At 46.0% G+C, this 112732-nt stretch overlaps 5 protein-coding genes across 7 annotated transcripts; 2 read left to right on the forward strand and 3 right to left on the reverse strand.

The window, feature by feature from the left end:
• The first annotated feature begins 13567 nt into the window (after positions 1-13567).
• Positions 13568-35659, forward strand: sh3bp5b (SH3-domain binding protein 5b (BTK-associated)). Its single transcript, XM_030101952.1, has 9 exons — positions 13568-13877; positions 15771-15833; positions 18929-19057; positions 31512-31676; positions 31839-31969; positions 32748-32790; positions 32884-33103; positions 33556-33918; positions 34729-35659. The coding sequence occupies exons 1-9, from the start codon at positions 13800-13802 to the stop codon at positions 34959-34961; spliced, it is 1425 nt and encodes a 474-aa protein (XP_029957812.1). The 5' UTR covers positions 13568-13799; the 3' UTR covers positions 34962-35659.
• A 1089-nt stretch (positions 35660-36748) lies between these two features.
• Positions 36749-53981, reverse strand: capn7 (calpain 7). Its single transcript, XM_030101950.1, has 21 exons — positions 53659-53981; positions 51916-52024; positions 49514-49671; positions 48849-48916; positions 48439-48660; positions 48281-48367; positions 47773-47899; positions 47356-47441; positions 46923-47016; positions 46693-46839; positions 46319-46425; positions 45801-45921; positions 45498-45642; positions 43986-44085; positions 43735-43870; positions 43571-43646; positions 43329-43474; positions 42479-42541; positions 41943-42073; positions 41729-41821; positions 36749-37892 (listed from the first exon to the last, which is right to left on the reverse strand). The coding sequence occupies exons 1-21, from the start codon at positions 53758-53760 to the stop codon at positions 37748-37750; spliced, it is 2463 nt and encodes an 820-aa protein (XP_029957810.1). The 5' UTR covers positions 53761-53981; the 3' UTR covers positions 36749-37747.
• A 1177-nt stretch (positions 53982-55158) lies between these two features.
• Positions 55159-58300, reverse strand: LOC115396943 (C-type lectin domain family 4 member G-like). Its single transcript, XM_030103030.1, has 6 exons — positions 58194-58300; positions 57595-57687; positions 56978-57184; positions 56731-56894; positions 56456-56568; positions 55159-55642 (listed from the first exon to the last, which is right to left on the reverse strand). The coding sequence occupies exons 1-6, from the start codon at positions 58237-58239 to the stop codon at positions 55519-55521; spliced, it is 747 nt and encodes a 248-aa protein (XP_029958890.1). The 5' UTR covers positions 58240-58300; the 3' UTR covers positions 55159-55518.
• Positions 58301-84966: 26666 nt separating this feature from the next.
• On the reverse strand, positions 84967-89541 carry LOC115396256 (C-type lectin domain family 10 member A-like). 3 transcript variants are annotated; one of them, XR_003932365.1, is made up of 7 exons: positions 89148-89541; positions 88778-88846; positions 88524-88619; positions 86795-87169; positions 86545-86688; positions 86258-86370; positions 84967-85428 (listed from the first exon to the last, which is right to left on the reverse strand). XR_003932365.1 is itself a non-coding variant. In XM_030102021.1 (7 exons), exons 1-7 carry the CDS (start codon positions 89230-89232, stop codon positions 85305-85307), a joined length of 849 nt encoding a protein of 282 aa, XP_029957881.1. In that variant the 5' UTR covers positions 89233-89541; the 3' UTR covers positions 84967-85304. The 3 variants fall into 3 exon arrangements, 2 of the variants coding, with proteins under 2 accessions (XP_029957881.1, XP_029957880.1); XM_030102021.1 differs by having other exon boundaries at positions 86545-86711; positions 86795-86989; XM_030102020.1 differs by having other exon boundaries at positions 86545-86711.
• Positions 89542-92769: 3228 nt separating this feature from the next.
• nes (nestin) lies at positions 92770-97841 on the forward strand. Its single transcript, XM_030102009.1, has 4 exons — positions 92770-93674; positions 94488-94612; positions 96275-96348; positions 96964-97841. The coding sequence occupies exons 1-4, from the start codon at positions 92844-92846 to the stop codon at positions 97701-97703; spliced, it is 1770 nt and encodes a 589-aa protein (XP_029957869.1). The 5' UTR covers positions 92770-92843; the 3' UTR covers positions 97704-97841.
• The last annotated feature ends 14891 nt before the right edge of the window (positions 97842-112732 follow it).

Below are 112732 nucleotides of genomic sequence, written 5' to 3' on the forward strand. Positions count from 1 at the left end.
AGTCACACACAGACTGATTAAAAAACTACAGGACAACCAGAGAACATTTAAAAACATTAAAATAGAACCAAGAGATGACAGCAGCAGCTCGAGTCCAGGTCACCAGCAGAGCAGCGCCACCAGAGGATGATAGCTTACCTCAGCTTCCTTTTCTTTCACTCATTCGTCTCATGTTCATGAGTTTGTTGATCATTTTCTGTGAAGAACCAGGAGCATTCAGAATTTAGAGCATCTTCCTCCCACTCAGCTCAAAGCTCTCACACAGTTAAAGTGTCACTAATACAGCATGGAGCACAGATTCAGCACGAAATGAACTGAGGGAGACAGAAGCTACATTTTCAAGTCAACTTTCTTTTGGTGACTAGTAGAGTAACTGGTTCCTCAAGATGTAACTAGTAACTATGACTTTCAGTAACTGGCACCGTGATGATTTGGCGTTAACTTGTTTCCTTTTATCCACAGTTCCTGGAATGAAGATCCTGTCGAAGGTCGATGTGTTGTTTCTGTTCAACGGCAAAGATGGGAATCAGTGAGCTGTGACCAGACGATGCGATGGATCTGTGAAAAGAAGAGTTTAACTGTTTAAACTCTGTGGTCTGAGTCCAGAAATCACAAACTTACATGTTGAAGAATCAAAGATAAGAACTATAAATTCATTCATTTGACTTCCTTTACTGTGATTCAAGTTTTATTCCATGTTTTATGTGTATGTTTGGTGTGCATGTTTCAGAAATGTCTATAATGAACCGAGAAGCTGCCTGTTTGTCCACCAGGGGGCGCTGCAAGCCTTCATAAACAGTGGAGGTTGTTTCTCACCCAGACATCAAGTTATTTAACTCTCCTGCTGCTGAACATCCTTTAGATCTGAAATCTGATTTTATGACCTGTATAGTTCAATGAAATGCAGGTTTCCTGTTGATGACTCTGTGCTTCAAATAATAAATGTACTGAATTTGAGGTGTTTGATGCTTTGGGGTCTGACACACACACACACAGATACAAACACACACACGTGTCCTGTTCTTATGGGGGTCACGTCAGTCAGATTGGGTTCAGAGGTCACAGGTTGCCTTCTCGGTCTGTCTCTCCCTTTGTTTGGCCGTCGGGATGCTGGTTGTCTTTGCAACAACAAGTAAAGAACAATATTGGATAATAATTTTAGAAATTTTAAATCCAATGAAGCCAATAATGTAATAACTTACCAATCGTGTGACCAGAGACATTATTATATTTTACAATAATCTAATCACTTACTACATGAAGGAGTAGTATTACAAAAAAAAAAACAAAAAAAAAAAAAAAAATCAAATCGTCCATCCATCCATCCTTCCATTTTCCACCGCTTATCCGGGACCGTGTCGCGGGGGCAGCAGTCTAAGCAGAGATGCCCAGACTTCCCTGTCCCCAGACTCTTCCTTCAGCTCTTCCAGGAGGATCCCAAGGCGTTCCCAGGCCAGCCGAGAGACATAGTCTCTCCAGCGTGTCCTGGCTCTTCCCCGGGGTCTCCTCCCGGTGGGACATGCCCAGAACACCTCCCCAGGGAGCCGTCCAGGAGGCGTCCTAAAGAGGTGCCCGAGCGACTTCAGCTGGCCCCTCTCGATGTGGAGGAGTAGCAGGTCTACTTCGAGCTCCTCCCTGGTGGCTGAGCTCTGCACCCTATCTCTAAGGGAGTCCAGCCACCCTACGGAGGAAGATCATTTCAGCCACTTGTATCCGGGATCTTGTCCTTTCAGTCATGACCCAAAGCTCATGACCATAGATGAGGGTGGGAACGTAGATTGACCCGTAAATCATGAGCTTCGCCTTTCGACTCAGCTCCCTCTTCACCACAACGGACCGATACAACGACCACATCACTGCAGCCGCTGCACCGATCCGTCTGTCAATCTCACACTCCATCCATCCCTCACTCGTGACCAAGACCCCAAGATACTTAAACTCCTCCACTTGGGCTAGAGTCTCTCTAATCTGGTCGGGCAAACTCCTACGAACCCTCAAGCACCCTATGGAGGGTCTAGAGCTGGTCTGGGGTTCCACGACCAGGACGAAAGCCGCATTATTCCTCCTGAATCCGAGGTTCGACTATCGGTCGAACCCTCCTCTCCAGTACCCTGGAATAGACTTTCCCAGGGAGGCTGAGGAGTGTGATCCCCCTATAGTTGGAGCACACCCCCCGGTCCCCCTTTTTGAAAAGGGGAACCACCACCCCAGTCTGCCAGTCCAGAGGCACTATCCCCGACTGCCACGCAATGCTGTAGAGACGTGTCAACCATGACCGTCCCTGCACATCCAGAGACTTTTTTTTTTTTCCAGAGACTTAAGGTACTCGGGGCTAATCTCATCCACCTTGCCACCAAGGAGCTTACCGACCACCTCGGTGACAAGCTCGGGCTCCTTCCCCCCAACGAGGTGACATTCCATGTCCCTAGAGCCAGTTTCTGTGTCCAAGGATCGGGTCGCTGGGCAACCTGCCGTCGGCTGCCATCCAATCCACATTGCACCCGGCCCCTACGGTTCCCTTGGCGGGTGGTGGGTCCACCGGAGGGTTGGCCCATATCGCCCCTTCGGGCTGAGCCCAGCCGGGCCCCATGGGCAAATGCCCGGCCACCAGGCGCTCGCTTGCGAGCCCCAACCCCAGGCCTGGCTCCTGGGTGGGGCCCGCGTCATACCGGGCGACAGCATGGACCTAGATTTTAACCTTATAGGAGCTTTTGACCTGCCCTCAGTCTGGCCCATCATCCAGGACCTGTTTGCCTTGGGAGACCCTACCAGGGGCATAAAGCCCCCGACAACATAGCTCCTGGGATCACACGGGCACTTAAACTCCCCCACCACTTTAAGGTGGCTGGTCAGGGGGGAGAAAATCAAAACGTATTGGCCATAATGTTGCATCACTTCAACTAAATTTTTGGAAATAGAAGATATTTTTAAAGTTATATTTTCATTATGATCTTTTTAAATTTAAAATGTCATTTTTTTCACATTTTTGTTAGAAAGTAGAAATGCTTTTCTAAATATTTCTTGCATTTCTTTCTCTTCTGTCAGATGATTTTCACCTCTGTGATACTTTATGTATGAAGCTGTTTCTAGATTAAACAGTTTTAATATTCAGACAATTGAAGAGGAAAAACTGCATTACCAGAAATAGTGAAAAAATATCAATAAATGACCAGACATAGTTAGCAAGTATCAATAAAGTACTACTTGAAGTGAAAAAGTATTAGTAAATTACCATTAAAAGTGAATAAGTATCAAAGTACCAAAAAAAATCCAGAAGAACAAATAGCAACCTTGGATCTTAGTATAGATAGGTAGATAGATAGATAGATAGATAAATAGATAGATAGATAGATAGATCGATAGGTAGGTAGGTAGGTAGGTAGGTAGGTAGGTAGGTAGGTCTTTTTTATCCCGTGAAGGGAAATTTGTTTCCACAGCCTTTCATGTCAGTTCAAGATGTTATGGACACCATCACATACACCACAAGTAAGACAGTAAGACAACTACAAAAATAGAGAATATACAACAAAGAACAACAAACAGCATTTAACATAGATTGGCAAGTAAGTCAGCGAGGTACCTTGTTCAGTACAGCAATAGCAGATGGAACAAAACTCTTGTTAAAATGGGCCCGTCTACATTTAAGAGTCTTATATTTGTGCCTCTTCTGTTACACAGTTTGGTAAGATTTAGTTCTAATACGTTCCAATGCTCCATCGGAGTACGGATATAAAGCCATCAAGAAATTGTTAAGCTGCTGTGATTTGGTAGATTTAATGATCTGTGAAAATAAGGTGTCTAATTTCTTTTTAGTATGTTTCATGTTGATTATAAATTCATTTAAAAACACATTGAAACTCTGAGAGCTTCGATCCTCAGTTTGTCGTCTGTGCTTCCAGTTCTCCACTGAGCGCGATGTGTGATTTTAACTGAACCGTTTAAAAAGCCCAGACTTGAAAATCTAAATGAGGACAGAAACAGCATGGCGCCAGGGCGTTGGTGCCTGTTGGTGAAGAGAACGGCGCGCCCCTGAGAAGCATCAGGAAGCGGACAGGAAGTGAGCGTGATGAGGACCAGGAGGTCGTGTATCAAGGTCTCCTGTCCATCCATCCCTCCGCGCCGTTACACAGCATCCTCATTAGAAACAAGCTGCACGGCTCACATGCTGAGTAACGAGCATCTGCACCTCCACCCACGCGTTACAAACCGTTCCTGTCAACAGCGGCGCTCCAGCAAAACTGATAAATCACAAATATCACAACCACCACTGAACTACAACTTGTTTTTGCACATTTCCCAACTCTGACCCACCACACATGGTGTTAGCAAGACAGAAATAACTATCAGCTGTTCATATCTGAACAGTTTTACTGACCAGACCGATACCGATGTGGTAAAACGATGTCCGATAACGACCCAGACCCAGATGTTGTGCATCCATAGAGATCACAGTCAGCTGTTTGGAAGAAGGGTGACGTCTGACAGGCGATCTCCTCGTTCCTCTGCTTCCCACTTGTCCTTCACACCTCTTACTGCTTTGGACAGTTGACCCCGGTCACTTGGACGCCCGTCTCCCTGATTCCATCACTCCTGCGTCCTCACACTTCCACCGCCATCTCTCCCACCCTTGCCTCCGATTCCTCCCCCCTCTGCAGCGAACCTCCACTTCTCCCAGGCCTCCCCGGCCCGCTCCCTCCTGTCACTGTAAATAACCACTTCAGCACACTCACTGCACCACAGTCTGTCCACGTTGAAAAGGTTTTACATGAACAACAGGATTTATAGAAATAATATGTTTTACATTGTTTTCCACTCACAATCTAAAGACAGGCTAGAAAACGACTCTAAAGTCCCTCTAAGTGTGTGACTCATTGTATGTCTGTGTTTTAGTAGAGCAGATTTCTTTTATGCATCAGTAGCTCAAACTGATTCATTTTCGATGTCTTTAATTAAAAAAAAAAAAAAAAGTCCCCCAAAACTTTATAAAATCCCATTACCGAAAGATCTGGAACTGTACTGTGAAAACTAACAACTGAAAAGAAGAATATTTGTCTGTATTCCCCAGAGAATCTGTGAAAGATGCTGTCAGCGTTCTGTATAACGGCGCTCCTGAATGACTGTCCTACTATCGCGGCCTTAATCCAGTTAAACACACACAACCTGCCTGTGTTTTCCAGTGAATACAGCCGCTGTCCGACTGTTCCGACACACTGAGAGCTCGTCTATGTCCGGTTACCGTGAGGCTGACGCTCTCCTCTGGACTAGCTCACACCCAGAAGAAGAAGACGAAGCAGGAGGAAGTCTGATTTTTCAGGAATCTGCTGACGGCGTCCTGCACCAGTAACCAGTCTGGACTGGATCCTGCAAATACCTGCAAAGCTGCATGACAGGAAAGTAAAGCTACGGCGATACCATTCCCATACATTTCCATTTTCCCAACAATTTCACAAACTTTATTAGTTAATTTATCATAAATCCTTTGTGTCAGAAAATTCAGATCCATAGTTTTTACTCTTGTCTTGACCGTACTTTCTTCCTTACTGGTTAAAACTCTGCTCTCACACTGGAATGTGATCTGTTCAGTTCTGGACTTGGGTGTTCTCCCTGTGTGTGAAGGTCCAATATATGGCTTTTTATCCCCTACTATCCAAGTATGTGCTGTTTGTATCGATATGCCCATGTCAGCATTGTGGTTGAGCCGTCGCCTGTCCGGGTTCGACTCCACCTTCCACCTTCAGCGCAGCCAAACAGCATGAAGCCAGTCGGTCAGAAATAAAGTTTCAATTTGCTTCAGTTGCCAAGAGCTCACCCTAAAAGCTACATATCTGTCAATGTCCGTTTTGATTTATGCTTCTTATGAAGACAGATCGTCCCTGCGGGCAGCGGGGATAAATCATGATGACAGCTGACTGAAAGTCTGATGTTCAGGGGGAGGTGGGCGAGGGCCGGTGACCGGGTGTAAGAGCAGCGTGAGGACACTGCGGTCCGCTTCCTCCGCCCTGACACATCCTGTTATTCAGACAAATCACCGAGGAGCCACACGACCTGCTGATTGGACTGTGGACGACCTTCAGGCTCCGCAGGACGTTTTCCTGCAGGAGGCGGTTGAAATGGGTCAGCTGAGCGATGTGGGTCAGCGTGAGGCCCGGACCCAAGAAGCACTTCAGAGGAGCGTTCTTTAGCTTTTTAGTGTTGAGCCACTCCAACCTCCACAAACTGTTCTCTCTGGACCGTTCACTAACAGGACATCACTCTTATAGGTGGCACTTTTTGCAAAGTATAGCATCTCTTTAACCTGTATAAATACAGCAAAGCATAAAGAACAGCAGCTATACAATGAATTACTAAATAATCGCACCATTTCATTTTAAATAAATATGGCTTCCCTATGTGTATCACTAAAGAGAGCTCTGTACCACTGGAGGGTTACATACCACAGTTTGAGAATCAATGCTGTAGGACAGGGGTGTCAAACGTAAGGCCAGTGGGCCAAAACTGGCCCGAAAGAGGCTCCAATCCGGTCAAATCACCAAGAGAACTGTAAAAAAATTCAAAGAAAACACTGACACAACACAACACACAACACAACACTGAGACCTCAGCCGAGGGATCGGTGATGCATGAAAGCTAGCGAACTAGCATTAGCCTCGAAGCCATGCTGTCAGGGGGAGTTTGACGAAACACCCATAATGCAGCAGCTGTCGGGGAAGGTTTTAGGGGCATTTCACTGTATTTTGCAGCAGAAGTTTTCATAGAAATTGGTTGAGATTGGAGTCAATTCCTGTAGTAATTGTTTAGTTTTGTGAAAATGTCGACTTTTTTTTTAACACGCAGACTCTGCATCACAACATAGAAAGACTTTATTTTATTTTAGACTCTATTTTACTGGTCTGACAGTACCTCGTACCTGCTGGAGGGATCATATGGACATGTCTGAATTTATGAATGCACGCATATATATTTAATTTACTGCTACAGTGTTTATTATGGTTGTGACTGTGGAACTCCTGCTTAATCAATCCATTTCAGGATGGTTCTCGTCTTTTCATTGTCATGAATCTGGTAAAATATTCTCACATTTTCCTGGAAGCAACAACACAAAAAAGCCTGATGGCTGATTAGAATATTTGCAGATTGTGTTTGCAGCTATGCTGATGATACTGTGGTTTTTGAAAAGCTTTAAAAACTTTTATCATTTTTAACAATTAATTCTAAAACCAGGCTGTGTTGACATTGGATTTATTCAGTGTGTTTTGTGTTTTTCTTACTCAAAAAGTGCCAAATGAGACGTTCAAAGTCTTTCTATTATAAATTAAAAGTTTAGGAATGCCATGTAACTTTCAGCCCTAAATAAATCAATCCAGATCTGTTTTGATTCCTGCTCGTTGCTATGATTTGTGCAGCTTTTGTTTCCTTATCTTACTAACTGATGTGGTAACAAACATACAGTTTGGTCTTGAAAGTTTTTTCAGACAGTTGCGACATGGAACAAGCAGACCGAAAAAAGGTTTTATCTGAAATAACTTTCAGTATCACAACTCCATCCTGTTTACCTCAAGTGAAGGACAAACGAAGGCTGACTCAAAGCTGCAGGAGAAGCAGATGAATACATTATTATCTGGCTCCCTGTGTAAACAGCTCCCTCAGTCCGTGTTAATGTGTTGTTATGGGAGATGAAATGTGAAATCCTTGTGGCCGAATTAATGAAAAAGGCGTCTCTCTTTTTCTATCTGTATTTCCCCCCTCAGCCGATTGTCTCCTCTGTTAGTGGTGAAGCATTTTAAGGGTTTGTAGCTCCTCCGCTGCCGTCCTTGAAAGCCGGAGACGCAGAGACGTGGTTATGCAACCAGTGTAAAGCCTCCTCAGGCCCGCCGCCTTTTCACTCTGCTCTCTTTGTCCTTTTCTTCTCTGGTGGGCTGAAAAAATGAAGACAAAACATGCCAGATGTGATGCCAGTGCGGTGAAAGAGGGGCAGACGCCTGTGTGCTTTTCCCGAATACTTTCAGTGTTCAGTGCAAACACTGAATTACTTCAATTAAGTCTGTCTTTAAATACAAAAACCTTATAGTGTAGTTTTCTTTTATACTACATTCAGGCAAACAAATGAGCAGATGGAGGATCAAACCATCAATAATGGATCATCAATAAGATCCCTCAGCTCACCCAGGATAGGTTTACAGAAGATAAATAGAAATAATATTACAGAGTTTGACACAGGTTTACAAACATTCCTTAACAAAAAAAGCTGACCAGCCACTTGATTCAGAGATTAAAATTATTTGTATAAACTCCCATCTGATCTCATTTCCTGACCTTTCATTGTTCTGTAAATCACGGAAAAGGAAAGCCTGTTTGCTTCTTGCCACTGAATGTTCCGCAGTTGATGCTTAATTTCACACACTTTAAACCAGGAGGGTCAAACACGTTTTGCTTCTTTGTTGTGCCTCAGAGTAGATATAATGACTTTTTCTGTTTGTTTTTTTATAAAAACCAAATCATTATTACTGAGAGTTATTACAATCACAAGATAAAGCCAATTTTAATGAAATCATCTGGTCTAAAATACAATGAAATGTTGAAAAAACTTCTCTTCTATGTGTTTTATATACTCTTGGTTTTGAGGCTGATGCTAGTCTGTTAGCTGTCATACATCAACATTATCTCAGCTCTGGTCCCACTGTTGAGTCTGCTACTTTTAAAAAATGTGTTTTTAAAAAAAGCAATGTTTTTTGATTCTTTGCAACCTACTTGGTGGTTCGGCCGGATTCAGGCCTCTTTCAGGCCTCTTTCAGGCCGGTTTTGGCTCAAGGCCCTTATGTTTGACACACCCAGTTCAAATCATCCCATAACTGTTAATTATTATCATTTACAACCTGCTCAAAAGGACTATTTCCAATCCTTTAAGACAGCAGTTTTTAAAGGAAGAAGTGTGCCATTAAAAAGTAGGTTAACTGTTCATGACGCTGAGGAAAGACTGGATTTCCATGAATAAGATTAAAAGACATTTATCTCTAGTGCAGACGTGTGTGTAAAAGTGCATGTTGTCACGCACATAGAAGACAACACAATCTGTCATTTTATCTCAGTATACGGTACACCAGTTAAAGAGTGAAGAAGTTTTAAGAATCAGGAAACAGTTCATAAACATCACTGGACTATCTCAGAAAAGTAGAAACCAACCAAACATTTCTGCTATGATGTTCCATCACATTACAGACATTCCCGGCTCATTAGTCATCAGCTTGTTATATCATCCTTAAGTAACAACAACAACAGCAACAGCGTGCCAAAGTTTCCCTGTCAGAGACAGAACAATGAGATCCAAGGCGACACATAGAGACTCGGCAGCTGCTGTTTCCAGTCTGACATCAGGCTGCCAGCAGACTCACAGTGACTCTGCTTTCACTGAATACAGTCATGAAATTGTCCTTCAATCCTCCTGAGGGTGACAATCCTAAAGGTGAAATTTATCAACAGTGCAGTTGTCATCAGAAATTCCAGAAGGGGAAAAACCCTGCAGCACAGCGCTGAATGCACACTGCAGACAATGACAATGTGGGGACGGCCGTGTTGAGATCCTGTCACAGATTTTACTGGGACTGCCTGAAATGACACTTTTTTACTGCAAACAGTTAAATTTAGGTTTTGTTATTTTGTTTCATTGCCATCGCTGGATGCCCTCTTATGTTTTCACAACAAAAGAAGTAAATTCAATTAGATTATTTTTAACATAAGGAGTGATAAAAGTCTTTGTCACTGCATCTAAAGGAAGTAGCTCTCAGAAAACATGTGACCAAACCTGACCGTAGTTAGAAAAGAAAAATAATTGCAGGGAAATAGACACACCTTCCCAGACACTGTGAGAGGCAGAAATGGAATGAAGATCTGAATAGACTAGGATAAAAACACACAGCTGACACTAAAAGCAAACTTTAGGATGGGTGTTGACCTGAGTTCACTGACCTTCTTACAAGAAAGAGTCATAATGAGGCTGCTGTGGGAACGAGCTACTGACCGGGATTACATGCAAAGTACTGTTTTACTGAAGCTTTCTGTAAATAAAGATGATTCAGGATTCATTTGTTCATTCATTCAGATTATTTATTTCCAGTAGAATTTCATTCAAAGTGCTCAGCAGTACCAAAAAACCAGTACAATCCAATACATCACAATACAATAATAAACACGTTTATATTAGCTCGAAAGGGAGTGGGATGAAGTAAAATTTATTATCTCCTACCCCTCCTCACTGATGTTTCACACTAATACAGAAAAATGACTGACATTATAACATGAATTATTATTTTTTTTTACATTTGGAGCAAGTAATTGTAAAATGAAGGAAGCTCCAATGAAGAGAATTTAAAATTACCAAAAACATCAGACATGGCGTAGTTTCCCCTGACCTTTTTAAACCTAAAACCCAAGATGAGTTTCTCGTTTCTGGTTATTTGGATTATTGTTGCCTTCTTCTTGTTTTGTGGTCATGGTAGGTTCAAAGCTACTGAAACAACTTTTCAGAGGTTGCATTGCCACAGCGCATTGAACTGGTGTCATGTGAGTGGTTGTTTGCTAAGGACCAGTCGAACAGGTGCACCTCCCAATGCCAGATTAATGCAAAGTCTTGCATGACTTCCAGAAATTGTAACTCTTTTGTGTAGTGCAGCACATGGTTTCAATGACTCCAGACTGGGGACGTGTCAGTACACTTTTTTTTTAATTACCAGTACTAACCTTTAACTAATTGCAGGATAAAAAGAATCAAGAATCAATAATCTTTATTGTCATTGTGCAGAGCACAACACAGTTTTGATCAGTAGATCAGTACAGATACTAGCACTAAGTAAATGCCATAAATCTTTATTTATACTCCATATAAAAGCAATTTGAAGGCTCTGCATTGCTGCACACCACCTCCGTACAACCTCGGATACTAATGAGTGTATCAGTCATACTTGAACATGTTTAGCATGTAGCATAGCTGGTGTGTGTGCCTTGAAACCCTTTAGCACGTAACACGGCTTGGATTTACATGCTTAGTGTTTAAACTTTTGGACAACATTAGACCAACTCTGCTGGTTGAAATGTCTCTGGTGATTTATGTTGCTGGTGTTATACTGATTGTCTGTCATCTCTTCTTGATATTTTAGCAGAACAAAATTTATAGTCTGTCTAATTTTTATTTTTCTCATGTATGTTGAAGAATCTCAAAACCATGTACATCTCTCGTCCTCTCTTGTCTACCTTTGTTTAAAACCACTTTTAAAATCCAACTTTTAAAGGTGCAAAAAGTAGTATTCTACTGTGCGTCCTCCCTCCCCCCCAGCTCCCCTTTGGAGAGCATCGCACAGGTTGTCAGGTTGGGAGACCTTTAGAGAATTTTGACCGTTCAGGTCTAAACTCTAAACCCTCGCAGTGCATGGTGTGCACCACCAATGTCTCAATGGCACAATCGTCACGCATGTGCACATATTGTACAATGTACACATATAGTACCTTTCAAAGATGCTTTTACTGACTGGCTTCCACCCAGTATGATCCATTAATCTAATTTTATTTGTTTTAATTTGTTTAAATTACTTTTCACTGTTTACATGGTTTCATGCATTTCTGCTATAGTCTTTTATTCCTGTTTCAGTTGTATTTTGTAGTTTTGTTTCTTGATTTTGTTTCATGACCTATGTTTTAATTCATCCCTCATGGACAGCCTTTAAAGGGGAACGGTCGTTTTTACAATCTGGACCTTATTTCACATTCGTCACAACAACATTTACTCACCCGTTTGACTTTCGTGTGATTTGCAGTTGGTTCGGAGATAATTAGATGCTCCCATATCCATATAACGGCAGCGGGCGGGGCACCGACATGCAGCCATTACAGACGCTCTTTTCTCTTATGTTTGTTGTGGGGTGGTAGATACATGTAAATTTATTAAGTCAGCATCACTTAGCGCTATTGGAAAGTCTGTAAACCGGCTAGATTGAGCAACTCTCCGGGAACTCTGAAGCGATGATGTCATCACACTGCGCCGTGGCGCACATTCATTCTGTTTGTTTACATGGAAGTAGCGTCTCTGCTCTGCAGTCAGACCACGGCATCTCGATCGGCTTTTTTAGTCAGTCAGAGTTTATTTTCAGCTGGTTGTAACTTTGGTAGAATGGTTCCAGTGTGCATATATCCTGGCTGTGAAAGTAAAATGACCAGCTGGACGTCACTGAGCTCACAGGCTCCGACTTCGTGACCGGGATTTATTGAAGCTATGGCTAATAGCGCTCAACACGGACCCCAGCATCAAAGTTCCAACTTTACCACATTTGGATTATCGGGTGTGGAGTGCCCACTTCACATCGGAGGACTTCTTCCCAGTTCAGGAATGAAATGAAGGCCAGAAGATCCAGAGAATGAACCTCAAAAAGAATGCCATTCCAGCGGCTGCAGGAGGAGGACAGGTCGAGGTAACAAGACGCTAACGCTATTCATTTTTTTCTTTACTAATGTCTCGAGGCTGGGATGTTTACTGTTTAGTTCATTTGAGCAACAACAAAGGATGATACAAGTATATCTGTCAATGACAAGAGTTGTACATAAACAGTAAAATATTCTGTACACTGTTGCTCAAAAGGAGTAGGAACAAGTTTATAACATTCTAGCCAACTCTAGACATTAGTAAAGAAAAAAATTCTTTTTGAGGTTCATTCTCTGGATCTTCTGGCCTTCATTTCTTTCCTGAACTAGGAAGAAGTCCTCCGATGTGAAGTGGGCACTCCACACCCGATAATCCAAATGTGGTAAAGTTGGAACTTTGATGCTGGGGTCCGTGTTGAGCGCTATTAGCCATAGCTTCAATAAATCCCGGTCACGAAGTCGGAGCCTGTGAGCTCAGTGACGTCCAGCTGGTCATTTTACTTTCACAGCCAGGATATATGCACACTCGAACCATTGTACCAAAGTTACAACCAGCTGAAAATAAACTCTGACTGCCTAAAAAAGCCGATCGAGATGCCGTGGTCTGACTGCAGAGCAGAGACGCTACTTCCATGTAAACAAACAGAATGAATGTGCGCCACGGCGCAGTGTGATGACATCATCACTTCAGCGCTCCCGGAGAGTTGCTCAATCTAGCCGGTTTACAGACTTTCCAATAGCGCTAAGTGATGCTGACTTAATAAATTTACATGTATCTACCACCCCACAACAAACATAAGAGAAAAGAGCGTCTGCAATGGCTGCATGTCGGTGCCCCGCCCGCTGCCGTTATATGGATATGGGAGCATCTAATTGTCTCCGAACCAACTGCAAATCACACGAAAGTCAAACGGGTGAGTAAATGTTGTTGTGACGAATGTGAAATAAGGTCCAGATTGTAAAAACGACCGTTCCCCTTTAAAGCAGTGCTTTAAAAGACCAAAGGACTGTGTTTAGTCACTGTATGCAGATGATGCCTCTCTGTGAGGCCTCTCCGCTGTGTGGCACTAGTCGCCCCTCATACAGCCTCGTTCCCTTTAAAAAGGGGGCGTTCCCGCGCTGAGCGCAGCTCGCGCTGTGCACGCGCCCGGCGGCGGCTGCAGTGTGGAGGGAGACTCCAGCGGGGAAGGACGTTCAGACGGGCGGAGCTGCCGCGGTGCGTTCTCTCGGGGAGGTTCTTCAAGCCGGGATGCTCCTCTTCGGAAAGCCGTCTGTCTGAGTCCGGCTGCCTGGCTGAGGACCGAGGTTCGAGCGGCGGAGGAGTCCGGCGGAGTCCGAGGAGCCCGCCGCGTCCCCGGCTCGAGAACCGTCTCTTTGTTCGCGTCTCCTCCACCATGGATCCGTCAGACCGGGAGCGCAGGTCGGACGACGAGGAAGACTATGACGAGGAGGAGGTGGACCCGAGGATCCAGGTATTTACCGCTCATTTACTACCTTTAAACCGGGCTTTCCCCCCGTTTTAATGATAAATGGTGAATTATAGCCCGGCTAGCTTGAGTGTTTGTCCGCTAACAGTCCTAGCATGATGCAGCTGTGACTCACTTTCATTGTTTGGCTGCTTTTAAATCACCATGAGATGAAACTGCTGCTTTTATTTCTCTGTATCTTTTTAAATGACTCATATGGGATATAAATATGATATCTGATTCCAACTTGCCTTTTAAAAGAAGCTGTTCTTCTCTCTTCTCTATTTACACCATCACTACATATGTCCAATAAATACATGAAATACTGAGATTAGAATAATGTTTGTTTGGTATTAGGTAAAATATTTTTCCAGTTTAGAAGTTGGTCACATCTTATGTTGGGCAATGTAGAGAAGTAGAAGTGTTCTGTGTTTTAGGGAGATTGCAAAGATGAAAGACAAACCTTTTCTCTTGATGCGTGAATCCTAAACCAGAGCAGAAATGAGCCAAATGAGCTGATCAAGAGTCGCGTAAGATCAATAAATTGTACAAGGAAATGGTTATCAAATATCTGAATGAGGTGGAAGTTGTCAGGGGTTGAAAAGACATCCAGCTCTCATGCCTCTTCATCCAGCTCCGATCCCAGATGTCAGTGAAGTGAAGGCTCAGTACATCCTGGACGGTCAACCAGCCCAACACACAACAAACACAAGGACACACACACACATCACACACAACTACATGCAATTCCTGGTCACGAACCGCGAGAGGAAAGAGGAGTAGCCAAAGGAAACCCACCACTCACACAATAAAACCGCGAGACCAGAACCACGACCTCTTCTCCGACTGAGTCTGACCATTCAACCCGTCTGCGGCCATCTGATCGGGTCAAAAATAATTAAAAAGCCTAAAGAGGATTTCATAATCTGACTTATCTGCATGAGCCAACAACAAAGAGCAAGATGGGATTTTCTCATCTGTGTGGCTCCTCTGTTTCAGTTTCATATTCTAGTAGAAACTGTAGGTTTGTTGAGGGGATTGTCCATCGAGTGTGGAAAGAATGAATAATGTATTGTAAAGCGACTGACTGTCCAGAAAAGCTTTATATAAAAGCAATGCATTAGTATTCATCGTCACTCAAAGACATAAAAATCATCTGTTATGTGTGAGGATTGAATTTACAGCTGTCTGTTCTTCTCTGTGTGACTCTTTCTCTCATTATTCTACCGCTTCTGAAAACCAGAAAAGAGACACTTTGTTTGGCTTGAAAGTGGAGTTTTGGATCATGAAAGAAGCTGTAATTCACAATAGGAATGGAGAAGAAATCTGGTATGGTTTTGAATCGGGAAATAAAGAATACTGAATACTGCTAAAAGCTGAGGGTGATTCATGCTTTAATTGTTATTTTAAACTTTACTTGCATTTAAAAGTTAAAATAAGTGTGATTAGACTTGATGCCGATTCCTTTTTGTCTTTTTTCTTTGAAATCCAGTGTTTTCCTGAGTCAGTTTGAAGTCGGACAGAAACCGTCTGACCTCCATAATACAGAGTTTCCTGCTCTGAGGAGAGGACATTATTAAATAAGTGTATCTGATTTCTGTGTTTATGGTTTAAATGTGTCTCAGAAAATAACATTTTAGATCTATTCATCTCTAACCAATACCAAACCCTCATAATCACATGCCGTCGCTCTCTGTTTGCTGGTGATCGTCTCAGTATCTCAGTGTTAAAGACTTGGAGTGAGAGCGGTTTCGTCATTGTTTTATGTTCCAGTCTCGGATCGCTGCCTGAATGTACATTAAGTCTCTTCTCGTGTGATTGAATCCAGATGTTGCCTCCTCCCAGGTGTTGGGCTTCGAGACTTCATGTTCCTCATCTGCGTCGTTCCTTCTCTTTCAGGGCGAGCTGGAGAAACTCAACCAGTCCACAGACGACATCAATCGCTGCGAGGTCGAGCTGGAGGTCAGTGCCACGCGTTAGCCTCCGCCGGCCGTCGGCACCCGGGGACGGGCGCTCGGTGAAGTCGCTGCGTGGGATTTACAGCAGACAGTGTAGTTTGGGAGTCGCCGCCGTGTGCAGATGCAGCAGTTCCTTTACTGTCGTACAGCCGGACCTTTGCTCTGTCTCCTGGATGAATTGTACAATAACAGGTTCACTATTTATTTTTTATTAGCGGATGTAATCGTAAGAGTGAGAAGTGCTGCTTTATGAAGCTGGAATCTGATGGATTCACAGTGATCAGGTCTCCTTTACCAACAAACCTGCCTGGGTTAAATCAGCCCCGGGCAGGAAGCAGTGCTCTGAAGCAGACGACGGTCTCGGTGTGTGTCGAGGCCGTTCAAGTTGCATAACTGATCTTTGAATCCCATTAAATCTCGCCTTACATTTATGTAGGTCAGCAGCTCTATGTACAGCTTTATAGGCGCCACAGTTCAAAGTCCCTGTGCTCGAGTCTGAGGTGGATGTATGGACGGACTTGACCCGTCGTCAGCTGGAGATACGGGGTTTTCATGCAGCTGGTTCCTTAAAGTTGGTGATCGCGAGTTAAAGCCTTGTCTTCTTTATTAAAAAAGTAAAACCAAACAAACAAAAAGAGGCCTTAGTTTTATGGACTTGGAGCTATTTTTGATATATTAGATTCGATGTGAAAAAAAAAGCATAACTATAGAGCTTCTTGATGATCTGGGGAAATATGGTGACCAAAAGACCGTTTGTGTTTGATCTCTGCACAGCTTGATATTTTCAGAGTCCTGTACAGGATTTCTGAACACCGTTGGTGACCCGGCGTCTGTGACGATAGGTTTTGCATTTTCCTTTCAGAAAAATTCCCTCTTCTACGCCATCATTTTGGTAACGGTTGCTGCACTGCACATTTATGCCCCTGTTCACACTGAGACACAGGTCGTTGTGTTGCTCTCTGGGAATCATTTTCAGCAGCTGATGCTTTCAGTGACTTCTTGCTTCATGAAGGAGAAGCCAGAGCACAATGAAACTTTGCTGTTTTATTTATAAAGATTGCTGAATTGCAGAAGCTGTTGCAACACACTATCAGATCGCCAATCGCCAGAGTGTGTTATGGTGACGTTGATGCAGTGTGATCAGTCAGTTCCCTTTAAGTACACTTTGGTGTTCCACCTGCACTGACTCTGATCAGAAGTGGCGAGCAGGAACCAAGTTGCGGGTGCTTCAGTCTCACAGCAGACCTTCACTGTTCGTATGGTGAACACTCCTCGTCCAGTTGGCTGGTTTTGTTTTTAAAGAGTGACCAACACGCTCTCAGCCATATGGTCTTAATGTTATGGCTGGTTATGCATCTCTTGATTTAGCAGAGTCATCCAGTCTAAGTAATCAAATATGATTGCATTCTATCTGTTAGTGACTGACGTTCAATGGATATGAACCCTTGAAAATGTTCTCGTTATTGGCAGAAGATTCCTAGTTTAAAGTTTTCGACTATTTCTCGCGCCTCTCAGATTTTCACAGCGACGTTCCGCCTTGACCGTCGTGAAGCCGACGATGTTTAATTTAGCAAACGGCCAGGAGCCGAGGACGTCCTGCCAGGGGACGTAAATCTGTCGACGCTAGAGTGGGAGGACAGAGACTCTGCACTGCGGCGTCCACATCAGGACACCGGGGTGGGGTGGGACGGGTGGTGGTGGGGGGCGAAGCAACGAGGAGGCCTGGTGGAGTTAACTACTCCGTGCTTCGGTTTCTCATTATGACTCCATGTATGATGTTAGAAACCTGGAAACTCTCTGCTTCTCCTTTTTCAAGGTTGTTTTGAGGGCGGGACACCTCCTGTCCACCTCCTGTCCACCTCCTGTCCACCTCCTGTCTCCTTCTTGGTTGATACTCTGATCTGACCCCAACAGATTGCCGAGGACTTTCAGAGTCTGAACCCTGAGGTTGGCAGATGTGTCTGAAGTCCCTCAGAAGACTGAAAACAGCCTTTAGATTTCAGGTCCCTCTAATTGGCCGGCAGGGTTGTTTTCTTTCATTTTAGCTGTAAATAACTTGTTTAGCTGCAGCGTCTGGATAACCTTTAAAGTCGGGTCGGAAATGTTACGTCTAAAGAAAAGAGTCTGATCTATTGCATCGAAAACAGTTTGCTTCTGTCGACCTGTGGAGTTTCCAGACTTGTTTTTGTGCCTCTTGGCATTTTTGGCGCTCTGGTTATTAAAAGACTTGATTCCCTTTGTTCCAATTAACTTGACTGGAGGTTTTCAGATAAAAGTCATAGAAATTCCCCTTGGTGAAGTGGACAAACGAGGCTCTGTAAGATGAGAATCTGCTTCCTGACATTTATTAGAATTGCATCAGACGGTGTTTGGCGGGCTGCTCTAATCCGATTGGCTGCGGTCGATTCCTCAGTGTTCATCGGGACTCTCGGGGGGGAAAAGTGTGTCAGCCGTAACCGGCGCTCTAATGTTCAAGTTTCACATGCATGCTTGGACTGGTTCTTGTGGTTCTTTATATTTTAGGTCAACTTCCAGTTCAGGCAACAATACAGCAAGTTTCAGTTCCTCAGCCAAGAAATCAACAGGCCAGGAGAGCGATCGAGGCCAGAGGTCAGATTGGGAGAACGATCTGGAATTTCCACATCGGGCGGACTCTCTGAGAAGAGTTGATTTTCTGAGTTGTATCTAAGACTGAGATCTAGAACCGGGTTCTCGGCTCCGTCTACACAACGTTTTAGCGTCTCAGTGAAGTTTTGCGCTCTGAAAACTGGTGTACGGTAGTTACTAATTGAGGCTTTGGCAGACCTGCCGCTCCCCGCTCAGCTTTCATGAGAGGCGGTTAAATGGGAAATTGAATTGACTTATAAAGTTTTACAGCTTCGGCAGCCTCAACACTCTTTACGTGATTACTCATAACCCGGCCTGCCCGGACACACCACAGTGCTCGCTCATCCTCTGGAGGAAGCTGAGGACGGGGCCTTGCTCAAGGACACTTCAGATGTTCTGCTTCCCTCACTGAACCTGAGAACAGGTTTTCATCCAGTGCGGTCGCTCCGGTTTCTGCAGACCTCAGCCGGACTCTCCTGCTTGTTTCTTCAGGATGCGAGGCAGAGGTTCCGCTCCGTCCTGGTGGAGGCCACCGTCAAGCTGGACGAGCTGGTGAAGAAGATCGGGAAGGCCGTGGACGAGTCCAAACCCTACTGGGAGGCCCGCCGGCTGGCCAGACAGGTGGGTGCCTGCCTGGGAGGGAAAGGCATGATGGGAACTTTCACACACACACGTTTGCTCGTCTCCATCCATAGGACAATGCTTTGATTATTCCCATGATGCACCTGATGCTTCAGAGAGAATGGCTCACGGTGTGCTCCCTGTTAGTCCTCATTAAGTTCAGGAGAAATCTGAAGTGTGTCGTCTTGATATGGGAGCTGGAGCTTTCTTGCTATTGGACGCTCGAATACCATTTGATTAATGGCTTTTCATGCCTGTTTTTCCATAGAGAAGTCCAGCTCGCTACGGCGCCTCGTTATCAATGGGCTCTTTGTCGTCTCATTTGTTTTTTATCTTGGGGAAATTAAAATGTCAGAACAAGATTTCTCTTTTTAGTTCTGTTTACTTCAAACTGGGGAACTTGTGTCGAGGAATTTTCAGGACAGTGACCCAGTTCCCCTGCAGGTGCTTTGCTGGGATTGCTCTTCTGTGGTCTTATAATGACGGTTCATTGCTTGTCTTTCTTTTGAATCATTTCCCTTGTCTTTATTCTAGCTATTCCTTGTAGACATTAGATAATATTGTTTTGATCCTGAGATATAATCAGTTTGAGAAATCCATCAAAGCCCCGGCTAATAAAGTGCGGCTTATGCAACCTTCCAGACCGATCTCACTTTCCTTTACTATCCTCTGCGGAGTGTGTGTGTGTGATGTGCATACACAAAGCGAGAGAGGCCACCTGCACGTCTGAGCCAGAGCCCACGCAGCTGTAACGCTCTGAAGCCTCTGCGCGGTCATGTGGCGCTCTGCCTCGACGCCCGGTTCGGTTCGGGAGGCCGTCGGCACGGCATGAAGGTATCTGAGCGTCCCGACGTGGCGGAAAGACAAAAACACACGTCCTGATGTGGCTTTTAATCTGAGATGAAGCGATCTCATCCTGGCTGCTTGTCAAAGCTTCAGCTGCAGGATGTTTTATTTGAGGCTCCAAATCTGCAGCAAATTACAGCCTAAAGGGAGGAAGAGCTGCCAGTGTCACAGCAGGGGAACCGAGACGAGGATGTTCAGTTATTCCGGTTCTCGTTTCACCTGCTAGTTCACTTCTATCTTTATTTCAGTGTGTTTGTCAGCTGACATGCGTTCAGACTTCACTCTTAATGCTCATGCCTTTAATTTAGTCTCTGAAATGACAGAAATTCAAAGTGAGGCTGGGTTCTGCCTCCAGAGGAAGATAGGAGAGACTGGAGTGATGAATGAAAAGCGACCAGGGTCCAGGTCGAAGCGTTCTTTCCTCTTTTTGCAGCAGCTCTGGTTCCTCCTGCTCCGCCGCTCTCTCTTTCTGTCAGAACGCTGCGTCATGTTCTCTGCATGGCCGGCCAAGCAAACGCAGTCTGATACGGGGCTGACAGGGAGATTTTCTTCGGGTTTATGACGAGATAAAGACGACACGTTTTTTTCCCTTCGCTGCAGAAAGTCTCTGAAAGTTCTGAGGAATAAAAACAAACAGTAAACCTCCAGAGCTTGGTGTTTGGTAGAAAAGGATGATGCTGACACTAAATCTAATTTAAGTTATAAAAGGTCTGATTTTTTTCTTTTCTTTCTGAGAGGAGACTGGCACATTTTCAAGGTTGTCTCATATCCAGCAATCTGCTGATGCTCGCTCATAAAAACGGCTCCCATGTGACGCTCTTATGCAATCCAGCTGTTGTTCTGCTGCGGTTTGGTCCGATCGAAAATATGCCACAAGGTTTTTAAATTATAGTTGGAAAGCGACAGTGATGAAGTCCAGCTGATGATCTGATCGCTCTCCGGTGTTTTCCTGCGACAAGTCAACTCGTTTCGCTACTGCAGCGAGTTCAGCTCGAACCATGAGATCAGGCGGCAGAGGAGCTGGAGCAGCTGGAGCAGCTGATGGCCTGAAGCTGCTTGAGTCTGAAACACACTGAGAGTCCTGTGAGTTTTTGACACCCAACCGGTCACATCGCACTGTAATCCAAAGCCCAAGTGGATCCAGGTGTGAAAGACGCGTTCCAGAGATGGGTCGATGCTCCAAAAGGCCTGTTGGGATTACATTTTCTCAGATTAGGGAAACGGTGTGGCCTCGTTGGGCTGGAATGGTTTTGCTCTCTTTAAATTGTTCCTCTGCTGTCGGATAATTCATGCAGACCCATAAAGGATATCTGTTCTGGGGGAAACAGGGTAATTAAAAGCTTGTTTTGTGCTTTTATTCCAGAACGATGCACCTTGCTGTTTTCCAATTTTCTCTCTTCTAACTGGAGCCTTTATCTCTCCTGGCTGCCGGTTCCTGGCTGGTAGCGGAACTTTCTCGCTCTTCATTCTCTCTCTGCATTGTGTTTGCTGTGTTTCATGCGGTTGAAACACTTCTTCATTCAAAGGCCTGATTTATCTGCAGCAGCCAGGTTTTCTCAGCTGTTCTGAGATCAGAGCCCCAGAAACCCCGGCCAGCCTTTCTGAATCTCGCCGCCGCTCGGTCCACTGGTCCGTATAAACCCTCCGCCGGCCGCCCAGCGCACGTCCAGCGCACGGCGAGCTCTCACTCTGCTGCAGATCAGCAGAAACAGATAAACGTTGCTGTCTGGGAGCCGGTTTTCCTTCCGCTCTCAGATCTTCTCATCGCTCGTCTCGTTGAGCCCCTCCCCTTCCTGAACGCCGTCTTTCTTTGTCTTTTACTCGTAAAACATGGAGACGCAGCAGATTCTGCCTCATGGTTTAAATGATCATAACACTGTAATATAAGATCTGTTAACAACATGAACATTACCTGGAAGAATGCCTGAGCCAAATGCTTGGATCGCGTGTTTCTTTGTGCAAACATCATGTCGGCCTGATTCAGGACACGTGGTGAATGCTCTTAATGGGCTAAACGCTGATGGAGCATCTGGATGTATGATATAATCACAAAACATTATAAAGAATCCTGATATATTCTCGCCATATTATAATAATAATACATTGGTTTTATATAGCGCTTTATTGGACACTCAAAGACGCTTTACATTGCATTTTTCATTCTCTCCATACTGGGTGGTGGTAAGCTGCTGCTGTAGCCACAGCTGCCCTGGGGCAGACTGACGGAAGCGAGGCTGCCAATCTGCATTGACAAATGAAAGCTGAGTTTTCCTAACCTGAGAGGAGGCGGGGTTTTGGAGGAGCAGCGTGACCTCCGCCCTCCCAGTGTCTCCTGGACAGCAGCAGCTCTGGGTTGGAGGGTGGAGCAGGATCCTTCAGGGATGGTGGGAGTTCTCCATCCAGTCTCTCGGCTCTTGGTATTTCGGGACTGTCCTGGAGGAATCGGAGTCGTTACCCAGACTGGCGTCCTTCAGCTCCCCGCGGCTCTGTTGACATTTTGAAGCTGTGCCTGTCGGGATGCGCCGGTTTGTTTCTCAGAACAGATGGTGGAAATGCTTTTGGAACCAAAATGGAGCCGAAGTGGAGCGAGAGCAGCTGCTGGTTCCAGTCTGAACGTTTTATTTTCTGGCTTTGTGTTTAATGACTAATAAAGCCGTTTCCAGCTGGAGAATCATGTAAATGGCTCCTGACACAGCCGAACACACACTCCAGCAGTCACCTTGATGTCTTTCTTTACTTTAATGATCCTCCAGCTAAAAATACCTGCAGTGAAAGGAACACAGGGCTTCTTTGTCTGAGCGCTCGGTGCTCATGGGGCCTGTCGGGACGCCGCGGCGTGACGTTTGGATCTTGTTAGTCGCCTTCAGATGACCTGTGACGGCGCTTCGGCTGCACAGCTGGAAGAAAAACTCAATCCAGCGGTTTGACTTCACATGATGAGAGAAATATGTTTTGGTTGTTGTGGAAGGATCTGAGCCGTCTGGTCTCCTCGACTCTCGACTCCTTTCTGCCTTCCCTCCCTCGCATTGCGTCATCTCAGTTCAGCTTTGTCTTTCCCTTTCAGAACATTGTGCACACATTACTTTATAATCCAAGACTCTTTGTTTTGCTGCTCATACAGCCTCTCGCTCTCGTTTGATCAGGACCAAATTATTTGCAGTAGCAAGGTGGCGCCCAGGGAGCGGCGGCGGCGGCGGCCGATGGAGACTAATGACCGACTTTGACCTTGAGTCCAGATGCCAGATAAATGGAAAGCTCCTAATGGTGCGAGTGCTAGCAGAGACACGTTAGCATGTCGGCCATGCAGAAGACGAACAATACGGGTTTCCTGCCTGCACCGATCTCAGAACATCCAGTCAGATTAAAAACTGTAAGATAGTTATGAAGGTTGCATTTTGGGTATCCATTTACAGCTGTGGTGTTCATGAAAACTTTCTCGGTTCAGTGAGGTTAGAAGTGTTGCTCTCTGAAGAGCTGAGGCCGTCTTTCCTCCTGCATGAGGCCAACGTGGTCTCTCTCTCTCGCTCTCTCTCGCTCTCTCTCGCTCTCTCTCGCTCTCTCCTGAGCAGTCCGGCGTCTCTGGACTCTAACTGGTTTAAGCTCCTCGTTTTCCCCCTTTTTGAACTCTCCGGCTGTCAGGTGGCTCCAAAAGTTTAAAAAAGGACCAGTGACTGATGACATTAGCTGAGGAAGTGGGTCAGGGCGATGAGGCTGAAGAGTCGGAGGAGCGATCGCTCGAGTGCACTTCACTTCAGCCGTGCAGCTTTTTAAGTGCTGACTCTGGTGGGAACGACAGGAGCTGCTGTATCTGGAGCTAAACTTTCAGAAGTGGGGTTTTTTTTTCCCCCCCAGATGTTCTGAAATATGCATCAGGTTCAGTATTTATTCACCTCGGCTGGATGGAAGTAAAGGAACAACCGAAGCATGTGAGCACCTGGAGCTGCTAATAAGATCTATTCAGTGAGACAATCCAGCTCCGTGTTTCGCCTTGATGTGTGGAAACGATGTTTTTGATCCAAACCGCTGAGCTGCTGACAGTCATGACTTTGTTCTGTTTTCTCACTGAGAAATGTGAAAACAGGCTCTCAGGACTCATATTCTCAATCTATTCCAGCTCAAATAAATCCTCAACATGCTGACGTTAACTGTGGCCGCCGCTCCCCGGCGTCGTCCCCGGGGAACATAACGGCGTCCTGGACAGATGTTGGGGTCAGTAACGGGAAAGCGAGGTGAAGTCGGCGAGTAAATCCCGCACTGAGAGGAGGACGATACGCTCGTTTGGAAGGGACGATCTCGGAGGGAGGTGGAGAGAGAGCAGCGCTTGGATTGGGAGCTGTGGTTGTTCTGGTTCTGTGTCGGAGACGGACTGCGGGTGGGCAGAAGGACGGGCGGAGCTGGTGGAGGGAAGGCGACGTCGACCATCACTCCTCCTCATTTGAATCAAAACACAGCAGAAGCTCTGGTTCCTGAGGAATTCGGATGCAAACATTCTCGAAAGTGATCCTGTAGTTGATTAATCTTCATATCATACTTGTATTCCTGTCACTGTTGAGACTGCTGGTTATATCTGGAGACAATCAGAAAGCAGACAGATTCAGCTGTGAACCAGCCAATCACAGGCCAGAGTTGCCTGCAGATGTTTCCTCGACCATCGGAAGTTCAGGAATCCTGGAAAACCGCAAATTCTCTTAAGATTCAGTCCGCCTGGAAAACAACAATGAAATCTTAGAAAACCTGAACGCTGCGAGCCGCCGACGCTTCCTGGTATTTAGTTATGCAACGCCAGATCAAATTGAGTTTGGGGAGTGACTCACTGATTGTTGTCTTCAAACAACATTCTGTCCCCTGCCTCACGTCTCCCAGTGCCCTCCGCCCTCCGCCGCCCCCGCCCGGCTCTCCGGTTATCTGAGGTGTGTTTATCAGGGCTGCTGGTGATCATCTGGAGATCACCTGCTTTCTCCTTTACCACCTGTGGGCGTGTGCATGTGCGTGTGCACGTGACGGTATTGTCATAACACTGGTATGGCCGGCGTTGCATAAGAGTCGAGGACGCCGCGTCAGAGGAGTGTGCTTAGTTTCTCTTTGAACGCTGACGGCGCCTGAATAATCGCTGTGGGTTTGTTTACCTCCCTATTTAATGAAGCGATATCCACACACACACACACACACACACACACACACACACACACACACACACACACTTAAGACGGTCATGTGAAGGGGCAAAAAAATTTGTTCTGAATAAGAAATTTAACTTGAGCGAGTTCAGTTTTTTTTACTCTTGCACATTCCTACAGTCACGGCTCACACAGGCTGCTGGATTTAACGGAAGTTTCTCCTTTTATAGCAAGTAATTCTTGGTGTGCCTGAAACTTTTCGTGACCTTAAATTGCAGAAGTGTCGCAAGAAATGTTCTGGTCCATGAAAATGTTATCAGACTTCCCTGTAACAAAAAAGAAAGTAAGTTTTAACCTAAATTTGAAGAGAAATGTGGGAGAAAAACATTAAAAAGTGAAATATTTTATTTGAAAGAAAATCAACATTTCTGCTCATGAGACTCTATTTAATGAGGGATTGAAGTAATCAACCACTTCACGTCCCTGGCTGATCCTTGGCTCTGAACAAACCACTCAGACCTTTAAGAAACGGGCTAAAGGAGTTAAATCGGGTTTATTGGAAGTTGTAAAACACCGGACCCGTACAGTTACAAGTTCAAAGTCTCTGTTCAGACTTAACCTCTGCAGGTTAACCTCTCAGCTCAAAGGTTTAAAGCTGGATTTACAGCCGTTTCCCTCTGTTTTGGAGAAACCTGGTGTGAGAGCTGCCTTTCTGTCTAATCTGTAACGCTCTATAAAAAGACCGTACGTCTTCATACTAACAGAAAACACTCGGAGTACGTGGTTAAATTTTAAATACACTAAATTCACTGAATCATGCGCGCAGTACCGGGCAATTATAATCTTCAGTGTGTTTTATCATTTAAATATCTCGGCACAGTTACCGAGTAGCTCATGAAGCTATGTTCCCTCTTTAGCGTCAGTAACGGTTTTGTTCTTGTTTTCAACCGTCTCTTTGAGTTTTCTTGTGAGTTTTCACCATTTGCTTGGTGGTTTGGCCAGATTGCAGCCTCTTGCGGGTCAGTTTTGGCCCATGTTCCTTATGTTTGACATCCGCCGGTCTAGAAAGTCACTCTTTGCCCTGGATTGTCTCTGCACGTCCGTGACTGCAGCAGTCCGTATGTATCTGGGTTAATTTGCCTGTTGAAGAGTGTGCAGCGGACATCACAGGCTGAGGCTCCCGGTCCGAATCCCTCCACGGCTTGTTGAAGCCTGCAGCTCTGTTGCATATCGCGGTCAGAGCGAGTCGCTCTCTCTCTCTCTTGATAAATCCAATTGAGATTTTCTGGTGTTATCAGGGCGCACCAAAACAACAAGAGCGTCATGTGGTCCATGTTTACGGAGCGCTCAGGAGACGGTACTGTCCAGACCTGCTGCACAAACACACATCAGGAACAGGAGAGATATGAACCTTCTGGAAATGTTTCTGACACACATGCTTCAGTCTTGTTCCTCAGTGAGTGAAGGACATGCTGGAGGTGACGTGTTTGACGGAGGAGGAGATTATGAAGTCTGAGCGTGTCGTGTGGTCAGCAGCTTCAGAGCCGGAGTGAAGGTCAGCGGGACGTCTGGGATGATCTAAAGGCTCATTTCCTCCCAGCGACATCCTGACTGATGAGACTCGTCCGCTGTCCTCCGTCTGTCTGCTTTGACCGATACAAGACTACAGTTTACCTTCCTGCTCATTAGAGAGCTGCGTCCAGGGCTCGTCAGCTTGCTTAATTCTGAATATTGACTGCTAAAGCACACATGAATCAAGCCCAAACGAACCAGTGTCCCAAAACGCTGCGTTTTCTCTTGGATCCTGGTGTTAACCGGGTCTGGGTCCTGGTGAAACTCTGCGCTCTCGCTCGGCTGGGTGGGAGAGTGAACCCTGCTGTTACTGCTGCACCGCTGCAGTCCATATGTGCCGTTTTCCAGCGCCGCGCTCGTCAAACCGGCTTGAAAAGTAGGTCTCTGCAGACCCGCAAATGTCCTCCTGTGGCTCAATTAGAGTGGATTGAAGTGGGAACGCAGAGCGGATCAAACGCAGAACGTGACTCGCTTCAGTCGCCGCCTCCTCTTCGTCGCTTCATCCTCATCGATTCTCTTAACGGAGGAATTGCTGCTGCTGTTTGACTGCTTCGTACGTTTTGCAGCTCTGCACCTTCATGCATAATTCCTGAATGATTTCCAGAGCTGTGAAGCCGTTGCCTGGTTTGACTTTGTGAGAACGGCGTTGGGATGATCCGGGGCCGTGAGCCGCTCCCGTCTTCAACGTTTTAACGAGGCACGTGTCGGTTTAAGGATCTGTTGAATAATTAAACTGAACGCCGAGCCGAACGGCCTCCTGTCGTCCAGAGGAAACCGGGAACGAAGCAGATCGCTTTCTCAAGTTCAGCATTGCTCACATGTAGCCTTTCCTCGGGAGGCCGGACTCGCTGCGAGTTCCAGAGCCTTGTGTGCCGAGCGATTAAAACATGAAGAACAAGAGCAAACAAGGGGAAGCAGGAGGTGGAGAAGAGAGGAGAGGCTGGAGGATTAAGGGTGAAACGGAAAGATGGAGATGTAAATAGAAGCCACGTCAGAGGCGTAGCGAGAAAAGAGAGATGAAGTTGGATACAGGAAGTGACAGCCTGGGAGGAAGGCCGGTTAGAAGGTAGCGACCGGGAGACTGATGGGAGGAGACACGTGGATGACAGCAGATCAAGATGAAACGCGAGGAGGACGAGTGGAGATGACGGGGCGGCGAGGACGGAGACGTCGAGCCGCGATGAAAAGACGACCGAACGGATATTAAAGGAAGCAAAAAACCAAAATGGGGGAAGTGTGAGACTTCAAGGTGTTTCTTCATCTCAGTCACGCGCCGGCAGCCTGCGGCTCATCGCGCTGGCTTCAAAAGCAGAAGTGAGCTGCAGAGTTACCTTTTTAAACCGAACTCGGCCTGACAGGAAGTAGCAGCAGCGCTCAGTGCCTCTAAAGACAGGCGTCATGTGTCTGTAAAGCAGAGCCGTTCAGTCAGAACCAGTCCGGACGTCTCCAGCGAGCTCTGCTCTGCTAGTGTCTGTAAAAACAGACTTTTTTGGACTTTTCTCTGTATTTTCATTAAAATTGGCACCATGTTGATATTGGAGTCACTTTCCTCTCTAAGTGTTTGATTTTTTGGTAACTACACACATTTTAATCATGAATACTCTGTAACTGATTTGACCGCTCCGACCCACTCGAGGTGGAACTGTTCTCGATGTTCTCGATGAGGCCCCTGGAATGAAATGTCTTTGACCCCCAGACTGAGCACACCTGGACATCCAGTCAGATTCTTAGAAAATGGAGCATCATATTCGATTCTTACCGTTGACTTTATCCTGCGACGTCATGAAGGACTCATGTTTTCAAAATGAGTGAAAGTCAGATGTTGGGTGTGGAAACGGAGTTGTGTAAACTAAACGGTAACAAAAAAAAACAACCCTTGCTGCAATGTTTGGCTTGTTTTTTTTAGTAAAAATGGAGGAAGTGGTAACGCTGTCACAACTGACAGAATGCAAACTATGTGGCTTGTGTTTTGTTTTCTTTTCTCTCATTGTAAAGCGTCCTGAAAGCCAAACATTCTCTGACTCCTCTCTGAAAAGCACGAACTCAGCCGAGTCTGATTTGTTCAGTAAAATCTCTTGAATCCCCTCTGAGCGTTTCATCCTTTGAGAACAGAAAACACCTTTTCTCCTTCCTCTCCTCGGTCAGACCGGTGTGACGCCTGTGCTGACGGAGGGTGGAGGCCGGGTGGAGGCGGGCCGGCGAGCACGTGGACGATGGGTTTGTTGTGGTCAACGTGACGGCGGAGCAGGAGGAAAACAAGACTAAAACTCCGCCACAGAAGCGGCGCCGCGAGGCAGTAATCTCCAGGGAGACGACAGATGGAGACACAAATTTAGCATCTCCAAAGTCTTTACCGCGACCGGAGCGGGAAAATGGATCGTTTGGCTCAAGGGCGGCTCCAAAAGACCAGGGAGGCTTTCAAACCGAAAACCGTTGGCTTCCTGCAGCGTTCAGGCCACGTGACGCTCACAGCGCCCGGCTTGTTTTGATCCCGCTGCGTCGGCATGCTGACGACCGTCCTTAATGCAATTACTGCGAGCATGCGGCGATGTCGGTCAGTCTGTCGTCTGCAGCCGACCGGCGACACATTCCTAGAAATGTTTTTCATGTGACTGCTTCAGCGTCATGTAAACCGCCAGCAGTTCCAGGCAGAACAGAGAAACACCAGAAAAACAACGAAAGAACCAGTTTATATATATATACACACATTTAAATATACGTTATCATGTCTGTGGTGGAAGTATTGGGGAAACTCGAGGTACTTTCAGGAAAATGAGCCTAAAAGCAGCTGAATGGAGTCAGATTTCAAACATGATGCTGATTCAGTGAGGAGAGAGTGTGAACCGATGCCCTCCGCTGCTGGAGGTGACCTTAACTCCGATCGCCTGGACGGACCTCGACCTTCACTCGCTCGCCGTTCTGGAGGAGTTTGGGATTTTTCTTCCAGAGTCGCTTCGGCTCCGACGTGTAAAAGAGCGAACGGCTACAGTCTGTTTCTCTGCTGGGTGAAGCCGGTTTCTGGCTGCTCAGACGATCAGACGCTCGCAGTCTGTTCCTCAGAAACCCCTCCGTGTGTCCGGATCTGGCTGTCCAACGCGGCGGCGGAACGGATCCAGCCGGTCTGCTCCGGTTTCACCCAGCCAGCAGAGGAGCCTCCACCCAGAGTGTGGAGCTCCATGTTCTCCCTGTGTTTGCTCGGCTCGTCTCTCTTCCTGATCTGTTGCTTCCTGACAGTTTTTCAGACTCCGGCTCTGTCTGTGCAGACAAGAAAGAAAACTCGACTTTCAGGAAACGCTGCTGTGCAGCTTGTGGCCTGGCATGGTTTTCAGTTTCTGTCGTTTCCATGGAAACGGACATCATTTTCATAACGCTGTCGTGTAAACCTGAAGCTTTTCTGCAATGAAAACTCATTGAATGCTTCACTTTTTAGAGGATTTTTGATTTTTAAACGGTTTTGTGTCATAAACCGATAAATAATCTTGCGTTGTTTTTAACAGGCCTGTGTTCGAGACACATCTGTAAATAAGTCGTGGATTCCAGACGATGCAGCTGCGTGTTGATTTGTGCTTCACCGTCCTGGTTAGATCCACCTGGAACCGATCGGGTCGAGTAGAATGCCTGTTGAGACGCAGATCAGACGCTGACGTTTGCTCCGCAGCTCTGCTCTCGTTAACCGGGTCGGTAGAATTTCATGATCAGAAAACCGTTGTTGGAGGGATTTGTGGCTCTGTGCAGATTCTTATTTCCCGAGCGGCGCTCTTTCCCTTCACGCTCTCAGGAAAGCGGCGAGCTGCTTCGTTTTCCCCTCCGAGGAGGAGATGAGCCGGGATTTACTGCGGCACTTCACTCATTCATCACATTCATGTCATGCGCTGCGTGCACGTTCCTCTCGGAGCTCGGCTGCTTTTAATGCTGCTTATCAGTCGCCGGAGTCCTGCCGTGGCCGGGAGCCGGTGCGGCGAGCCGGAGCTCGATGAGGGGGCGGAGCTGCGCGCAGCTGGTGTTTGAAGTGTTCTTAAGGATGAGGCTGCTGGGGGTGTGGCCTGAGGTGAACTGCAGAGGACGGCGCTGCGCTGCTCATTCAGATCATTCACTCCCTCACCCTCAGCAAGATGAGCTTACAGTGCGACACCGGCCGCCTTCAAACCAAAGCAAGCTTCTGGTTTTCTGCATTAATTGTGAAACGAAAAATGCAAAAATGTCCTCGGTTTCCCAGGACTGCATCTCTTTTCACTTTTTCACTTCGGTTTTAACTGATTTGGACAAAACATTAAAACAGTTTTGAAAACTGCTCGAGTGATTTTCCAGGTTCTGGGTTTAAGAAAAGCCTCTGAGAGACTTCGAGAGAGGCAGAAGCTTCAAACACACCAGTGAAGGTTGTAGTTAGCAGAAAGTCGCCACCTCTGAGCCTGGTTCTGCAGGGTTCTCCTGCTCTGAGCCTGGTTCTGCAGGGTTCTCCTGCTCTGAGCCTGGTTCTGCAGGGTTCTCCTGCTCTGAGCCTGGTTCTGCAGGGTTCTGCTCTGAGCCTGGTTCTACAGGGTTCTCCTCCTCTGAGCCTGGTTCTGCTGTGAGCCTGGTTCTCCTCTGAGCCTGGTTCTGCAGGGTTCTGCTCTGAGCCTGGTTCTGCAGGGTTCTGCTCTGAGCCTGGTTCTGCAGGGTTCTCCTGCTCTGATCCTGGTTCTGCAGGGTTCTCCTCCTCTGAGCCTGGTTCTGCTCTGAGCCTGGTTCTGCTCTGATCCTGGTTCTGCAAGGTTCTTCCTGTTAAAAGGGAGTGTTTCCTTTCCACCGTGGCTCATGCTGCTCATGTGGATCTGTTGGGTTTCCTCTGTAAAGTGTCTGAAACCACCATGTTGTAATTGGCACTTGATAAATAAAGCTGAATTGAACTGAAGGTATAACCGAGGCGTCTGGTTCCCCAGGCTCAGCTGGAGGCCCAGAAAGCCACGCAGGACTTCCAGAGAGCCACCGAGGTTCTGCGGGCGGCCAAGGAGACCATCTCCCTGGCCGAGCAGCGGCTGCTGGAGGAGGACAACCGGCAGTTCGACTCCGCCTGGCAGGAGATGCTGAACCACGCCACTCAGAGGGTGAGCAGGGGTCGGAGGTCACCGCTTCTTTTTACCTCGCAGTTCAGTCTCTTTAGCTTTCAGGAGGAACTTCCTGACGACGGAGGCTGGTTTGATTCCAGCAGGCGGAGTCTACCTGCTCCAGGTGTCGGGGAATGATTTGTGTCCCCGTGTTCTGCTCAGGTGATGGAGGCGGAGCAGACCAAGACGAGGAGCGAGCTGCTGCACAGGGAGACGGCGGCCAAATACACGGCGGCCATCGGCCGCATGAAGCAGCTGGAGAAGAAGCTCAAGCGCACCATCAACAAGTCCAAGTAAGACCAGAAAGATCCGGACGGTTCCTCAGCCTCGCGGCTGCGTTCAGCTGCATTCAGGAATATATCGGCTGGTAAAAGAATCAGAAAGCTGAAACTAAATCAGCTGTAGGAAGAAAAAAGCCCTGAAGCCTCAAACCTCTGGATTCCAGGACTGTTTGTCTGTCAGCCGGTAAACCAAACGGCGTCGTGGCAGCTGACGTTGGTCTTTCCTCCTGCGGCCTCGTCTTGATCTCGGTTACCTTCCCAGAAAAGCAGGCGGGTTTTACTTCTCTGTTCTCTGGAACCGAACCGTCAGGTGTCCGAAATCCAGAAAGGGGAAGTGGTTCAGTCACGAGCCGCTTCTCGGCTCCGGCGTCACATGACGTTATGAAACAGACCGCCGTGTCCCAGGTGGCATCGGAAGCACACACTCAGGTTTTACTTGACAGGAAAACGGACAGGCTCAGTTTTCCTGTGTAGTCTCTGAGATCCACCTCGGCGCCGCGTGGAGCCGTGAAGGCCGCTCCGCTGAAGAGACATTTCAGCCTGATGAGCCTGAACCTGACAGTCCACACTGAGGGCAAAAAAACCCATGTAAACTGTGAATCTCAGTGTGTGAGCCTGTGTAAGACGGAGGCGAAGGCGAGAGCGACGGGCTGCTGTTTCCCCAGCAGGGTGTTAATCCGCTCTGCATCCTGCAGGAGGTTACCATGGCGACGGCGCGGGTGCTGTTCTCTTTCTGGGTTACTGTGGATTCTCCCCTCTGATCTAATCTCCTCCTCCTCCTCCTCCTCAGGCCCTACTTTGAGATGAAGGCCAAATACTACCTGCAGCTGGAGGTAGGTGACCTCTGACCCTCTCCTCTCGTCCAGAACCTTCAGTCGGTCAAAGAGCTTTAATCCAGAGGTTGGCGTTTGGTGTCGTCCCGTCAGAACCTGAAGAAGACGGTGGACGAGCGGCAGGCCAGGCTCTCCCAGGCCAAAGGTCAGTACAAGGCGGCCCTCCGGAGCCTGGAGACCATCTCCGACGAGATCCACGAGCGGCGGCGCAGCTCCGCCATGGGGCCCCGGGTCCGCGGCGTCGGCTCCGAGGGCGACGGCGTGACGGGAGACGACCTCTCCGAATTCAAGATGGATTCCGACGGAATATCCAGTGAGCGCCTCTCCTTTTAGAACCCGATTACAAGCTAGCATGTTCTGAAGAGCTCGCAGTTAGCATGTTGGGTCGGCGCTGCTGAGCAACAGATGCCTGTTGGCTTCAGGAGGGGCGGGGCCTCGTGGCTGGTTGAGGGGGCGGGGCCTGTTTGCAGACAGATTTAAAAACCTCATCCTGTCTGAAATAATGGGAGGAGTTTAAATCTCACTGCTGGACCCGAAGAAGAAAATCCAGCTCCGCTGGAGGAAACCTGACGCAGCGTCACCTTGTGGCTGCAGGCTGTGCAGGGTGTCGTTACCATGGTAACCGTGTGTGGCCGAAAATCACAGCAGCAGCAGTAGTGTGGTGCGTTTGTGTGCTTTGATTAGTGTGGGGAGAATGAAACACGATGTGACACTCGGTTCTATTTATAGCTGCTCACGCTGCCCCCCCCCCCCCTGCCCCCACAGTGGCGTCGGTGTGTTTCGACGACGAGCCGTGCGCCGGCGGCAGCCTCATGTCGGAGGAGGACTCGGAGACTCGCTCCACCTGCAGCCTGGGCTCGTCTCCCAGCAGCCCCCAGGAGCTCCTGTCTCCCTGCCCCTTCGCCGGCTCCTCCTCCTCGTCCTCGTCTTCGTCCTGCTCCGCCTCCTCGCCGTCCCCCACCCCGTCCTCCTCGTCCTCCGCCTCCTCGCCGGCGCCGCCGTCGCGGCCCTGCAGCCTGGACCTGCCCAGCACCGTGTCGCTGTCCGACTTCGGCCTCATCTCTCCGGTGCTCGGCCCTCGCAGCGAGTGCAGCGGCGCCTCGTCGCCCGAGTGCGACCTGGAGAGAGGTGCGTGATGGGAAATGTTCCGCCGTTACGCGGCGACGGTTTGAGAGTGTGTAGTGTTGCTGTTTGGCCACTAGGGGGAGCTGCTGATGGTTTTTCTGATGAACATAAACAAATTTGACAAGAACAGGGATGTTCTCCCGGTTGCCATGGAGACGAAGTCAGTTCGTTTTAAAAAAAGTTGTTTTCAGAGGCTTGAAGTTCCGTCTCCTTGGAAATGAAATTTTTGTGTAAATGAAGCCTAAAGCTTAAAGATCCAGTTCCGAAGTGTTGATCTGACGGTTAAATAATAAATAGATCATCGTCACGGCTCCAAACAGGAACATTTGTTACATTATTTTCATTTTAAGATCTTTTTTTTTTTTCTACATTTGTCTTGATAAGTTTAACATTTTTTAAATTTAAGACTGTTCAGTTTCTCTTTGTCGCCGTTAGTCAGACTTCCTGCCCGTCGTCACATTTTCTGATCAATCTGCTTCAGAAACAAACTCTGAAGCTGCAGAACCAGGTTCATTAGAGCCACTGATCACTGGAATTTATCAGATTGATAAATGGAAAAAATTGATTGAGGTTACTGAAAGATAAAAATTGTTCTGATGATGAAATAGCTTACTTCTTTTCTACATTTTTTTCATTTCTGAAGGTTTTTTTTTTCTTTTTTATTGTTTCCTGTCCCACATGTTGGAAATAATTAAGATCAAGTCAAACGTTTCAAGTGGTTCGGACCGATTGGAGCCTCTTGGGGGCCTGTTTTGGGCCCTCGGACCTCATGTTTCTCTCCATGAAGCCTAACTTTCCTCCTCCTGGCTGCAGGCGACCGGGCCGACGGTGCAGAGGTGCGTCTGGACAACGCCCCGCCCACCGCCGCCAACAACAACAACAACCCCGCCCACGTCCCGCCGCCCGGCGCCAAGCGCGGCTTCGGCCTGGATTCCCGCTTCAGCTTCCTCAACCTGCGGCGCCAGAAAGCCGACAGCGCCAAGAACCCCAAGGCGGAGGCGGAGCTGGAGGCGGGCCGCACCGTGGTGCTGCTCAAAGGAGTGTGAACGTGCCCCCGCACACACTCACACACACTCCTCCCTTCGGCTCCTCGAGGACTCGGTGTCGAGAATTCAGCAGCACTCATGTCGAAAAGAAGAAGCTCTAAATTATTTTCTTCCACTTAAAGCAGAAAAACTTGCTTCTCCGTCTGTTTAATCCGACTTCAAGTGTAAAACTCAGCATGTTGTCACTCACGTGTGTGTGTGAGCGACAAAGAAGACTGCGGTGTGTTTTCTGACCTTATCTGTGTGCGTGTGCGTGCGTTGTGTGTGTGTTAGTTTTCCCACATGAACTCTGAGAAGCTCCGCTCTCGCTCCTCCACCACGACCACGATATTTTATATACAAACTGTCTTTGAATGGAAGGAACGGTTTCACTGTGCAGACCAACAATAAAGTCATCCCAGCGCTCCACTAGGGGGAGCTCTTCTAACCATCCCGCAGTGGGAGGTCCAACATGAGGCCCCCCCGCCTTTTAGCTCCAGACAGGAAGTGAAATAGGGCTGGAAATGAACATCAAAATACTAATTCAACACCTGAAAATATCGATTCAACAGCGGAAATTACTGATTCAAGATGATAAAATACGAATTCTGAATTCTGGGGCTCAGAGCAGAAAGGAGTGACGTGCCGCCGCCGAGCGTCTGCTTCATGCTGTCGAACCAGATCTGAAGGAAAGTTTCACATTTTGCCTCCTTAAAGTTGAAAACCTTCATTTCATTTCAGAGCAGGCTGAACTTTCTGACCGCTATAAACTCATTTTTAAAGACATTTATTTCTTCATCTTTTTCCTTCAGAAGGAAAAATTCACTCTAGAAGTTGCAGATGAAAGAAAACTGACCTGAAACGTCTTGAAATGTGTAAAAAGTTTCTCCTCCAGACGTGAAGGACTGTGAACCCTCCCCGTTTCCCAGAAATGAAGAGACGGACTCGCGCAGGTTTAACTTCCTGTATTCAAACCGAACAACAGTCGAAGCGACATTCAGCGCGACTCGTGCCGACGACACATCCTCATTCATTCATGGCTGCAGAGATTGTCCTCCGGTGCGAGTAATCTGATTACAATGAGATGAACACATGATTTACACAAGTTATTACAGTTGGTGGATTATTGTGAGAAAAGTTTGGGTGAAACGTGAAGTTACATTCGTGGATCAGCAGAAATAATCGACCCGGGTCCCGAAAACACAAAGAGGAGATTCATTTCCTCCAAACTGTCAAAATAAAAGCTTATCGTTTGTCTTTTATATTTCTTGGCATTTTCCTTCATGAAATAAACAGTTTGTGAAATAAACATGAATGGCTGTGATTCACGCAACACACACACCTGGTCGTCATGGAGACGAACACACACACACACACCTGGTCGTCTTGGAGACGGTTCCCTTTGAAACAACCAAAAAATGAAGTTTTGGCGTCACTGCATTGAAAGAAAAAATATCGACTCATAATTTGAACTAACAAGGAAAACGGCGACTAATTTCCTGAATCACATTAACTTAAATTTTGCATTAAAATTATTTAACATTTACCTTGTTTTTTGGGATTACAGTTTTCATGTGAACGAAAAAGATTTGGAAAAAACAAACCTTTCTTTTTTAAAATTCTAAAAAAATGTTCCAAAAGATGAAATAAATTCAAACCGCATCAAAATTTTCAGAAATTATAATAAATAAATTTACATTTTGGAGCCGCAACAAAAACAGGAGATTTTCTGAAGTTTGAAGATATTTTTTTGCAAAATAATTCAGACTTTCTGAATTATCAACTTTATATTTTCCAGAATTTTTTTGGAGAATTCACGCAATTTAATCATGAAAACAAATTGGAAGGAAGCAAGAAAATTATTCCAAAATAAAGCTGGATTAGATTTTTTTTTTAAATTGAGTTTAAATGAAAAAACGTTTTTTCACCAAGTTGTTTTTTTTAAATAGATTAATTCAATTTTGCTTCAGTCTCTGCAGTTCTTAGACGTTACAATGTGATCCAGATGTGCTCTGTCAGAAACACCTGCTGCGGTGCGTTCAGGTGCTGCTGTGAATTACAGCTTCATTTGTTAATATGGAGAAAGTGCAGAACAACAAGCAACAAAAGAAAAAGAATGTGAACGCTTGGCGTACGTGCACGCACGCACACGCACACACACACACACACACACACACACACACACACACACACACACACACACACACAGACAGACAGACAGAAAGCGGTGGTCATTCAGCTGCTGAGCTGCTCCTGAGAAGAAACCAAACGGGCTCCGCCGCCGTTCAAACTGTCACTTTGGCAGCTTTTTTTTTTTTTTTTGAGTCTGTTCAGCTTTAAATATTCGTCATTCTGAGCAGAGACTGTAAACATTTTGTGTTTTTGCAGCTGAAACGACTGAATCTGGCCTCCTCCTCTCTTCACCACCCAGAAAACACTTCACTTGCATTCAAGACGAACCAGTTTCCCTCCAGATCAGAACACTTCTACAATTCCCTCTCAAGGTTTTTGACTCAAGCCGACATTCTCAGATGTCAATCTGAAGACAGGATCTGTGTTGGAAAGAAAAAAACAAACAAAATCACACGGATTTCTCCCTTCCCGGATGGAACAGTGTGACGAGTTCTGCCTGAAGACTGTCTGACGCCTCGGTGTTGGAACGTGATTCTGGAAGCTCGTCGTTTCTGCCCGTCGGCATCGGGCTCTGATCTTCTGGGTTTTGTAATTCTCTGAGCGAGACGAAGCTGAACTGAAGCCTTGGCACTGGTTGGAGCCCCGTCTGAGTTTGGCCGACAGTCCGCCGGTCCTCACTGCAGCTGCGACACTCTGAGCGCCGCCGTGCTGAAGAAGTCCAGGAAGAAGGGCCCCTCCTGCCGCGGCAGGAAGGTGGTGGGGATGACGTTGTAGATGCCGGCGGGAACCAGCTCCGCCTCCATGTAGCAGAAGCCGCACCTGGAAGCCCGCACATCGCACAAACATGAGGCTCGAGAGCCAAAACTGGGCCGAGAGAGGCTCCAGTTGGGCCGGAAAAACCAACAGATTGAACATTTTTTTAACAGATTTCTTTAGAATAGCGACAACAAACTGAGACATCAGTACAGAGGGAAAGTCTTGATATGTTTCATAAACTCTAAACTTGGACTTGAGAGAACGTGCAACCTGGAGTCTTCTTCCACCCACTGCTCCACCGTGCCGCCACGTGCCGTCAGTGGAGTCAATGCAGCATTTCACAGCGTGTCCACAGAGGCACGAGGAGCTCTGACGTGACACCGTGAGGGGAGTTATTTATGGTTCGATTCCCGAGGAAAACACAGCAGGGCTTTTCCCTCTCCACGTGGAATCGAACCGCTGACCAGAGAGCTGCATGGAGGGTCAAAAGTTCCTACAGAAGCTTGCTGTGAAAATTTGTTTGCAGGAAGTCTTGTGATAGAAATATTATTTCCAAGTGGAAACTCGAGCTGAAAACTCAGCGGGGAAATGAAAACCACTGACACAGCGTGACGAGTCCCGTTTAGACGGGATGACTCCGGCTCTGATCCGAACAAAGACGAGAGAAGTCAGGAGGGAAATGCAGAAAACGCCATTGAGAAACGCGGAAAATGCAACTGAAATGAAGAAAGAAGGCAAAAAAATAAATAAATAAAAAAGAAGAAATGGAAAAAAGAAATAAAGAGTAAAATATGATAGAAAAAAAACTAAGAAAAATAAAAAATGTGATATAAAAACAGTGAATGTAATTAAAGAAAACAGACACAACGTAACGGAAAAACATAAAAAACAATAGAAAAAAAAAGTAACAGATAAACATCCATCCGGCCAATCGCAGCTGCTGTGGGCGGGGCCTGCACAGGACAACACATATAACCAGTCCCACCGGAGGGCAGTTTAGAGTTACCAGGTAACCTCACATGCACGCTGGTGAGGCCGTGGGAAGACCATTTATTAGTGAAATCGAAAAAAAAATTCTAAATTTGGACTTTACCAAAGTGGTAAGGAGGTAAGACCATTTATTCGTGAAAAACCCCAAAAATATTTTTTTCAAAATCTGGACTTAAAAAAATGGTAAGGCTATTTAACGTGAAACCTGGCATAAAAAAATTTATTTTCTTAATATGAAATTTAAAAAAGTTTTGACGCTATAGTGAGACCATTTATTGGTGAAAAAAAACAAAAAAAAAGCTTCTTTAATATCAACTTTAAAAAAGTCACAAGGCTGTAAGACCATTGATTAGTGAAAATTGGAAAAAAATGTTTTCTCAATTTCAACCTTCATAAAGTCATACAGCTCCAGTAAGACCATTTTTCATGAAAATTGGAAAAAAAAAATTGTTTCCCCATTACGATTTTATGAAGTGGTAAGACCATTTATTAGTGAAAAACCGAAAAATATTTTTTTCTAAATTTGGACTTCACAAAAGTGGTGAGGCTATAGTAAGACCATTTTGCGTGAAAACTGGCAAAAAAGAAAAAAAAATGTCCTCAATTTAAAAAAAAAAAAAAAAAAATAAGGCTCTAGTAAGACCATTTTTTGTCAAAATTGGAAAAAAAACCCTTTTTTTTCTCAATTTCAACTTTAAAAAGTGGTGAGGCTATACTAAGGTCATTTTTTTGTGAAAATTGGAAAAAAAAAATCTAAATTTCGACTTAAAAAAAAGTAAGACTCTATCTAGTAAGTGAAAATTCAAAAAAAATATTTTCTTAATTTCGAATTTGCAAACGTGGCAAGCCTATAATATCGTAAGACCGTGAGTGAAAATTGGAAGGAGATGGGAGACAAACCAGTGACCTCGTGAGTCAGAGACCACGGCGCTACCAAGTAAGCCAAGACCACAACATGACGTTAACTACAAAACTCTTCTGAGACCATCGATAAGTGAACATTGGACCAAAAAAATACTTAATATGGAAAGTAAAAAAGTGGTAAGGCTACAGTAAGACCATTTATTATTGAAAAAAAATTGCTTTACTTAACATCAACTTTCAAAAAGTTGTAAGGCTATAAGTCAGACTATTAGTGAAATTTAGAAAAAAAATTAATTCTCAATTTTGACTCAAAAAAAGTGGTAAGGCTACAGTAAGATCTTCCGTGAGTGAAAATTAGAAGATTAAATGGGATTTGAACCAGAGACTTTGTGTATCAGAGGCCTCTTCTGAAACAACTGAGCCACAGTGACCACTTCCACATCACTGAGGTGGTCAGGCTCTAGTCAGACCATTTATTTCTGAAAAACTGAAAAGTATTTTTTTTTCTAAATTTGGACTTTACAAAAGTGGTCAGGCTCTAGTAAGACCATTTTTCGTGAAAATTGGAAAAAAAATCTTTCTCAATTTTGACTTTAAAAAAGACCATTTACTAGTGAAAATTTAAAAAAAAAAAGACTTAATTTCCAATTTGAAAAAGCTGTAAGGCTATGTAGTAAGACCACTTATTAGTGAAAAGTAGAATTTTTTTTCTAAATTTAGGACTTTAAAAGGTGGTAATTCTATAGTGAGACCATTTATCAGGGAAAATTGGAAAAAAATTTCTCAATTTCGACTTTAAAAAGTGGTAAGGCATTTTATTTGAGAAAATTGGAAAAAACATTTTTTCTCAATTTCAACTTCAAAAAAGATGTGAGGCTCTAATGAGACCATTTATTAGTGAAAAAATGAAAAAAAAAAAAAAGGTTCTAAATTTGGACTTTACAGCATCTTTTGTGAAAATTGGCAAAAAATGTTTTCCCCATTACGACTTTAAAAAATGGTGAGGTTATTAAGTATGACCATTTTTCGTGAAAACTGGCAAAAAAAAAAAAAAAAAAAAAAAAAAAAAAATGTTTTCTCAATTTCGCCTTTAAAAATTGGTGAGGTTATAGCAAGTCTATTTATTAGGGAAAATTCGAAAAAAAAATCTCAATTTTGATGTTAAAAAGTGGTGAGGCGAGTATAGTAAGATTGTTTTTGTGAAAATTGGGAAATTTTTTTCCCCCCACTTCGACTTAAAAAGTGGTGAGGCGAGTATAGTAAGACCATTTTTTGTGAAAACTGGCAAAAAAAGTTTTTCTCAATTTCGATATTAAAAAAGTCGTGAGCCTCTCGTAGGACCATTTATTAGTGAAAATCTGAAAAATATGGTCAAACCAGTGACCTCATGAGTCAGAGCCCACTACGCTACCAAGTAAGACCACAACATGACTTCGACTACAAAAAACTCTTCTGAGACCATCGGTGAGTGAACATTGGACCAAAAAAAAAAAGCGCTTTACGGCGCTCATACAGGAGGACAAGGATGAAACAAACATGAAGCCCTCGCTAGCGTTAGCAACGCCACCCTGCGGTGCTCACGGATGGCAGAACCAAAAAGACAGAAAAAACCTTTGTCTGACGAGCGGAAAAAAAGGAAACGGGAACGGCACGCTCTCTGCATGGGGGGGGGGGGGGGGGGGGGGGGGGGTGATGCGGAGGACGTTTAGGACAGTGAGCTTTCACAGGAGCCCAGTAGGGGGAGCGCAAGAGCAAAAGTTACATAGTACTCCTTTAAAACGGTGGTAACGCTACAGTCAGACCTTTCATGACTGGAAAAACCAAAGAAAAATAGAGTATTGTCCTTAAAAAAGTCATAAGGTGTTAAACTGGCAAAAAAAAAGTTATTTCTTAATATAGAATTTAAAGAAGTGGTAAGGCTATGGATTGTTACAATCGGCTCTGAGCAAAGCCCAGATTGATGATCATGTGACCGGAACGCAAAGCATGATGGGAACTTGTCAGAAGACACGGTGAGCCACCTGCTGTCTGGACGTGGAGCTCACCTGTAATCCCCGCTGCTCCTCTTCTGGGAGGCGGCCGGGCCGGCGTCGCCCACCGTGGACACCGTCACCATCTCGAATCCAACACTGTACTGCCTGCACACACACACACACACACACACACACACACACACACACACACACACACACACACAGTTTCCATCACCACAGGGGCTGATGGGACTGTACAGGGAAGCGGCGTGACGGCGATCCGGACCTGGACCCCCGCAGCTCGATCAGCAGCGGTCCGGACCGCTCCAGGTTCAGCTGGTAGATGGGGTTGTGTTTGTACGAGTCCTTGTAGTTCCCGCAGCCGCCAGCGCTGGCGCCCTTCCACTGGCCGTTGATCTGCGGCGTCACAACATGACCGGGGAAGAAGAATAAAAACACACATCAATAATGTTTTAGATATGAGTTTTTGTTTCACATGATTTATTTTGTTGTCAAAAATTATGACGAATAATTCTCTGAACGGGGAAACTTTAATGAGAAAGTAAAAAAGTTTTTTTTCCATTAATACTGGTTCTACGTGTTTGTATCATTAATGTACGTCAGAACTGTATCGGCTGTTAGCAAAACTTAACGTTCATAATATTCTTTCGATGTTTCATTTCTTTGTTAATAAAGATCTTGATTTGCCCAAAGAGAAATATAACATACAACACAGTCTGAACATTTCAGAATCCAGCAGAAAATCCAATTCATGTTGGGATTTATAAAGAGGACAGAGCAGTGCATTGTGGGACGACTCACCCTTTTGGTCTGAGTGAAAGGATTCGGGATCTTGGAGAAGGTGAATTTGCAGCCAGAGTAAACCTGAAAAAAAAAAAACCCACAACAACCGATAATTAACAAAGTGTGTTAATTAAAGACACTGTGTTGCTGCACTTTTCAGAAAAGCTTCTCTCTGACAGGGAAGAATCCTTCCGGAAGCTTGTCACTGCTTTATGTCTTCTGGGGAGAACGAAAAGCCGAGACGCAGCGAAAGTTAGAAGTTTGGACTTGAACACGTTGTGTAAACAGACCCTGTGAGGAAGGATGGAATCAACTGACCTCGAAACGTGTCTTTCAGAGAAAATTTACATTTCACCAACAACAACAGTCCCGAAGTGTTTCGGTCGACAGCAACAGGAAGTGTGTCGTTTTTTAATGACTTCTCGGTGAACAGCCAACAGTCAGCAGGCAGCTCAGGAAGGAAGAACTCACAAACATCAGCGGACCAGAGGAGAACACGTCCTCCAGAATGAAGCTGCTTTATATTCCCAGGCTGAGGAGATCCAAACATGAAGGTTGGACCAGAAAACAATCAAAAACGTGAGTGAGTTTTTAAAAACTCCCACAATGCAGCAGCTGCAGCACGAAGGCTTTTGGACGTTTCGCTGTATTTCGCACCAGAAGGTTTCCTTTAGACTGACTTTATGTTGAGACTGGAGTTATTTTCTGATGAAAAACATTTTCATCACATATAAAACGTCTAAAGTTAAAGGTTGTTCTGTTTCCATTTCACTGGTTTGACTCACTCAAACAGAACCTGAGCTGAATGAGCCTCGACTGCCCTCTACTGCCCTCTGGGCGGTATTACAGCGGGACGGCGGCGTCTCACCCGCAGCGTGTAGTTGATGGTGTTCTGCTTCTCGTACTGAGACACCACCAGGGTGAAGGTGTGCGTCCCGGCGCTGGTCAGCCTCATCTTGGTCAGGTAGTGCGGGCTGTTGATGCGGATGCCGTCGATGTACGGCGGCGGGTCGGCTGTGGGGGAACCGGGGGAACCGGGGAGTTCTTTACAGCGTAGAGCGGACATCCCTCACGCTGAGAGTGGCTGAGCGGACGAGCGGCCGGTCTCACCTGGGTAGTAAACCTTCTTTCCGTCCGTCTTGTAAACGACCAGAGTGATGAACTCTCTGTTCTGCGCAAAGTCGTCCTGAATGAAAACACACAGTGTCGTCACACAGTGGACTCGTGGCAGGGCAGCTCCGACAGTGTGTGTGTGTGTGCTCTGCGGCCTCCACCTTGTCCGTGATGTGCCTGGTGAGTAGCACCCACACGGCGGCGCCCCCTGTTGGACACTGCACCTCCAGCTTGTACTGCGGGTTGTTGGCCAGGCTGTAAACGTCCTTCACCGGGCCCTGCTTCCCATCCCAGCTGCTGCAGACGGGAAGGAAACACACACACACACACACTCTGAGTTTATCTGCACACCCAAACAACATAAGCCACGCTGAACATCAGGGCGCTGAGCCTCCAGCTCGCTGAGACTGGCCTGTGGATGCAGGAGGAGTCTTTGAAGAGCGCCGGGTTCCAGCTCAGGTAAATGACGTCGTAGTACTGACAGAGGTCCTCCCAGCAGATCCAGAACACCCCTGCAGGCAGCAGGGAGGGAACACATGAGGCAGCACCGGGGCGAACGCAGGGGAACACACGTGTCTGGTCTGATTAAAGACGGAGATCTTAGACCAGGGTTCTGCAGCCTTAATGACCGAAAGAACCAGTTCAGTGACTTTCCATCACGTCATGTTACTCTGGAGCCATAAAGAACATTTTACCATTAAGAGGCGAATGCAGCTCAGGAAGCTTCATGCTTGGTTTTGATGAACAGACAAAAACTATATCTTATGATCCATTCATGAAGTTTTAACTACAGTTCATTTTAGTATGTTAGAAATTGGAGACATTTCTGTTTTTTTAGCTGTTCCATTATTTTTTTTCCCCATTTCTTGTGGCTCTTGCTATTTTTCACAATTTTACTTGTAGGTTTTTTGAATCCCTTTTGAACCGAGAGTGACAAATCATACAATTACAGCTGTCACTTTAATGTATTAATTAGATTAATTAATTACACCTCAAATTAACACATTAAAAAGATTAATCTAAGATTAATTATAGCACACTTGAGTGGCAGTTCAGTGTGATGGAACTGTCTTATTTAGAGGCATGTTATGCTCATAGTATTCATTTTGAATTGCTGTATTGAGTTAGTTTTAGTGTTCATTTTGAATTTAGTTGCTTCAGTGGCTGTTTGAGACTCAGCCTCATTTTATCTCAGAATATTTTTGATCAATATTTGTACTGCACTTTTGAATCGTGCACCAGGCTGAATTGGTGTTCTGGGATGTACTTAAACTTTTTCTTCTTTTGAATTTCACTAATGAAACACACTGAAAGTGTTATTTGCGCTGCCTGATGGGGCTCAGGATTTATTTTGGACGAGACGTCCTGACTTAACTTCCATTCATCATCAGTAAAAATGTGAATTTCAAATCTTCTCTTCTCGGTGTTTTCATTTGAGGAGTCCTGCACTACAAGTCTGTAACGTCCTAAAATTCAAATTCTTCACTTTGGGACCTAAAGCAGATATGAGAATAAAATGGGATTAATTAGATCAATTAATAACAAATCCTGTAATTAATTAGATTATTTTTTTGATCACATGACAGCACTACATATAATAATTCAAAAACAAGTTAAATGTGGGGACAGAGGGACTGAAGAGCCAGATGTGGCCCCAGAGCCGCAGGTTGAACACCCCTGGCTCAGACCCTCAGTATCCTGTCTCTGACGGCTTTCCACGAGCTCGCCTCTCCAAAACAAAACGTCCAAGTGGATTAATGATTTCGAGAAAACTAAGAAAACTGTCAGAAAGCGGAGAAACAGATGCTGGAAGAGGAAGTGGACTCAGTGACACTCATTGCTCTGCAGGGTGAGAGGACAGAGTGTCCATGAGCGCCTCAGGCCTGTCCGTCCTCTCACTGCGCTGTGCGGGGAGCGGGCGTACCGTTGTCGAACTTCTGCGCCGTCTTGGGGTCAAAGTTGAGGTACTTGAGCAGCTCGGGCGTCCAGTTCTTCTCGTCCCTCTCGCTGTAGCGGCCCTTCCACCTCAGGTGACTCCAGGGATTCTTCAGCTGCAGGAAGCGCATTCCCTGCAGGACAGCGCCTCGCTCATGAGCAGGGTAAACCGATTAGATCATTAAGCCTGAGTGTTTACAGCCCGACTCCGTTCCTCTGGATCTGGGAGAACGGTTCAGGCTCCAGGTTTCCCCTGGCCTGACTCCGACACGCCGATGCTCGCGGCGCTGACCTTGTGTTCCCTGATGTCCAGGACGGCGTAGGCGTGCGTCGGCACCAGCCCCCACCGCTCGCCCTCCTCCTCCGTCATCACGCCCGTCGCCGTGGTGATGAGGACGTCGCCGCGGTGGAACCTGGACCGGACAGGAAGCACTTCCTGAGTCGTTATTAGGAATGTGACAACGGCACGTTCCCTGTCTCTTGTGGGGATCATCATTATCATCAGTGTTTCCGTTCGCTCACGGCTCTTCATTTTTTCTTTTTAACTGAATTTTACTGAAGAAAAACGTGAACAAATGAGCCTCAACGCTGTAACAGAAATATAAAAGAGATGAGGAGAGCAAAGGGTGAAGAATTCTTTAAATATTTTGGCAGGTTAATCACTTTTTAATGCTTATATTATTAAATTTGTTCTTGAAATCCAATAATCTGGTTTGAGATTTGCGGATATGAAATTTCCCGAGTTAGAGTGATGAGATTAAAGCAAAGCTGCGCGGGTGACCGCTGGACTGCGGCCGGCGGCGGCCTCACCTCTGGAACAGCATGCGGAAGGTGTCGTCCTTGCTGAAGGACTGATTGTCGGAGTGCATGGCGATGCGCTCGGGGATCCAGCCGGTCAGCGCGTGGAGGTCGATGTTCTGGAAGACGAGGGGAGAAAGAAGCCGCGTCTGACACACTTCAAGAATCTCACTCAGTGTTTTTTACTAACAGCATAAAGCATGAACTTAGCTTTTTCTTCTCTGCTAACAGAAGGGTTAGAGTTGGAGGGAAGGAGGAGGAGGAGGGTCAGAGTTCAAGGGAGGGAAGGAGGGTCAGGTCAACCATGCGACCGTCTGTCCCTCTTTATGTTGTTGAACCGAACCGGTTGACCTCTGGAGCCTGGGGCTCCCGGCGGCGCCACTCACCGAGTTGGAGCCGGGGAAGTCGTAGCCGCCCATCACCTTCATGTAGGCCTTCTCGATCAGCGACACCCACAGCTCGTTCCGGTTGCTGGAGTAGGAGCAGAGCAGCTCGCCGTTACGATCCACCGGCAGGAAGTCGTCTATGATGACCTGCGGCGGGACGGAGAGCGGGCCGGGCTTCAGGACGGGGACAACGCCTCAGAGCGGAGCGGGACGGGCTCTCTGGTGCCTACCTTCCTGGGGACGCCGTTGATGTGGAGCTTGACCATGTATTTCCCGCAGGGGTTGTACTCCGGCTCGCCGCGGCGGTTCTGAGGGTAGATGATGCTGCGGAGAGACAGGCGGCAGCTTTCAGGATCAAACTCTGTCTTCAAACCGTCAAACAGAGCCGCTCAGCCTCCTTCATGTTTTCTGATGGAATCATCTCTACGGCCTCAAACCACGGAGTGCAGACGTTCAAACAGGAGAACGACTCAACGCTTCCATTCTGGCGTCTTGAACGACTAAAAGTTTTTAAACCATAAATCTGAGATGCAGAAAAAACACTTCAGGAGATCAGGATTGATTCAGCTCAGTCGGATTTCATTGCTGTGCAACGTTTTTTTCATGTAAACTCTTAAAAGATGTGATCGTCTGAATCCGAAGCGGGCGGAGGCCTCGCAGCACCTGGTGATGAGCTTCTTGTTGTAGCGCCTCTCATACGCCGCGCTGATGGCGAGCGACGCCACAAACGAACAGTCGGACACCACCGTCTGGAAAACAGTCAGAAAACACACCGTCACTGGGCGGAAGCAGAGCAACACTGAAACTAAACCCATCAAAAGACTTCTGTCTGCTCAACGCTTCAGTTCTTTCTCTGGAAACACGGCGTCGAGGCGCCATCTACTGGATGAAGTTCAAAACTACACCTGTGCTCAGAAATCCAAAACACGCATTCAAAAACAAGATCAGCATTAAGAGTAACCGGCTCTGTTTGTAGGTTAATGTTCTCTGAGATGAACAGGTTTCTAACTGCTGTGTGAAAACAGAGAGCTGCGTCCCCAGCGTGGACCCCGGGCCTGAAGCTGAGAACCCTCCTCCGACCTGCTTGATGCTGAAGCTGGACACAGACAGGATCATGGTGGGGTTATTGCAGATCTCGTCTGGCCGGATCCAGCGGGAGAAGATGGCTTTCTGTTTGGGAGAGAGCGCCAGTTTGCCCATTTTGTCCCTGGCGAGTGAAAAAAGAAAACCACAGAGTGTGTTTTGGTGATTATTCCAGCGATCCGGCTCCAGCGTGGGTCTGAAGACCGACTGATGAACCGCTGACAGCTTGTTAAAGGAGCACAGCATCTGCTCTACGTCTCAAAACGAAGCCTCATGCTGAGAAAAGACCTGAAGACACCTCGAAGCGTTGGGTGTTGTGACGGCTGGAGGAAGGAGAGCATGCAGCATTCAAAGCTTTTCTGGTGTGAATATGTTTGGTGACTTTTTTTTTTTTTTTAATCTGACCAAATAAATGTTGTCTTATTTTGAGAACCTTGGACTGATTCAGGTTTTCTTTCCTTCCTTCCACTCACTGCCTGCCGTCCTCGATCGGAACAGAACTCACGAGAACGGAACGGGGAAGGCGAATCTCTCCTTCAGGTCCACGCTCATGAAAGGCACGTAGGCGATCCCGTTGATCGTAGACGTAATCCTGGGAGGGAGGGGCGGTTTAGAAACGATGTGGTTCCTGCGTTCGAGTCCCGCGGCGGCGACCCGGCTCACCTGAGCACCTCGATCTCCTCGGACGTGTAGCGCTGGCCCTGAGGCTCGGCCGGCGCCGCCGCCCGCTGCGGCGCCGCTCGCTCGTTCAGGCTGAAGTCCGGCCCCAGAGGGAAGAACTGGCGGACGGGGGCCCCGGGACCGGGACCGGGACGGGCCCCGGCGGGCCGGGCTCGGTCCTGAGGGGGCCCGGACGGGGGTTTGGAGTCTTTGAGACCTTCAGCCCTGAGAAACGGAGAGGAGCGAGTCTGAGCGGGAAAATCTCAGGAGCCGTTTCACAAATCGATGATCTGAAGCCACTGACTGGCCGACAGGTCGAACATTCAGCCAACAAATACCGAATCTATCTGCAGAGAGAGAAAGTACTGTCAGAGGTCAAAGGGCACTGAGCTCCTGTCGCTAAAGACTTTCACCTGTCCAGAGCCTGACGAGCCAGCTGCTTCAGCTTGGTCTGCAGCGCCTGCTCCGACGTCTCGTTGGACTGAAGAAAAAAAAACGCAAACGGGTTTAATACACGGTGAAAATAGAGGAGGAGGAGGAGGAGGAAGATGGAGGAGGAAGATGGAGGAGGAGGAAGAGGAAGATGGAGGAGGAGGAGGAGGAGGAGGAGGAAGATGGAGGAGGAGGAGGAGGAAGATGGAGGAGGAGGAGGAGGAGGAGGAGGAGGAAGATGGAGGAGGAGGAAGAGGAAGATGGAGGAGGAGGAGGAGGAGGAGGAGGAAGATGGAGGAGGAGGAAGAGGAAGATGGAGGAGGAGGAAGAGGAAGATGGAGGAGGAGGAGGAGGAGGAGGAAGATGGAGGAGGAGGAGGAGGAGGAAGATGGAGGAGGAGGAAGAGGAAGATGGAGGAGGAGGAGGAGGAAGAGGAAGATGGAGGAGGAGGAAGAGGAAGATGGAGGAGGAGGAAGAGGAAGATGGAGGAGGAGGAGGAGGAGGAGGAGGAGGAAGAGGAAGATGGAGGAGGAGGAAGAGGAAGATGGAGGAGGAGAAGGAGGAAGATGGAGGAGGAGGAAGAGGAAGATGGAGGAGGAGGAGGAGGAGGAGGAGGAGGAGGAAGAGGAAGATGGAGGAGACCCACAGTTTTGATGCACAGCTCCACTGCCTGGGTGTACAGCTCGATGGCTTCGTCGTCGTTCCCCTTCTCGTCCTCCTCGAAGGCCTGGGTGACCAGGAAGTGGGCGCGCTCCAGGTCCACGTGCTGCCGGGACTTCAGCGGGTCGCTCGTCTGTGCCTGGACTGGGGTCAAAGGTCACAGGGAGGGAGGGAGGGACGGGTGGAAAGTGATGGAGCGTCAGCATCACTGATTCATCAGGAACTTCTTCAGTCGCATTGAGATAAATGCTCCAACATATTAAACTTTTGTTTTTTTAATGAATTCCAGTAATTAGTGAAAACTCTTTAACATGATAAAGTTGCTGCTCCGGTTTTGTTTTTTGAACTTTCGGTCACAAAGACACTCAAACAATAAAGTTCAGATCATTTCAACACTTTTCTTCGTCACAATTGAAGAATAAAAGAAAAATTAACTTTTCTAATGTATTCTTTTTTGACATGCCAGCAGAACAGGTTTCCACCATAAAGAAGCCTTCCAGGCCGTCTCCACATCCACAGGGAGAAGGTGCAGCTCAGCCTCTTTTCTATTAATTTCCAGGTTTGGCCGGAGGACAGAGGTTCGTGAGGCTGGACTGACGTCCAGCTTTGTTCTGATGCTGTTTATGGATCTCTCTGGTTTAACGCTGAAGGTCTGTCTGCTCTGAATAAATCCGATTATTAACAGAAAAAAAAAAGTGGAAACACGAAAAAAATTAAATGTTAAAAATATCAAAACTAGAAAGAACAAAAAAAAATGAAGCGCTGTTCAGAAACGAAATTAAATTAGAAATAGGAGTGTTCGCCTTGGCTTAAAACTGTGATCAGGACTGCAGTTTATACAACACACACAAATATTAAAGCAAAATGAGCTTAAAGTAAAAAATAAAGCTGAAGTTTGGTTTTGGCTCAGTGAGCTGGAGAAACACAAAGACTGTAACGGCTCTCTGCTCACAGAGGAATCCATCCAGAGGAAAAACACTTCTTATGAAATCCTGGGAAACGACTCAACCACAGCGGAGATGTGAAGAATCGCTCTCAGTCCAACTGGAGAAACGCTGATTCAAGGCTGAGCTGTTCCTCCAGAGAGACGGAACAGCAACACACACACACACAAAGGGTGGTCACACCCACATAAACACACACACACAGCGGGAGGCGAGGCTGAGTGAGAAAGTCCGTCGGCAGGATTGGCTCAGCAGCCATTCTGAACTCTTTTTTCATATCAGTGAAAAGACAGCAGCGTTAAGAGTTTTTAAAATACACGAGTCGTGACCTAAATGTCAGTGGAGAGAATTAAACCAAGAAAACAAACTTAAAGACTGAACATGTTGACTTATTTACATGAAACACATCGATAGAAAACTGACTTTCTAACATCCTCTACTTTATATGAGTACACAAACAAAACTTTCCCACGGGATGTAAGAAGTCTTCCAGAAACCTGGGTTTGAAAACATTTCACCATAACGCTGTATATTTGTGGCCAAACATCACAGCCGGTGTGGATTATCATCGAGCTCCGTTTGGAAAGAGAAACTGATTTTAATCTTTCTGAAGAGATGCATTGAGTATTGATTCTCTGAGAATAATCTCCTTCAGGCGGCGGTAACGAACAGTCGAAGAGCTCACCGCTGTCTGAGGAGAATGGTTCTAATGTCAGTCAATACTGAATACCTTTATTTCAATTCCCTTTGATTTAAATCGTGCATTTAGAAAGTCTTTATGGGACATTTTGGTTTTTAAATCTGTTGTCTTGATCTTGTTCTTTTCCCCTAAATGTACATTTCTTGCTGTTTTTAATGCTTTAGCCTCTGTTACTGCTGTTTTTGAAAGGTGGCATATAAATAAATAAAGAGCAAAGACAAGAAGTTTACTGTTTCAGCTGCATTCACATCAAAATCTTCATGTTTATTAGAATGTACTGTATATTTGTTAATTGTATTACCAAAGTAGAAATAAATCTAATTTAAAGCAGGGAGCTGGTATCCACACATGACTCTGAATATCATTTTAAAGACAAAATATAGCACAGGAATCACTGAGAGGAACGTTTTGTGTTTCCGTGTACAAAGAAGCAGAAAGTGGAAACGCTCAAAATCTCCATCCTTTCATTCATTTTCTACACCGAGTTTATCCAGATCCCAGGGCTTGGAGGCACTGCCAGCTGGCACTGAGCTACATACACACTGAATCCTGGAACATTGAACCTGATTAGCATGTTTTTAGATTGTGGGAGGAGAGGGAACATGCAAACTCCACACAAAATGACACCTGGTCTGAATCCGTCTTAACGTGGGACGACAGCGCAAACCGCTGACGCTCCATAATTTCAGTCAGGACTTTTAAGGAGGACAAAAAGAGACTGCATCTCTTCACGGGTGAGCCTACCTGCGTTGTGGAGAGCCTGGACTCGATCCAGGTACTCGGTCACTTTATCCTGGATTCCCTCCAGCTTGGACCCGGCCATGCCGGCATAGATGAGGGCCTGGGCTGCCTCCTGCCACACACCCAAAAGAAACAAGCAGCTGTTAGAACAAACACAGCACCCATCACTCGTCTATAAAGTGCATTACATGAAGGGAGCAGCCAACAGACCACTGTCTCAATGGGTTCAAGTCTTCTCGAACATAAGTTATTTATTTCTATCAGTCAGTCAAGTGTTTGCTTCTCTTTGTCTCATGATTTTCTGTGACAATACAACCAAAGCTCCACCTCTGAGTCCCGTTCTTAAAGCGATACTTCAACATTTTGGCAAATTGGCCCGTTTAGCGCAATTCATTAGTCATTTCGAACAGTATACTTACTTTTTTTGTGAGGGCGAGCTGTTGTTTATTCAGAGTTGAGTCGGGGAAGGTTTTCAGGATGGACACAATGGAAGTGGATGGTATTTTGGTTCCCCCTCGTCAAACTCATCAAATACACAATCCAACAACCCCAAAACACTTTGGTGGGCAAATTATAATCCACACATTCACTACGCTGTGAAGTATTAATGCAAAATTACGAGATTGAGTTGTTGATGCGAAGATTGCTAAGACGGAACTACTTGTCTGGGCGTAGTGATTTCGAAAGAAAAAGTAGTTCCCAGTATTTGCTTCAGTGTCGTAACGCTACAATATTTTTTGTTGGTGTTCCACAGCGTAGTGAATGTGCGGATTATAATTTGCCCACCAAAGTGTTTTGGGGTTGTTGGATTGTGTATTTGATGAGTTTGACGAGGGGGAACAAAAATACCATCCACTTCCATTGTGTCCGTCCCGAAAACCTTCCCCGACTCACTTCTGAATAAACAACAGCTCGCCCTCACAAAAAAAGTAAGTATGCTGTTCGAAATGACTAATGAATTGCGCTAAACGGGCCAATTTGCCAAAATGTTGAAGTATCGCTTTAAGTTTCTTCACATGACATCTTTGGAAATTGTCTTTGAAAATGCCATGGCATGGCCCTGTGGATCGAGAAGTTGTGTATCTATTCTAATTATTTAAATGTTTTCCCTTCTTTATTTTCTGTTTTCCTTATTCTGTTCGAAATAAAGATGAATAAATACAATAAAATAAAATAAAAATAAAATAAAATAAAAGAGACAGCTGCCCTCTGTACCAGTGTTTTTCAATAATTGACTCCAAATCCTCAGCATCAAGGATATGATCAGAATAAAACCGAATAAGAAGCAAAGATTGACATCATGACATTTAGTAAAGCAGACTGTTCTTTGGCAGTGGGTCACATTACACTGTAATATTTGCCTAAGCTGTTAATAGATGACTGAGGTTTGTGAACTACACCCTTATTGATGTTGATTTTCACAAACAGCACTTCAAACTACGACAAGGAAGTTTGTTGTCATTTATCATCAAATAGCAGGAAATACTCAAACACAGGAGAACCTGGGAGATGTATTAATGTGAAGAGGCTCCAAGCTAAATTATAAATATGTGTACACACGTTGATTTCAGTCGATGACGTTTGTTTGCTGATTTTTTATTGAGTTTTGTTAATGAGAGGAAAAGCTCGTGCTGAGTACTGAAAGTTTCTCTGGAAACATGTTTCCTGTGTCGATTATATGAGTTGACATTTTTAAATATACCAGCTCTGAACGTTTCACTCCAGCCACAACACAGGACCGCCTACCTTGTAGTAAAAGGTAGCTTCGTTGTATTTCCCATTCTGGTCGCAGGTTACAGCAGCTTTGGCGAATTTCACCGCATCGAGCTCCAGAGCCGAGCAGTCCATTTTTAACTTCAGCTCGCCGGGCTAGCTCACTGTTAGCTCCCGAAAGAAGCCAAAACTAACACGTCTGCCTTCCACTGGCGCCTCCGCTCATGTCATGGAGTCGAACGAGGCGAGGCCGCGGTATTCCCGTCTGGTGTCCCTATTTCCACAATAGAAAACTGTCAAATCCAAAGTTTTCACCTTTCGAGAGATGACAACAACACCAAAACAACCATCTCCACTTCCGGGAGACGCAACTGACGCAGGGTGACGCAAGCGTGACGACACCGCCATGTAGCGTTCAAATGTAGTGGGAAACGGGCCAGTCTTCTTCATCTTCTTCAAATAATTTCCGGCAGGCCTTACGCAACGCGCCAGTTGTTTGCTGATTTATTTATTTATTTTCAATTATTCATTGTTTTGTCTGAAAATGCTTTATGTCTTATCAAGACCAGGAAAAAGTAGAAAACGACTCATATTCACAAAGAAGTGCGCAAATTTATTCCAGTCACTGTACACTTGGAAAAAATTTGACTACTGTGCAGGTACTATCACTTCTGATCAGTTTGTTTAATTTAAAAATCAGGATATGAGATGGGTTTGATGAGCTACATTTCCTGCCACACATCTCAATAGATATTTCATATTTTTGTGTGCCATGGAATGAAACTATTTCAAATTGTAAATCGGTGTATCACACAAGACAAGAAACAGTGCAAGACATCACAGCAGGGAGCAACATACTGACAGGAAAGGCAGACACTGAACACCATAATCAGGCTGAGGCAGGGTACACAGAAACATCTGTGGCGAGTCCGGACTGGAGACCCCAGAGTCTAGATGGAGAACACCCCCAAAAGTGGTGGAGAACAACCAAGACAAGATCCTTTGGAGCTTCAAGATTCAGACTGACTAACTGGTAATGGTTGATCAGCCATAGTGGTGGAGGAGAAACATGAGAAGAGAGCAGTAGTGATGGATGTAGCAACCCCAGTGACAGAGATTCAGAAAGAAGGAACGTGAACAGCTGGAGGAACGCCAAGGGCTGAAGGAGCAGCTGGAGAAGATGTGGGCCATGAAGGCAACAGTGATGCTGATACTGTTGGGGGCACTAGGGGCATGGCTCCAGGAAATACCGGGAGCAACATCTGAGATCTCTGTCCAGAAGAGTGCAGTGCCAGAACAGCTAAGATCCTGCAGAACTCTCAAGCTCCCAGGCCTCTGGCAGAGGACCCCAGCTGGAAGGAGATACTGTATATATCTATATCTATATATCTATATCTACATCTATATCTATATCTATATATACATATATATATATATATATATGTGTGTGTGTGTGTGTGTGTGTGTGTGTGTGTGTGTGTGTGTGTGTGTGTGTGTGTGTGTTCCAAAAGCGTCAAACACCTGAACTTCAGCAAAAAAAAGTAGCAGTGATTTATTATCCGAAGCACAGAGTCATCAACAGGAAACCTTCATCTCACTGAACTATACAGCTCATAAAATCAGATTTCAGATCTAAAGGATGTTCAGCAGCAGGAGAGGTAAATAACTTGATGTCTGGATGAGAAACAACCTCTACTGTTGAAGAAGGCTTCAGCGCCCCCTGGTGGACAAACAGGCAGCTTCTCAGGTCATTATAGACATTTCTGAAACATGCACAAAAACATAGAATAAAACTTTAATCGCAGTGAAGGAAGTGAAATAAATGAATTGATAGTTCTTATCTTTGACTCTTCAACATGTAAGTTTGTGATTTCTGGACTCAGACCACAGAGTTTAAACAGTTAAACTCTTCTTTTCACAGATCCATCGCATCGTCTGGTCACAGCTCACTGATTCCCATCTTTGCCATTGAACAGAAACAACACATCGACCTTCGACAGGATCTTCATTCCAGGAACTGAGAATAAAAAGGAAACAAGTTAACTCCAAATCATCACGGCGCCAGTTACTGACAGCCATAGTTACAAGTTACATCTGAGGAAGCAGTTACTCTACTATTCACCAAGAGAAAGTTGACTTGAAAATGTAGCTTCTGTCTCCTCAGTTCATTTCGTGCTGAATCTGTGCTCCATGCTGTATTAGTGACACTTTAACTGTGTGAGAGCTTTGAGCTGAGTGGGAGGAAGATGCTCTAAATTCTGAATGCTCCTGGTTCTTCACAGAAAATCATCAACAAACTCATGAAAGTGAGAAGAATGAGTGAAAGAAAAAGAAGCTGAGATAAACGAGCAGCAGAGAGCAGAAGAGAGCGCTGAGAAAGGAAGTTAAAGGATGTTTTAGGACAAAACAGTTCAGATCAGGTATTGTTTTTCACATCTATTTAAATGTGGTTCAGTATCTCCCCCTGTCACAGCAGCATGTGGAGAAAAACAGCAACATGTGAAAAACAGCAGCAGAACATAAAAACAGTGTGTTGATGTTCAATATAAAATGAATATCTATTAAATGACTGGAAGAGGTTCAGATTAAGACTGAACAGCAGGAGCAGTTCAGGCTTCAAGCAGCTTTTCAGCCCTGAGAGAGAAGCTGTGTTTCAGTCTCTGATGCTGTGGATGAAGACTGATGCTGGTGGAGACGTCCAGTCAGGACCCGGCCTCCTGCTCCTCACTGACAGCATGAAGCAGGCTGCTACAGTCTGTCCTCATGTTTCATCTGCAACACAGCTCCAGTGTCAGGATGCTGATTCTCAAAGAATCTCAGAAAGTCTCACCTGTCAGTCAGTTCAGTCCCGTCGACCCACTTCCAAGTCCCGTTCAAGACCCTCAGGCCAATCCAGTATCCACTGTCTGTCCCACTGTTCCAGCTGAGATCACTGACCTTCCTCTGGAGAAAAGAGAGAGATTCAAATAGAGCTCTGAGATAAACACCACCAGTCAGGATCTAGAAACTAGACTTTTATTCCACAGTGACAGTTCCATAATTCTCTCTGAGATGGATCAACAGGTTCTGGGGGAAGTCGTATCATTACTGAAGTTTAGTTTTTACCTTTTCTTCATCATTATTTATCACCACCAGATCTGAATTCCTCCCTCTGCAGTCTTCTCGAGCTTCTTCCCAGGTTCTACGATTTCTCCTTTCAGGATCAATAACTGCGTAGCACTGGGACTGAAAGTTCTCCCAGCCGGACTGACAAGGCTGACAGAATCTTCCTGAAACAACAGAGATCAGCTGGTAAACATCAGCTTCGTTTATCAACATCAGTAATTTTACAGTCAGGAACATCTGGACATACCTCCATAACAGTACTGATCAATGCTCCACTGAGCTCTGCTGATGTTCACTTCATTCGACACTTTCTCCACCTCTTGTAGTTTTTCTGTGAGGTTTTTCTTCTCGGCCTCCAGGTCCTGGTTTTCTCCTCTCAGCTGCTCCAGTCTTTCCATCAAGTCTTGGTTCTCTGCAGTCAGCTCGGCGTTGGTTTCAGATGATTTGTAGGTAACTGTCGTCACAATTAAGTTATAGTATATCGATATTCAGAACGTTTTCAGATCCTTTCCAACAAACTCAACTTCACACAGAGTGACTTCAATTTGGTTTTTGTTTTGTCTCTAATCTGAAACACAGTCTACATGAAACGTTCACCAACAACCAAAATACAAGAGTTTATTTCACTTTGACAACTGTGGAAAAGTTAAATTCATCATTCAGCCTCAAACATGTTATTTGGCTGTGAGAACAAACTGGAGGATCCAGAGAAAACCACAAGAAGAACATCGAACTCCACAGAGTATTACCTCGAACTCATGACACACACACACACACACACACACACACACACACACACACACACACACACACACACACACGTTAAGTGTGCTGAATTTTTGAAGAAAGAGTGTTTCCACTCACAGTAGACACGAAGGGCCATGATGAGCATCAGTCCGAGCCAGCTCACAGACACTGTGAGGACAGACCGGGTGGTGAGGACGGCTGACTTCCCTTCTGGAGGAAACAACAGGAAGTTCAACCATCGGTCAACATGCAAAGGAGTGTCAATGTCAATGTCAATTCTATTTCTCTCAAAATAAAACAGACATTAAGCAAATTGTAACTAATAATGTTCTCAGTCAAAATGGAAAGTGGGGATGGATCGATAGATCAGCTTTCAACATGTCTCCTCTGCAGATTCAGGAGTAAAGAATCACAAACACTAAATTCATACTATTAATACTCAAATGACTTCAATTTGTAATATTTCTGGAAACTTTAATGAATGTTTTTCACTAGAAAGTCATTTCACTCTCACTAAAGTCCTATTTCCACCTTGTAAAAGCTACTTTTGAAAGAACAGTTTTAAATCAACATTCAGACCTTCTGATCTGCACTTAAAGATATTTTTTCACTCCTGAATCTGACAACTACAAAATGACGATCAACATGAAAGAAAAAAGAACTGAACCCTTTCAGATGGACGTGATCTCCTGCTTTAAACTGACCGATGGTCTTACCTGCTGCTGGAGAAACATTTGGTTTTCTCAGTCTGGCAGCCATCATCTGAGTTGTTCTCCTCAATCCCAACAAGCCTTCAGGTGGAGTGTCTATCTGACATGAAGGCTGATCGATAATGTGAAGAAGAACAGGAGGAGGATGTTGAAAGACTCAGAGGGTTTCATTCTTTTCTTGTTGTCACAGTGGTTTGTTTGTCATCTCTTTTGAGAGGAAGTTTGTTTCCATTTCCTCTTTTTTACTTACCAGTTTGTTCCAGTGGATCAGCCCTCGAGACCAAAGTGTTTCTTATTCATCATTATGCCCCAGCATTCAGAAGAAACCTTCACAGCCTTTAGTAACTTTTACTTCACTTTATTTCAGGAAACGCTGTGCACTTTAGAATCATACAAACATTACATGGTGGACTTTTTCCCACCTGTGTTACTGATCAGTGAAGCCAGTTTTTTTCCACATTACCTAATACCTTTATTACTGTTCATTTTAACACAGCTGCAATATTTTACCTTTTTAGCTGGAAATTACTCCAAGGCTCAACCAAACGTTTCTCTTCATAGATTGAGCCAGAGTGTGTGTGTGTGTGTGTGTGTGTGTGTGTGTGTGTGTGTGTGTGTGTGTGTGTGTGTGTGTGTGTGTGTGTATGTGTGTGAGGGAGGGCGGACAGAAGCCTGGTCCCTCTTGTCCAGGTCAAGGCTAATTCATGCAAAATTCATCTAGACTAATGAGGAACACAATCATGAAGAGTGCAGTGGGTACCGCCATAACAGAACAGTGTACTAGAACTACATCCCACCATTTCAATACTTCACTGTTAGCAGTTTTCAGTGGTTTGCAAACACAAACAATCAAACTCTCTGATCTGGACTGAAGAGGATCCCTGGCAGGGGAGCGCAGCACCAGTGGCATGATGGGAAAGTTGATCATGATGTTTCTTCAGGAAACATGAGAGCTGTATTTCTCAACCTCCTGTAGCTGTTTGAGTCCTGGTATGACGTGGACTGCCAAAATTAACAGCAGAACATTTTGAACCATCTGAGCCCCGCTGAGCAAAGAAACACTTTGATGTTTTACTGATAGTGTGGCTTTACTGGTTTGTGATAACGCAAACAGAAGTAACAATACTAATCTCTGGTTGACAATAAAGAAGATCCAGCTGCTGACAGAGGAAGTCAGCACTGGGACCTTTTAATTTTGTCCCCCAGCAGAAGGCAAACGTGAAAAAAAAAAACTACAAAATTCCAGAGGAAATTTTACTTTGTGCCTGCCAACTGCTCCCGAGTGTGTGTGTTTGTATAACTCCTCCATATTCAGTGTGAGCTCTGAGCTGAGATCAGCCATGGCAGAGAGTCAGCAGGTGTGTGTGTTGTCATGGAGACCAGTCAGACAAGTCTGGTGATCGACAGAGTGAGGACTGCTGTGGACATGGAGGTGGATTTTAACTGCTTTTACAACCGGTTTGACTCTGCACACACACACACACACACACACACACTAACAGATGTCCACCCGGCGGCCACTCCACCTCTGCGGCTGTGACCTGCTCCTCCTCACCACCCAGCGGCTGCTCCACCTCTGCACCGCCGGCCTTCACTGTGGAGGAGGTGCGTGTTGAGCTGGGGAGGCTCCATGGACGGAAAGCTGCAGGGCCTGATGGGATATCACCAAGGCTGCTGAGGGAGTGTGCGTCAGAGCTGGCTGTGCCTCTCCGAACTATCTTCAATCGGAGTCTTCAGACTGGACGTGTCCCTGCGTTGTGGAAGACCTCATGCCTTGTCCCAGTGCCCAGGGGGGCCAGGCCTGCAGGGATGAAGGACTACAGACCAGGGGCCCTAACATCCGAGGAAATGAAGACTTTTGAGAGGCTGCTGCTCCGGCTGCTCAAACCTCAAGTGGAGGGGGCGCTGGACCCTCTGCCACGTCCTGGATGATGACAGTGGTTACAGGTATTGGATGTGTTATGGAGTGAATAACTGATCAAGGTGTTTGGTTGAGACGGAGAGTCCATATGATTCACCAGATTTCACACCAAAACCGCTCATCGGGAAACAGGTTGTGTCTTTCCTGGGAATGTATTCCTGCTGTCGACAGTTTATTCCAAATAACTGTGATTTTATTGCTCCCATTAGGTCTCTGACTGCATGTTTGCAGGTTTCCTGAACTCCAGGTGCACTGGAAGCGTCCCGGGCCCTGCAGTCTTTCTTCACTTTTCTGTCTCAACCTGTCATTTTGTTGTTTCTGATATTGAACAGACTGTGATGTTATGGTTCTGCTTGTTCTAGTAAAATGATAATGTTCTTTCTATATTAGCAGCTTGCTTCACGATGTGCTGTTTTGACCACCAGGCTCAGGTTGTTTGGGATTCACGGCGGGGAAATGGATGGCGTTGAAAGACATGCTGATAACATGCAGCTTGTGTTTGAGGTTGTTTTCATGGAGCTGTCTCTTCAGACTGCTCAGCCCCTCCTTTACACTCTCAGTAACTTTCTGGGGAATGAAGAAAGTTTTTTTCCCCCTGCTCGAAGCTTCGATTAACAAACTAACCCATTCTGATGTGTTGGTGTCCTGCTGTATCTATGTGTACATTGTGTGTCTGAGGGGGGAACGGTGCATCAGGCTTCATCGTTCCCAACAGGTCACACCATTCTGGTTTTCCGGGAAGTTCTCAGTGGTGGCAGAACAGCACTATAGAGTGTTTGGTGTGTGCAGCTCACAAGGCAAGGCGTCGAGACCGCTGTGGGGAATGCTGCTCACTGCCACCTGAGTACCCTGTGACCACCTGATGGTGGACTTTGTGGAGCTGCTCTGTTTCAGATCAGACAGACCATCACAGGGGCCCTTCCCCTCCTGACTGGAGGGCCTCTCCACTCTTCACTGGCTGAACCCAGGTGACTGGATCCTGGTGAAGGACTTCTGCAGGAAACACTGGAAGGCCAGGCGGTGGCCAGGTCCATCCAGGTCCTGCTGGTGACTCAAATGCCTTTAAGGTAGCTGAGCGAGCTTCCTGGAGCCACGCAAGTAACTGTAAGCCTTTTCCAGCACCACCCTGACTCCAACAGCTGATCTCCCAGCCACAGGGCAGAATAATCCCTGAGATCAGCTCCTGTGTGAGGTAGTCCACCCTCCACCAGGCAACGGTGAAGATGTTCCTGCTCCTGGAGATGCTGCTGCCCCAAACCACAGTGGCCCCCCTGCTTCGTCGCAGATGCACTGTGGACCTCACAGGACTCCAGGACAGCCTGTGGTAGCTTGAGAGTCACATGATGCCAACTGTATTGTTTGTGCTTTTACACCTTATGCTGCCTCCGCTAACACTTCACCATTCCTTGTTTCTGTTCCTCTCCAGGATTCTCTCTACACATTTCTGCAGGCAGGCAGGAATAGCTGGCACAGAGCTGTGACATCGTTGCTTCTCACTCTAACCCTTACCCTTAGCCTTAGTCTTACCCTTACCCTTTCCCTCTCCTTTTGAGCAGCATTCTAAGGAGGTGTCTTCCCTTGGCATGGCACCATTCATAACCAGCATGAGAACCTCACTGGTCTTGTTACTGTTGGATTTGACCCCCTCATGGAGGAGCAGAAGGCCATGTGTGTCCTGGGATTGCAGAACAGAGTGGCCCTGGACCTCCTTCTTGAAAAGAAAGGGGGGTTTGCCTCTCATAGGTGATCAGCACTGCTCCTGGGTTCCTGACATCTCAGATAACATGACTAACGTAGACACTCAGCTGTCTTCCCTGCTTGCTGAATTGCACTCTCAGGACACGGGCGTCCCCTCGTCCCGATGGGACTTCTGGGATGGCTGACCGAGGGCAGCCGGCGAGCTTGGCTTACTAAGATTGCTGGCATGCTTGCTTTTTCCTTATCTGTGTTGTCTTCATTTTCCTGAAGCATTATTCACATGATTCATTGTTTGGTATGGCTAACATGGCTACTTTGGCTCAATATACTTTGCTTCATTCTGTTGAACCTTCTGCTTCCTCCTTCACACACATCCCCGATGATCCTGATGGTTTGATGATGTGAAGTTGAGTTATTTAGCGATCAGGTGAATTTTCCCATAAGACTGATTAAAACGTGATTGATTTAATCAAAAGGGTGGCGGAAATTTCTAATGAGTGCATGCTGAACTGTTTTGTAGTGCTTGGATTTATTTGTTATAAATAACTGTAGCTCTCACACACTCAGATGTGTGGGGAACCGCGAATGCTTTGTCTAGAATTTACTTTTCCTGATAATCTTAGCGTAGCAGCTGCGGCACTCGTGGAAGTCTTCCTGTGTCCAGCCTATGGCTCGGTGCAGTGAAGGCCTCTGGGAGTGAACGTGGCAGATACTTATTAGAGACTTGCACGCCCCTGCGAGGGCAGAACTCACTCTGTTTCTCTGTTGACTGCATGACTTCTCCTGCTGTACAGCAGAATAAAAGAGACCAAAACGAACTCACCGGCTGATGCCCTTTGTTAAATAAAATTGCCATAACACTATCTACCAGCTGCACTCAGCAGTCATGACAGTGAATCAGCGGTTTTTCATCCAGTTTGTATGGTTGAGGGAATGCCATTCCTCCAGAAACCTCGAGGACTGTCACTCCAAGATGGCGGCGCTCATTGGTGCTGCGGCTCACGGCTCTCTGTGTCAGTGTGTGGAAGCCGAGACAAGGAGGCGAAGGAGCGGGTCTGTAAGTTTATTGTCGGACTTCACACACTACAGGGAAGCAAAACAACACCACCACGGAAGGAACTAATCCCCTATATATATGGTTCACACCCCCCCATCAACCAATCTCTAATCTGGTGACGAGCACCCCTAGTGGACCGCCACACAGGCCCCCCCCGAAACACCAGATTTGGCTCCACAGCAGCCACAGGCCCAAAAAAAACAAACAAACAAGCAAACAAACAAACACCTCAACCACAAAGTCAGAACCCCCTCGGAGGATTAAGAGGGCGGCCATAACGGCTAACCCGTGCAGGTTCTAACGGTATTGACGGAACCGGCCGTGGAGGTCGGCCCCGTCTACGACCAACCCGACCTGGAACAGCGGGTAAACATGGCAGCATGTCTGAAGAGGGAGCAAGAGCAGGAGCAGGAAGAGGGGCAGGAGGCCGGCCCCGGCGAGGAGGAAGTGCAGGTACCACCGAGCCCCCCGGGTCCAGATGGGCAGGCTTGAGCCGATCAACAGCCACCCGCTCCCGCCGCCCACCCAAGTCCAAAACAAAGTTCTTAAGCCCAGCCTCCAGAACGCGAAAGGGGCCGTCGTAAGGAGGCTGGAGTGGGGAACGATGACCGCCATGCCGGAGGAACACAAACTTAGCCGCTAGGAGGTCCTTGGGCACGCGGGAGCGGGGCAAACAGTGATGGACGGGAAGAGGAACCACAGCCTCGGCAGCAGCTCGAGAAACGCCGTGATGAGGCGCCGAAGGCCCCGTAACAGACAGAAAGTCCCCTGGAACCCTCAGTGGCTGACCATAGACCAGCTCCGCTGCAGAAGCCCGGAGGTCCTCCTTCGGGGCAGAGCGCAGGCCCAACATGACCCACGGCAAACGGTCAACCCAGCCACTGTCCGTGAGACTGGCCCGCAGGGCTGCCTTCAGTGATCGATGGAAACGCTCACAAAGGCCGTTCGCCTGCGGATTGTAAGCTGTAGTGCGATGGACCTGCACCCCAAGTCCCGCAGCCATAGCATTCCACAGCGCCGAAGTAAACTGGGCCCCCCTGTCCGAGGTCAGGTCGGACGGCGTGCCAAAACGAGAGACCCAGGTAGCTATGAAAGCCCGGGCAACCTCATCCGCTGACGTGGAGGAAAGGGGAACAACCTCCGGCCACCTCGTAGTCCTGTCCACCATAGTGAGGAGATAAGTGCACCCACGGGAGGACGGGAGGGGACCAACCAAGTCCACATGCACGTGGTCGAACCTCCGATCCGGCACCAGGAATGGTTCCAGTGGCGTTTTGATGTGTTGGTGGACTTTGGCCCGCTGGCAGGAAACACACGCAGCAGCCCATCCCCTGACGTCCTTCCGCATGCCAGGCCAGACGAACTTGGCACTCACCAGCCTCACAGATGCCTTCACACCAGGATGGGAGAGAGAGTGCAGTGCGTCGAACACCCGTCGGCGCCAACCCGCGGGAACCATCGGACGAGGAGGACCTGTGGAAACGTCGCAGAGTAGCAAAGATCCGTCACCATGGCAGGGAACATCCACAAACCGCAGGCCCGTAACAGCTGCGCGCCAGGCCTGCAGGTCAGCGTCCTTAGCCTGATCAGCAGCCATCGCTGCGAAGTCCAGCCCCAGGTGCACAGAGGAAATCAGCACCCGTGACAGGCAGTCTGCCACACCATTGTGCTTCCCGGCCACATGCTGAATGTCGGTGGTGAATTCTGAGATGGAGGCCAGGTGGCGTTGCTGGCGGGCGGACCATGGCTCCGAGGCTTTGGCCATAGCGAACGTCAGCGGCTTGTGGTCCACAAAGGCCGTGAATCTGCGACCCTCCAACAGGAACCTGAAATGGCGAGTTGCCAAAAACAAAGCAAGGAGCTCCCTGTCAAAAGTACTGTACCTCCTCTCAGCAGGCCGAAGTTGCCTGCTGAAAAAGGCGAGAGGCTGCCACGCCCCCGACACCCACTGCTCGCACACAGCCCCCACGGCGACATCCGAGGCATCCGTGGTGAGGGCCAAAGGAGCAGCAGGGAAGGGATGAGCCAACAAGGTAGCGTTAGCCAGGGCAGACTTTGCCTCCTCAAACGCCTGGAGCCGGTCAGGAGACCAGTCCACCTCCTGTGACGCCTTCTTCCCCTGCAGCGCCCCGTACAGGGGGTGCATTAGATGAGCCGCCCGTGGGATGAACCGGTTGTAGAAGTTGACCATCCCCAGGAACTCCTGTAGCAGCTTGACGGTACGTGGCAGAGGAAACATAGAAACCGCCTCTACTCTTGCAGGCAGCGGAACAGCTCCCCGTGAGGACACCTGGTGACCGAGAAAGTCAATCTCCTTCAACCCAAAGCGGCACTTCGCTGGGTTGACAATGAGGCCATGCTCATTCAACCGACAAAAAAGCAGCCGTAAGTGCTCTAAATGTTCACTGGCAGAAGCGCTGGCCACCAAAACATCATCCAAATAAACAAACAAAAAAGGTAAATCCCTTAAAACAGAGTCCATGAGCCGTTGAAAAGTCTGCGCGGCCCCCCGCAGGCCAAAAGGCATTCTCAAAAACTCGAACAACCCAAACGGAGTTATTATAGCAGTCTTGGGAACGTCCGCCGCGTGCACGGGAACCTGGTGGTAGCCGCGCACCAAGTCCACCTTTGAAAAGATGGTAGCCCCCGCCAGCCGAGCGGAAAAGTCCTGGATGTGAGGGATGGGGTAACGATCCGGCGTGGTAACTCCATTTAACCGCCGAAAGTCCCCACACGGCCGCCACCGCCCATCCGGCTTAGGCACCATGTGAAGAGGGGAAGCCCACGGGCTATTGGACCGCCGTACAATCCCCAGTCGCTCCATCACTGCAAACTCCTCCCGTGCCAGGGCCAGTTTGGCAGAGTCAAGCCGCCGCGCCCGAGCAAAAACAGGCGGGCCCACCGTGGGGATGAAATGCTCCACTCCGTGTCGAGTAACTGCTGCTGAAAACGTCGGAACAGTCAGGCTCGGGAAATCCGCGAGAAGGCGCTGATAAACATCCCCCACAGCCAGCATGTTGGCGAGGGCCACGGGCTCCGGCCCGCCCAAAGTGCAGGGGTACGTGGAGAAGGATACAGAGTCAATCAACCGGCCGTTCGAAACGTCCACCAGCAGTCTATGCGCGCACAAAAAGTCTGCGCCCAGTATAGGCACGGCCACCGAAGCCACTACAAAGTCCCAGGTGAACCTACGGCCACAAAAAGACACAGTCACAGACCTGGTGCCGAAGGTGCGGATGGTAGTCCCGTTGGCGGCGCTCAGCGGGGGCCCGTGGCCGCCCTCCAACGCGTCCACGGCAGACGCCGGCAGGATACTCCGCTGCGCGCCGGAATCCACCAGCCAGCTGCGCCCAGACAAGCCGTCGGTGACGAACAGCAGTTTATCCGCTCCGCCAGAGCCCACAGCTGCTACTGAGCACCGGCTCTGGCGTTTCCCTGGCCCGGGAAAGCACAGGGCGGCACGCAGCGCTTAGCCTTAGTCCCAAAACGCCGGTGGTAAAAGCAGAGGGCCATATCCCCGCGTCGGCGGCTCGACACCGCGGCCACAGCACCATCGCGGAGCTCCTCAGGTGCGGTCCCAGCCGGGGCAGGCAGCAGAGCCTGAACGCTGTACCGGGAAGTGGCCAAAAGAATCCGGTCCGCCTCCTCAGCCAACCCCCGGTAGTCCTTCGCGGCGACCAGCGGTGAGTTGGCCAACGCCGTGCGCACCGGAGGCGGCAGCTGGTGGAGGAACAGCTGCACAAACAGGAACGATACATCCCCGGGTCCGAGCAAAGCCAGCATGTTCTCCATCAGCTCGGTAGGCTTGCTGTCCCCCAAACCGTTGAGGGACAGGAGGCGGTCGGCTCGCTCGGCATCGGACAGCTGGTACAGCCGCAGCAACAGAGTCTTTAAGGCCCCGTACTTGTCCCCCACCGGTGGATCTCTCAGAAGGCCCATAACGCGGCGCGTCGTCTGGGCGTCCAGAGCAGAGACGACATGGTAGTAGCGCGTCTCATCCGTAGTCACCCCCCGAAGCCGGAACTGGGCTTCGACATGCTGGAACCAGGGCTCCGGATCCTGCTGCCAGAATTCTGGAAGCTTCACAGTAGCAGCGTACACAGCAGGAACCGCTCCGGCGGCCGGAACGGCGGGCACAGCGGGATCCCCCGCATTAAACATGCTCAACAACGAGCAGGGTCACCAATGTGGAAGCCGAGACAAGGAGGCGAAGGAGCGGGTCTGTAAGTTTATTGTCGGACTTCACACACTACAGGGAAGCAAAACAACACCACCACGGAAGGAACTAATCCCCTATATATATGGTTCACACCCCCCCATCAACCAATCTCTAATCTGGTGACGAGCACCCCTAGTGGACCGCCACAAGTGCATGTTTGTTTAGGTTTTGTCCGTTTTTCTTCTTTCTGCGGAATTGCCTTACATCTGGTCATTTACTGCCAAAACTGTGCGGTCAGGTGGAGTCGTTAAGCCCCGGTCACACCGCCCGAACTTTGCTAGAGCGTCCTTGGAGCAGTGAAAAAAATCCATCACTGCTCGTAACCGTTCACCACCGTTTAACAGAAGTTGGCCTCCGTTAAAGCAACGCCGTTAACGCTCGGCCACCGCTGGTGTTACCGGAGGGGCCCGCTCCGAAAGTTTTGAGCAGCACAAAATATTCCGAGCGGTGAGGAGCGTTGAATTTTCCACCCTGGCAACGTTCACCCCCACTCCACCAACGCCCAGTCCAAGTTTGGCACCGCTAGACGCAAGTTCGTGGACGCTCGGGTCCGCCAGGCCAACGCAATCTAGGACGCTGGACCACCGCTGCTTCGCTGCGTTGCCCGGGCGGCGATTAAACGTTGCACAAACGTCGGTGGAGCGGTGGTAAGCGTTTTAAGAGCGGACACGGGGTTGGTGGAATAGTGGAATGGAATAATAAATGAAAAAGGTTGAAGTAATATATATAAAACAGTATTTTTTTCACAACTGTTAACACCAGAACAGCCAAGAAGGTCTGACAGACTGTTTGGGTTTTTATAATTCAAATAAATCTGTTAAAAATAATTCCCCTGTCCTCTAATTCTTTGACTTTTCCTAAATATGTGTCTTGTATGTTTTTCTGAAGCAAATAAGGTTTCTGAAGCAAATAAGGTCCTAACAATGACACACATAATATTACAAAGCATTCATACCTCCAAAAGATAAAGAAGACGCACTTCTCGTTGCTTTTTTTCTGCGATTGATTTGTTTTGGTTCATGCGCGCATCTGAACAGGGAGCAAGCTCTGACAGCAGACAATCAGACAGACGGCCAAAAATATCAACCAAACCCCCCCCCCCCCAAAAAAAAAAAAAGGACAATAAAAATAGGCATAAGAGATATAAGGTGGAAGAAGCTTTAGTGATGATACAGGAGGTCAGTGAGGGGGAGTCGGATGGCGGAGACGTGTCGGACAGTCCAGGCAGAACCTGCAGTGGCGCTTGAAGCGCTAGAGTTGCCAACCGTTCCTTGAAAAACGGAATCGTTCCGTATTTGGACGTAAAAATGTGCATTCCGTATTGAGCTGAAAAGGAACGCACTTTGTTCCGTATTTTTGTGAGAGTCAAAACGTGAGAATTGGAACATGCGCTTTTTTATGAAAACTTACGGTAAATCGTTCACCGGCTCTCTGACCTGTGACCAATGAGCTGACAAACATGTCTTGACAACGCAGAATCACTCTTATCTCATTGGTCAAAAAAGGCCGTTCCTAGGCTACGGCAGCTCATTGGCCAATCCTCAGTTTCGTCACAGAGCGCATGGGAGGAAGTAAATCAAAACAAAAAGCAGCGCGCAGCATGGCTGATGATGCACACACGCACACCGCTGACAGAGAAACACCTTCGACCAGCAATGCATCTACTCCTCCAACGAAAAAACAAAGAAGGATGCAAAAATACAGAGTGGAATGGGAAAAGGCTATTGACTGGGTCGAAAAAGTGCGGGAGAACAGCTATAAAGCGCACTGCACTGTGTGCCGCCGTGTCTTTTCCATAGCGCATGGTGGATTGGCTGACTTGAAGCAGCATGCATCCAGTGATGGGCACAAGAAAAACACAAGGGACAAGACAACAAGGAGAACCCTCGACCAGTTTTTTGTCCATCAAGCCACACACACCAGAGGCAGATATGGTATGTAAAGATAGATAGATAAACACTTGGGTGCCAATGTCCATTTTACAAATTTACCTGCACTTTTACCTTACTTTTCACGACATTAACAAATTAAAAATAAGTGTGTGTTCATTTTAAACCTAGCTAATGACCACGTTTTGTAGTTTATTAGTAGGCTAAACTAAAGATAACATACGATTATGATCAATCATGGCGTGGATATGGGAAATGTTGTGGATATTTTATGACCAATATGTTGTGAAGTTACACCGAAAAAATAATGCAAACTATTACAGTTAATATGGATGAATGATAATAAAGAGGGAAAACTTATCCCCATGGCTTTATCTGAAAATACAAAATAGCCATTTTTAATCCAAAATAGGCCACTAGTTTGTATAGCATAATTTGTCACCTGTTACATCTTTGATGGGTTTACACCCTTGAATAAATTAAACTGCAAATGTCTAAACATCCCCCAACCAATCAGACACTTTTTTTAGGTTCAAATATTTGTCACATATTATGTATCAGTGCTTTACAGGTAGTTGATACTACATATAAACTATAGCCTGCCTATGTACAGTGATAATGACTTATTTTTTCTAACTTACAGGTAACTGCTGCAGAGGTAGCCCATGTCTACCACACAGTAAAACATGGTTTAAGTTATAACTCCGCTGATTGTGCAGTTAAGCTGACAGTACGGATGATGAATGACTCAAGCATTGCCAAAAGTATGTCCTGTGGGAGGACAAAAGCCGAGGCTATTGTCACTGATGTCCTCTCGCCCAAGGCTACAGAAGAAGTGATAAAAACATTGAAAAACAGTGGAAATACGATCCCGTTCTCTCTCCACACAGATGCCTCCAATAAGGGAAATCGAAAGATGTTTCCCTTGGCCGTGCAGTTTTTCACGCCAGAGAATGGAGTTGTCAACAAGGTGTTAGATTTCATCGAAAATCCGGATGAGTCTGCAGATGGAATAGTAAAGACAATCCAAAGTTCTCTTCAAAACCTTGGTCTATCCCTAGATGATGTTTCTGCATTCAGTGCTGACAACGCAAATGTCAATTATGGCACCCACAACTCAGTGTTCACAAAATTAAGAGAGGCCAACGCTGAGATCCTTCCGGGCAACTGCCATGCGCATATTGTCCATAACACACTGAAGAAAGCCCTGGACAAGCTCTCAATTGATGTGGAAAACATTGTCCTCAAGATATATGGCTTCTTTTCCATCTCTGCCAAAAGGAGGGAGTCACTGAAAGAGTTTTGTGAATTCTGTGACGTTGAGTTCCATGAAATCCTGCGCCATGTGGTGACAAGATGGCTGTCACTCAATCCTGCAATTACCCGCCTGCTGCAGAACTGGGTACCGCTGAAATCATATCTAATCAGCATTGGTGAGGATTGTCCACGGCACCTGAAAGAACTGCTGAAATTACCAGAAGATGCTGCTGAAGACGAGGAAGAGGCAGATCTTGTGGAAGTGTACCTTCTCTTCCTTAACAATGTGATGTCCCTGTTTGAGGAGGTAGTCAAAAAACTGGAGAAAAATGTGACCACATCTGTTGACCTCTATTCCATCATGGACTCTTTCCTGAAAAGACTCATTCAGAGAAGAGATGATGCCTTTTACGGGTACCTAACAAGACAAAAGCTCAAGCACCTCCCTCCATCTGCAGCTGAAGTTGCCAGGCAGGAGTTTACAGCCTTCTTAAACACTGCCATCAGTTATGTGAAGAAGTGGTTTGACTTCACTGAGGAGAACTGGCTGTTCCACCTGCAGCCCCTCTCTCTGGCATCTGGGAAGATCTCCTTCAGTGACCTTGAGAAGATCACTGAGCAGCTTCGTCTGGTTGGCAGGTAAGAATGAAACAATTGATAAACCATGTTCTAATATGGTTTATTATAAACAAATACAATGAATAAATACAATACATAGATAATATATATAATTCAACATGCTAAAAAACTTACTGTAAACTGTACACACAATCTTTAAATCAACTTACAAATTGAAACAGTTAATTTGGATGAATATAATGATAAAAGGTACTGCATAAACTATAAATGATTTATAATCATGGGGGTCGACTTCTCATCTCTACTGGCAGGCTGAACATCTCGATGGATGAGGTTTATGATGAGTGCGTGACTGCAAACAGCCTATTGGAACGTCTCACCACAGGGACGCAGGAGAAGGAGAAGTGGCAGGCCAAGGGAACAGCAGAGCGATGGATGCAAGTTCTTCAGGCAGCTGACCTCCCCAACATCCAGGCTGTTTTATCCTTTGTTCTCAGCATCCCATCTTCCACTGGATATGTTGAAAGGATTTTCTCTTTCATGAAGAATAAGTGGACTGATGTGCGCAACAAATGTTCAACTGAATTAATCAGAAGCGAGCTCATTGTTAGCCTAAATTATGAAATGACCTGTTCAGAGTTTTACTCGGCACCACTGAAAGACAAGCAACTCCTGACTGCAGCAAGGTCTCAAAGAAAGTACAAATGGGAAACATAGGCTGTCTCCGCTCTCCACGTGAAGTGGCATAGTGCTTTTGAGTTTCCCTTTTTTCTTTTGTTGCCTACTACTATGATAACCTACTGTTGTGGACTTTGAGACAGTATTTGATGTTTACATTTCCAGACTTTCTTTTTGCACTTTTTACTACACTAAATGTGTAAACCGGCACTGTTATATTATTTTGCGTTTAATTATTTTCTGTTAATTTATACAAGGTTAAGCCGTAACAAAATAGTTATTTTTAAGGAAAGATGTATTTATTTTATTCTCAGAAGCAGACAGTTTTCTGTTAAAGAAATATATTTTTATTATGAAAATATTATTTTGCACTGAAAATAAATGGTTTAAAAAGTAATTGATTTCTGCGTGTCTTTATCAGAACGTATGCATCCACATAGGTTTGTGTCAAATAATTAATAGTTTCACACACAAAATAGTCAAAACAAAAAAAAAAAAAAAAAACACCATGCTGGGATGGGTGAAAGCATTCGGGTTGCGCGAACCACCGGACAGCTCTGCCGGTGAGGTGTTCCTTTTTTTTTCTTAGGGAGTTGGCAACCCTATGAAGCGCTCAGGCGTCGCCTCCAGGTACAGAGAATTACTGTAGGCTGCTGTCAGTTTACAACTACATAATAATAACATAAAATGGTGTAAAAAAAAAAAAACTAATGTAATAAATCTCTACACAACAGTGAACATGGCAGTTGGAGCACTACAGCGTCTCCAGATGTGCCAGTTACAGATTCGGGTAAAATATTATATGTAACTGCCAGCAGAAGCAGTTTAATAAATACACAATTTCATAATTTCATTTCATAATTTGACAATGATTGAAGGTCAGTAATAAATAAATAGTTAGAATCTTAGGGCCAATCCCAATTCTACCCCTTACCCCTACCCCTTAGCCCTTAGCCCTACCCCTATCACTCTCCTACCCCTTTTAGAATAGGGCTGAGGGCTAGGGCTATCTCTGCAGCACTATGAATTGGGATCCCCCTTGGCCCTTTAAGCCCCGCCGCACTCCTATAACAACAAAAAATTATGGATATTAGAAATGATAGAAATTACTTTAGAAATTACTTTTATTTTTTTAAAAATGGTATTATTATTTACCTTATATTTCTTTTTGAGGTTCTCCCACTTTTTTGAAGCTTGCTGGGCTGTAACTTCCCCTTCCAAGCCATTTTCTTTTATGAATTTCCTAAAGTAATACAGATATATTTATATAAACACGTTTTATTACTGACATATTATAGCTTAGACGAATAATATAATTTACTCCCAATGTGTTTTGGCGCTGTATTTTGATTTCAAAAAGTTTTCTTCCTTTTTAACCTCTAAACCAGGGGTCCTGAAATACAAATCTTGAAGGTCCACATTTGCTTTTTATATACAAGCATGGGTCCGGACTTCAGCGCCCTGTGGGGGGGGGGGGGGGGGGGGGGGGGGGCCATACCGAGGACTGCCGAGCAGTGTGGTGCCACGGAGTGCGCTGGACACGCACAGAGTGGCGCGGTGCAGAACGGTGCTCACACGGAACATGGAGCGTTTAAAGAAAGATTTTTTTTCTTTTTTTTTTCCATACATTTGCCCTGGGGCAGCAGCGAGGTGTGCCGCGGTCCGGTCGTGGACCGCGGTCCGCTAATTGAGGAACCCGGCTCTAAACTGAATCAGCAGTCGGGTTTCATCGGGGGTCCCTGTGTCTAACATATTACGTTAAAAACATGATAAAGGATGACGTTAATTCAGTGATTAGTGCTCTTCATAAGTTACAAATTCACGATTGGAAACGGTGCTGCGCAGCGCTAAAACGTTAATCCATGACTGGGACACTGTCACGCTAGTTTATCTATAAATTCAGTGAAACAAATACACTTTTTATAGCTTTTTAAATAGTATACAGAAAGCAATCTTACATTTGTGCGACTCCGTGGTGGGCGCCATGTTGTTTTTTTCTGGCCAATGTGAAACTCCGCCTACCCCTATAGAGAATAGGGAGCATCGATGCAGACTTCGCTGAAAGGGATGAAATAGCCCTTCCCCTTACCCCTACCCCTATTCAAAAAGGAGAATTGGGATAGCCCTTAAGCCTCGTGAACGCGCATATCATAGGGGTAGGGGTAAGGGGTAGGGGTAAGGGGTAGAATTGGGATTGGCCCTTATTTTAGGATTAATGTTAAAGAGTTCATTAAAATGTGGAACTAAAGTTCCTAGTTCCCAGTAGGAGGATTTATGTTGATGCATATGCAGAAGAGCATGCAGAAAAAGCATGAAGAAGAGCAAGTAAGAGAGAGAAGAGAGGGAGAGCTGTGGAGTTTGTTTCCTGATGATGCGGTTTCATGAAGGTTTTTTGATCCCCTCGACCGGGCCAATGAGGTAAAATGTTTTTCTTTGTGTGAAGTATTTTATTTTGTATAATGTTGCTGTTATTTCCTAATTGTGTTCATGTGATGGCCGCATGATCGTTTTTGAAGCCCATATTACACTTCTTGAGTGGCAAATATTGTAAATAAGTTATATATCTTGTTATGTGTGAAATATCTTGTATTTATTTGTGCTTTATGTGTTTTATTGTAGTTTTCACGGCTCAATAAATGCCCGTATACAGAATACCATTGAGCTCGTCTTTTCAACTCGAGGGGTGCAACAGTGAAAACTCATGCCTGCTCCAGAGGTAGGATAGATGACGTCGATCTAAGCCCATAGCCAACGGAGCTGCAAGCAAGTTATCATCGTGCAAGTTAACATCCAGCAGATAAGACTGTACATATACATTGAACTGTGCAAAAGCAAACTGAGTTAAGAAGCATTGTGTGTTTAATCCAATAAGAAGTACACATTTAAAACAAGTTAAATGTAAAGAAGTGGAATAACTCACATGTTAAAGAGGCTCTGTGTGCTAAAAAGGCAGTATGTTCTAATGTTATGTTCACCTGCTGAATGTTATTAAGTTTAAATGATTTCTAAGTAAGCATTGAAGTGTAAATACCAGTAAGACCCATAACCATTCTATTGTGATAAGACAAGTGTTTAAGAAGTGTTTTAGTTTCACTTTAAGAAAGCTTACTGTGAAGGTGCTTGTGATACATTCAGTCACTCTTTGTAGCAGGGAACAAATAAGTTTGAAGTAAGTTTGTTTAAGCTGTGAAGGACAATGCAATAATTTCAAGTTGAATATAATCCCAGTTTAAATCAAAGAAAACCTAAGCTATCCCTAAAATGGCTGAATCTAAAGAAAGTCAGCAAGACATTACAGGAAACAAGGAAGTTATAGAGGTACAGCAGCAGTCTAAAACTCCTGATGAGGATACCTCAGATACAAGCTCAGATGAAGAGACTAAAGGTGCTGCAGAGGAAGTGGTTAGAAGAAGTCAAAGAAGTCGAAAGCTTACAGAAAATGGTCAAGAGCTTCAAGATGATAAAGTTAAAAGGCTTCAGCAGCGCTTTGTAACTGCTTACAGTAAATGGAAATCTATCATTAAAGGTGCATTAAGGAGTTTTACAACCTTAAAAATACTTATTTTCCACCATAAATATGTGACACATTTTTAATGCTGTGTACAATGTGCCCTGACATATTCATTACAAGTACCTCTAACAGCGCTAAATTGTCACTTGAAAGTTGCAGTGCCGGTCCGGCACCAGCATTTTTTTGAGGAGAATTTGAAAGGAATGATGTAATGCGCGCTCCGGCTCCTTGAGTTTCGATTTGTCCGCCATTACTCCGCCAGATGCTTAGTGAGCAACAACTGAGCAGGATCTTCCAGAAAGTAAGAACAGACGGGCTTCTAGCACTGCCACAGCTCCACACAGACTCCACCAGGGAAAAGAAACTTAAAACTTACTTGAGCGCTTCTAAACGAGCGAAGACGGAGTTCCCCTCTTCCGTGCACGGGAGCCACAGGGACGTGTTTTTCACTAAGCTGCATTACACCCAAGGCCTGCAGGGGGCGCTGTTTCGCATAAACCGTGCAAACTCCTTAAGGCACCTTTAAGGAAGTGAAAAAGGCACTTGTTGGAAGTTCATCTACTGAAGTTATAAAGGATCACATGGCCAAGATTAACACTGCTTCAACAGATGTTAAACAAATGTATGAAGACTTGAGAGCTGTGTTTGTTCCTGATGGAGAAACCCGTCGTCGTGTAGACACCTGTTTTGCTGTTACAGAAAAGGTTTTGGTGCATGCTCGGAATCTTCATGAAGGTCAAGGGTCACAAGAGGAGACAAAGCAATGGCCCACGACTTCTTCTATGCTTTCATCTTCAGTGTCGAAATCCAGCAACACTCCAAAGCTCCAAAGTCTACTCGAGCGTCAAGTAAGTCAAGTAGATCAAGTGGATCTGCTGTTAAGAAACAAGAAGCAGCAGCAGAGTTAGCTGCAACGGAAGCTACAATGAAGGTTTTACAAGAAATGGAACGTGAGAAACAAGAACTTGAAGCACTCGAAGCTGAAGACAGAAAGAAGCTTGCACTACAAGAAGCAGAAGATGCTGCAAGAAAAAAGGCGTTACAGGAGAAACGTATGCAGATTGAGAAGTTGGAGACTCTTAAAAGGATGAAAGCTGCACAAGCAAAACTGCAGGTTTATGAACAAGAAGTCAGCTCTGATGACGAGATATCAGATATGTTACATAATAACGTGTCTGTACAGGAGACATCTGCACATAACACAAGAGGTTGTACAGCGAAGCAATCATCATTACAAAGAGTCACACATGTACACCCATCTGCTACTTCTCAAGAAGATAGCACTACAACGCTAGCAAGAGCAATAGCAGAGTCCATAAGTGCAAGTCGTCTTCCAGTACCCGAGCCTTCAGTTTTTAGTGGAGACCCACTGAAATATAAAGACTGGAAGATGTCCTTCCAAACACTGATAGATAGAAAGAACATTCCAGTAAATGAGAAAATCTACTATCTTCGCAAGTATGTCGGTGGACCTGCAAAGAAGGCCATTGAAGGTTACTTCCTGTTAGGAACAGAGGCAGCCTATTATGCAGCATGGGATATCTTGGAAGAAAGATATGGAAGGTCTTTTGTAGTTGCTAAAGCCTTCAGAGATAGACTTTCTTCATGGCCAAAGATAGGACCCAAAGACAGTCTTGAGTTAAGAGAGTTTGCAGACTTTCTGAAAGGCTGTGAAACAGCGATGTCAGAGATTACAAGTCTTGAAGTTCTCAATGACTGTGGCGAAAATCAAAAGATGCTTTCTAAGCTCCCTGATTGGTTAACGGCCAGATGGAACAGAAGGGTAATTGAAGTTGAAGAGGAAAGTCAATCATTCCCTAGCTTCAGTGAATTTGTACATTTTGTAACCAGAGAAGCCAAAATAGCGTGTAACCCTATTACCTCCTTTCATGCTCTGAAGTCTAGTGATAGTGGTGAAAGGGTGAAGACACCGAAGAATCAGAAAGTTGGTGCACGAGTGCTGGCAAGCACTTCTGAAGAAAAGACAGATAGCAAAGTGTGCATGTTTCGTGAGAAGTCAAACCATAGCATTCACAACTGTCGAAGGTTTATGGAAAAGTCAACCCCTGAAAGAGTCAAGTTTGTACAAAGTAACAAACTATGTTTTGGATGTTTGAAGGCAGGACATCAGTCAAAGAACTGCATCAAGAGACATGTCTGTGATACATGTAAATGGAAGCACCCAACCTGTTTACACGAAGACCGTGCAAAGGAGGATGTAAAGAAGAAACAGGGAGATGACAAACAAAAGGAGAGTGTGAAACACCCAAAGGAAGGGGAAAGGTCGAAGGAAAACCCAGATCGTACAGAAGCTACTGACACCACAAAGAAAGCAACATCTAACAGCGTTGTACAGGAAATGAGCAACACTCACACCTCTACAGTTATTCCAGTGTGGTTGTCTACAACAAGCAATCCAGAGAATGAAATCCTGATGAATGCACTCTTGGATAACCAAAGTGACACTACTTTCATCTTGCGAGAAAAGACAGATATTCTGGACACACAGGAGGAGCCTGTACAGCTCAAACTCTCAACAATGACATCCAAAAGTATAGTTATTCCAAGCCGAAGGTTAAGTGGGTTACAAGTGAGAGGGTTTTATACCTCAAAGAAAATCCTTCTCCCAGTAACATATGAAAGAGAGTTCATTCCTGTGAATCCAAGTCACATCCCCACACCAAAGACAGCAAGAGCATGGCCTCATTTAGAGCATCTTGCTGAAGAGATTGCTCCTTTAATCGAATGTGATGTTGGTCTGCTCATAGGGTACAACTGCTCTCAAGCACTTTTGCCACGAGAAGTTGTGTCAGGCAAGGATAATGAGCCATTTGCTCAAAGAACAGACCTCGGCTGGAGTATAGTTGGCTGTGTAAATCCTTGTGTTGACTATGGTGATGCAATCGGAAGCAGTCACAAGATTGTTGTAAAAGAAGTGACACCTTCAAATCAGTCATCTGCTGATCTGCAAACTGAAGTTCAATACATATGTCGAACACAAGTGAAGGAGGTAATCACACCTCCCGATGTGTTAAAGAGGCTTGAATCTGATTTCAGAGAGAGAACAGCAGAGAATGATAATTTCTCCCAAGAAGATCTGCGGTTCCTATCAATAATGGAAAAGGGAATCAAAATCAATGAAAGTGGTCACTGTGAGATGCCACTGCCGTTTAAGGAAGACAGACCGAGTCTGCCAGACAACAAGAAATGTGCAAGTCACCTTCTGAGATGTCTGAAGAAGAAATTTGAAATGGATAAGCAATATAAAACGGACTACACACTGTTTATGTGTGAAACAATAAATCGTGGAGACGCAGAAAAGGTTCCAGCCAACGAACTGGACAAGAAGCCCATTTGGTATATTCCACACCATGGGGTGTATCACCCACAGAAACCGGGAAAAATACGGGTCGTGTTTGACTGCTCAGCAAAGTGTCAAGGTGAGCCCCTAAATGACCATCTGCTCACCGGGCCAGAGTTGACAAATTCTTTAATTGGAGTTCTTTGTCGGTTTCGCGAGGGTCCAATAGCAGTCATGTGTGACATTGAATGAATGTTTCATCAGTTTCATGTCAGAAAGGAAGATCAGAACTATTTAAGGTTTCTTTGGTGGGATAACGGAGATGTCCACGCTGAACCCTCAGTCTACAGGATGAAAGTTCACCTCTTCGGGGCAGCGTCATCGCCTGGCTGTGCAAACTACGGCCTCAAGCACATTGCCGCCCAAGGACAAGGTCACTTCAGTGAAGCAGCCATCCGATTTCATTAAAAGAAATTTCTACGTAGATGATGGCTTAATAAGTGTGTCAGCAGAAGAAGAAGCTATTCATTTAATCAGTGAGGCGAGACAGTTGTGCAGTACTGGCAAACTACGAATCCATAAGTTTGTTTCCAACTCCCAAAGAGTACTTGCATCGCTTCCTGAAGAAGAATGTGCAGAAACAGTAAAGAAGAAAGACTTACACTTGGGTGAGCCACAGATCGAGAGAGCTCTGGGAGTCAAATGGTGCGTCACCTCAGATCAGTTCCAGTTCAGAGTAGTCGTAAGTGAACGTCCGGTCTCTAGAAGAGGAATCTTATCAACAGTGGCGTCCATCTTTGATCCTTTCGGCTTTGTGGCACCTTTCATTTTGCTTGGAAAGCAAATTCTCCAACAACTATGTCGAGAAAACATTGGATGGGACGAAACATTATCTGATGATCTTCGTTCTCGGTGGGAATCATGGCTCTTGGATCTACAAAATCTGGCTGATGTCATGATCCAGCGATGCTACATGCCAGAAGATTTCACAGAGGTTCAAAGACTAGAGCTTCATCACTTTTGTGTTGCAAGTGTCACAGGGTATGGAGAATGCACCTACCTGAGAGCAATCAGTGTGACAGGACAAGTCCACGTTTCCCTAGTTATGGGTAAAGCCAGAGTTGCCCCCACAAAGGTCACTACAGTTCCAAGACTTGAACTGTCAGCAGCCGTCGTGGCAGTCCGCACAAGTGACTTGCTCAGGAAGGAGTTACAAATGGAAAATGTTCAAGAGTTCTTCTGGACAGACTCATGTGTAGTTCTGTCTTACATTACCAACGAGGCCAGACGATTCCACATTTTTGTGGCAAATCGAGTCCAGCGCATCAAAGAAACCACTGATCCAAGTCAGTGGAGACATGTGACATCTGAAGAGAACCCTGCCGATCACGCCTCAAGGGGTCTTAAGGCAAAAGAGCTCATTGTGTCCAACTGGCTCAAGGGTCCAGAATTTCTATGGCAAGAGGAACTTCCAAGTAAAGAGACTATGGTGGGAGACTTTGCTGTGGATGACCCAGAAGTTCGCAAGGTTATTGTACACAAAATCTCAGCTACAAAGACCTCACTACTTGATCATTTCTTAAAGTTCTCCAGCTGGATGAAGCTAGTTAAAGCTATAGCCAGACTCATACGACATGTCAAGGAACTTAAAGGTGTGGTTCAAAGGAGCAATGAGGCTACAAGTCTTAAAGAAAGAACAGATGCTGAACTTCTCATCATAAGCATGGTCCAAAGGGAAGCCTTTGCTAAGGAGATCAAAGGTATTCAAGACAACAAATCAATATCCAAAGACAAAGCAAGCAGGTTATACAGATTGGATCCTTTCCTGGATGACCAAGGAATCCTCAGGGTGGGATGTCGTCTGCAGCACGCTGCTTTGCATAAACATGTCAAGCATCCAGCAATCTTACCAAGTACCAGCCATGTATCACAGTTACTGATCAAGCACCATCATCAACAAGTGGAACACCAAGGGCGTGGCATGACGATCAATGAGCTGCGATCAAATGGTATCTGGATACTTGGATGCAGTAATGCTGTGGCTTCATGTATCTACAAGTGTGTGAAGTGCAGGAAGTTTCGCAGGAGCACTGAAGATCAGAAAATGTCAGACCTGCCGCGAGAACGCATGGAAGCAACTCCCCCGTTTACCTATTGCGGGATGGATTGCTTTGGTCCATTTTTGGCCAAAGAGGGAAGAAAGGAGTTGAAGCGCTATGGTTTGTAATTTACATGTCTCTGCTCTCGTGCAGTTCATGTTGAACTACTTGATGATTTAACAACAGATGCATTTATAAATGCTCTTCGTACTTTCATTGCCATCAGAGGAAACGTCAGACAGCTTCGATCTGGGCACTAATTTTGTAGGTGCAAGACGTGAGTTCCTGCAGGCTTTGAAAGAAATGAATCAAGAATGCCTAAAGCAACTGGGCTGTGAATTTGTCTTGAACCCTCCATCTGCCAGTCACATGGGTTGAGTCTGGGAAAGACAGATCCGCACCATAAGAAGTGTGCTTACGTCCATTCTGGACCGGTCATCTCAAAGACTTGATAGTTCCTCTTTGCGAACTTACTTCTATGAAGTAATGGCAATCATAAACAGCAGGCCTTTAACAGCACGCTTACTCAACGATCCAACTGGGCCGCAACCTCTCACGCCAAATCACATACTTACGATGAAGTCATCAGTCGTGATGCCACCGCCTGGAGACTTTGTGAAAGCAGATGTTTATCTCCGCAAGAGATGGCGAAGAGTGCAATATCTGACCAATGAGTTCTGGTCTAGATGGAGAAGAGAGTATCTGTTGAACCTGCAACAGCGACAAAAGCGGCACAAAACACAGCGAAATGCAAGAATTGGTGACATCGTGATTGTGCAAGATGACAATGCACCAAGGAATGTGTGGAAGTTGGCTAAGGTCACTGATGTTTACCCAAGTCAAGATGTATGCGTGAGGACACTCCAACTGCTGATGAGTGACTCTACCCTTGATGAAAAAGGAAAGCGCCTGACCAAACCAAACTATTTAGTAAGGCCTGTTCACAAGACTGTTACTTTGCTTGAAGCTGACTAATTTAAGTGGTTGTATAAATAACAGAGAGATTTAAGATGAAAGTTACTTCTGCATTTTAAGTTTATTAAGGGAAATCACCAGTGATTTGGTGGGAGTGTAACTGCCAGCAGAAGCAGTTTAATAAATACACAATTTCATAATTTCATTTCATAATTTGACAATGATTGAAGGTCAGTAATAAATAAATAGTTAGAATCTTATTTTAGGATTAATGTTAAAGAGTTCATTAAAATGTGGAACTAAAGTTCCTAGTTCCCAGTAGGAGGATTTATGTTGATGCGCATATGCAGAAGAGCATGCAGAAAAAGCATGAAGAAGAGCAAGTAAGAGAGAGAAGAGAGGGATAGCTGTGGAGTTTGTTTCCTGATGATGCGGTTTCATGAAGGTTTTTTGATCCCCTTGACCAGGCCAATGAGGTAAAATGTTTTTCTTTGTGTGAAGTATTTTATTTTGTTTAATGTTGCTGTTATTTCCTAATTGTGTTCATGTGATGGCCGCATGATCGTTTTTGAAGCCCATATTACACTTCTTGAGTGGCAAATATTGTAAATAAGTTATATATCTTTTTATGTGTGAAATATCTTGTATTTATTTGTGCTTTATGTGTTTTATTGTAGTTTTCACGGCTCAATAAACACCCGTATACAGAATACCATTGAGCTCGTCTTTTCAACTGGAGGGGAGCAACATTATATCCTCCATCAAAGTACAACAAACCATGTATTTTTCGTTTCCAAAAATTAATTTTAGAACAAACATATTTTCTGAATAAATACCTTTGTCCTGTGGAGCCTGCAGTCCCAGAATCAAATGAGCAGGGTGAGGACGGACCGTGTAGGGAGGTGTCCGTCCTGGTGCGCAGCCGGGGAGACTTATTTTACTAATTTTAATATGTTCTTGATTATTATTGACGGTTAATAACACAACTGTTTTGTATGTGTTGGTGTGTGTGTGCGTGTTTATCAAGGAAACAGTGCGCGGAGTGTGAGAGGTGACGCTGCGCAAATGCGCACTGTAAAAAGTCAAATAAATTTTAAAACCTGATTTGAGGCATTAATACAGCATACATGAGGCACTAAAAGGTTTGCTGATCCTCTTGACTTAATATTTGTTTTTTTTAATCTTAATTTCTAATACATTAGATTATAGATAAACAACCTGCTGGTGTGCTCCTGCGCAAAAACACTAAAAAAATGTATGACGGTCTGGCTGATCGTTGCAGTCTTTGGAGGGGGTGTAAGAATATGTCTTGACACAACCAGTGGGCCACATCTATTTACCTGACTCCATTGCTTCAGCAGCCTGCTCAGTAATGAATGATCTTCTTGGAGGCTGCTACCTTTCCTTCTCCAGCCTTCCTCTTCTTTTGTCCATGTCGCATGATGAACTTCAACTATCCACTTCTATCAAAAATCGATCAGAACTTGTATCAAAATGGTCCGTTCAGCTCAGTAGTCACAGAACGCCGCTATACCAACGCTTGCTGCCGCTCTCTGCCGCTCTCTACCGCAAAACCAACGCTAAAGCAACCCTGGCTCCAGCGGTGCACCGCTGAGCCAAACGCCCGTGTTATTGATTTTTTCCCCCATTTTGTGCGCGGTGACGAGCGTTCGGCCCTCCTCCCTACCATTCAAGGAACGCTCCGGCAAAGTTCGGGCGGTGTGACCGGGCCCTTATACAAAAGAGCAATAAAAATACTAGACAAAAAACCAGTAACGCATCATCATTGTCATATACTTAAAAATATTGTCTTCTTAGTTTTGACAATTTCACAACTTTTAAATAAGCTTGTGCAATATTTAAGATCTTGAGAGGTTTAGCACCGCCCCCACTGTCTGCTTATGTTAGACAGAATGATAATGTCGGCAACCGTCAGAGGGGACGGTGTAATTCCACTCAGACGCTGCTCACAGGGCAGACAGTGCTGTCGGTCGCAGGCAGTCGCATTTGGAACACCTTACCTGTAATTATAAGGGGCTGTACTACATATGCCGCATTCAAAAAAGACCTAAAGAAGTGGCTGCTTAGCAAACAAAACTGCAATCATGATCTCTGATAACGAATAAATGTCACCATGTCAGTTTTTGCATTATCATGTTATATTGTTAATATTGTGCAATATCACTATGTCGCTTTGTCTAAGTGCTGCTAATCCTGTTGTAGGACAAGAGGTGACGATGCCATGTCATCACTTCTTGGACTACTATTTATTTATTTATTTATTTATTTGCTTGCTTCAATAGATCTGGTACTTTGAATATCAACTTTAGCACTTTAATATTAATTCTAGCACTTTATACAGACTCCCGCACTTTACTGCCTGAATCTAGCACTTTAACATCTGGTACTGACCACCTGTGTGCAATGAAAACTATGATTGTGATGTATTGTAAAATGTTTTATCATGATAATGTTTCTCTGTTCTTTGTAAAAAGAAGCAAAACAAGAAGAACAGAACTTTGTTTCATAATACTTGTATTTTCTTCCTTTAACCTGTTTGTTTTTATATTTTTTAGCTAGGGGACTACCAATGGAAATTAGCTTGGTAGCTAGAATTGGGTACATTTACATTTTATTTTTCTTAAAGTGTGTATGAATGTACATTGTCCCTGTATTAAATAAATTAAATTGAATTGAATTGACATCCGCCAGAATCTCATGGACATTGGTAACAACCATCGGACATGTGTTCCGAGTGCTTTCCATAGCACACATGACATCCCGAGAGAAACAGCGAGACCCCCGGGCCCTCCGTGGATTATCGCCGGGCTCAGGAGGCGGCGCAGGCGGAGAGAGAGAAAGCAGAAGTGGCACTGCAGATCCAGTGTTATGCTAAGGCTAAGGAGACAGCCACACAAGCCACTTCTACCAAGCCTGTGGTTGTCGAGCACCAGGTCCCTGGTGTATGAAACGGATGACCTGAAAATGGTCCTGGAGAGGAATCGCTATGTGCGAGATGGCTGCGTGATGATTATCACAGAGAGCTGGTCATCACACACGGGGTCATCACATTAGTTATCATAAAGACCTCAAGTGAAAAAATGTCTCAACATCCCTTCATGAATGTTTACATCTGTATTGTTTTCGCCTCCATCTTACAATCCAGCATGTTTGCTTCACTGCCATCATTTTGGCCCCGCCCCCTCCAGAGTGAGCCAATCATCTGTCTTCCCGCTGGCGCCGCGGTGTTGACCGTACACACACAGTTGTGGGATGGGAGTCAACACATTTTCTGACTTCATCTGACTCCTTTTCATTCATGTGGAATTTAGATTTGTGTGGTTTTGTTTTTGTTTAATGCATTTAGATTTCTTTTCTTTTCTTTGCCTTTCGATGCCTGTTCAACATAAACATCAAACCAAAGCTACTTTCATCATATTATTTATGATTCCAGTCAGCTCTGCTGGTCATCCCACCATGGCTCGTTACTTATGAATGTGGCAATACTGAAAATAGAAATGACACCTTCCAGTAGTAAGAGATTTATGTTTGAGAGAAAGTCAGTGTGTGTGTGTGTGTGTGTGTGTGTGTGTGTGTGTGTGTGTTCCAAAAGCGTCAAACACCTGAACTTCAGTAAAAAAAAGTAGCAGTGATTTATTATCTGAAGCACAGAGTCATCAACAGGAAACCTTCATCTCACTGAACTATACAGCTCATAAAATCAGATTTCAGATCTAAAGGATGTTCAGCAGCAGGAGAGGTAAATAACTTGATGTCTGGATGAGAAACAACCTCTACTGTTTAAGAAGGCTTCAGCGCCCCCTGGTGGACAAACAGGCAGCTTCTCAGGTCATTATAGACATTTCTGAAACATGCACATAAACAGAATAAAACTTTAATCGCAGTAAAGGAAGGGAAATGAGTGAAATAATAGTTATTATATTTGATTCTTCAACATGTAAGTTTGTGATTTCTGGACTCAGACCACAGAGTTTAAACAGTTAAACTCTTCTTTTCACAGATCCATCGCATCGTCTGGTCACAGCTCACTGATTCCCATCTTTGCCATTGAACAGAAATAACACATCGACCTTCGACAGGATCTTCATTCCAGGAACTGAGAATAAAAAGGAAACAAGTTAACTCAAAATCATCACGTGCCAGTTATTGAAGGTCATAGTTACTAGTTACATCTGAGGAAGCAGTTACTCTACCAGTCACCAAAAGAAACTTGACTTGAAAATGTAGCTTCTGTCTCCTCAGTTCATTTCGTGCTGAATCTGTGCTCCATGCTGTATTAGTGACACTTTAACTGTGTGAGAGCTTTGAGCTGAGTGGGAGGAAGATGCTCTAAATTCTGAATGCTCCTGGTTCTTCACATAAAATCATCAACAAACTCATGAAAGTGAGAAGAATGAGTGAAAGAAAAGGAAGCTGAGGTAAACGAGCAGCAGAGAGCAGAAGAGAGCTCTGAGAAAGGAAGTTAAAGGATGTTTAAGGACGGAGACCAGAGCAGAAAAGATCAGATCAGATCAGGTGTTGTTTTTCACATCTATTTAAATGTGGTTCAGTAACCCCCCCTGTCACAGCAGCATGTGGATAAAAACAGCAACATGTGAAAAACACCAGCAGAACATAAAAACAGTGTGTTGATGTTCAATATAAAATGAATATCTATTAAATGAGTGGAAGAAGTTCAGATTAAGACTGAACAGCAGGAGCAGTTCAGGCTTCAAGCAGCTTTTCAGCCCTGAGAGAGAAGCTGTGTTTCAGTCTCTGATGCTGTGGATGAAGACTGATGCTGGTGGAGACGTCCAGTCAGGACCCGGCCTCCTGCTCCTCACTGACAGCATGAAGCAGGCTGCTACAGTCTGTCCTCATGTTTCATCTGCAACACAGCTCCAGCGTCAGGATGCTGATTCTCAAAGAACCTCAGAAAGTCTCACCGGTCAGTCAGTTCAGTCCCGTCGACCCACTTCCAAGTCCCGTTCAAGACCCTCAGGCCAATCCAGTATCCACTGCCTGTCCCACTGTTCCAGCTGAGATTACTGACCTTCCTCTGGAGAAAAGAGAGAGATTCAAATAGAGCTGTGAGATAAACACCACCAGTCAGGACCTGTTCAGATCAGCAGAAACTAGACTTTTACTCCACAGTGACAGTTCCATAATTCTCTCTGAGATGGATCAACAGGTTCTGGGGGAAGTCGTATCATTACTGAAGTTTAGTTTTTACCTTTTCTTCATTGTTATTTATCACCACCAGATCTGAAATCTTCCCTCTGCAGTCTTCTCGAGCTTCTTCCCAGGTTCTATGTTTTTCCACTTCCTTATGATCAATAACTGCGTAGCACTGGGACTGATGGTGTCTCCAGCCATCCTGACAAGGATTACAAGATCTTCCTGAATCAACAGAGATCAGCTGGTAAACATCAGCTTCATTGATCAACATCAGTAATTTTACAGTCAGGAACATCTGGACATACCTCTTCCATAACAGTACTGATCAAGGCTCCACTGAGCTCTGCTGATGTTCACTTCATTCGACACTTTCTCCACCTCTTGTAGTTTTTCTGTGAGGTTTTTCTTCTCGGCCTCCAGGTCCTGGTTTTCTGTTCTCAGCTGCTCCAGTTTTCCCATCAGGCCTTCCTTCTCTGCAGTCAGCTGGCTGATATTGCGCTCTAAGACAGCAGAGGCTTGAGTCAGGTTGTCATTCAGGACCGTCAGATTGCTGTTGTCCCTCCTCAAGCTCTCATTGTCTGAACCGAGGCTGTTCTGCTGCTTTGTCAGGTTCTGATTGACAGCCTGGAGACTCGCTTGGTTTGCTCGCATTCTGTCATTTTGCTCTCTGAGCGAAGAAACTGCAAGACGACAAAATTGGCTTCTTAAGACTCAGAAATAAGAGACACTGTTTCATCATTTCACCACTTCTCTATTTCTTCCTCACTTCACAAATACTCAAGGTGCATTTTCTGAGGAAACCAGAAAGGGGGGGGGGGGCAGTTTTTACAGACCTGTTTCTTTTCCCTGAACTAAAAATGTGGATGTAGAGCAGGATTTATAAATTAAAGATACAAATACAAAAGTATACACCATAAGGGTTTAACCACAATTCACTCTCACAGTAGCTTAAAACTAATTCATCATTCATCTTCAGATCTGACAGTTTGAGACCTGAGTCACAGAGACAGAGAAGTAATCTTTATTTCATAACAACATGTGTGCAGGATGATCATTACCACTCCGGTAACATACCGTTTCATGCAACTCTTTATTTATTTTTATGTGAGAGACAAAACCATAAATTAATCTATGAATAAAACCAGAGATCAGAGGTGTGAGACAGATTTAGTTGAGGGTTGAGGCGGTAAAACAGAGCCGTAAAAACCTTCACAGGCAAACTTTGAAGCTTTTCTTATTTTTGATTCTCAGTATTTGTGACGGAAATGTCGATATTGTCACAAAACCAAACAGTCACTGCTGGAATTCACTCCAATCTCAGCTTAAAGGGAATTTCCATGAAACCTGCTGCAAAATCCAGCGAAACGTCCAAAACGCTTCTGTCACTGTTGCATCATGGGTGTTTTCGCAAACTTCCCGTGAAAGCTCAAAATTCATTTTCTTGGGTGAGTTTAGGGTCAAATGTCTGAGGTTCACTCTTCCTGCAGAAAAAAACGGTCACCTACTAACCTGCAGACCGCCAAGCTTTTCTGAAGTCGCTCAATAAATCTGGAAACAATTTGTTTTTGTTTATTGAAATAAATTATCCTTCAAATTACATCCAATATAAACCAGTCATTCTATCCTAAATAACATCGACATCCAGCCTCGGAATGGAAAAAGGTGCATCTCTGTTTTGAAGTGTGTGTGTGTTTGTTTGTGTGTGTGTGTGTGTGTGTGTGTGTGTGTGTGTGTGTGTGTGTGTGTGTGTGTGTGTGTGTGCGCGCACCAGCTGACAGTACAGAATAATTTGCTTCCTGCAGTCAGAAAACGTTTGGTTTGTAAATAACGGAGCTGTAAAGCAGCTTGGGGGAAACTGAACTGACTTGGGGAACTGAAGCGCTGCTCAAACATGAGGCAGGACGACTCTGCGAGTAAAACAGGGTTTAAAGGTCTGAAGTGGAACTGAAGGCCCACGGGTTCGGGTCAGGGCCAAGCCGCAAGTTTAAAACACGACCGACACGTTTTAGATCCATCCTGGACTGCAGAACTCACCGTACACAATGATCCCGACGACGACCAGCAGTAGAACGAGGCAAAGGTTCCCGAAACAGCAAGCCAGAGTCTGAAATTTGTGTCGCTGGTTTTTCTCTGTGGACGAAGGATGCAGACGAAAACAGGATGTTTCAGGAGAACTGATGTTATCTTCTGAATCTTTCATTCATGTCATTTAGAAACGTGTCGTGTGGTTTTCGAGCTTCTGGTTCATGAACTTGTTCCTCTGAGTGCGGTGAAAGTGTGTACTGTACCGTGACCATCAGGCTCCGGCGTTTTGGTTCGGTTTGGCACCTTCACTTCATCATAGACGCATTGTTCCTCTGCTCAGTTGAAAAGAGGCAGCAGTGTTAGAACCGTGTCAGGTTGACATTTTCTCTGAGGCAACAGGAAGGAAAACGTTTTTCTCTATAAATGAGGAAACAATCACACTGCGATACAAATCCCTCTGTCACGAGCTGGACTGAACTTCTGACCTTCATTCACTGAAGTATGATCTCAATCCTTCATGCAGTGTGTGAGTAAAGTTAAAGACCGGATCTAAAACACATTTTCCCTCAGTGAGCTGAGAGGAAGCCAGAGGAAAGCTGCCCCTGCCTCCCGTGTTGTGTTTCCTTCACTCACCGTTCTTCACAGCGGCGGCGGCGGCGGCGTTGTTGGTTCTGAAGACGACCGAGGCGTAGCTCACCTCCTCTTCATGCATCTCCATGCTCCCTGCGGCCGCTCGACACCGACGCGGCTCGTAATTGAGACGGGTGATAAGAGAAGTGGCTGTTTCCGGTGCTGTTCGCTTTTCCAATCACCAACTTCTGCTTTCCGCTGGGGACGTTAATTGTGGCTCAGAACGCCGCTCAAATAAACACAACATGCAGTGAAAATGTAGCCGCGTTTTTATCTGGACTTTAACATTTCAGGGCCACATTCTTGATTTTAAGTTCTGAATGGATAATCAAACCAGGCTCCATGCTGTGCACGGTTCTTCCTCATGCTGATATTGTCTAGAAAGCTCTATTAAACTGTCCCCAGTCACAGAATGAAGCCATCATTTCAGTCTGAAAGCTCTTCTTTAAAGATCAGTCGTGTGAAAAACACTGCAGGGTTTTCAAGGTAAAAATTCAGTGACCATGAAATGATTCTGCAACAGAATCCTCAGAAGCCTCTGGTGTCCAGACATGGACGGACCGGCATCTGGAGGCCGTCAGACGGCGCGGTGAGAACTCGACTCTGCTGCAGTGTGTGAGACAGAGTGTGAACGCACCACTTCCTGTTTCCAGCAGGCGGCTGTGAAAACAGCCAATTTTCAAACTATACCCAGTATATGTGTGTGTCTGTATACGTGCTTGCTAGCGTGTGAGTGTGTCAGAATGTGAGAGTGTTTGGTTTCGGGATGAGTGGGTGGGTGTGTGTGTTGGGTTGAGGGGGGGATGGGGGGGCGGGTGTGTGTGTGTGTGTGTGTGTGTGGGGGGGTGCCCTGTATCTCGGGGTGCGGGGGGGTCATGGCCCTCCGCCTGTGTGGGGGGTCGGCTCCTGGGCTCTTGGGCCTCGGGCTCTCGGCTCTGCCCGCCCCGGGCGTCCGGCGCCCGGGGTGAACCGGCTCTGCCGGGGTCCCCGGCCGGGGCTTTCCTCTGCCCTATTTCTGAACCGGAGCGTGGGCGTCTGCCTGGGGGGGCGGCTTGGATCTGGGCTCTGGGATGACCGCCGGCTGTCTGGGCTCTGAGGGCCTCTCTGGCCTGCTTCTGGCCTTATCAGGGGTCAGAGGTCATATATGCATGATCACCATCACCATCACTATCACCATCATATTTGCACGATCACGCTGATCTTTAATCACTCTTCACATACTGGGTTACCTTGTCTTCTTGTGGTGGTGAGACTAATGGTGATCTGAGTAGCCCTCTCTTGATGCACGCCCCGAGTTTACTACTAGTTATCACTAGCTATATTCTCAAGAAAAAAAAAAAAGTGTACATACATATATACATATATATATATACACATACATAAATATATATATATATATATACACATACATAAATATATATATATATATATATATATATATATATATATATATATATATATATATATATATATATATACATACACATATATATATATATGTTCATGTATGGCTCTGTCAGTTTCTGTGTTGGTTGTCGGCTCTGTTTTGGTGTTGTCTAGATTGGGGGTTTGGGATTGTTCTTGGTTGTGTGTGGTGCGTCGACAACACTGTTTTGCATTTGTTGTGAATGTGTACATAGGTTGCCCCCCCCGTTCTCCCTCACTTTATCTCTCTCTCTTTCTGTCTCTCGCTCTCTGAGCGTCTCCGTCCCGGTCCTGTCCTCAGCCATGCCGGATGCCAGCTTTAAATAAAGGCAGCAGCAGGAGGAGACTCAGTCTCGTCCTGCTGCTAACATTAAAATCTGTTCAGATAGTAAAAGGCTACAATCGTACAATATTGCACGCCCCAGCTGATGAACAGGACAAGGGAAAAAAAAAACTATACCCAGTATGACTAAATACAACACATAATCCTGAAAGAAATCCATCTTTGGTGGAGCAGGTTGAATAACACACAGAAACTTTCTCTTTCCTTCAAAGTTTAAGCTGAAAACTCTGTTCAGACTGTTAGACTTCCAGAACTGCCCCCAGTGTTGATATTTTTAGACCTGAACTAGTTTCCCTCCACCAGATTGCCGACTTGTCATCTGGATCAACTCTCAGACGGTGTGAACCAGAAGTGGAGTGAAGCGCTCCTCAATATGAGGAGGAAATATTCCTGAGGAGTTCCGGCGTGCGGCCTGGAGACCGATGGCGTCCGGTTTCTCAGTCTCTCCCTTTTTTTTTGTGCTTTGAGCACAGTTGGTGGTACAGGGAAATGTTTGGTTGTCGTCTCTCAGAGTTCCTAGTTTGTGCAGTGGTTTGATGTAATGATTAACTTTGCTGCATATACTGCAGGGATCCCGTCACTCTGCAACAACTTCGACTGTGTAAATAGGTATTGTGTTTGGATGATACATTTCTCCATTGCTTACAGTGTTTTAATAGTAACTTGCATAAATACATTCAGCACCTGTTATCGTATTTTCATTGTTATTCTATATTGTTCTTATATCAGCGCTGGATTTAAGGCCGAGAGGTCGGGAGGCCTAAATGTTTTGTTGTTCCATCAACATGTCCGTCTTGTTTGTCTCCTCCTCCTCCTGGTTCTTAAAAACCACCTCAGAAGGATGTAGTACAGCTGCCAGGCCTTTAGGTGGCGCTGCACCTGTAGCACAGATATACACCAAGAACGAAGAGCACGCCACAGGGCGTGCACGGTCGTCTTGTGCGCAGTAAACAAACAGCGCAGGAAGATTTCTCCTCATTCAACCAAACAGCGTCAGCAGCTTCTGCAGCACCAGCAGCTCATCGACATGATTTCATGTCGGAATCGACATTTTACTTCTCTGAGACGATCAGCAAGCGTTAATATGGAGCGAGAAAAGATGAAGACAAGGGAGAGCTGAACTTCTGGAAAATGCTCGGGCTCCAGACAGTGGACAAAGCTGCTCGCTCTTCTGCACACGCTCAGAAGATGAACTGCCGTCTGTCCACATGAACGTCCACAAACTCGCCATTGTCAATGTTTCCGGTCATCGTTCTGTGGTTTCATCATGAACGCACCCATGAACAGCTCCCACTAGTGGCACGACATGCTTCCAGCGGTTTTTCTGTGATCGTTTTCAAAATCTTGCCGTCTGAATGCAAAAGTTTCATGGAATCGAAACGCAAAAATGATGCGTTTTCACAAAAGAGTAAAATTACAATAAGAAATGGGATCAAAAACAGAAGTTTTCATTCCAGGTTAAAGGTTAAAAGCCTTAAAACTGCCAATAAATATCAATGGTCCTCCATTCCAGGTTTCTCTTTTCATTCCCTCCTGAATAACCCGGAGTGTGAAGGTTTTTCCAGACTGAACTGAAACGGCGCTCCAGCTGGCATCAGATGTGAGGATCAGCAGTGAGAGGGTTAACCTTGGAAATGACATCACCCAGTGAATCTGTCTGCCCTTTTCCCATCTATTCCACCCCTCCACCCCCCTCCACCCCTCCCCTCCGTCTCATCTCGTCTCTGGTCCAACAGTGTGTCCTTCATGCGGCTCCAGTCTCCTCCCCTCTTGTTCCCGGGTCCGGCCCCTTCATTAAGGCTCAAAGCGAAGCCGACTCCCTCCCACAGCCTCACGGGAGCCTCACACACTCACACACACTCAGAAAGCCCACGCTCGGACTGAGGCCCGGACGGGACGTGAACACACTGCTCTGTCTGCTCAGCAGCAACATGGAGCTTCACGGCGTGCACAGAGCGCCGCGCCCGGACCGCCTGGGCGAGGACAGACGGCAGATGCTCGACCTGAACCGCCGCCTGGAGGCCTACCTGAACCGGCTCAGGCTCCTGGAGGAGGAGAACGCGCTGCTCGCGCAGGAAGTCCAGGCGGCGCGACGCGGCGGCCGGGGAGCCCCGGCGCTCCGGAGGAGTCTGGAGGAAGAGCTGCGGCGAGCCCGGCTGGAGGTGCAGGCGGCTTGGAGGGACCGGCTCGTGGCCGAGCTGGAAGTGGGGAGGCTGGCCGAGGAGCTTCGGGCTCTGGACCTGCAGACACAGCTGGAGGCTCGGGCCAGAGCGGAGGCCAAGGCGAAGCTGGAGCTCGGCCGGAAGCAGCTGGAGGAGGAGCAGAGGGCTCAGGTGTGGCTGAGAGGGCAGGCGAGTCAACTGGAGCACGAGATGAGGCTCCTGGTCCAAACCCATCAGGACGGCGTGGCTCGGCTGGAGGCCGAACTGACCCGCGTCACGGCGGCGGTGCCCCGAACACCGGCTCCACGGGCCGAGCGGACGCCCGGCCTCCTGCAGCTGGGGCAGGAGTTCTCCCACCGGGCCGGCAGAGCGTGGCGGGAGGCGGCGGAGGCCCACCGGGGCCGGCTGGCCCGGCTGGAGGAGGCGCTCCATCAGACCGGCGGCCGTCTGGCACAGGCGGAGCAGGACAGGCGCGACGGCCGGCTGAAGCTTCGGGCCCTGGAGGAGGAGGCGGCGTCCGCTCAGGAGGCCAGGCAGCGTCTGGAACAGGCTGCAGCCCAGCAGAGGGTCGAGCACGAGCAGGAGATCCAGCAGCTCCACGTGAGTCCCAGAGTTCAGAGCTGGTTCATCACCAGGACCAGTCTCAGCTCATTCAGTCTGATCTCACCAGATTTCTGCATTTTACACCGACTCCAGTATTTTTAGTTTTCTCAGGTTAAATCCTCCAATTTGAATTTCTTCATTGTCTAAACTGAACCCTGAGGCCGCTGAGTCACTCACGAGGAACCCTTCCCACCGCCTGTCGCTGCTGCAATCAGTGGCAATCTCTGCACCCGGGACAAAGCAAGTCAGTCTAAAAGGATGAGCTGACAAACCACGGCGGAATGTGAAAACCAGCAGCTGCTTCATGAGCTGGAGCGCAGAACCTTCTAGCACCGGCCAGTCAGACCTTTCTCTTCCACTAGATTTCATGTCTAGTTTTCTGCGGAAGCCCAAATGAAATATCTAGGGGGACATTTGCAAGTTTTTTCCCATCGGGCTTTGCTCCTTCAGTGTTCTCATTCAGTATCCTGATGGAATGGAAGCTGAAAGGGTCTGAAAGGGACGGGCTGCTACATATTAATGGCGTCGGGCTGTTGGGATTAGTTCAGGGTCACAGTGAGGGCTGAAGGGTGAAACAGCCAAACCAAACACCTTCCCGCCTTCTCCATGGGCCCCGTTTCCATGACAACATGTCCAGCGATAAGAAAATAATAAAACAGCTGCTTTCTCTCATTCCAAAACCTGAAAGGATAACAGCGAAACGGCCAGTGGAACAATGAGCGGCTATTTTTACCTCAGCTACTGGAGCCGGAGTGTTTCCAGGCCTGCCTTTAACCACTTCCTCTTCCTCTTCCTCTTCCTCCTGGGCAGGAGCGCTGGCAGGACCTGGAGGCGGAGAAAGAGGAGATGGGCCAGCAGATGGAACGTCTCCTCCTGGAGAACCGAGGCCTGCTGCAGATGAAGACGTCTCTGGGCCTGGAAGTAGCAACGTACAGGTATCAACGCCGACTTCTCCCTCGAGGAATGTTACTCCAGACACTCCCGTTACTCATGATGTGACAAAATATCACATGAAACAAAGGATATAAATTACAGAGAGGGTTTGGTAATTAGTTTAATTAACTCATTTAGTTCCTCAACATCAAAACGTAATGTAATGCAAAGAAATAACAGGCTTTAATTGTAGTTTTGGGCTTTATCATTTAAAATGAAGCAGATGCTTTACTGAGGTAAGTCCTCAGTTTTAAGGAGTCAGCCTTTTTTTTTTTTCTAAAAGATATTTTTCCAGTAAGCCACTGCGGTGGAAAATGAAGCTTTGGTTTTCATTGTTGTTGTAAAAGAAATCTAAACAGAAGAGGATGATCGGAGGAAAGGTCGTCTTACAGATGACGACGTTCAACGTTTAGGTTGATTTCAATACGGCAGGTATGCAAAAACAAAAACTAAAAAAAATCTACATACATCACAATCCTTTAAGGTTCAGTGGTCTGTTTCACAGCTTTCTCTATTCTTTATTGAATTATGTTTGCTGCTTGACTGTTCCTCTGAAGTTTGACGTGGCGGCTGCTGTGGCGTGAGAACGGCGTCCTCTGTCAGCCGAGTGACGTTTACCTGAGTGACTGAATTTATTTCTGTGGCTTTAAAACCTTTAACAGAATCTGATTTACAGCAATAATTGTAGTTTCACCATGATAATTTGAAACACTGGTTGGTTTGACATGGATGGATGGATGGATGGATGGATGGATGGACCGACCGCTGACCTGGAAGGACAGATGGCTTCAGCTTTTAAGATGTCAAGATATGCACCAAATTGAATTCTTGATTCAAGGAAACTCAAAAAACTTCAAGAACGAGCCGGACAGCAGACTGAGCAGTTCTTGAGAATATTGACTATACAGATCAATAGTGAGATTAGTTGCAGAATTACTAAGAAATTGAACCGAAATTAGTTTAAAAAGAGTTGCTCCACATGCAACCAGCTGCACCTTCATCCTCACCGTGGCCACGATGATTTAGATGATTAGTTTAACCCAACGAGAAGCAGACAGAACACACTCCCGTCACTGCCTGAGCTAAAGGTCAGCTCATTGAAACGGTGGAAGGGATCCATTCTCAGGCTCTGCAGAGGCGTCTCCCGTCTCCTTCTCCTCCCTCCTCAGAATATTGACCCTCGGCCTCCAGTGAGCGGCAGCCGCTTTATGAGCTATGGGAGTCTAGAGTAACAGCACTGTGGAGCAGTCGGGGGGTGGGGGGCAGTTTTCAATGTCCTTCACAGCAAATGTACCTCTGGATGTGCTGCGTTTTGAAAATGCGAAGGTTCAGAAACGAGCAGCTCATCATCAGACTGTTGGAACGCAGGCTGCTGTGGTCCACAGGTCTGAATGGAGACAGTGGCATTAGTGCAGCATGGGCTGCTTCACCTCTGCTGTCGTGTGTGTGTGTGCGTGTGTGTGTGTGAGTCCTCGCTCTGTGTGCCGCAGATGGCTCCTCAATGGCCAGAGTCTTTCCTCATTACCATAACAACAGCCTTCAGTCCGTCCCTGAAGCCGGAGCGCCACGGCTCTGTGTGCGGCGTCGCGCCTGCAGCCACTCCAAACGACACAGTATCGACTCCCAGTCACACAACGCCGTCTTCTCTTGTCTTGTCCCTGCAGAGCCTTGCTGGATGGTGACGGCTTCAGGGGGGACGTCCGCAGGTTCAACCAAACACAGAACTCCTCTACTGCAGGTAATTAAACAAGGTACCACCTCCACACCGCATCCAATTGATTGGTCGCTTGTTAAAAAAATAAAAACAATCCGTCACATAAATCTTCTCGGCTGCTGCTTTAATGTTCCCCCTTTCTAAAGGTATCGCTTCACTTAGACTAAGTAAAAGGCCCTCAGAGTGGGGGACATGTTTGATACAATTAGCAATTACATTAGTCTGACTGCTGGGTGGAGGTGGAGGTGGAGGTGGGGGTGCGGTGGGGGGGGGGGGGGGGGGGCTGAGGAAGGCACTCCGGGTCCTGTAATGTAACCCAGCTAAGAGTCCCGAGAGGTTATGGAGCCATATGGCTTCTCTTTCCGGTATATTAGACAGCAGTGAAAGGAAAAGACGGATCAATATCTCGCCATTAGCGTCCATACTCCACTGAGAACATACGTTTCAGCAACGCTCCGTCAAGTAGGGCTCCCTGTTTTTCCTCACACACTAATCAATGTCTTGTTTGGTGTAATAAATACCTTAGGATACAGAATATTGGTCAGAATATCCCAGTGATTAATGTCATGTATTTAGGAGGCATCATTATCGCAGCAGCTCAGTTCTTTCTATATTCATGAGCTCTGCTCTTCTCCACAGATGCAGTTTTCAGCCCTCGAGGGGTTAAAAAGAACTACCAGATCCAGCTGTCTGGCGGCTACAGGACAACTTCCTTCCAATCCGCCGGTTGCATAACAGAGCCAACCGTGACGAGCCTAACGCCGATCTGCAGGAGGACACCTGCAGCTCCACATGCAACTGGAGCAACACAAGAAAACCCGTACCCAAAAATACTGCAGGGCGAGGCTGTGGAAAGCTTCCGACCACAGCAGGTTGATGAGAAAGTCACTCATGCTGAACCTCTGTCACCCGCCGATGAGCTCGAGTCCACAGCATCAGGCAGCAGAGAGGAGGAAGAGCGCCACGACAATGTGGAAACGCCGGCCGTTGAATCACTTGTCACTGGTCAGGTTGAGTCTGGCCTCAGCAACGAGCCGCCGTTTAATGACGAAGTGGATTATCGTCAGTTTACAACGTCCAGTCTCATGCCAGGGGAGCCCTGTGGCGTCTCAGGCAAATCCGCCAAGAAAGTGGCTTTTGAGGGGCCGGCTGAAGAGGAAGACGCAGCAGCTGAAGAGGAAGACACACCTCAGCTCCACGCTCCAGTGGAAGCATGGGTGGAGAAACAAACAGAGAACGAGCAAGAGGAAGACTCCGACTCTGAAACCGAGGCCATGCTCGAGCCGACATGCGAGTCCAGGACGAGCAGTCCAGAATCCGAATGTGTCTCGGAGGAAATCGTGACAGAGTTTAACTTAGACGAAACGCAGGTGATATAAGGCAAAAGGTGAGAAGTTCTACGGCAGGAACAAATGAAACAGATGTGGATGATAAGCTGTACCCTGACGGAGAAGAGATGGATACTTGGGACAGTGTGATCGAAAGAAAAGTCAGCCTGAAGACTGGTGAGGGAATGAAAACTGATGAGGGAAAGAGACAACGTGCTGAACCGGAGGAAGACATTTCAGAGCATAAGAAGGGAGACTTCAGGCAGCAGTTTGTTAGAGACGTGCAACAAGAAGACGATGCGGCTCCTTCACAGACGGTTCCAACGCAAGTAGACAATGAACAGCTGAATGTGCTGGAGAGAGAGAGTGCTTTACTCTCTGATAAAGATGAAGACGACGACTCCCAAAATGTCTCGGTGTCCTGGAGGACAGAGCTGGAAGGCGACAGCTATGCTCAGGACAACACTCTCGCGGACACCCGTCCTCTGATCCGATACAAAAGCGACGAGACCGACGCCAACACCCAGGCGTCACACATGGAGGAGAGCGAGTCCAGCGACGGTGAACAGGACAGGAAGGCCAAAGAGCTGGGGATGGGCACGTGGACTGAGGACAAGTCAAACGATTTGGAACGATGGAGGATCTGTGTGAGGAGATCGAAGGGGAAATGACCGACGAGCAGTACTGTCTTGGATACACTCGTACTGAAGAGACGGATGCTGGTCCTGGGTCAGCTGCATGGGAGAAACCAATACTTATGAGCGATACAGAAATTGCAGAACATATGGTCAGAAAAGAAAATGAAAAACAATCAGAGGTGGAAACTGAGAAACTAATATATCCCATAAATATAGACTATGATGAGGAATTAGAGACAGACAGACTTGTAGAACAGGAATTAGAAAATCTGACCACAGACAGCTACAGTGCTCGCTTTGCAGAGCGGGAGGTCCATGAGGAAACGCTGCATGTGAGGGGGGAACAGGATATCACAAAGCCTCAAGACGCAGAAGAAACAATACCACAGCACATGCACGGAGTGCAGAGTGGAAATGAAGGCCTCGTACCTTCCTCTGCAATCAGCAGTCAGATGTCTGAGAACCTCTACTCCACCCAGCATAATGACCACGAACCCGGAGAAACACCAGAGAAGAGAGAGCAAGGACATGAACTCAATGCCTCCTCGGTGACGCATAGCGACATAACGGAAACCCAGTCTGGTTTTATTGACCGATTCTCCGAAAGAGAGGATTCAAAGTCTTTGTTGCTGATAGCAGCAGATCAAACAAACAACCCGGATGTGACAGACCATGCCGAGGTGGAGGAGGAGGTGGAGGTTAAACATCACCAGGAGCTTTCTGACAACCTGCAACAGCCCGAACAAGGCAACGCTGAAGAATCAAAAGAGTCTCAAGAGAAATCAGTTCAAGATGTAGAATGTTGCCCGGAACAGCCTCAACAAGGCAACACTGCCGAAGCATCCAAACAGTCTCAAGAGCAACTTGTTGGAGATTTGCCGAGCTCGGTGGAGCTTTCTGACACGGTGCAAATGGAAGCATCCGAAAAGTGGCGAGATCAAGCAGGTGAGGATGCTGCCGATAGTCAGGAGCTGTCCAGCAACCTGCGACAGCCTCAACTGGACGATGCTCTGAAAGCATCTGAAACGTCTAAATCATCTGAAGAGTCCCAGGAAGAGCTGGCTGAAGATGTTGCAGAGCGTCAGGAGCAACAGCCTCCAGTAGACGATTTCATGGAAGCATTAAGAAAGTCTGAAGATGAACTAGTGGAGGAAGTGCCAGATTGTTGGGATCTCTCCAGCAGCTTTGAATCGCAAGTAGAAAATATGCCAGACACATCTAAAGAGGCTGAAGACGAACATCTTCAGGAAGACGTGGATCGCCAGGAGGACGTTCTTATGGAGGCGCTCAAGAAGCCTGAAGAGCATCGAACTGAGGATGTGGCAGATTGGAGGGACTTCCCTGAAGCGCCGGAGACAGCTGAATGGGAAGTCCTTGAAGTCCAAGACTGGACAAAAACCAATCAGAAGCGTGAGCCTGAGGTCAGATCAAACGATGAGGAGCTGCTCAAGGCTTCCTCCGATCGAGTGCCGGGCGAGCAAGATATCTTCATGTTGAAGGAAGCGACAGACTTCTTCCCCTCCGCTGTGAAGAGCGACTTCTGGGTGTCCTCGCTGGAAGGCGGAGCCACGTTTCAACCAGACGCTGCCACGCACGCCAACCAGAAGACTGGACTTTCTGGCAGCACGATTTGGGGAAGTTCTGAGAACCAGAATGTGGTTAATGGAAACTCCAGAGCAGATGCAGTTTCCCTTGAATCACAGGCAGCAAAAAAGGATCAGAAAGAGAAGCAGATGCTTGCAGAAGTGAAAGAGGCGCTGTGTAAAAACGTTCTCGAGGGGGAACCGGTTCACTCCGAGGAGTCGGAGGTAGAGGGCGAGTCGTGGTCGTCTGAGGAGTAGAGGCGTGAGGAGCAGTCAAACCGGAGCTCATTTTTAGATAGAAAGTAGTTTTAGCGATTTCTAGATTCCACCATGAAACCAAAGTCGTGCCTTGATGCACTCTTCAGTCACCAACCACCGACGTGCCAACGATGCCCTCAAGAAGCTGCTCAGCCTCGTTCCTTTAAATCAGGGGCGTCAAACTCGTTTCAGCTCAGGAGCCACAGGCACTCAGTGCAATCTCATCTGGAGAAAATACCCATCATGACCTTTAAATTCAAACGTTAAAGTGGTTTTTATTGTGGGGCTATACTTTCATAAAACCAAACAATGAGTGCAGAAATGTTCGAGAATTTCAACATAAAATAAAAAATAACATTTTGAAGTAAAAATGCAAAGAAATGTCCAAAAAAAAAAAAAAAACCCCAACCTTCCGCAGTTGTTATTATGCATGCTTTGACTCACCCTGACAGCATGGCTTTGAGGATAGTTTGTTAGCAACCAGTATTCATTTTGTTTATCAAGATGCCAAAAATAAATTGTCAATGAATGTTTTTCACGGATGAAAAGTCAATAAAAAGTCAGACATGAAGACAAAGACAGCGATGAAATATAACCGACACGTCACCTCAGAACGAAGAGAGGAGAGGAACGTTCTCACCTTCAGTGTCAGATATATTTCATCACAGTCTCCGTCTTTATGTCTGACTTTTTAACAAATTTTTATTTTAACCAATATTTTTCATGATCGTCTTCGTCAATAAAATTACCACCGTTGGCCAGACAGCTGGCTTTCACAGCAGCGGCGCTGACCTCTCAGATCTGCCGCCCTTTAGGAGTTTAATTGAAAAAAAAAAAGTTTTCTTTGAAATGTTTAGCATTTTCTTGGTGGTTTGGCCTGACTGGAGCCTCTTGTGGGCCGGTTTTGGGCCACGGGCCTTGTGTTTGTCTGCCCTGCTTTAAACTAACATGTTGGACAAAAACTTTGGTTTTCTTTCAGCCTGCATGCTTTGGAAGAGGATGAAGCATTTATGCATGAAGATAGGACAAAGAATGTCATTTGAAAGTCAAAGCATTTATTGATCATTGGCTAATCAGATTTCACTGACTGACAGGAATCAATGAGTCCACGAGGACAGAAAACCTCAGACCTGCTTTTTTTTAGAGCATCAAACAGACAGCTTGTGTTCCGCTTCTGAGTTACTTAATTTAAGAAGACAGCAGCTAAACTGCCTCTGCATGTTTCCTCATTACTGACGGTTCGCTGTACGGGGTTTATATCGGACATGCTGTAGAAGAAAGAACTGCCCCGAACCGGTGAAGAGGATGTGTTGAAATGTCTGAAGAAAGTAGGAAACATTCACAGCTCTGAATAAACGGTAGATTCATGATAAGGTCCGAGTCTGGGTGATTTTTTTAAGAGGAAGTTATTTTCTTGCATTTATGTATGAATTTTATTCCGTAACATAAATTAAAACTCAGGTTCTACATTTCCTTCACCACAGCTGACATCTCTTCTGACTGTTTTTTTGCATCTTTTAGTGTGTAGAGTAACATTTTTGTGAGGAAATAAATCTGTTAACTGTCAAGACGTTGGTTAAATTTCCTTTTATTTAGGGAAAGTTGGAACACTTCATTTTGCATTTGGAGCTTTCACAGAAATCCCATTTAAATCATCATATCATGATGTTAGTGGCAAAGCACCGTCTGCACAGAAATGATCAATCAAAAACCGGTCAAGTGAACTTAAGACGTGAATAACTTCTTCAGGCACAGATTAAATAAAGACTCAGGTTGCCAAGGACACAGAAGAGTGAAAAGAATTTAGATTACAGACTTAATTACTGAGTCAGTTTCTCTCCACACACTAGAAACTTAAGTTTGAAACCTCTCTTATGATTTAATTGCAATAATTATGGTTCCTGGTTAAAAATAAGGATAAAAAAAAAAGTCTTATGAAATTATCTGCTAATTGAGATGCTGTGGTTTTAATTTTCATGAATTGTGAGCTGAAATTATAAAGAACCAAAGCAGGTTTGATATATTTCAGGTTCTGAATTGCCCTCTGGACAAATAGTGTTTTCATTTATGTAAGTTTAAAATGTGTGAATGTCTCAGCCTCTGGATTCAGTTACAAAGATTCACTTTGCATTAATGGTATTCAGCTTAAGGTTTCTTTGTGTTTTGGTGTCTGTTTCCATGACAACGGTGTGCAGAGCCACTAAAAACACAACTTCTTAAAAATGGCTCCAGAGGTGGAACTTCTTGAAAAAGCTCCGACTGCATGGAAACGGGAGAAAACAACTTCTCTGAAACGCTGCTTCTGCTAAACAGCAGCACCCACTAGTGGTCCAGCAGGAAAACTACACCGTTTTCTGTGTTTCTGCTGTTTCTATGGAAACCGGACTTCGTTTTTCAAACGTTGCCGTGTAAACATGAAACTTTTCTGAGAAGAAACGGTACAAACAATGTGTATTCTCTTGAACCGTCTTCAGTGGGTTTGCACAGAGGAAGTCAAACTTGTTTGTGGAAAAAGTGCCAGAGAGAACAATGTGCAGCTCCGCCTCGTCTCCTTCCCGTCCCCGTCCCCGTCCCCCCACCTCGTCTTTCCTCGGTCCGTTTGGTGAACAATGCTGCTGTTTCAGTGGCGCTCGGCTCCCGGCTGCCCAGATCCCCGGGAGAGTCGGTGAGGAAGGAAACCGTCCGGACTGGAGCAGAGCGGGTGTGTTGGAGCGGCATGCTGCTGTTCGTTTACCATCTACAGAGAGAGAAACTCCAGATCATCCCTGGATTTCAGAATGTTTAGAAAAGAGCAGCTTAGAAAGATGTTCAGGCTCATAATTAATTATGGCTGCGTCCTATAATCTATACTCTACAAATCAATCTATCTGGTTTGGAAATGCATTGTTCTCCTCTTTTCCAGTAAATAGACAAAGTTTTTTAGAAGAGGTATTAAGACAATACAACATTACCATTTAACATGGGTGATTTAAGTGATCAGTTTAAAGTGACAGGAAAATGCTTCACGGTGCCTGAACTGATTGGTTCTGCAACGAGAAAGAGGTCAGAATTGTTTGTTTGTGTGTGTGTGTGTGTGTGTGTGTGTGTGTCCTGTAACAGTCTTCACTAATTTCTTATGACTTTGTCGGTGAGGCGACTGGACTGGAGAAGACAGAATGATAAAACTAGAGATCATTTACAATGGGTGTCTCCGGGGGAGTCATTTAGAGAGTTAGGCAGCGCTCAGATCTGAAGACATTTGGCACAAACCCTCCTGGATCCCTCGGCCAGTCTTTTATCATCGGTCATTATGTTCTCTGGCAGAGTGGGTTCTACAGCTCGTGCTCTCTGCCAGCCGAGTTTCCTCTAACGAGCTCCAGAGTTACCCAAAACTGGGCTTCCCCACATTTCTGTATTTCAGGTGAATTATAGCTTTAAATGTTCATTTTGGGGGGTAATGAGAGAAGAAGTCACATAGTTCTGATTAAAAATCTTTATGGTAGTGTGGTATGAATGATTCAGTCTCCAGGTCGGACAGTAATCCAGTTTTTCTAAAGGAAAACTGCTCACAAAGGACCAACTGCTGAGCTGGTCTCCTGCTTCCAGCTGATGAACATGGGGGGGGGGGGGGGGGGGGGGGGGGGGGTTCTTTAGTGCTGGAAGTGAACGTGTTCTTCTGGAGCCATCTGCCATCCATCATCCATCTCCACTGATTTCCTCCTGGGGGGGGGGACTCCCCGGCTTCTTGTCTTTAACCCCCATTGTGTTTGGAAAGGCAGGAAGTCCTAAAAATCTTTCCTTAGAGAACAGCTCAAAGAAAAATATGAAACCAACTTTAATGTGCTGCAGGTGAACCACAAATCAAGATCTCACAGAACTCCATTCAATGAAGAAACCTGCAGAACCAGACCCGGGGGAGGAAAACCTGCAGAACCAGACCCAGAGGAGGAAAACCTGCAGAACCAGACCCAGAGGAGGAAAACCTGCAGAACCAGACCCAGAGGAGGAGAAACGTGACAAATGAATGTCTGCAGAGCGAGACATGGAGGAAGCTCAGTGTGGTGAAGGCTTCCCAGCAGTCTAAACCTACAGCAGCTTCTCTGGAGAAAGATCCAGAGTGTCCTGGAGCGGCGCTCACTGGGAGCGTCATTAAACAGAAAAGTCTCAGAATGGAGGAGCCGGTTCCACGTTGATGAAATCAGCCTTAAAGTCTTAAAAGCAGATTTCAAGTGAAGACACACAACTTTCATTGTGTTTTAGGCGTCTGTCTCCATGACAACGCTCACAGCCACTGAGAAAAACAACTTTCTGAAAGACGTTCGTACAGTGGAACTTTCCGAAAACGCTTCGTCTCCATGAAGACGGCAGAAACGTTCTGACACGTTCTGCACAACAGCACCCTCTAGTGGCCCAACATTAAAACGACACTGTTTCTGCTTTTCGCATGTAAACGGACTTCTACATCTTTTACAAAATGTTGCGAGGTCAGCAGAAAACTTTTCTCAAACAAAAACAGATTATTTTAGATTAAATACTTCCACTAAAAACACATTTTTACATATATTTTGTTAAAAAAGAGCAAAATTTCAGTAAAAACAACCTTTCTAACCTTGATGTTCAGAGTCAGCTCCTCTCGGAATCGCTCCCTCATCATGCTCATCTCTTCCTCTGCTCCCCTTTACAAACAGAAGGGAAACACCTAAAGCTAAACGTGCTCGTGTGTTTAGCAGCTTGTGGAGTGACGGCGGCCGAGGGAACGTGAGCGTCAGACCGTCTGGTGAGACGAGAAGCTTCCCGTTAATGAAGTGTGTGTGAACGAGCCGGGCGTGTTCGCCTCCACCAAGCGGCAGGTCGCAGCTTTTCCTTCACGCCGGCAGGTGAGGAGGTTATTTTTGAAACCCTGCAGGCGTGTTGGGATACAGCAGAGGTGAACTCCAGTCAGTGTTTATTGATCCATCCTGGTGTCAGAATGGTGAAGTTCACAAGAATTCTTAGATCAAGAGGAAATGACCACATGTTAAATAATGAAAGGTGTGACTGGGAGAAACAAAATGAGGTGAGGAACATAAAGAAAAGTCTCCTGCAGCCTGAACTCCATGTAAACATGTTACAGTCGGATCATTACAAGAGTTCAATCCAACATCATTTATGAAATTTATACTGATTGTTCCGAGAGAACCGGCGCCGTCTCTCCCGAACGCACCGCGCGTCGCCGGGCGGTGTTAAAATAGAAGCAGGGTTGCAGCGCGGCGTGCAACCTGCTCACGACAGCTGCAGGCGGCTTCATTAATCCGGGATGAGTGACTGACGAGTGTGATCATCGGGCAGAACAATGCTGCCGAGGCCCGACCGCCATGTTTCACTTCAGGCTGCGTCAGACGCCGGCGTTCTGCTGTGTCACGCCTCATGTGACCGAATCCAGCCGCCCTGCAGGCCGGGAGATCCGGGCGATCCGGACCTTTTACCGTCACCCTGGAAGGATGAAGACCTGGAGGGTGAACTGAGCCGAGCTCTGAGCTGATCCTCAGTCTGAACCCTTCAAAGTCACCACAAACAAACTGCTCACGATGGAGGAGCGTCAGGGTTTCATAACGACCGCCATTAGGAAGACGAACGGAGTGTGTGTGTGTGTGTGTGCGCGCGCGTGCGTGCGTGCGTATGAGCAGATGTCCACACAGTAATTCGATCAGAGTCCAGAAATGAAGTTAGACGTGCACCAGCAGACAAGGACACACCCACGAACACACGGCGCTCACAGCAGGACGAAGAGGAAGACGAGGATGAAGAGGAGACCCATCAGACCCTCCTCCTCCTCCTCCTCCTCGTCTCCCAGCAACAGGACGTCACGGCAACAACAAACAGACTGAGCCTGACAGCAAGTTTTCTGCTTCTGTGAGACACTGAGGACAGACAGGACAGATGGACAGATGGAATGAGGACAGGCGGAGAGAGGACAGACAGCAGACGGAGGACAGATAGAGGACAGACAGGAGAAAGACAGAAGACAAAGAAATGGACAAAGATGAGTCAGAGGACAGTCTCATGGATAATGGTCAGAGGATAGATGGACAGAGGATGGACGAACAGACAAAAGACGGACAGAAGACAGATGGAAGACAGACAGATGAGGGTGGACAGTGGTGAGCTGCTGGCTCTGCGGGGCCCAGCCTGTCCAGTGTGAGGGGCCTCAGAGTGTGTGTGTGTGTGTGTGTGTGTGTGTTCTTGTAGATACCCAAAAGTAAGGACCAAAATTCGTTTTTCACCAACAGAGTGAGGACATTTTTGCCGGTCCTCACTTTTCGACAGGCCTTTTTTGACCTTTTTGAGGTTCAGACTTGGTTTTTGATTTAGGGTTAGAATTGGGTTTAGGTCAGGTTTAGGGTCTGGGTCAGGGTTAGGCATTTATTTTTGGTGGTTAGGGTTAGGGTGAGGGGCTAGGAAATGCATTATGTCAATGAGTGTCCTCACAACGATTTAAGCCAGCAATGGGCAACCGGCGGCCCGCGGGCCGCATACAGCCCACACCCTCCCTTCGTAGGGCCCCCAATTAATCTTAGAAAAAGAAAAAAAAGTGTGTTTTGCTGCACATATTAAGCTGCAATGATATAGTTTGTCCACCAGATGGCAGGCCCTCCAGCCTCCACCAGTGCGGAAGGGAAGAGAGAAATAATAAGGATTGGAATGGACCCAAAGATGTTACATCGAGAAAGATTAAAGGTAACCTATTCCAATCAAATGGAGCCCTATACTGGAAGGCTCTGCGACCACTCTCTTTGTTTGCATGTGGAACAGTAAAAGTAAGACTACGAGGGCGTACTCAAAAGAAACCAGAATTTGGTAATAAAATAATAATAATAATGAGTTTCGACTTCTGGCCGTCAGATGTGCTGCAGGTAAGCCTCGTGCATATCTGTGAAAAGTCCAAGCTCCCAGAGTGTTTATAGTAACAGAGTGCAGAGGAGGTCTGCGATTTTTCCAAAATGGCGACATTGACTGGGAAGCCAGAGCAGCGCAAACATTAAATTCTGCTTTTTGCTGGAAAAACAGCAGCAGAAACACTCAGCTTGTTGCAGCAAGCCTACAAGGATGATGCTCTGGGGAAGACTCAGGTCCATGAGTGGTCCGGGGGTTTGAGAAGGGCCAGATGTCGGCGCGTCAGGTCCGCTCAGCCGTGAAAACAATGCTGAGCTGCTTCTGGCTGTCCAGGGTCTCGTCCACAGCGAGTCTGTCCCTCCAGGTCAGACTGTAAACCAGGACTACTACAGGAAGTCCTCAGACGCTCCGTGAGGATGTGAGGAGGAAGCAGAGCGCGTGGCGGAGTGGAGCCGGTTGATCCATCACCACAGAGCGCCAGCGGACACGGCGCTGCGCCTCACGCAGTTTCTGGAGAAGAATGAGATGAATCTCCTCTCCCATCCGCCTGATTCTCCAGATGTAGCCTGGAGTGACTTTTTCTTGTTCCCCAGGTTGAAGAAGCAGCTGAAGGGACAGCGGTTTGCAGATGTGGAGGAGGCGACAGAAAAATCACAGCCGGCCCAGAATGGCACAGTTACGCACGGGTCTGACGACGCATTGGTGAAGTGGGAGACACGGCTGGAGCGCTGCATTAATGCGGACGGAGATTATTTTGAAGGCGATGGTGGTGTTTTATTTTGAAATGTCAGAAATAAAACGTTACAACCAAATTCCGGTTTCTTTTGGGTACTGCCTTGTATGAATGCTTCTTAAAGAAAATACAGAAGTAACTGGAACCAAAAATCGCTTAAAGCTGGTGTCCGGAGTTTCCATTCATTTCCAACGTATGTATCATTTTTTAACAGAGCTTCAATGTGTCAGTCTGGTTCGATACTACAATATAATATTAGCATAAAGCAATATAAAAATGTATTTATGAGCCCCGCCTTCGTCTCATAGACCCCCATGTTATCCGAAAAAGCGCCGGTCAGCTTCAGCCAATAGATTTCGAGCTTCCGCTTCGTCATGCTGTCAATCAACGTGTGGAGCAGCCAGAGAGCACGGCCGCTCGCCCAGCAGAGCCGCGCTCACCTCGGATATATCCACTGTCTGCTGAACATCCACCGTAAACAGCTGAACATGGAGGATGCTGCAGGACTCGGAGGCTCTCATTTTCACCCGACAGATAAAGCGCATGCAGAATTAAAGGGGCGTGGCTTGGTCGCTCATGAAAGCAGAGGGAGGGGGAACCTGAGACGTTGGATTAAAAAAAAACCTCTCTCTTTCAAAACTCCGGACACGAGCTTTAAGATACAGAGGACAATAAAAATAAATACATTTGAAAATGAAAAGTGTCCAGTGATATTGTCGCCTTTCATATGGTTGCAACCAGTTCAGCTTCTCAAACAAAATACAGTGATGAGTTCTATAAGGGCATTTAATTACGAATCACATAGAGAATTGAAGAGAACATTTAAAGGCTTGAGATACAAGTCATGAGTGTTTTGATAGATTGCGTCAGCATAATCAACAGTACGGAGGACAAGTTGAGCCATTATTTGCTTCCTGACTTCTTGTGTAAAACAGTTTCCAGACCGAAAAAGAGGACTTAAAGTAGCATATGTTCGTCTTATGATGTAATCTACCTGAGGTTTGAAGCAGAGTTCAGGATCAAACCAAAGTCCAAGACATTTAACAGAGTCGACGTTTTGGACAGTTGAACCATTACTAAATGCAGTATGTAGGTTAGGGGATGTAAGTAAGTTATAATACTTCACAGGAGCATGGCCCCCCACCGGGGGCATCAAGACGAATGTGGCCCTCTCCATCATTTAAGTAGCCCATGCCTGATATAAGTGTGTGTGTGCGTGTGTGTGTGTGTGTGTGTGTGTGTGTGTGGTTATTCTTAGCGGTCTGTCGAGGTCTGTGAGAGACGGGAGTCCGACGGCTGCTGAGGACAAACCGGCTGACTGGACCAGATGACTCTCCTTGCTGTCCAGACCTCCAGCAGCTCTCCCTCCTTCCTCTCATCACCCTGATCGGCCAGAAGGTCAGAAGCTGCACAAACTACAAAGCTAAAGCCTGCAAGACGTCAGAACAGCTCCACATCACATGGAAATAAACTTTTCCGAGGAGGAAACATGGAATAGAACAGTTTTTATCTAAAAAAAATGCCATGGTGGACTTCTTTTGAACAAAATAAAGACTCATTTAATTCCATTCAGCTAGATTTAGATGTTTGGTTGCCCGTGTTTCATGTTATCATTGGATAACTTTTTTTTTCTCAGCAGTAGCAGTGATCTGGTGGTTGAGAATCAGTCTGTCGGCTGTTGTGTGGTTGCTCCTTTGTGTCCTTTGTGTCCTTTGTCTTCGTTTATTTCGTGCAGTTGTGTGCTTATGGAATGTTTTTATTAAGAAAATAAGAGTTGAGGATTGCGTTGGGCGGGTTTTACGGCGCGTTTGGACTGAAAACAGCGAGTCAGACCTGGCAACCCGCACAAGTCAACAGCGAAATACTTTTAATTTGAAATGGAAACGCAGCCGCAGCTCTGTGAACACAGGGAAATGTAAAGTTACTCACATCTTTCATGTTGCTGTCAGGACTCCTGAGTCCGCGTTTGGCGCTGCGAAGAGAAGATGAGTGGAAAAAAACACGAGAGCTGCTGGTTTTACATCAGTCACGGTGAATGCTAATGCTAAAGCTAATGCTAAAGCTAATGCTAAAGCTAATGCTAATGCCTGAAATGAAACTGCGGCTCTCAAAACATCCATCTGCACACCTCTCCATCCAGATTAGGGTGACATGAAGGCAAATTAAAGACGGGAACTGCAGACACACAGACACACACAGACACACAGACACAGACACAGACACACACACACACACACACACACACACACACACACACACACACACACACACACACACACACAGCTGCAGCCAATCAGTCACTAATTAATGTCAAACACTGGTTCAGCCTCATGTTGTTAAACTTAAAGCTGTTTTAGTTTTATTTAGGGTTGTCCTCAGATAGTCGACGATTCGATGATTCGTTCGAAGGGGCCTGATTCGACTACCAATCACGCAGTCGAAGCATCGAAAAAATGTGGTTATTAAACGAGGACCATTCCATTACAGCTGTATGGGGGTGCTGACTGACTGATTTTACATAGAATTGCTTGTTTTTTCCAAATAAACATGATATAAAGCCTATTTGATATACATGTTAGCCTATCAAATACACTGTGGAAAAATTTACTTAACTTGTACTTTTATTCAATATTCTATCTATTTACTGTTTGTGAATGAACCACCATGGTGAGTGGCACAATCCCATTTTGCGCAGAGCTCCGTCACAGAGCAGCATCTCGGTGGTGATTTGGCTGAACTTTAAAAGGCTCAAAATGTCAGGAAAAAAAAAACAGAACTTCAGACCAAGTCAAAAATGATCCAAAAAAAAGTCAAATGCAAGTTGTGTCCTTTCATATCACTTCACAACAACATGGCTTTCCACATTAAACGGGTAAGTAGCCAGATAATTGGGCTAATAAAAGACGGTTCTGTTACTCAATTCTCATTTTTAATGCTGATGCTTTTATTTCGTTTAATTGTAATATTTTAGGTTATTATTATATTATTTTTATTTATCTAAAAGGCTAATTCTATTATTTTAGTGTTTGTTTTTGCATGGATGTTGCGCTGCGAAACGGACCGACACAGTGCAATTAAGTCTATTGCATTTAATTTGCGCAGATAATGTGAGAAATTGTTTAGCCAAAAAATGTGAGCTTATCTGCAGAGATTTTAGATATAAATAAATTACATGCTTTAGCCCGTAGAAGTGGGTTTGGTTCTGGTCATTTGAACTATACTTCATTTGTTTGATGTTTAGAGTCACCGACACTTTGTTCCAGTCTGTGTTTCAGTGTGTAGGAAAAAAATAAGTGTTGTTTTACCTGGCTGCACTGCTTTTTTTTTAATTAATTAATTAATTTATTTTATTATTCTTAGTGCAATCAGGGCTGGCTGTAGGCATAGGCGCGCCGACGCTCCGTGTACCTTGTGAGCACCGCTCTGCACTGTGCTGCGCTGCTCCGACGCCCTGTGTAGGCATGCTCCGCGGCCCCCCCCGGCTCCCCCCGCTCCGCCAAACAAGATGATAGATTCGACTATCAGTCGACTATTGGCAGAATCGGACGAATCAGATTCGACTATGGAAATTCTTAGTCGGGGACACCTCTAGTTTTATTCAAAATAATCTGATGAGCGAATTCTTCAACTCTTCCTTAATCTGTAGTCCTGGTTGAAATAAGTTTCTGCACACACCCTGAAGAATCACAGCTGAGTCTGCTCAGGATTCAAGGATGAAAAAACAATCAAGTGGTCCTGACCTTTGACCTCCCCTGAGGAGTTTTCTTCCTTTCAGAATAAATCGATCGTCACGGTTCATTGATCTGCTGCATTTGTCATCCACTGATCGATGGCTCGTGTTTCCATCATGTCACTGAGGCAATTTAAAAAAAAATAATCTGAGTTTGAATCTGAGTTAATTTAATCTGAGATTACCTCATTGCATACATGTGTGCATGTAATGGATGAGTTTAGATTTTATTGCTCTAAACTCACCCAGTAAAAGATTATTTCATAATTTACAGCTCAAAACGCTCATTCGGAGTGAGAACAGTAGCTGCAGCACATCGAATTTGGACAGTCTTAAAATAATCTGGCTGCTCGTCTGTTTCACGTTAGAATTTGTGGTTTAATGCCGGTAAACTGGGTTAGACTTCTTGAATCTTTCAGTGTTCTGTAAAGGGTTAACTCACCTTCTTCCTGCCCAGGAAGTTCTGGAAATGAACTGGAAGGCTGTAAAAAAAAAAAAATAAAAACAAGAGGCAGACGGCAGATCTTGGATGTTGTTTGTCTTCTGTGTTGGTTTTCTGCACATTTTCTCCTTTTCACCTGAGAAACACGCATTTAAGGTGTAAATTGCATATTTCGACATTTCTTTTGTCCTTTATTCTCACGCTAATCCACCCGAGACTTTCAGAATAAGGTGCAAAGTGAGGGATCCTGTGAGGGACTGATGCTCCGTCAATACCCGACCCGACAGCGCCCTCTGGCGGCCACGCTGCAGTACTGCTGCTGCACCAAGAAATCAAACTCCAAACTCTCTCTGTAGGTCAACTTGTCTATTTAATATATAAAATACGGTAAAACATACGCAAAAAGGGGGGAGGGGGGCAATAGGGGACCAATGGATACTTTGGTACAATAACAAACACTTTTTTTTTTGTAAAAGCAGTATAGAATTTGTAATAACATATCAGTGCATACTTTATTTATGAAAATATACACAAATTGTATATCATTCTCCAAAAAAACAACAAAAAAATCTTTACAACAGAAAAGCAGACTAGCCGAACACAATATATTAGCTATCATTTATTTAATTTTTTTTCTTGTTTTTTTTTTTTTATTTAAATGTAACCTGGTGTGGTGTGTGTCTGTGTCATATTACACTTTACTTCCTATAACTTGATTCACTCTTTGTTTCGAAACGCCCATGCATTGACATCATTGTGTTCTGGTCAGAAATAAGTTAGACGCGTCAAACCCCCCCCCACACCCCCCACCCCACCCCTCCTACCCCCCCGTTCCGCCGCCGCT

This window comes from Salarias fasciatus, chromosome 11 (assembly GCF_902148845.1).
Source record: "Salarias fasciatus chromosome 11, fSalaFa1.1, whole genome shotgun sequence".
NCBI lineage: Eukaryota > Metazoa > Chordata > Actinopteri > Blenniiformes > Blenniidae > Salarias > Salarias fasciatus.

Bases quoted from the DNA above. Each gene is read 5' to 3' on its own strand.
- LOC115396256 (XM_030102020.1), bottom strand. From the start codon at position 89,232: ATGGAGATGCATGAAGAGGAGGTGAGCTACGCCTCGGTCGTCTTCAGA. The intron at 88,847-89,147 runs GTGAGTGAAGGA...TCAACTGAGCAG, and splicing joins CGCCGCCGCTGTGAAGAACG to AGGAACAATGCGTCTATGAT. The intron at 88,620-88,777 runs GTACAGTACACA...CTTCGTCCACAG, and splicing joins GCCGGAGCCTGATGGTCACG to AGAAAAACCAGCGACACAAA.
- nes (XM_030102009.1), top strand. From the start codon at position 92,844: ATGGAGCTTCACGGCGTGCACAGAGCGCCGCGCCCGGACCGCCTGGGC. The intron at 94,613-96,274 runs GTATCAACGCCG...TTGTCCCTGCAG, and splicing joins CTGGAAGTAGCAACGTACAG to AGCCTTGCTGGATGGTGACG. The intron at 96,349-96,963 runs GTAATTAAACAA...TCTTCTCCACAG, and splicing joins ACAGAACTCCTCTACTGCAG to ATGCAGTTTTCAGCCCTCGA.
- capn7 (XM_030101950.1), bottom strand. From the start codon at position 53,760: ATGGACTGCTCGGCTCTGGAGCTCGATGCGGTGAAATTCGCCAAAGCT. The intron at 45,922-46,318 runs GTGAGGCCGCCG...TGTCCGGTCCAG, and splicing joins TTCCGCATGCTGTTCCAGAG to GTTCCACCGCGGCGACGTCC. The intron at 44,086-45,497 runs GTACGCCCGCTC...TGCTGCCTGCAG, and splicing joins GGCGCAGAAGTTCGACAACG to GGGTGTTCTGGATCTGCTGG.
- sh3bp5b (XM_030101952.1), top strand. From the start codon at position 13,800: ATGGATCCGTCAGACCGGGAGCGCAGGTCGGACGACGAGGAAGACTAT. The intron at 15,834-18,928 runs GTCAGTGCCACG...TTGTTTCTTCAG, and splicing joins GCTGCGAGGTCGAGCTGGAG to GATGCGAGGCAGAGGTTCCG. The intron at 32,791-32,883 runs GTAGGTGACCTC...TCGTCCCGTCAG, and splicing joins AATACTACCTGCAGCTGGAG to AACCTGAAGAAGACGGTGGA.
- LOC115396943 (XM_030103030.1), bottom strand. From the start codon at position 58,239: ATGATGGCTGCCAGACTGAGAAAACCAAATGTTTCTCCAGCAGCAG. The intron at 57,185-57,594 runs GTGAGTGGAAAC...TTGTGACGACAG, and splicing joins CATGGCCCTTCGTGTCTACT to TTACCTACAAATCATCTGAA. The intron at 55,643-56,455 runs GTGAGACTTTCT...TTTTATTCTCAG, and splicing joins GGGACTGAACTGACTGACAG to TTCCTGGAATGAAGATCCTG.